Genomic DNA, 121,896 nt, shown 5'->3' with positions numbered 1-121,896 from the left:
TGGATTGAAAATTGGCTGGCTGACAGGAAACAAAGAGTAGTGATTAACGGGTCCCTTTCGGAATGGCAGGCTGTGACCAGTGGGGTACCGCAAAGTTTGGTGCTGGGACTGCAGCTGTTTACAATATACATTAATGATTTAGATGAAGGGATTAAAAGTAACATTAGCAAATTTGCCGATGACACAAAGCTGGGTGGCAGTGTGAAATGTCAGGAGGATGTTATGAGAATGCAGGGTGACTTGGACAGGTTGGGTGAGTGGGCAAATGTATGGCAGATGCAGTTTAATGTGGATAAGTGTGAGGTTATCCACTTTGGTGGCAAGAACAGGAAGGCAGATTACTATCTAAATGGAGTCAAGTTAGGAAAAGGGGAAGTACAACGAGATCTAGGTGTTCTTGTACATCAGTCAATGAAAGCAAGCATGCAGGTACAGCAGGCAGTGAAGAAAGCTAATGGCATGCTGGCCTTTATAACAAGAGGAATTGAGTATAGGAGTAAAGAGGTCCTTCTGCAGCTGTACAGGGCCCTGGTGAGACCCCACCTGGAGTATTGTGTGCAGTTTTGGTCTCCAAATTTGAGGAAGGACATTCTTGCAATTGAGGGAGTGCAGTGTAGGTTCACAAGGTTAATTCCCGGAATGGCGGGACTGTCATATGTTGAAAGATTGGAGTGACTGGGCTTGTATACACTGGAATTTAGAAGGATGAGAGGGGATCTGATTGAAACATATAAGATTATTAAGGGATTGGACACACTAGAGGCAGGAAGCATGTTCCCGCTGATGGGTGAGTCCAGAACTAGAGGCCACAGTTTAAGAATAAGGGGTAGGCCATTTAGAACAGAGATGCAGAAAAACTTTTTCACCCAGAGAGTGGTGGATATGTGGAATGCTCTGCCCCAGAAGGCAGTGGAGGCCAAGTCTCTGGATGCATTCAAGAGAGAGTTAGATAGAGCTCTTATAGATAGCGGGGTCAAGGGATATGGGGAGAGGGCAGGAACGGGATACTGATTGTGTATGATCAGTCATGATCACAGTGAATGGTGATGCTGGCTAGAAGGGCCAAATGGCCTACTCCTACACCTATTGTCTATTGTCAAATATAGGCAATTCTTTAAAAAATGGTGCATGAGAGGGAAATTTCATGGTGATTTTCATGATCAGTAGTCCAAAATCCGTAAGATACTCCCAAAAGTATCCAGGAAGCAAAATCTTTGTCCAGTGTTATCGCTCACTGCTGCTCTACGTTTGGACCAAGCCTGCTCTGCATTTCCTAACAGGATGAGTAAATCACTTATTGACCCAGCAGAGTAAAGGAAGTCCTCCATCGACATGAACACACGATCCAGAAGCAGCAGGAAACTATCTGTGTGCCACTCTCAACCAACTCTCCATCTTATCACCGCAACCTCCTCCCTCAGAGCCTCTGTTTTCAGGTCCCCAACCCGATACCGTAACTTCCTGTCCCAGTGACACCTACACTTCGAGCTCTAGCCATCAAAGTATGTTAGGAACTGAGCCAAGATTACCTTCATCATTTCTCTCTCGACTGGGCGAGCTCTGATCTGGGCTGTTGCTAACTGGGGCAATAAAACTCCCATTTTCAACCAACATGAAGATTTTACTGTTGAGATGCACTGGGCTATGGACCATCCTGGAGGTGTGATGGAGGCAGTGGATCGGATACTTCGCTTGTGTTACGGTTCATGCTTGGTGCAAGATTACACTGTGGAATTCAGGACCCTTGTGGCAGAGTGTGGTTGGTATGCAGAAGCACTGTTGGCCTGTTACCATCACGGCCTCTCAGAACGCCTGAAAGATGAGCTGCCCATCTGGGAAATGCCCACTGACCTCAAAAGCCTCATCACTCTGGCCCTCTGCAGCGACAAGTGTCATACGTAACAACCCTCCAGATCAACAGCCTGATCCCCAGTTTCGTTCCCAAAACCATTACAGACTGCAGGACCCTCATCATCACTGTCTCTGGTTAGAGAGAGCTGCCTTAACCCCCCACCCCACCAACCTCCCAGCTCCCTCCGCCTGCCAAGTGCGTAAGTGTTGGTGGAGAAGTAACTTGTGTGATCATTCATGCATCAAATACTCGCTACATCTTGTTACACGGGGCAACGGAGGAGAACCCAAGTGCAGGACACCAGCACGTCAACTGAGTTGGGGATGTTGGCGTAGACCTGAACGTAGAGCAGGAAACCAGAGGGATGTTGACAAGGAGACGGGATTCACAGGGACTCTCTAGAAACTAGAGCGGAACTTAGAACTACCTGTTCTAATCGGAACAGGGAACAAAGTATCACACGAGAATTGACCAATGAACTGGCAATCTGTGATAGAGTTGCCATCGTATTTATTTCCCAGTCTCTGATGAGAGCCAGATGTACGGTATTTGGGTAACTAGCAGCAATTGACTGAAATTGGGGCATAATCGGGGAGAAAGAAGTATTAAAGGGGAATGGCCAACCGGAACCAAGACACAACTGGGAAAACAGCAGCACCAGGTAGAGATGAAAGGTCTTCCCCTGGTCCCTCGTTCTAGCACCGTAGCCCGACTCATGTACTCCGTCCTCCACACGCTGACGGCCTTACCAAGTGCCATCAGTGGGGGCTTTGGTGGATTCCGGCACAACAAGCAACTTTCTGGAGCAGATACTCTGTATGCAGCTTGGACTCCCTACCAAGCCTATGTCTCACCCCTTCTCCATCACGGACATTGACAAACACCCCTTGGGATTTGGGATGGTATATTGTGCACATGGCCTGAGCATATAGGCCCTGGAGAGCACCACAAATCCATCCAATTCCTCCTGATCTCTAATCTTGGGTTACTGCTAGCTACCCACTCTTGACCCTCACTTCACACGGTCACCCAGTTCACTGTTGAGTTGGGGACCACCTGCCTGCAACCTCAGTTGACCTCACCCTGTAAATCTGTGGAGACGGAGGAGACCCTTGACCTTTCCAATCTCCCACTGGAGTATCACGACTTAGTTTATCACTTCAGTCACATCCATTCAGTCCTTCAGCATCTCCTCGAACCAATGGTGCCACGAGTTAGTAAAATGCCAGTTCTACACTCTAATCAGTTCTTTCCTGGGTTACTTATTTTCATCCTGTTGTATTCTTTCTGGTTTAAGATGGCACTGGTGAACCTCAGCGAATTCTGGCTGGTGGATAACGAAACAAGGAAAACAACTAAATACTTTGTTAATCACACTTTTTCTGGTAAACAATCACTGCAAGTAAAAGTCTGTAATTTCCCTTTGGACTTCAAGGGAATTCAACGCGGCAGAACTGAGGCAAGGCGAGGCAGCGGGCCCATTGCTGAGAGTGAGAAAGACTAAGGTTCAATCATTATAAGTGCCTTGCTGAAGGTTGAATCAAGGCAGCGAGGTCCAGGCACCTTAGCTGAACTCGATGTTTGGACAGACGTAAGCACGGGGCCAAATCGGAAAGTTGAGGTACAGGCCGAATCGGGGTGGTAGGGTCCAGGCACCAGAGGGGATTGGGGTGACTGAACTCAATGTTTGGATGGACATTTAAGTGCTGTACTGGATAGGAAAGTTGTTGAGGTGATGAACCTGATGTTTGGATGATGATTTAGGCACTGGGACACATTGAAAAGGTCAGGGGGTCGGGGCCCAAGGCCAGGTTCAGATCATAGCTCCTTGACTTGACTCCACGCTGATCTATGGGACTCTCTTTGTGGACACTGTTTGCTTACGGTTGCATGGTGTGTTCTTCCTCTCTGCACATTGGGTGCTCAACGGTCTTCTTTATATTTATGTTTTTTTTCAAATGGGCATGATGTTTCTTTCTCTCTGTACATTGGATGTTCGATGGTCTTTTTAAAATGGTTTCTTTTGGGTTTCTTTGTTTCATGGCTGCCCGCTAGGAGACAAATCTCAAGGTTGTATAATCTATACATACTTTGATAATAAACGTACTTGGAACGTTTAACCATGGACTCAGAGAAAGTTCACACCACTGTTGAAAGGCACCAATCATGTTCCCTCAAGCAGCTACAAAATTTCTTGGGCTTCTCCAACCTCCAGCACTGTTTCATCAGAAACTACAGCCAAACAGCCGAATCACCACTCCTCACCTCCCTTATCAAATTACCTACCTAACGGATAACCTGGTCTGCTGCTGCAGTCCACACTTTCGAGGAGTTCAAGAGATGCTTTACACTTGCTCTCATTCTCCACCATCCGAACCCCTCTGGAACTTTTGTGGTAGAGGAGGATGCATCTGGCATAGGCTCCAGGCCATCCTCCCCCAGTGAGGTCCAGACGAGAAGACTTCTTCTCATTCAAGTTCCACTCTATACAGCAGTGTTATGGAGAAGGACATAAGAAACTACTTGCTACTAAATTGACTGTGGAGGAATGGAGACATCGGCTGATGGGAAACACTGAGTCTTTCCTAATCTGGACTGACCACCAGAACCCCATATCCATACAAGACCTGCCAACTCAACCCTGGGTCCTCTTCTTCAAGCAATTCAACTTTATGTCCTACCCACCCGCCTCAACGAACACTAAGGCGCATGCCTTGTCATGACAGTTCAACCCAGTTGAAATGGAGCTTGCCCCTCAACCAATCATTTCATCCACCCCCGATCATCTGGGACCTTGAAAGCCAAACCCCTACAGCACGAGCCTGTTCTGGCTGACACATGTATGTGCCGGTGGCCATATGCTCTGAGGCACTGGGCCCACTCCTCACCCCTCTGGCCGTTCAGGTGCACGCTGGTCTCTAGATATTCTGTCACACTGGTTTTGGTGTCCCACCATGATCACAGATGTTTGACTGTTTGTTGCTCCCTGCCCAGTCCAATTCCTCTGGGCTCCTATCAGTCCCTCTATGCCCATGGTACCACATTGCCATTGATTTCATCATGGGTTTGCCACCTTCCAATGGGGCCACGGTGATCTTGACAGTGGTGGACCAGTTCTCCAGGCAGCCCTGATTTGCTCTACCCAAACAGCAGACCTGGTTCTTTAACACGTAGTTCGCCTCCACAGCTTCTCCTGGGACGTTCTGTGGGACTGGGGTCCACATTTTATCTCTGGCTTCTGGCAATGCTTCTGCTTGCTCCTCTACACTTCAGTGAGTTTGTCCTCTGGTTATCATCCACACACCAATGGACAGTCAGAAAGAGAATATCAGCAAGTGAAGAAGTTTCTTCGATGCTTCACCGCCTCTAACCCTTCCACCTGAAAGACGTATCTGCTCTAAGCCGGACTCTCCCAAAACCTCCACACCTCCTCTGCCGGAGGTATGTCACCCTTTGAAGTGCTTCATGGCTACCAACCCCCATTGTTGCCCATGGAGGGCCCAATGGTGGAGGTCCTGTCCACTAGGCCTTGGTTTTCCGCTGCTGGAAAGCTTGGAAGAGTGCTTGGGGGCCATCCAAGCTGCTACCCACGCCTACTGCCAGCTGTGCCTAGGCAGACTATTCCAGCCTGGGGATTGTGTCTAGCTGTTCCACTAGCTTTCACCCCAGTTCACTGGCCCTTCAAAATTACCCATCGCATTAATCCAATAAGATGCCATCTCCAGCCAGCATTGTCCCTCAGGATCACACCTACCTTCCACATGTCCTGCCTCGAGCCTGTTGTCCATGGACCACTCAACCCACCTGAGACTGTGCCTCTAGAGGCTAGGATGGTGGAGGGTGGTCCTGTGTACTCAGTTCGCTGGTTGATGGATTCACAACTTCGTGGGTGGGTATGGACGGTCACCTGGGAAGGGTATGACCTGGAGGAAAGGTCTTGGGTACTGTCCAATTTCTTCTTGGATCCATCACTCATCGAGGAGTTTCAGTGGACACATCGGGTTAGCCCTAGTCTGTGAGGTGCCGGCTGTAGGAGTGGGAGTTCTGTCAGGTCTGCACAGGCAGTCACCTCCCAGTCTCCATCCAGCTAACGTGAATCACCTGCCATGTGTTTTCAACTCATCACCTGCAGCCTATTTAAACCCAGCTCTAATGCACAGTCCTTGTTTCACTCATGTGAACCAGCCAGTTCACATGCTCCTAATTGCTCCTAACCTTCAATTACTTTGTTGAGTTAACTATCTATTCTCTTTGGTTTTGTGGACCCTTGTGGTTTATTATTTGCAGTTGCTTATTAAAGTTATGGCCCACTGTTAAATCGTCTCTGCTGCTCTGTGTTTGGGTCAAGCCTCCTCTACAAGACTCCCCCACTATAGGAGACATCCTCTCCATGTTCACTCAATCTAAGACTTTCAATGTTTGATAGGTTTTAAAGAATCCCCCTTTATTCTTCTAAACTCCAGGCCCAGATGCACTACCTCTGGCAGCACATTTCAAAAAAAACACCTCTCTGTATGAAGAATTTGTCTCTCCAGTTCCTTTAAACACTCCCTCTCACATTTAACCTCTGTGCAATAATTAACGATTCCTTTTCCCCGTGGGAAAAAATTCTTGATGTCCCTGCCTCAAACGCTTCCTCTAGCAGCTCGTTTCATATATGGGCTACAGATCATGCTCTGTGTGGAAAAAGTTGCCCCTGAGGTTCCTATTAAATCTCCTTGGATTCTATGTTCTTATGCCTTCAAGTTCTTGATTCCCTATCCTCTCCCTGTAACTCTGGCCCTCTCGTCTAGGGAATATCCTTGTAAATACCATCATTGCCACAATCCTAATTGAGGAATTGCAGAACCTGGGCCTCTGTAATTGGATCCTCAACTTCCTAAATGGAAGACCACAGTCTGTGCAGATTGGTGATAACATCTCCTCCTCGCTGACAATCAACACTGGCACACCTCAGGGGTGTGTGCTTAGCCCACTGCTCTACTCTCTGTATACACATGACTGTGTGGCTAGGCATAGCTCAAACACAATCTACAAATTTGTTGACAATACAACCATTGTTGGTAGAATCTCAGGTGGTAACGAGGTGGCGTACAGGAGTGAGATATGCCAACTAGTGGAATGGTGCTGCAGCAACAACCTGGCACTCGTCAGTAAGACAAAAGAGCTGATTGTGGACTTCAGGAAGGGTAAGACGAAGGAACACATACCAATCCTCATAGAAGGATCAGAACTAGTGAGAATGAACAGCTTCAGGTTTCTGGGTGTCAAGATCTCTGAGGATCTAACCTGGTCCTAGCATATTGATGTAGTCATAAAGAAGGCAAGACAGCGGCTATACTTTATTTGGACTTTGACGTGGTTTGGCATGTCAACAAATACACTCAAAAACTTCTATAGTTGCACCGTGGAGAGTATTCTGACAGGCTGCATCACTGTCTGGTATGGAGGGGCTACTGCACAGGACCGAAAGAAGCTGCAGAGGGTTGTAAATCTAGTCGGCTCCACCTTGGGCACTAGCCTACAAAGTACCCAGGACATCTTCAGGGAGTGGTGTCTCAGAAAGGCAGCGTCTATTATTAAAGACCTCCAGCACCCAGGATATGCCCTTTTCTCACTGTTACCATCAGGTAGGAGATACAGAAGCCTGAAGGCACACACTCAGCGATTCAGGAACAGCTTCTTCCCCTCTGCCATCCGATTCCTAAATGGACTTTGAAGCTTTGGATACTACCTCACTTTTTTTAAATATACAGTATTTCTGTTTTTGCACATTTTTTAAATAACTCTATTCTGATTTACTTATTTATTTATTGTTTTATTTTATTTATTATTTTTTCTCTCTCTCTGCTAGATTATGTGTTGCATTGAACTGCTGCTGCTATGTTAACAAATTTCATGTCACATGCTGGTGATAATAAACCTGATAAATCTGATAAACCTAAACCATCTCTTCATGTCAAGGGAAATTGCCACAGATGGCTGTGATTTAAAGCTGAGGTAGATAAGGTTCGCTATTAGTAAGGGTGTAATAGGTTACGGGAGAAGGCAGGAGAATGAGGTTGAGAGGGATAATAAATCCCCAGGCTGTGAGACTTCTGAACATCCTGCTACCACCCCCTACACAGTTAGTGACAGTACCAGTAGCATTATACTGTTGTATATTTAACTATACGTCGTATATGCACTTTCTGTCCACTTGTACATCTACAGAGCACTTTTTAAAAATCTGTTGTATTACTGTGCTAGCATTATTTTATGAGGAGTATGTGATATATGTACTGTGATAATATGTATGTGATATATGTACTGTGCTTTGCACCTTGGTTCCTGAGGAACATTGTTTTGTTCAGATGTACACGTGTATGGTTGAATGACAATAAATTGAACTTGAACTTGAAATCAGCCGTGATTGAATGGTAGAGCAGACTCTGCACCTAATAGTCTATTTCTGTTCCTATGTCATTTTCCGTTTACTCTTTCCAGTTTAACTACATTTTTCCTATCACAGGAGGTAACCTGGAGTGGGCACTGTATTCCAAGAGTGGCCTCAACAATGAATTATGAAACTGCAACATAATGTCCCAACTCCTGTAGAGTCACAGAGTTATAGAGAAGTACAGCACAGAAACAGGCCCTTCTGCACACCTAGCCCATGCCAAAACTAATTAAACTGCCTACTCCCATCGACCTGCACTGTGACCATAGCCCTCCATACCCCTACCATCCATCTTCCTTTCCAAACTTCTCTTAAACATTGAAATCGAGCTCACATGCACCACTTGCCCCGGGATCTCATTCCACACTCTTATGATACTCTGAGTGAAGATATTTCCCCTCATGTTTCCCTTAAACTTTCCACCTTTCTCCCATAACCCATGACCTCTAGTTGTAGTCCTACCCAACCTCAGTGGAAAAAGCCTGCTTGCATTTACCCTATCTATACCCTCTTAATTTTGTATACTATACCTCTATCAAATCTCTCAATCTTCTAAGGAATACAGTCCTAACCTATTCAATCTTTCCTTGTAACTCAGGTCCTCCAGACCCGGCATCATCCTTGTAAATTTTCTGTACTCTTTTAAACTTGGTTACATCTTTCCTGTAGGTAGGTGACTAAAACTGCACACAATACTCCAAATTAGGCCTCACCAATATCTTACATAACTTCAACATAACATCCCATCTCCACTATTCAATACACTGATTTATGAAGGTCAATGTACTATTTAACATCGCTTTAGAACCTTTGGCAATTGCCATCAGAGAATCACAGGATATTTTGGGTATTAATCGTGGAACAGATATTCATAAGGTATCTTTATACGCAGATGATTTATTATTATTCATCTCTAACCCTGAGAAATCTATTCCAGCAGTCTTATCATTGTTGGCTCAATTTAGTGAGTTTTCTGGGTATAAGTTAAATCTTAATAAGAGTGAATTGTTTCCTTTGAATAGACAGGTCCCAAACTATGGTATTTTACCGTTTAAATTAGTTAAAGACTCTTTTACTTACTTAGGGATTAAAATTACAAAAAACCATAAAGAATTATTTAGGTTTAATTTTCTACCCTTAATTGATCAGATTAAAGGCTTGTTTACTAAGTGGTCACCATTATCTTTGTCTCTGATAGGTAGGATTAATGCTATTAAGATGGTTATTTTACCTAAATTTTTATATATTTTTCAAGCGGTACCAATTTTTATTCCGAAATCCTTTTTTACTAATGTTGATTCAAAAATTTCCTCATATATATGGCAGAATAAAAATCCCAGGTTAGGTAAAATATACTTACAGAAGACAAGGAAGGATGGTGGGTTGGCATTACCCAATTTCAGATTTTACTATTGGGCAGTTAATATTAGATATTTGATATGTTGGTTGAAAGAATGGGATGGTCCTTTTGGCCCTCATTGGGTGAGTTTGGAAACTAAATCGGTATCTGCTTATGCTCTGGGTTCTATTTTAGGGACATCTCTCCCTTTTGCTCTTTCTAAATTGCCGAATCGAATCGACAACCCGATAGTTAAATATACCTTACATATATGGTTTCAATTTCGGAAATTTTTCGGGTTGACTCAATTCGTGTTAAATAGTCCTATTGTATCTAATTGTTTTTTCTACCCCTCAATTATAGATCAAGCTTTTTTGGCTTGGAAAACTAAGGGATTATTAAGATTTTCTGACTTATTTTTGGACAACTGTTTTATGTCTTTTGAGCAATTAGCAAATAAATATAATTTGCCTAGATTTCATTTTTTTAGATACTTACAGGTTAGGCATTTTTTAAGTACGGTATTTCCTTCATTCCCAAATTTTGTGTCTTCAGATATTTTGGAGAGTTTGTTTGAATTAAACCCTTTTCAAAAAGGGCTTATATCAAAACTTTATAATATAATTATGAAGATACGTTCAGTGCCCTTTGATAAGACCAAAAATGATTGGGAAAGAGAGCTTAATCTTATTATTCCTATTGAGAATTGGGATAGAATTCTTCAATTAGTTAATACATCATCTATATGTGCCAAACATTCATTAATACAATTTAAGGTTGTGCATAGGGCCCATATGTCCAAGGATAAATTAGCTCATTTTTATTCTCATATAAACCCTATTTGTGATAGATGTCAATCAGAAATCGCGTCTTTAACTCATATGTTTTGGTCATGTCCGATTTTGGAAAAATATTGGAAAGATATTTTTGATATTATTTCGGCGGTACTGAACATTGATTTACAACCCCATCCTATTACCGCAATTTTTGATTTACCGATGATGGGCTCACTTCACTTATCTCCTTCCGCCTGTCGAATGATTGCTTTTCTCACTTTGATGGCTAGAAGATCTATTTTGTTGATTTGGAAGGAAATTAATCCTCCCACGGTATTTCATTGGCTTTCTCAAACTATGTTATGTCTAAATTTAGAAAAAATTAGAAGTGCTGTATTTGATACTTCTATTAAATTTGAAAAGATATGGAGACCATTTATTCAATATTTTCATATGATGTAATGGCCCTGTGCCAGGCTTATTGGTTTTTTCAGCCTTAATCGTATGTATGTTGAGAGGATCGGAGTTGACGACATTGATGTTTATGTATGCTTGTGAGATATTATGAACAGCCCTTTTTTTTTCTTTTTTTTAAATTTTTTTTAGTTTTTTCTTCCTTTTTTGTTTTTTTTTTCTTAGATATTAGATTAGTAGATTAGTTAACTTTCATATATAGATTTATATTTTTTTTCTCTTTTTTTATATTATATATTATGGAATATCTAGACTTAACTTGTTCATATATACACTATATGGTTTATGTTTGGGAAAGCTTACTTATACTGTATTCATTGTTTATGTATTCCTTCATGTGTAATGGGAGTTTATATGTTTGTAATCCCTTATTAATATTTTAATTGTATTTTGTTCATAATATTTTTAATACTAATAAAAAGATTAAAAGAGAGAAGGTCAATGTGCCAAAAGCTTTCTTTACAATCCTATCTACCTGTGACACTGCTTTAAATGAATTATGGACCTGTATTCCCAGATCCCTTTGTTCTACCACACCCCTCAGTGCCCTACCGTTCACAGTGTAAGACCCTTCTGGTTGGTCCTACTGAAGGGCAAAACCTCACACTTGTCTGCATCGAATTTCGTCTGCCATTTTTCACCCATTTTTCCAGCTGATGCGGATCCCTCTGCAAGCCATGATAGCCTTCCTCACTGTCCACTACACCCCCAATCTTGGTGCCATCTGCAAATTTGCTGATCCAGCTGTGGTGAACTACATATACCTGTCTGGACACGCCCACCCTGCTGACTGCTCCTGTGGCCCCTCCCACTGACCGTGGCTCCTCCCTCGGACCCCAGTATAAAGGCGATTGGAGACACCGCCCCGGCCTCAGTCTCCAGGATGCAGTGTGGTGGTCAATTGCTGCTTGTTCTTTCTTCCAGCCAATAAAAGCCTATATCTTGCCTCACGTCTCCAAGAGTTATTGATGGTGCATCACCAGCTTACCACATTATCATTCAGATCATTGATACAGGTGACAAACAACAAAGGACCCAGCACTGATCCCTACGGCACACCACTAGTCACAGGCCTCCAACCAGACAGGCAACGTTCTACTAGCTTCTCCCACAAAGCCAATGTCTAATGTACTCAACATCTGCCACACTGTGCAGAAGGGATTCTCAATCCCACTCAGACTTGGCCAGAACATATTGCCCTTTCATTCCAATTTTAGAGACCATAAGACAAAGGAGCAGAATTAGGCTGATCCTCCTCTGCCCCACTCCCAGGCCTTCTCCCCATAACCTTTGATGCCGTGTCCAATCAGGAACCTATCAAGCTCAACCTTAAATACCCCCAACGACCTGGCATCCACAGCTGCCTGTGGTAATAAATTCCACAAGTTCACCACCCTCTGGCTAAAGAGATTTCTCCGCGTCCCTGTTTTAAATGGATACTCCTCTGGTGAAAAGTCACCAATCGTGTCAAGAAGCTCTCAGACCTCAAACCTCTTCACACAGCCACCTACAATGTGAACCCCCCCCCCCCCCCACCGCGTGAGAGTCGGTGAAAGGAAGCCACCTCACGTTGAATGTACACATTTTAATATCATTCTGTGTAGCTGTATAAGAGAAGAAAGTTTCTGGAATCCTAGGTGGTGTGACGTTCAACAACTCCATCCCACTGTGAAAGATCTATAACGAGTTTGTGCTTCACGTTGTCCTGGAATATTCCCATTGCCTTCCTGGCAGCGGGACCTTTTAGCTGCTTAGGAAAGAAGAGAATCCGTCAATGTAATGAATTACATGGAACAGAATCGTCCCCCTAGAAAGGCCTAGGTAGAATGGATGTGGTCAGGATGTTTCCTGTTGTGGGAGAATCAATGACCAGAGCACACAGACTCAGAACAGAAGGATGTCTCTTTAGAACAGAGAGGGGGAGGAATTTCTTTAGCCAGATGGCGGTGAATCTCTGCAATTCATTGTCACAGACGGCTGTGGAGGCCAGTCACTGAGCATATTTAAAGTGTAGGTTGATAGGTTCCTGACTAATAAGGGTGTTAAATATAACAGGGAGAAGCCAGGAGAATGGGGCTAAGAGGAATTATATATCAGCCACATTTGGATGGTGGAGCAGACTTGATGGGCCAAATGTCTTATTGCTGCTCCCATGTCTTATAGTCTCATTCTGTGTGATGATTAAGTCATTCCATGTCACTAAATTCTAATCTTTTGCTGACAGCTGTGTGGTAGGTAGACAGATTCAGGCATTGAGGGGATTGACTGAATTAATTGGCACAGAGAAGCAATCAGAAGTTGCTAGTAAGCTGTGAACTACAGTCTTGGAGAAGTTGCTACCAGAAAATGCAGTAGAAACAGGGACCGGAACATTCAGAATGGAGAAGTTCAAAAGGATGTAGGGAGAGTGCGATTAATTGGAGACTCTTTTCGAGGTTTTGGGAGAGATAAATGAGCTCAGTCATGCCCCTAGAGTGGAGGGAGCTTCACTCTGTCTCATCCCATGAGTGTGTGATAGGGCAGTGTAAAGGGAGCTTCACTCTGTCTCATCCCATGAGTGTGTGATAGGGCAGTGTAAAGGGAGCTTCACTCTGTCTCATCCCATGAGTGTGTGATAGGGCAGTGTAAAGGGAGCTTCACCTTGTACCTGACCTTGGAAGTGAATGATAGGACAGTATAGAGGAAGCTTTACTCTGCATCTGATGGGACAGTGTACAGGGAGCTTCACCCTGTCTCTTACACTGCAAGTGCATGATTGGGCAGTGCAGAGGGAACTTCACTCAGTGTCTGACCCTTTTTTTTTACAAAATTCCTTTATTACAAATATGGGTGCTATACAATATATACAAAACTGTGACTAACACAATTACTTTACTACATATAGACAATACACATTAAACCAAAATGTTCCCATCTCTATCAACGATGGCATTTACACCCCGCGTTCCTCTAAGGTCGCCGTGGACTGCACGTGTTCCTTTTCAATATCTACCTGAGCACGAACATACCCTCTAAACATTGCCAGGCAGTATGCCCGGGCAGATACTCCCACCACCCATTTCCAAGAACCACGGATGGCTGATTTCACCAGACCCAGGAGCAAGTTAACAAGGACATCCTCACCCCTCCATGCCCCCATCCTTACTGGATGACCATATATAAATAGGGTGGGGCTAAAGTGCAACCAAAAGGCGAGAAGCAGCCCACACAAATACGTAAAAAGGGGCTGCAGCCTCGCCCACTCCAGGTACATGTGGTACACGGTCTCCTCCAGCCAACAGAAATTACATGCGGGTGGGAGATCCGTCTACAAACTGAAGAACTTATTGCAGGGCAACGCTCTATGCAGCACCCTCCAGCCGGGATCCCCCAGGTGCATGGGAAGAACCCCCTCATAAAGGGACTTCCAGTGCGGACCCTCCTCACCTCCAGGTGGAAAGACTGACCGCCATGGCGTGTCAGGACGGTGAACAAGGGCAAAGAAGTGGAGGGTGTGGAGTAGCAGCCCATACAGATACCTCCTACCGGCATCCCTGAATGGGATTGTGTGTGACGGCTCAAGCTGTGTGGACTCAGCTTTCGGATAAGATTGCGGGGCCTGGGCCTGACAAGCAGCTCAGCCTGAGTCGGTCCACACACCTGAGCCGTACCGACATCTGTTGAGGTAGGGCAAGGGTCAGCCAGGACTCCGCCCTCTGCCAGAGGAGGAGATTCCTGGCCTGAGGCAACCATGTTCCAGACCCTCAGTAGGTCCTGATAGAAGCCAGGCAGACTCCGCAAAGCAGCATGGCTGACGCCCGCCAGTGGTAGCCACATATCTTCATGAAGACAGCAGCCCCTCCGGAGGAAGAATGTTGCCAACACATGCCACCTGGGAGGGTGCTCAGCGTACAGGAATCCCTGCAAAGTCCTGAGGCAGAGAGCCACCAGTCGCGTATGTACACACACCAGAGACTGTCTGCCCTCTCCCACTGGGAGACTCAAGACCGCTGCGGAGAGTGTAGAGAGAACTTCATTCAGTGCCCCTTAGTGCTTGACCCTGGGAGTGTGTGATGGGATAGTACAGACAGGGCTTCACCCTATGTCTAACACTGAGAGTGTGGGATGGGACAGTGCAGAGGGAGCTTCACTGTGCTGAAGTCCTGGTATTGTTTCTGCAAACAGGAACTGATAATCATACTTTACTATCTCACCTGAAGAAACAAAAGCAACAAAAGAGCATCTACTTACTTTTCCAGCATGTTTCCCTTGAGAAGATGGGAGGTGTGATTTGCCACCATCTGCAGTAGTTGAGCCAGCTGCTTCTTCTTTGCAGTGGTCTCTTTTGATAGATCCTGAGAGGTCAGAACAAACGCTGCCCTCTGTTCTTTATGGAGCTTTGTGTTAAGTGAGTCTGTTACAAAACCATGTTCTGCAAAATAATGAAAAGAAGATGAGTTGGGAGTAGGCAGCCAAAATCTCACAGATCAGAAGATATCGGTCAATAGATCTTACTCTGGCTGGAGGTCTGTGACCAGAGGTGTTCTGCAGGGATCCATACTGGGACCTCTGCTGTTTAAGATCTGGGTGAAAATGTGGATGGGTGCATTAGTAAATTTGCAGTTGACACAAGGATTGTTGACTTTCCAGTTGGTGTAGATTGGTAAAGATTCAGCATGATATATCTGTACACTCAGTAACCACTTTATTAAGTACCCCTGCATCTAATAAAGTGGCCACTAAGTGATGGTCATGGTCTTCTGCTGCTGTAGCCCATCCACTTCAAAGTTCAACATGTTGTGTGCTTGGAGACGCTCTTCTGCACACCACTGTTGTAACACATAGTGATTTGAGTTACTGTCACCTTAATGTCAGCTTGAACCAGCCCAGCCATTCTTGTCTGACCACTCTCATTGACAAGGTGTTTTTGCCCACAGATTGGCTGCACACTGGATTTTTTTGTTGTTGTTTTTAGCATCACTCTCTATAAACTAGAGGCTGTTGTGAAACCCCGCAGATTGTGAGATACTCAAATTACCCCATCTGGCACCAACAATCATTCCACAGTCGAAGTTACTTAGATCACATTTCCATTCTGATATTTGGTCTAAACAACAAATGAACCTCTTGACCGTGTCTGCAGGTTTTTAAGCATCAAGTTGTTGCCACATGACTAGCTGATTAGGTATTTGTATTATTGAACAGATGAACAAGCGTACTTAATAAAGTGGACACTGAGTGTCAATCATATGGCATGCTTGCCTTTATTAATTGAAGGTACTAAGTTCAAAGCGTCAGGAAGTAGGTTGCAGCTTTACAATATTCCTCCACATCTCAGTTTTAAAGGGGTGTCCTGTTATTCTGAGGCTGTGCCCTCTTCTTTCCATTCTCCATATTTACACCTATTTCTGGGATGTTACTTATATCCTCAACAATGATGAGTCTTGCAAAATAGTTGCTTAAATCAACTTCATTTTTGATTATTTATTCTACACAACAACCCTCTGTAAACTCTGCTATATTCTGTGGAAACTCTTTCTATCTCATGCCATATTTCTGGCATAATTTATTTCTACTAGTTAAATCAGGGATTTCTCCATACCAGCTGCAAGTTTACAGTATGCCAAGTACCTAATGTTGGTGCATGATACAGTGATAGGAGAGGTTTTGAAGGATATGGGCCAAATCTGGGCAAATGGGACTAGCTTACATGAGGCCTGCTTTCTTGCTGTATGCCTCTACAACTCCATGTGCTTTTCACCTCATTCTGTCACCATTTGATAGGCCAAATAGCCTAATTACCCTCCTATATCTTGTATGGAGACCACACCAGGTGAAACAGGTAGTGCTGATCGTACAGCCATAATCATGGTGAGTTGTTGCAGGCATCTATTAGAAGGTACAGAGGAGAGGTAGAGCAGATGATAAGAGGTACAGATTGAATGGACAGCCAGAGACATTTTCCCGGGGCGGAAAGGCAAACACAAGGTGTCAAAATTTTAAGGTGACTGGAGGGAAGTATAGGGAGATGTCAGAGGTAAGGTTTTTACAGAGAGAGTGGTGAGTGCACTTCCAGGATGGTGGTAGAGACAATACATTAGCGACATTTCCAAAACCCTTAGATGGGTACATGGATGTTAGAAAAATAGAGGGCTATGTAGGAGGGAAGGGTTAGATCGATCTTAGAGAGGTTGAAAAGTTGGCACAACATTGAGATCTGAATGGCCCGTACTGTGCTGTAATCTCCAGATGAGGTAGAGATGGGTTTGGAAGGTGTACAGGTCTGTACACTCGCAGTCCTGTGCCATTTCCAATGGAAGAAACAATGACATTCCCTCTCTCTTTAGACTTCCTGCGGAAATTAGCACCATTGGTTTTCATCTCAGACTTCCAGCACCTGCAGCTTTTTAATTTTCACTATCTCTAGGTCAAGTTCTTGATAGATACTAAATTTCTTTCATTTTTCTCCACTAAAGGCTGATCATAAATGCTATCCTTTGAAGATCACATGGTCATGGAGGGTGGAAACAGGCCTTTTGGCCCATTGTGTTTATACTGAATATCAATCACACATTTACAGTGATTCCATTTTATTCTTATCCTATATTTCCTTCAATTTCCATTCCCAGATTTTAACCTTTACTCACAAACTGGGGCAAGGTTAACCTACTGACCCATATGTTTTTGGAATGTGTGAGGGAACCAGAGGACCCAGGGAGTGTGCAAACTCCCATGCAGTCAGACAGCACAAGAGGGCAGGATTAAACCAGGGTGAGCTGGGGCTACAATGTAACAGTTCTACCCATTGTGCTGCCGAGGTGCCGGGGTTTAAAGTTGAGGTGGAGGCTGTACCTGGGCAGAGGTGCCTCTTCGCTGCCAAATGGTGCGACACTCGCTTCCTGTGGCGTGTCCTGGCAGACGGCTCCTCCAGTCCACCCCGAGGCCCAGCTGCGGGTTCCTCTCCCAACCTGACGCTCAGCCTCAGAATGTGATCCCTGGACTCCTTTGGCCGGGCTCGCCGGCAGGTGTGGGGCACCGGCCGCCCCCTCTCCCTCGCCTCGGTGCCTCGGGCTAGCCGCTCTTCTACTGGATGGACGTGCCCGTGGCTGGGTCTCCGGCAGCCGTGAGACCCCTGGCCCCATCCTCCGCCTGCGTCCCAGCCCTGACGGGGATTCTGCTGCCGTCTGTCGAAGGGTCTCCCAGGGTGGGAATCCCGCTCGCTTTGGAGATGGGCTGCGGGCTGGCCCTGGTCAGTCCGGTTGGAAGGAGGTGGTGTGGTGGCGGATTCTGCTGAGCTCTGGCAGCGACGGCCCTCTCGGCGTAAGTCCTGACCCGCTCGCTGCTCTTGCTCGGGATCACGCACTGCCCTGGCCAGCAAGAGTTCCTGCCGCGCAGGGACCTTCCCCTCTTGGTCGTGTGGCTGGTGTCCCTTCAGGCTTCCAGGTTCCCGGTGTGGATGTCGCGCTTGAAGACCGTGTCCTTCACCTTGGGAGCAGGGCCAGTTGTCCTCAGCACTGTGCCCCTGCAGCTGGCACCGTGGCACCGCCTGGCAATCTACCTGTCGGTCACCGCAGGCCCGGTGGTCCAGGCACTGACTGCAGGTGGCTGCCAGCCCCGAGGTGGGTCGGGATCCTTGGCCATCTGCCTGTGGGCCTGGGGAGTGCGGCCATTCCTCACACGGGGTCTCGGACTGCTGGCGTCTGTCCTCCAGCTGTTCCAGGAGCTGCACACCCTCCTTGACTTTCGCCAGTGACTTCTGTCGTTGCACCAGCTTTAGCTGTTCAGAAGTAACATCCTTAATGAAGCAAATGACAAAGAGGTGTTACCCTATGCTTTCTACAATAAATATCCCTGAGCACACAGACGGTTGAAAATAACAACAGGAATACAGGAGTTGTGTTGTTATCTTAATGTTGTATAAGGCTGAGTCTGGATTATTGTGTGTGGTTCTGGTCACCTACCTACAGGAAAGAAATCAATAAAATCAAAAGAGTGCGGAGAAAATTTACAAGGATGTTGCTGGGATTTGAGGACCTGAGTTATAGGAAAAGGTTGAATAGATTATTCTCTGGAGCACAGGAGAATAAGGAGAGATTTGATAGAGGTACTGTATACAAAATTATGAGGGGTATAGATAGGGTAAATGCAAACAGGATTTTTCCACTGGGGTTGGGTGAGACTAGAACTAGAGGTCATGGGTTAAGGGTGAAAGGTGAAATATGTAAGGGGAATCTGAGTGGAATCTCTCACTCAGAGGGTGGTGAGAGTGTGGAACGAGCTGCCATTGGAAGTGCTGGATGCGGATTGGACTGTAACATTTAAGAGAAGTTTGAATATGTACGTGGATGGGAGGCTATGTTGTGGGTGCAGGTAGATGGGACTAGGCAGAAGACCAGGTCGACATGGACTTACAAAATGAAGGGCCTGTTTATGTGCTGTAATGCTCTATGATGCTATTCGGCCGTCTGAGCCAGCTCTGTTACTCCATATGAACAGAAATGATTATTGAAATCAGATATGTCCTTAGCAACTGTAAGGTATCAGAGCTCACCACTTTTTATCAGCTATGCGCTTATCTAAAAATCCTTAAATGCCCCTAATGTATTATGGGCTTATGGTGTCTGCCTCTACCACCACCCATGGCAGGGAGTCCCACATACCCAGCACTTTCCATGTGAAGAACGTAACACTGGCATCTCCCAAAACTTTCCTCCAATTATGCCCCCGTGTTAGCCATTTCTGCCCTGGGAAAACGTCTCTGGCTAACCACTTTATCTATATCCCTTATTATTTTGTACCCCTCTATCAAATCACCTCTCATCCTCTTTCACTTTGGAGAGAAAAATCCTAGCTTGCCTGACTTCTTGTCTGAAGTCTTGTCAGAATGTTGTCGGTTTCTTAAACAATCCCCTCTCATTCTACAGACTTGTGAACATAAGCCCCAATCGATCCCAGCTCTCCTTCTGGGTTAACTCCCCTGGATGTAACAGGAAAGAAACCTGGTCAGGCCGGACCTTTTCTTTAAGGGCTGCTGCAAGGTCTTTGATTTTCTTGTCATCCTGGCAGGATTTCTGTTTCAGAGCATCTATCTCTTCCTAAAAGACAAGATACATTTCTTAGTTTCACGTGTCTAAAGGTCCAGGGCTGAGAACATGGACATCTGTGATGCAGACACTAAAAACAGTGTATAAATTGCTAATGTATACTGTCCACGAGACAGGTTAATACCGCATGTGGGTTGACATACCATTCAACACATGATGTAACTTGTGTAAATACAGTACAGTGCAAAACTCATAGGCACATATACTGCATATAGGGCTTTCCCTATCAACTGGGGTAGTTACCCACAAACACAAGAAAATCCTGATGAAGGGTCTCGGCCCAAAACATCGACAATTTACTCTTTTCCATAGATACTGCATGGCCTGCTGAGCTCCTCCACCATTTTGTGTGTGTTGCTTTTGGTTAACTGCCCCCCCACCCCCCCTAGATTTGTGAGTGAGGGTTAGAATCTGCTGTTGTTAGTTGATGGAAATGTGGGGTAAGAATAAAGTGGCATCAGTGCAGGGCTAATGAATAGGTGATTGATGTTCATTATAAACACAATGGGCCGAAGGGCCTGCTTATACACTTTGTGACCACGTGATCTTAAGAGAATTGCATTTATAATATATAACTATTTGTCAACGTGGAGCAGAGAGTGGGTTTGTAAATCTGATGGGAGCAAAGGATGTTGGGAATGGCAGGGGTAGAGTGCCGTGGGAGAGATGTGGGGCAAGTGGCAGAGAAGGAGTGCTGAGGCAGATAAGTGGCGCTGGTGCAGGCAAACCCAGCCCTGATTCCAAACAATTGGTTTATTGATCATTACAAAATTTCTCTCTGGTGCTTCCTGCTCCCTCCCCTCTCCCTTCCCCTTCTCCTAATCATAATTCCCCTCTCCCTGTCCTCTTCCCACTCTCAGTCTACAATAGACACCCATATCAGAATCAGGTTTATCATCACTCACGTATGTCATGAAATTTGTTTTTTTCTGTGGCAACAGTACAGTGCAATACAACAACTACTACAGTAGTGTCCAAAAGTCTTAGACATCCTAGCAATATGTACAGTGCCTATAAAAAGTATTCACCACCCCCCCCATTGGAAGTTCTTGAGTTTTATTATTTTACAATATTGAATCACAGTGGATTTAATTTGGCTTTTTTGACACTGATCAACAGAAAAGACTCTTTCATGTCCAAGTGAAAACAGATCTCTACAAAGTGATCTAAATTAATTACAAATACAAAACATAAAATAATTAATCGCTTAAGTATTGACCCCCTCCCTTAATCACTGGTGTCGCCAACTGGTTTTTAAAGTCACATAATTAATTAAATGGAGATCACAATGTTCCGTCGAGGTGTTTCAATTGATTGTAGTAAAAATACACCTGTATCTGGAAGGTCCAACTGCTGGTGAGTCAGTAATCTGGTAAAAATTACATCATAAAGACAAAAGAACACTCCAAGCAACTCTGCAAAAAGGTTATTGAAAAGCACAAGTCAGGAGATGGATCCAAGAAAGTTTCCAAGTCAGTGAATATCCCTCGGAATACAGCTAAGTTAATCATCAAGAAATGGAAAGAATATGGCACAGCTATAAATCTGCCTTGAGCAGGCTGTCCTCAAAAACCGAGTGACCATGCAGGAAGGGGACTAGTGAGTGAGACCACCAAGAGACCTATGACAACTCAGGAGGAGTTACAAGCTTCAGTGGCTGAGATGGGAGAGACTGCGCGTACAACAACTGTTGCCTGGGTGCTTCACCAGTCATCATTTTATGGGAGAGTGACAAAGAGAAAGCCACTGTGAAAAAACCCACAGGAAATCTCGGCTAGAGTTTTCTAGAACGCATGTGGGAAATTCTGAAATCAGCTGGAAAAAAGGTTCTATGGTCTGATGAAACCAAAATTGAGCTTCTTGGCCACCAGGCTAAGCGTTATGCTTGGCGTAAGCCAAACACTACACATCATCACAAACACGCCATCCCTACTGTTCAGCACGGTGGTGGCTGCATTGTGCTGTGGAGGTGCTTCACTGCAGCAGGCCCTGGAAGGCTTGTGAAGGTAGAGGATAAAACAAATGTGGCAAAATACAGGGAAATCCTGGAGGAAAACCTGATGCAGTCTGCAAGAGACTGTGACTTGGGAGAAGATTTATTCTCCAGCAAGACAATGACCCCAAGCATAAAGCCAAAGCTACATGGGAATGGCTTTAAAACAACAAAGTTAATGTCCTGGAGTGGCCAAGTCAGAGTCCAGACCTCAATCCAATTGAGAATTTGTGACTGGACTTGAAAAGGGCTGTTCACTCACAATTCCCATGCAATCTGACAGAGCTTGAGCAGTTTTGTGAAGAAGAATGGAGAAAAATTGTAACGTGCAGATATGCAAAGCCAATATCTGCATGCAGATATGCATATACTGACTTGGGGTGAGTAATTATGCAATTATTTTGTGTTTAATAATTGTAATAAATATTGACCAATTTGTAGAAATTTGTTTATGCTTTGACTCAAAGAGTCTTTTATGTCAATCAATGTCAAAAAAGCCCAATTAAATCCACTGTGATTCAATGTTGTAAAACAATAAACCACGAAAACATCGGGGGTGGGGTGGTATGAATATTTTTTATTAGGACGGTATATGTGCCCAAGATTTGCACAGTACTGTACACTCTCAGATACATGTACCTGTTTTCATTTAGTCACACTGAGCATTTATATTCAGCGTACAATTTTCCGTACATGTATATATAGTGTTTAGCTACTACCCTGTGTATATAGAACTTCAGAACTTAACAGTCCCTTCAACCCACAATATCTGTGCCAAATATAATGCCAAATTAATCTAAATCTTTTCTATTTCCATATAATCTATATCCCTTCATTCCCTGTATGTTCATGTATCTGTCTGAAATCCTCTTAAACACCATTCTTTAACCGGCTCCCACTGTAAGACCATAAGATCATAGGAGCAGTATTAGGCCATTCCAATATGACTTATGTGTTTTCCTTCTCAATCCCATCCTCCTGTCTTCTTCCTGTAACCTCTGATGCCCTTGCTAATCAAAGATCTATTAACCTCTACATTAAATATACCCAACGACTTGGTCTTTCCAGCCATCTCTGGCAATGAATTCCACAAATTCACTATCACCTGGCTAAAGAAATTCCTCATCATCTCTGTTCTAAAAGGACATCTTTCCCAGTAATGGAAACATCCTTTCCATCACTATCCCTGGCAGCCTATTCCAGGCACCAAACCCTCCATGTAAAAAGCTTGCCCTGCACATCTCCTTTAAACTTTCTCCCTCTCACCTTGATAGGACTCCCTCCCTATCAATTTATAAACTACCATCGGATCTCACCTCATTACCCACATTGGGGAGGAGGAACAGGAACGTGAAGATCCACACTGAATGATTCCCCTCAGCCATCAGATTTCTCAATGGCTCATGAATCCATGAACACTACCTCATTATTCATTTTTAATGCACTATTCATTAATTTTGTGACTTATAGTAATTTTATGACTTTGTACTGTACTGCTGCCACAAAGCAACACATTTCATGATGAATAAATCAGAGATAATAAACCTGATTTGGATTCTCAGCCTTTGATGTTCCAGAGAAAAGAATGCAAGTCTGTCCAACCACTCTTTGTGGCTAATACTCTAATCCAGGTAGAAAACAGGACCTTATTTCAGTACATTCCACAACCTTCCAAAGTAGCTGAATATATTGTATACATAGTTTTGTATACATGTGTTTATATACACTTTTCAGCCATACTGTGTATATACACTATATACTCAATTAGGTACTCCTGTATGTTTGTGGTCTTCTGCTGTTGTAGCCCATCCACTTCAAGGTTCGAAGTGTTGTGTGCTTAGAGATGTTCTCCTGCACACCACATTTGTAAAATGTGGTTATTTGAATTACTGTAGCCTTTCTGTCAGCTTGAACCAGTCTGGCCATTCTCTTCTGATCTCATTAACAAGGTGTTTTTCCTGGAGAACAGCTGCTCGCTAGACTTGTTCACACCATTCTCTATAAACTGTAGAGACTGGTGTGTACATCAAAAACCAAGAAGTTTCTGAGATACTCAAACCACCCCATCTGGCACAAACAATTATTCCATGATCAAAGTCACTTAGACCACATTTCTTTCCCATTCTGACGTTTGGTCTGAACAACAAATGAACCTTTTGACCACATCTGCATGCTTTAATGCATTGAGTTGCTGCCACATGATTGGCTGATTAAATATTTACATTAATGAGCAGGTATATCTAATAAAGTGACCACTGAGTGTAGGTGTGTTTGCATACATTGTGTTTAAGTATGTTCTGTATACAGCTGTATATATGTTTATATGCACTATGTTTAACCATACTGTGTATATATTGATATACTCTGTTTAGTCATATCGTGTGTCACGTAGCTGTGTCTCTCCTGTTCACTCTAACATTAACAGTGGCACAAAACATTCTTGAAAAAGTGTAATAAGTCAATTAGAATTCAGTCAGGGTTAGTGACTTACACACTGGACATTAGAGATTTATACTCTGCAGGAACTGGTACCGGATCCATTGTTGTTTGTCATCAATGTCAATGATCTGGATGATAATGTGGCAAACTGGATTAACAAATTTGTGGACAACACCAAGATTAGGGGCATAGTGGACAATGAGGAAGGCCATCAAAGCTTGCAGCAGAATCTGGACCAGCTGGAAGAATAGGCTGAAAATTGGTGGATGGAATTTAATGCAGCCAAGAGTGAAGTCTTGCACTTTTGGAGGACAAACTTATGGAGGACTTACACAGTAAATGGTAGGGCAGTGAGGAGTGAGGTAGAACATAGGGATCTGGGAATATAGATCAATAATTCCTCAAAAGTGGTGTTACGGATAGATAGGATCATAAAAAAAGCTTTTGCCACAGTGGCCTTCGTAAATTAGAGTATTGAGTACAGGAGTTGCAATGTTATGTTGAGGTTGTATAGGATGTTGTTGAGCCCAACTTTTAGCTTTGTGTGCAGTTCTGGTCACCTAACTACAGGAAAGATATTAATAAGATTGAAAGAATGCAGAGAAAATTTACACAGATGTTGCCAGGACCCAAGGAACTGAGTTATAGGGAAAGGTAGGAACAGGTTCGGACTTTATTCTCTGGAGCCTAGGGGAATGGGGGGAGATTTGACAGAAGTATACAAAACTATGAGGAGTAAAGATAGGGTAAGTGCAAGCAGGTTTTTTCCATTGAGGTAGGATGAGACCAAAATTAGAGGCCATAGGTTAAAGGTGAAATATTTAAGGGAAACCTGAGGGGGAACTTCTTCACTCAGAGGTGGAATGAGTTGCCAGCAGAGGTAGTGAATTGCAACATTTAAGAGAAGTTTGCATAAGTACAGTTGAATGCATGGGAGGGTTATGGTCCAGGAGTTGATGGAACTAGGCTGAATAAAAGTTTGGCATGGACTAGATGGGCTGAAGGGCTTTTTTTCTGTGCTCTACAGCTCTATGACTCTGTGATCTTATTTCATCTGATTGGTCTCAAAGTGCCAAGAGCTCTAGTTGATAGTAGTCCGGAGTACAGGTGAGTCTAGTTTCTCAGTGTACCTACCTTCAGCCTTGCCTCCACTGTATCCAGCTTCCTTGTCTCCAGCTGAAAGGCTCCTTTCATTGCTTCCAGCTGCTCTTTCAGGAATATCCACCGGTACTCTGACCTCTCCAGCTACAAGGGAAAAGCACAACTTAAGAACTTTACAGCACAATACAGGCTCTTTTCCCCACAATGTTGTGCCGATTTTTTAAACTACTTCAAGATCAATCTAATACTTTTGTCACGCATAGCCTTCCGTCATCCACGTGCTCATCTAACAGTCTCTTAAATACCCCTAATGTATCTGCCTCTATCACCACCCCCGGCAGTGTATTTCATGCATTCACCACTCTCTGTGTAAGAAACCTATCTCTGACACCCTGTACCTTCCACCAAACACCTTAGTTATGTCCCCTTGTATCAGCCATTTCAGCCCTGCTGGCTGTCCACTCTATCTATGCCTCTTATCATCTCATACATCTCTATTAAGTCACCTCTTGTCCTCCTTTGCTCCAAAGAGAAAAGCCTTAGCTTACTCAACCCATCCTCATAAGACCCTTTTCCCATGACATTCCCTTTAATGCAGGCAGCATCCTGACAAATCTCCCCTGCACCCTCTCTAAAGCTTCCACACCCTTCCTATGAAGAAGCTTCCAGAACTGAACGCGTTACTCCGTGGTCTAACAATGATCTTATGGAGCTGTAACATTACTTCACAGCTCTTGAACTCTATCCCCTGACTAATGAAGGCCAACATACCATACGCCTTCTTAACAACCCTATCAATTTTCTCTGCAGCTTAGAGGGATCTTGGACTTGGACCCCAAAATCCCTGCTTCTCCACACTGCTAAGAATCCTGCCTTTAAGCCTGCACTTTGCCTTCAAATTTGACCTTCCAAAGTGAATTACTTCACACTTGTCCAAGTTGAACTCCACCTGTCATTCCTCAGCCCAGCTCTGCATCCTGTCAGTGTCCCATTGTAACCTATGACAACTTTCCAGACTACCCACAACACCACCCACCTTTGTGTCATTTGCAAATTTACTAATCCATCCTCCACCTTCCTCAGCAAAGCCATTGATAAAGTTCACAAAGAGCAGGGGCCCCAGAATGCAGCCCTGCAGAAAACCACTGTCACTGACCCCTAGGCAGAATACGCTTCATCCACTACCATCCTCTTCCTTCATAACCTTCTGAAGCAGATGTCTTTTGCAATGTTGTCATTATTGGAACGTGAGAAACAGGCTTTGGTGAAGGGGTTGGAACCACTGCCTCACACTGCCGGAGACCTGGGTTCAATCCCAACGTCTGGAACTGGCAGTGTGGAGTTTGCATGTTCTCTCTGTGACTGTGTGAGTTCTCCCCCATGTTTTCATTCACATCCCAGAAATGCCCTTACTAATTAACCTCCGCTGTTAAATGGATCCAATGACTTGGCTTCCACTGCTCTCTGTGGCAATGAATTCCACAGATTCACCACCCTCATGACTCAGGGAAAAAGATTAAGACAGAGATGAGGAGAAACATCTTCTCTCAGAGTAGTGAATCTGTGGAATTCTCTGCCCAAGGAAGTTGTAGAGGCTATGTCATTAAATGTAGTTAAAACACAGTTTCTAAATTTCTGAATAACAGGGGAATTAAAGTTATGAGGAAAAGGCAGGTAGGTGGAGCTGAGCCCCACAGCCAGATCAGGCATGATTTTATTGAATGGCGGAGCAGGCTCAACTGGTCAGATGTCCTAATCCTGCACCTAAAGGTAGCAAGGTAGTGATACAGTTAGCACAACACTTTACCGTGCCAGCGATCACCAGTCAGGTTTTAATTCCCACGCTGACCATGTGGGCTTCTGGTTTCTTTCCCCATCAGAACCAGAATTATCATCACTGACTTTCAGTTTAGCAACGCTGAGATCATTTGGAAGTTTGGTTGACCCCTGGGTTCATATACTGGATCTGTATTGATGTGTTTATTGATGGATCCCTCTGTAGAGAGCCATGCTTCAAGAAACCCTCATGGAGAAAAGAGAAACAATGATGTCAACGATCAACGAATTGCCAGTAATCTCAGGATCTGGACAGCAAAGCCAGCACTTCCAACGGACCTCCCTCAAAGCTCGCCAATCAGAATTTCCTACTGCTAAATTGTTCACAGTGTTTCGAACCAGCCAACCAGATCACAATGTCTAATCAATATCCATTTGGACCCCAGAAGATTATATAAACCAGCATTCTGAGGAAACAACACCCTCAACTGTGCACAGATAACGGCTTCTCAATTGCAGCTGGAATGTCTGGAAACATTTTGCCAAGCCTGGCGATCAACCAAATTTCCAAACAGCCAACCCGAGCTACCAATATTTGAAACTGGGACCATTTTCAGAAATTTGCACTAAAATAGACTTTGTCTTTTTATTTTGTGTTCTTTCTTGTAAAAGATATATATATATATATATTTTAGATTGTTCTTGTGAATGATGATTATATCATATCAGAATCAGAAACAGGATCAGGTTTGCTATTACTTACTGTACATTGGTTGAGAAATTTGATGTTTTGCAGCAGCAATACAGTGCAATATGTAAACTTACTATAAATTACAAAATAAATATTGCAAAAAGAAGAATAACGAGGTAGTTTTCATAGGTTCATGGATCGCTCAGAAATTTGATGGTGGAGGGGAAGGAACTGTTCCTGAATCATTCAGTGTGTGCCTTCAGATTCCTGTATCTCTTCCCTGATGATATAACAAGAAGCTGTCATGTCCTGGTTGGTGAAGGTCCTACACACCCCCAAGGACATATGAATTTGTGAGTTAAATGTCTATTACCCCTAGTGACTGGGTAAGTGAGACAATTAGGTGGGGGGGGGTGATGGGAATGTGCAATGAATAAAATAAGCAATAGTAGAAATGGACAGGAGGTACAGAAGCAAGAGAAAATCAGTAGATGCTGGAAATCCAAGCAACAGATACGAAATGTTGCAGGAACTCAGCAGGCCAGGCAGCATCGATGGAAAAGAGTACAGTTGACGTTTCGGGCTGAGACCCTTCAGCGTACAGAACCCTGAAGTCCCACACCACCAAGCTCAGGAACATCTACTTCCCTTCAACCACTCGGTCCTGAACCAGCCAGCACAACACTACTTACTACCTTTACTAAGTATAGCGCACTTTTGCACTAAATTCAAACTTTTTTTGTTCAAATTGTGTTTGTTCCTGTAAAAATTGTGTATAATTTATTTTAATGTTTCTCTTGTGAATGCTGCTTTTATGAAGCTATGTACCTGTGATGCTGCTGTGAGTATGTTTTGCAGTACATCTGTGCCTACACATACTGTATCTGTGCAGATGTTAATAAACTAGACTATGAGTTGAAATGAGTGAAAACTTGCACCCTTCAGAGCTCCTTTAAATCTTTCCCCTCTGCCGGCAAGATAAAACCAGCAAACAAACGCAACATCTTGCAGACAGCTCACAAGATACTCTCCTCCTTCTAACTATAGTTCTTCTTCTGAATGCGATTAACTGCAGCCTGTGGTTTCCCTTTTAAGGATGTATTTTTGAGCCGACTAAATGATCTGGTGCTTCTTCGATCTCCTGGGATTTGATGTGGATGAGAGTGGAGAGTGCAGCCACGGCCATCGCTGTGTCGATTTCTCATGGTGGAGCATGCGCCCGTGGTTGTCTCCATCACTCTGCACCGATTAAAGCATCGAGCAAGACTAAGATCGTGGAGGATGAGAGTAGAAAACGAGCAGGTGTTCAGCACTGTCTGCCTGCATTTGCCCGGTCTCTTCCCACTGCTGCCAGTGGGCGGACGGTGCAGAACCCCTGGGTTCAGGAGGAGCATCTGGACACGTTTCACTTGTCTCAGCACTGAATGTGCTTCCCAGCACTTTCAGAGACTCTGCAGCTCATGTTCTTTGTGTTTTTGTTAACTACTTACTCTCTTCTTATCTGTGCAATTTGATCAAGGTGCTTCAGCACTGAATTGATCCTGTGGCCATGGCCTGCAGCTATCGGACTTCTGGATCAGCCTCATTCACCTCGGTGGCTCCATGGCCGTGAACTCACTTTCTGGGAATCTGGGGTTAATATTTTTGTTTACTGTTTGCACAATTTTTTCACCATTGGATGTTTGATGGACTTGTTGCATGGAGCTTTTCTATTGTATTCCTTTGTTTTGTGGATACTCATAAGAAGACGAATCTCAAGATTGTATATTGTGTAAATACTTTAATATGAGGATAAGAATTGGATGATTTAACAGTTGGCTGAGGAACTGGTGCAGGGGGCAGGAGTTCAGATTTATGGATTGTTGGGATCTCTTCTGGGAAAGTATAACCTGTACAAAAGGAACAGGTTACACCTGAATCTGAGTGGGTCCAATAACCTTGCAGGCAGATTGGCTACAGTTGTTCAAGTGAGTTTAAACTAATTTGGCAGGGGGATGGGAACTGGAGTGATAGTGCTGAAGAAGAGGTAGCTGGTTTACAAACAGAGGCAATTTGTAGTGAAACTGCTAGCAAGGAGAGGCTAATGACAGGGCAAAATTGCAGCCAACAGGATGAGTTGCAACAAAAAAGGCAAACAAGATCGGAAAGGGCAAACGCAGTATTGAAGGCGTTCTATTTGAATACATGCAGTACACGGATTAAGGTAGATGAACTTGTAGCACCGTTACAGATTGGCATGCTGGCATCACTGAATCATGGCTGAAAGAAGATTATAGCTGGGAGCTTAATGTCAAAGATACACAATGTATCAAAAGGACAGGCAGGAAGGCAGAGAGGGCAGCGATGCTCTGTTGGTAAAAATTGAAATCAAATCATTAGAAAGAGGTGACGTAGGGTTGGAAGGTGTTGAATCATCCTGGATAGAGCTGAGGAACTGCAAGGATAAAAAAACCCTGATGAGAGTTATATACAGACTCCCAAATCAGTAGTAAGAACATAATCTACAAATTACAATGGGAGATAGAAAATGCACGTCAAAAGGGCAATGTTACAATAGTCATGGGAGATTTCAATAAGCTGGTAGATTGGGAAAATCAGGCTGGTAATGGATTCCAAGAAGGGGAATTTCTAGAGTGCCTATAAGATGGATTTTTTTATAGCAGCATGTGGTTGATCCCACTAGGGGATCGGTTATTCTGGATTGGGTGCTTTGCAATGAACCAGAATTGATTAGAGAGCTTAGGGTAAAAGAATCCTAAGGGGGAAGTGATCATAATATGATCAAATTCACCCTGTAAATCTAGTCCGAAAGATGTGTTGGAAATCTTTGAAGAACTAACAAACAGGATAGACAAAGGAGAATTGGTTGATGTTGTGTACTTGGATTTCCAGAAGGCCTCTGACAAGGTGCCACACATGAGGCTGCTTAACAAGCGACAAGCCCATTGTATTACAGGTAATATTCTGGCACAGAAAAATCTGTAGCTGATTGGCAGGAGGCAAAGAATGGGAATAAAGGGAGCCTTTTCTGAATGGCTGCCGGTGACTAGTGGTGTTCCACAGGGGTCTGTGTTGGGTCTGATACTTTTTCTGCTATATGTCAATGATTTAGATGATGGCTTTGTTGCAAATTTTGCAGACATTATAAAGATAGATGGAGGGGCAGGTAGTTTTGAGGTCGTAAAGTGGCTACAGAAAAAGACAGATCAGGAGAATGGACAAAGAGACAAGAGATGGAATACAGTGTCAGGAAGTGTATGGTCACGCACGAGGGTAGAAGAAATGAAAAGGTGATTATTTTCTAAATGGAGAAAAAAAAACAAAAAATGGAGGTGCAAAGGACTTGGGAGTTCTTGAGCAGGATTCCCTAAAGGTTAATTTGCAGGTTGAGCTTGTGGTGTGGAAGGCAAATGCAATGATAGATAGATAGATAGATAGATAGATAGATAGATACTTTATTCATCCCCATGGGGAAATTCAACCTTTTTTCCAATGTCCCATACACTTGTTGTAGCAAAAACTAATTACATACAATACTTAACTCAGTAAAAAATATGATATGCATCTAAATCACTAACTCAAAAAGCATTAATAATAGCTTTAAAAAAAAAGTTCTTAAGTCCTGGCGGTTGAATTGTAAAGCCTAATGGCATTGGGGAGTATTGACCTCTTCATCCTGTCTGAGGAGCATTGCATCGATAGTAACCTGTTGCTGAAACTGCTTCTCTGTCTCTGTCTCTGGATGGTGCTATGTAGAGGATGTTCAGGGTTATCCATAATTGACCGTAACCTACTCAGCGCCCTTCGCTCAGCTACCGATGTTAAACTCTCCAGTACTTTGCCCACGACAGAGCCCGCCTTCCTTACCAGCTTATTAAGACGTGAGGCGTCCCTCTTCTTAATGCTTCCTCCCCAACACGCCACCACAAAGAAGAGGGCGCTCTCCACAACTCTCCATTAATGATCACTGGCTCCATATGAGGCCTAGATCTCCTAAAGTCCACCACCATCTCCTTGGTCTTGGTGATATTGAGACGCATTTATTATTAATGTTAGCATTTATTTCAAGAGGATTAGAACATAAAAGCAAGGATGCAATGTTGAAATTTATTAAGCACTGGGGAGGCCTCACTTGGAGTATTGTGAGCAGTTTTGGGCTCCTTATCTTAGAAAGAAAATGCTGAAACTGAAGAGGGTTCAAAGGAGGTTCACAAAAATGATTTAAGGATTAAGCAGATTGTCATGCGAAGAGTGTTTGATGGCTCTGGACCTGTATTCACTAGAATTCAGAAGAATGAGGAGTGACTTAATTGAAATCTATTGAATGGTGAAAGGCCTTGATGAAGTGGAGGTGGAGAGGCCGTTTCCTATGGTGGGAGAGTGTAAGACTAGAGGACATAGACTCAGATTAGATGGGTGTCCTCTTAAAATGGAGATGAGGATGAATCTCCTTAGCCAGAGGATGGTGAACCTGTGGAATTCATTGCCACAGGCAGCTGTGGAGGTCAAGTCTTTATGTATATTTAAGGCAGAGGTTGACAGATTCTTGATTAGTCAGGGCATGAAGGGATATGGGGAAAAGGCAGGAGACTGGGGCTGAGAGGAAAAATGGATCAGCCATGATGAAATGGCAGACTCAGTGGACCAAATGGCTTAATGTTGCTCCTATATCTAATTGTCTTAAAATAAATGTATGTTGAACTCTCACCTTAAACCTTTGTCCTCTAGTTTTAGGCTCCACTACTTGGAGGAAAATATAGTGATATTCTTGCCTATCTATAACCCTCATGATTTTAGAAGTACTCCAACCAGATAACATGAACATTAATTTCTGGTAATTTCTCCCTCTCCCTCTTCTCTTTTTCCATTCCCTCTTCTGGTTCTCCTCTTAGCCCTTTCTCTTCTCGTCACCAGCCCATCACCTGCCTCTGGTGTTGCTCTGGATTTTCCACCACCTGCAGAATCTCTTGTGCTTATGATTTAATAAACTTCTTACAGATCACACTTCAACTACTTTTGTTCTAGATAAATCCCTCTCCAGAATCTTTTCTTATTGCTCAAGCTCTCCATAAGACCATGACATAGGAGCAAAATTAGGCCACAAACTCACCACCCTCTGGCTAAAGAAATTGCTCCACATCTCTGTTTTAAACGGATGCCCCTCTATACTGAGGCATCTACTCTGTCTAGGCCTTTCAACATTCAAAAGGTTTCAATGAGATCCTCCCTCATCCTTTAAAATTCCTGTGAGTACAGGCCCAGAGCCATCAAAGATTCCTCATATGATAACCCTTTTATTCCTGGAATAATCCTTGTGAACCTCCTCTGAACCTTCTCCAACGCCAGCACATGTTTTCTTAGGTGAGGAGCCCAAAACTGTTCACAATACTCAAGGTGAGGCCTCAACAGTGTCTTAGAAAGCCTCAGTATCACATCCCTGCTCTTGTATTCTCGACCTCTTGAAATGAATGCTAACATGGCATTTGCCTTCCTCACCACCGACTCTACCTGCAAGTTAACCATTAGGGTGTTCTCCACAAAGACTCCCAAATCCTTTTGCAGCTCAGATTTTTGGATTTTCTCCCGATTAGAAAATAGTCTGCACATTTATTTCTACTACCAAAGTGCATGACCATGCATTTTCCAACGTTGTATTTCATTTGCCACTTTCTTGCTCATTTTCCTAATCTGTCCAAGTCCTTCTGCAGCCTTTCTGTTACCTCAACACTACCTGCCCCTCCACCAATCTTCGTATCATTTCCACAGTCCTGGCAACATCCTAGTGTAACTGGTGGTTGTTGGATGGCACGGACTCAGTGCGAGAGTCCATGAAGCTACAGCAAGCCTCCACAACCATTACTGTTTCAGTAACGTTGTTCGAGCGATAAGCTATTAACCTTTGTAATGATACTGAAAAGTGGTGCTCATCTGCTTAGAATGACAACTAACCAGCTGTTTGAGCATGTCAGCTGAATGAAGAGCTCGCTTGTTCTCCTGCAGAAGGAGGGACTCCCGTTCCCGAAGCCTGTGGTAAAGAACAAAGAGATCAGTGCTCACACCAGAGGCCATTCTTATCACTCTAGTTTGGTGGCCTTGGAGGGGAGTACATGTGCTTACTGTAGAGTGAAAGCTCTGGAATTACTAAAGCATGAAATCAAAACATGTGTGTTAGTGTGTGTCCATGTACGTGTGCCCATTCCGTCCCCGTGACCATCCAGGTCATGCTCTCTTTTTGCTGCTGCCGCCAGGAAGAAGGTACAGAAGCCTCAGAAATCAAAGCACCAGGCTTTGGTTCAGGAACAGTTATTACCCCTCAACCATCAGGCTGCTGAACCAGAGGGGATAACTTCACTTGCCCCATCACTGAATTGTTCCCACAACCTATGGACTCACTTTCAAGGATTCTTCATCTTACGTCTAGAATACTTATTGCTTATTTATTTATAATTTTTTTCTTTTGTATTTGCAGCTTGTTGTCTTTTGCACATCAGCTGTTTGTCTGCCCTGTTGGGGGCACCCTTTCATTGATTCCATTGTGTTTCCTGGATTTACTGAGTATGGCTGCAAGAAAATGAATCTCAGGGTTGTATATGGTGTGTACTTTGACAATAAGTTTACTTTGAAGTCCAGCAGAACCCTCCCAAATGGAATCAGAAGAATGAATTGCTAAGAGATACAGTGAAGGAGAGACGTGATTGAGATTGCTTTTTGAAACACCAAGTGGATGTTTAAGACATAGAAGCAGAATCGGGCCATTTGGAGTCTGTTCCACCATATAATCATCCTTTCTTCTGTAATCTTTGGTGCCCTTACTAATCAAGAACCAATCAACCTCACTTCCACTGTAAATATACCTAATAACTTGACCCCCACAGTGACTTTTGCAATAATTAATTCCACGCATTCACCACTCTCACATAAGAAATTTATCCTCCTCTCTGTTTTAAAGGGACATCCTTCTGTTCTAAGACTGTGACCTCTGATCCTTGATTTTCCCTCCATTGGAAACATCATTTCCACATCCACCCAGGCCTTTCTAAAAGGACTCGAGGGGCAACTTCTTCATGCAGAGAAATAAGCTGCTGAAGGAAGTGGTTGAGGTAAGTACATTAAGAACATTTAAAAGATACCCGGGCAGGTACGTGGATAGGAAAGATTTAGAGGGATATGAACCAAATACAGGCGAGTGGGTCTCGTTCAGATGAAGCAGCACTCAAAATGCTGGAGGAACTCAACAAGTCGGGCAGCATCTATGGAGAGAAGTAAGTATTTGATATTTCAGACTAAGACCTTTTATTCTGGAAAGGAAGGAGGCAAGAGGCCAAAATAAGGAGGAGGTTGGAGGGGAAGTAGTACAAACTGGCAGACAATAGGTGAGACAAGGTGGGAAGAAGGAGGTGATAAAGGGCTGAAGAAGAAATCCGACAGGTGAGGAGAGCAGACCATGGGAGAAAGAGAAGGAGGAGGGGCACAAAGAGAGGTGACGAGCAGGTGAGAGAAAGAGAAGGGGTGGGAGGGGAACCAGAACGGAGAGTGGAAAAAGAGAGAAGGGGAGGGGGTAGAAGATACCAGAAGCTGAAGATGGTCGACATGGACACATTAAGCCGAAGGACCTGTTTCCCTGTTTATTACACTATGATAAAGCCTTTGCTCTCCTGATCAGTCACTGACATATTTGTTGGCCTTCTGTTGACCTACGGTCCATACAAGAACATCCGGGGCTCTCTGAATATCAGCACTACCAAACCTTTATTTGTTTTTGTTCTCTCTCCTTCTACCCCAATCTGAACCGATCTCCAACAAGTCTATGCCTTCTCACTCGAGATGACACCAGCCACCCTCGACACCAGGAGGTGCCCGAGGGTTGCCTTTACAGCGTGCTCTCACGGGAGGGAACATGATCAACTTTAGCAAATTGATTAACATCAGCATCAGCAAGCAGGAGAATAAACCATTATGGCAACCATCCCCAGGCAGCGGAAGTTAATCAACAACTGCACCAGACACCCTGTGGGAACATTGACAAATAATAATAGAATCTTAATGTGATTTCAGATCCCATTATCTTGTTACACTGTAGTGCACACATCTGTCATATCATTGTTGTCTGCTTGTGTTATGACCCTTTGAAATAAACAAATTTACATGCGCTTGAAGGCCAGCAATGTGGACATGGGACAAAGGACGTTCAGAGTCCAGGCTGCCGCTCTGTGCTCGAAGCCCAGTAGCGTGTACAGGTGATGAAGGTCATCGCTGGATTTTGGGTTGTCTCAGTCCATCGGGTTCCGGGACTGGATGTCTGAGTGAGCAGGGGGCATGACAACAGGTCAGTCAATGGGCCCGAAATTCTAGCCTGGAGTTCGAGGTCCTGTCCTCAGCCAGACCGGGGGTCAATACTGAATACTGAAGCCCAAAAGTCAATCAGAAGTCTGGAAGTCAAAGCCAATGGCCAAAGCCTGGAGTCCCGATGACCTGTCCTGGGGTTGGAGGACTGTCTGTGTTTGTGGGTGGGTAGGAGGGAGAAAAAGGCTTGTTTTGCTGTTGTTTTGGTGTGTGTTGTGTTCAGTGTTGTTCTGCTGAGCATTGTGAGCTGCTAGGTTGGTGCCAGAATGTACGGTGATACCTGCGGGCTTCGCAACGTACATCGTTAGGTTGTGTCGGTTGTTATTTCACTGTATGTTTCCATGTGGTACATGTGATAAATCTGGTTGCCCTGTTATAGGAAAGGTGATAAGATCATTAGATAAGATATATATTTGGGGGTCGATGTAATTGATCCATTTTGTTTGATTTTGTACAGGAGGAGGGATTTGGGGGTTGACGTGTCTGATCTGTTTTGTTTTTTTGCAGGGAGGAGGGATTTGGGGGTTGACGTGCCTGATCTGTTTTGTTTGTTCTTTTTGTAGGGAGGAGGGATTTGGGGGTTGACGTGCCTGATCTGTTTTGTTTGTTCTTTTTGTAGGGAGGAGGGATTTGGGGGTTGACGTGCCTGATCTGTTTTGTTTGTTTTGTAGGGAGGGGGATTTGGGGGTTGACGTGCCTGATCTGTTTTGTTTGTTTTGTAGGGAGGAGGGATTTGGGGGTTGACGTGCCTGATCTGTTTTGTTTGTTTTGTAGGGAGGGGGGATTTGGGGGTTGACGTGCCTGATCTGTTTTGTTTGTTTTGTAGGGAGGGAGATTTGGGGGTTGACGTGCCTGATCTGTTTTGTTTGGTTTTTGTAGGGAGGGGGGATTTGGGGGTTGACGTGCCTGATCTGTTTTGTTTTTTTTTGTAGGGAGGGGGGATTTGGGGGTTGACGTGCCTGATCTGTTTTGTTTTTTTTTGTAGGGAGGGGGGATTTGGGGGTTGACGTGCCTGATCTGTTTTGTTTTTTTTTTGTAGGGAGGGGGGATTTGGGGGTTGACGTGCCTGATCTGTTTTGTTTGGTTTTTGTAGGGAGGGGGGATTTGGGGGTTGACGTGCCTGATCTGTTTTGTTTTGTTTTTGTAGGGAGGGGGGATTTGGGGGTTGACGTGCCTGATCTGTTTTGTTTTTTTTTGTAGGGAGGGGGGATTTGGGGGTTGACATGCCTGATCTGTTTTGTTTGGTTTTTTTTGTAGGGAGGGGGGATTTGGGGGTTGACGAACCTGATCTGTTTTGGTTTTTTTTGTAGGGAGGGGGGATTTGGGGGTTGACGTGCCTGATCTGTTTTGTTTGGTTTTTGTAGGGAGGGGGGATTTGGGGGTTGACGTGCCTGATCTGTTTTGTTTTGTTTTTGTAGGGAGGGGGGATTTGGGGGTTGATGTGCCTGATCTGTTTTGTTTTTTTTTGTAGGGAGGGGGGATTTGGGGGTTGACATGCCTGATCTGTTTTGTTTGGTTTTTTTTGTAGGGAGGGGGGATTTGGGGGTTGACGTGCCTGATCTGTTTTGTTTGGGTTTTTTTTGTAGGGAGGGGGGATTTGGGGGTTGACGTGCCTGATCTGTTTTGTTTGGTTTTTTTTTTGTAGGGAGGTGGGATTTGGGGGTTGACGTGCCTGATCTGTTTTGTTTGGTTTTTTTTTGTAGGGAGGTGGGATTTGGGGGTTGACGTGCCTGATCTGTTTTGTTTGGTTTTTTTTTGTAGGGAGGTGGGATTTGGGGGTTGACGTGCCTGATCTGTTTTGTTTGGGTTTTTTTTGTAGGGAGGGGGGATTTGGGGGTTGATGATCGTGCTGCCTTTCCTTTTTGTCTTGGTTTCACGGCTATGCGGATAATTGAAGAAATTCCCAGTTGTATACTTTGATAATAAATGAACCTTTGAACGTTTATCCCTCCATAGATACTTTCGACTTGGTGAATTCCTCCAGCTTGTTGTGAGTTTTGCTCATTAAACTAGGCAGGGTGCAGAAGAAATTTACCAAGAGGCTACCACAACTTAAGAGCCTGAGTTACAGGAGAGGTTGTGAAGACTAAACCTTCTTTACCTGGAATGTAGGAGATTGAAGGCTGATCTAAAAGAGATATACAAGATCACAAGGGGTATATAAAGTGTGAAAGCCCATATTATTTTTCCTAGGGGTAAGGTGCCTGAAACAAGAGGACATAGGTTTAAGGTCAGAGGCCAGAGATTTAAAGGGCATATCAGGGGCAACTTCTTAACTCAAATGGTGATGTGTATTGGGAATAAGCTGCCAGAAATAAAGATAACGCTTAGCTTTATTTGTCATAGGTATTTTGAAATATACAGTGAAATGCATTATTTTGTGTCAGCAGCCAAAACAGTCTGGGTAAACTGGAAATGTAGTCATGCTTCCAGCACCAACATAGCATGCCCACAAGTTAGTAACCCTGACCCTAACCCGTACATCTTTGGAATGTGGGAAGGAAACGGACCACTCCAGGGAAGCCCAAGTGGTCATTGGGAGAATGTACAAACTCCTTATAGACAGCAGTGGGAATTGAACCAGGGTCACTGGCACTCTAAAACGTATCGCTAGCTGCTACGCTACCGTGCCGCCAAAATAATGGCCGGCACATCAACAACATTTAAAAGCCATCTGGGTAATCACATGGATAGGAGGGGTTTAGAGGGATAGGGGACCAGCTCAATGGATAGCACAGTCGGCAGGCACATTGGGCTGAAGGGCCTGACTCTGTGCTGTATGACTCTGTGACTCCTAAGCCCATGGCCACAAGCTGTATCTGGGACTTCATTTCTGGTCAGATCCATTGTGACTGAACAAACCCATTCCTTTATTCATTCTCAGGGTTGAAGTTTTGGGTTAGTATCTGCTGTCCCACCAGTAAAGAAGTCCCTTAGTGGAGAAGTTTCTCCCAGACTTATTTTAAGATTTTGCCCCTTAAATCCTGGATTCCTCAATCTGGGCTAACTTCCCTGTCTGGAGCCCATTAAAGTTGGGGTCCATGCAAGTTGATAGGGTTGTTAAGAAGGCATATGGTATATCGGCCTTCATTAGTTGGGGGATTACATTCAAATGTGGTGAAGTATTGTTACAGCTCTCTAGCCTCCTGATGAGACCACACTTGTGTTCAGTTCTGGTCCCCTCATTATAGGAAAGATGAGGAAGCTTCAGAGAAGATGCAGAGGAGGCTTACCAATACGCTGCTGCTTTCGAGGCACAGCTTATGAGAACAGGCTGAGCAAGCTAGGACTTTTCTCTTTGGAGTTAAGAAGGCAGAGAGAGGCTTGGCAGAGGTGTACAAGATGATAAGAAGCATAGAGCGGTCAGCCAGATACTTTTCCCCCAGGATGACAGAAATATGGAGGGCTATGTAGAAGGGAAAGATTAAAAGGTCGGCATAACATTGTGGTCCGAAGTGCCTGTACCGTCCTATTCTATTCTATGTTCTATCCATTCGATTCTTCCTCATAGCTCAGCCCTGGAAGCAATTTGCTGCGTATGTAGCGATTGGTGTAAGACTTCACAGCACCAGTTGTAAGATGAGGGTTTGATTCCAGCCGCTGTCTGTAAGGAGTCTTATGTTCTCTCCGTGACCACGTGCATTTTCTCTGGCTGCTCCGATTTCCCCCCCATATTCTAAAGATTTCGGGTAGATGGAGCTCGTCAGCCTGGGAAGGCAGTCCATCTAAGAGAGGGAAAACTCTGATTTCAAACCTCTGCTGCCTTGCGGCCATACCCACTCATGGGAAAGGCTTTGGGAGCAAACCCTGAGGACAAATCTGGAGCTGGAGTCCCTAAGGCAGTCCGACATTGCCTCCAACCTCACTCTGGCAACTCCTACAACAACACTGGTGCCAAGCTGTACCAGTCCTTGCCCTTCCCATGGACAACATCGGTGGCGTGGAGAGGGGAGACTTGCTGCACGGGCAACTGCCGGTCTTCCATGCAACCTTGCCCAGGCCCGCGCCCTGGAGAGGACACTCCAGACTGAAGCAAGACTTTCCAGGCGCAGATCCATGGTCTCGCGAGACTAACGGATGCCACACACATTCAAAAGATATAGGGATAGGGTTAGTGAGTTGTGGGCATGTTATGTTGGTGTCGGAAACACAGACTGCCCCAGCACATCCTTGCTGATTTGATTTGATGCAAACAATGCAGTTCACCGTGTGTTTCAATGTACATGTGACAAATAAAACTAACTTTTAATCTTCACAAGATATTAGATCATGATTCTCAGTCTGGGGTGGCCTGCAGAGGTCACAGGGGCCTGTGACATATTGCCCCAATGTAGACAGAAAGTTCAGAGGTGAAGAATATACCCTACCCTTCCATTACCTGCCCCAGTGCAGCACTACTGGCTGTGGCTGGGACAACCCTGATTCCATAACAGGAACAACCAGTGATGCCTTCGGATATTTATTAGACAGTGGAGGGCAGGAATTCTCTAGGGCTGATGTTGGGATATCATGGGGAGCAATGAGAATGCTTTTCCACAACTGGACAGGGAGCATCAAGAGGTTGGATTTTGGAACCGAATCTCAGGGTCCTTAACTGCTGAGATGGGGGCTGGACTGAGCTCCCCCATTGTAAAAACTAACCACGACTCCTCATTCACATCAACACCGGATGATGCAGTCAACCTGCTAATCTTGAAGTCAACTCTTGCCTCGGCAAGAGTGTCTACCTCTGTGGGTTAATGGTATCCTGTATATTGTAGAACCACCACGTCCTGGAATAATACAGGACATCATGCATGTTTGACAAACTTTGCTCTGATAACTAATAGTAAGCATCAATGAAGGCTTTATGATGAATTTGGCATGTATGGATCTCCAAAAGATATCAGAGAAACTTTTTCATATGTAACAGGGTGTGGGGCCTGGCCTTAATTACTCATCTCTAGCTGCCCTTGAGAAGGTGGTGGTGAGTTGCCTCTTTGAGCCACCAGTGTCCCTGAGGTGTGGGTAAACCCACAATATTGTTTGAGAGATAGTTTAACCCAGTGAGAAAGGAATGGCGGTGTATTTCCAAGACAGGGTGATGTGTGGCTTGGTGGGTGACTCCCAGGGAATGGGGTACCCTGTGCTAATGCTGCCCTTGTCCTTCTAGGCAGTAGAGTTGGTGGGTTTAGAAGGTGCTGTCTGAGGAGTCCCAGTGAGTCACTGAGGTGAGTCCTGAAGATGGTACAAACTGCTATGGCTGTGTGGTGGCGGTGGAGTGAGTGCATGGTTGTGGATGGAGTTCTGTCAAGTGGGCTGCTATTTCCTGCATGGTGTCGCTGCCTACGAAACTACTTCAGTTCAGCTTCTGTCAGTGGTAAGCCCAGAATATTGATAGTGTGGGATTCAGTGATGATTATGGCTTAGAATGTCAGGGGGTGATATTGTAGCTGGATTTTCTCTTGTTGGATCCCATAATTCACTGGCCTGGTAGGAGTGCATGATAGGACAGTGTAGAGTGAACTTAATTCTATCTAACCCTAGGAGTGTGTGATGGGATAATGAAGAGCAAGTTTGGGTCTCGGCCCAAAACATACTTCTTTCTCTAGATGCTGCCTGGCCTGCTGCATTCCACCAGCATTTTGTGTGTGTTCCTGGGAGTGTGCGATTGGACAGTGTAGAGTGAGTTTTACTTTACCTAACCCTGGGAGTGTGTGATGGGGCAGTATAGAGTGAGATTTACTATATCTGATCTTGAGAGCGTGTGTTGGGACAATGTAGAGTGTGTTGAACTCTAACTGACCCTGGGAGTGTGTGTGCTAGGATGGAGTAGAGGGAGCATACAGAGGTACAGAGACAGTTTAATCATGAGAGCGTGGAAAAGCAGGATGAAAGGAGTGTGGTGACCGGAGTTATCAAGATGACACTTACTTTTGGATCTCAGCCCACATCTCCCCCTTCTCATTCCTGAGAGCTGACAGCTCAACACTGGTAGCGATGAAGTCAGACTGCAGGACAGTCAGCTCCTTGAGGGCACTCTCCAGAGCGCAGGCACCTTCCGCCGACTTCCCGGGCTGCCTCTCCTCATTCCGCAGGACCAAAATCTGGGTAGTGCCTGTTTCACCAAGCATCTGCTCCAAAGATTCCACAGAGCAATCCCGTGCACTTCTTCCATTGATCTCGATCAGCCTGAAACAGAGAGTATGGAGAACAGCATAGAGTACCTCCACACACAATGTTAGCTGCAGAAACAGGTCATTCACCTTTTTAACACCACACTATCTGCTTTTACAAAGCTGCTCAAAGGTCTTCTACTTGTCCTGAATCTTGGATACTAATCGCTGGTTCTATGGTCATATCTACGCCGATTTCCAATGCATTCATTGCATCTGACAATAATATTTGATTTTATCTACTCTGGATATTCTTTCTTCCCCCCCCCCCCACCTCCCTCCCAATAAGATCAAAAGACATAGGAGCAGAGCGAGGCCTTTTGGCCCATTAAGTCTGATTTATTATTCCTCTCAGCCCTCATCTCGTCTTCTCCCTGTAACCTTCAATGCCCTTACCAATCAAGAACCTATCAACATCCACTTTAAATATACTCAAAGACTTATCCTCCACAGCAAACTGTGGCAATGAGTTCCACAGATTCAGTATCTCCCATCGGGCAGAAGATACAAAAGTCTGAAAGCATACATCGCCGGGCTCAAGCACAGCTTCTATCCCGCTGTTATAAAACTATTCACTGTATCAAAGTCAAAGTATCATTTGTTATTAAAGTACATATACATATGTCAACATATGCCACCTTGAGATTCATTTTCTTGCAGGCATTTACAGGAAAATAAAGAAATACAATAGAATTTAAGAAAAACCATAAAGAGTGGCAAACAACCCCTGTGCAAAAGAAGACAAATCATGCAGGTAAAAGGTAAGTAATACTGGGAACATGAGTTGAAGAGTCCTTGAAAATTAGTCTGTAAGTTATGGAATTAGCTCAGAGGTCTGGTAGGTGAAGTTATCCGTGCCAGTCCAGGAGCCTGATGGTGGTAGAGTATTAACTGCCTCTGAACCTGGTAGTGGGGGATCTAAAGCTCCTGTATCTCCTGCCTGATGGTAGCAGCAAGAAGAGAGTGTGGACTGGATGGTGGATGCTGCTTTCCTGTGGCAGCGCTCCTTGTGAATGAGCTCACTGGTGGGGAGGGCTTTTCCTGATGGACCACCTTCTGGTACATGTGGCAATGATAAACTGACACCAATACAAAAAAAGCATAAACCACAGGGTAAGATATTGGGTGGGGACTAATGTTCCAGGTTGTGAGTTCAAACCCCACCATGCTCATGGTGGAACTTAAATTCAATTATTTACAGTGCCTATAGAAAGTATTCACCCTCCCTTTGGAAGTTTTCATGTTTTATTGTTTTACTACATTGAATCACAGTAGATTTAATTTCTCTTTTTGACATCGATAAACAGAAAAGACTCACGTCAAAGTGAAAACCGATCTCTACAAAGTGATCAAAATTAATAACAAATATAACACACAAAATAATTGATTGCATAAATATTCACCCTCTTTAATATGACATACTAAATCATCACAGGTGCAGCCAATTGGTTTTAGAAGTCACATAATTAGTTAAATGGAGATCTGCATGCAGTCAAGATGTTTCAATTGAGTGCAGTAGAAATACACCTGTATCTGGAAGGTCCAACTGCCAGTGAGTCAGTATCCTGGCAAAAATGACACCATGAAGACAAAAGAACACTCCAAGCAACTCTGCGAAAATGAATGACAGTTAAAACCCCAAAGCTCCCCCTCAACTCCCCCCTACCAGACACAAGCAGCAGTAAGGCGTATGGCTTGTATCTCTCTAAACCTTTACTATCCATGTACTGTCCAAATGTCTTTTAAAAATTGTAATTGAACCCACATCTACAGCTTCTTCTGACAGATTGTTGCACCCAGGTCATGCCATCGTCTGACATCCATCATTGGATAGGAGGTACAGTCCCACACCACTAATTCAAGAACTGCTACTTCTCTTCAACCATTCTGATCTTGAACACAACTCTAATCACTATATTTTAGCAACATAATGACCACTTTGATTACTTTGCATTAAAATGGATATTTTTTGTTCTAATTGTTTTCTGTCTTGTAAAGATTGTATAGAAATTATTTTTTTTGTAATTTTTTTATTGAAGTTCATTATCAAACAAACATTTCCATAAGATGTATTTCAGACATTGTGTATATATATATAATGTAATCATATATGTCATAAATCTCCACATAGGAAGTATTTTTAAATTATGTTTTTCTCTTGTGAGTGTTGTGTATCTTGATGCTATATGCCTGTAATGCTGCTGTAGGTAAGTTTTTCATTGCACCTGTGCACACATAAACTTGTGCAGATGACAATAAACTCAACTGTGACCTTGACCTGAGCTGGGAATGGAATTCACATTCTATGATTCCATATAAACTGCACAAACACACACAAAAAATGGAAAGATGGGATTTGAGGATGAAATGAGAGGAGATTTCTATAGAATATAGAAGCAGTGTGGTATCCCCACTATCCAGGTCATTCCAACAATGACCATCTACCACAGGGCACGAGGTACAGAAACCTGAAGTCCCACATCACTCAGTTCAAGAACAACTACTTTCATTCTACCTTTTGGTTCATGAACAAAGTGGCAACCCTTAATCACTGTATGTTATCAACAGTGCTGAGGAAGAGGATTTCTTGGAATGTATGCGGGATGGTTTTCTGAACCAACATGTCGAGGAACCAACTAGAGAGCAGGCCATTCTAGATTGGGTATTGAGCAATGAGGAAGGGTTAGTTAGCAATCTTGTTGTGCGAGGCCCCTTGGGTAAGAGTGACTATAATATGGTGGAATTCTTCATTAAGATGGAGAGTGACATAGTTAATTCAGAAACAAAGGTTTAAAGAACTTAAAGAAGGGTAACTTTGAAGGTATGAGACGTGAATTAGCTAAGATAGACTGGCAAATGATACTTAAAGCGTTGATGGTGGATATGCAATGGCAAGCATTTAAAGATCGCATGGATGAACTACAACAATTGTTCATCCCAGTTTGGTAAAAGAATAAACCAGGGAAGGTAGTGCACCCATGGCTGACAAGGGAAATTAGGGATAGTATCAAGTCCAAAGAAGAAACATATAAATTAGCAAAAAAAAGCGGCACACCTGAGGACTGGGAGAAATTCAGAGACCAGCAGAGGAGGACAAAGGGCTTAATCAGGAAAGGGAAAAAAGATTATGAGAGAAAGCTGGCAGGGAACATAAAAAGTGACTGTAAAAGCTTTTATAGATACGTGAAAAGAAAAAGATTGGTCAAGACAAATGTAGGTCCTTTACAGTCAGAAACAGGTGAATTGATCATAGAGAACAAAGACATGGCAGACCAATTGAATAACTACTTTGGTTCTGTCTTCATTAAGGAGGACATAAATAATCTTCCGGAAATAGTAAGGGACCGAGGGTCTAGTGAGATGGAGGAACTGAGGGAAATACATGTTAGTAGGGAAGTGGTGTTAGGTAAATTGAAGGGATTAAAGGCAGATAAATCCCCAGGGCCAGATGGTCTGCATCCCAGAGTGCTTAAGGAAGTAGCCCAGGAAATAGTGGATGCATTAGTGATAATTTTTCAAAACTCCTTAGATTCTGGATTAGTTCCTGAGGATTGGAGGGTGGCTAATGTAACCCCACTTTTTAAAAAGGGAGGGAGAGAGAAACCGGGGAATTATAGACCGGTTAGTCTGACATCGGTGGTGGGGAAAATGCTAGAGTCGGTTATCAAAGATGTGATAACAGCACATTTGGAAAGAGGTGAAATCATCGGACAAAGTCAGCATGGATTTGTGAAAGGAAAATCATGTCTGACGAATCTTATAGAATTTTTTGAAGATGTAACTAGTAGAGTGCATAGGGGAGAGCCAGTGGATGTGGTATATTTAGATTTTCAAAAGGTTTTTGACAAGGTTCCACACAGGCGATTAGTGTGCAAACTTAAAGCACACGGTATTGGGGGTATGGTATTGATGTGGATAGAGAATTGGTTGGCAGACAGGAAGCAAAGAGTGAGAGTAAACGGGACCTTTTCAGAATGGCAGGCAGTGACTAGTGGGGTACCGCAAGGCTCAGTGCTGGGACCCCAGTTGTTTACAATATATATTAATGATTTAGACGAGGGAATTAAATGCAGCATCTCCAAGTTTGCGGATGACACAAAGCTGGGCGGCGGTGTTAGCTGTGAGGAGGATGCTAACAGGATGCAGGGTGACTTGGATAGGTTAGGTGAGTGGACAAATTCATGGCAGATGCAATTTAATGTGGATAAATGTGAGGTTATCCACTTTGGTTGCAAGAACAGGAAAACAGATTATTATCTGAACGGTGGCCGATTAGGAAAAGGGGAGGTGCAACGAGACCTGGGTGTCATTGTACACCAGTCATTGAAGGTGGGCATGCAGGTACAGCAGGCGGTGAAAAAGGCAAATGGTATGTTGGCATTCATAGCAAAAGGATTTGAGTACAGGAGCAGGGAGGTTCTACTGCAGTTGTAGAAGGCCTTAGTGAGACCGCACCTAGAATATTGTGTGCAGTTTTGGTCCCCTAATCTGAGGAAAGACATTCTTGCCATAGAGGGAGTACAAAGAAGGTTCACCAGATTGATTCCTGGGATGGCAGGACTTTCATATGAAGAAAGACTGGATCGACTAGGCTTATAGTCACTGGAATTTAGAAGATTGAGGGGGGATCTTATTGAAACGTATAAAATTCTAAAGGGATTGGACAGGCTAGATGCAGGAAGATTGTTTCTGATGTTGGGGAAGTCCAGAATGAGGGGTCACAGTTTAAGGATAAAGGGGAAGCCTTTTAGGACCGAGATGAGGAAAAACTTCTTCACACAGAGAGTGGTGAATCTGTGGAATTCTCTGCCACAGGAAACAGTTGAGGCCGGTTCATTGGCTATATTTAAGAGGAAGTTAGATATGGCCCTTGTGGCTAAAGGGATCAGGGGGTATGGAGAGAAAGCAGGTAAAGGGTTCTGAGTTGGATGATCAGCCATGATCATACTGAATGGTGGTGCAGGCTTGAAGGGCTGAATGGCCTACTCCTGCACCTATTTTCTATGTTTCTATGTTTCTATTAACATAATAACCATTGATCACTTTGTACTAAAACAGAGTTTGCTTTTTTTCTGATCTAATCGAGTTTTCTTGTAAAGATCAGAAGACCATAAGGCATAGGAGCAAAACTAGGCCATCTGGCCCATCGCGTTTGCTCTGCATTCAATCATGGCTGATCCTTTTATCTATCTCCTCCTCAACCCCAGTTCCCGGCCTACTCACCATAACCTTTGATGCCATGTCCAATCAAGAACCTATCAATCTCTGCCTTAAATACACCCAATAACCTGGCCTCTACAGCTACATGTGGCAATGAATTCCACAAATTCACCATCCTTTGGCTAAGGAAATTTCTCCATATCTCTGTTTTAAATGGACGTCCCTCTATCCTGAGGCTGTTCCCTCTTGTCCTAGACTGTCCTACCATGGGAAACATCCTTTCCACATCTACTCTGTCTAGGCTTTCAACATTTGAAAGGTTTCAGTGAGATTCCCCCTCATCCTTCTGAATTCCAGCGAGTACAGACCCCGAGTCATTAAATGTTCCTCATACGATAACCCTTTCATTCCTGGAATCATCCTTGTGAACCTCCTATGGACCCCCTCCAATGCCACCACATCTTTTCAAAGATGAGGGGCCCAAAACTGTTCACAATACACATGGTGAGGCCTCACCAGTGCATTATAAAGCCTCAGCATCACATCCCTGCTCTTGTATTCTAGACCTCTCGAAATGAATGCTAACATGGCATTTGCCTTCCTCACCACCAACTCAACCTGTAAGTTAACCTTCAGGGTGTTCTGCATCTCTCTGCATTCCTATATCTTCTCCCCGTTTAGAAAATAGTCTGCACATTTATCTTTACTACCAAAGTGCAGGACCATGCATATTTCAACATTGTATTTCATTTGCCACTTTCTTGCCCATTCTCCTAATCTCTCTAAGTCCTTCTGCATCCTACCTGTTTCCTCAGCCCTACCTGCCCCTCCACCAATCTTCATATCATCCACAAACTTGGCAACAAAGCCATCTATTCCATCATCTAAATCACTTATATAGAGCATAAAAAGAAGTGATTCCCAACACCGACCACTGCGGAATCATGTATAATTTATGTTTATGTTTTTCTTGTGAATTCTGCTTATCTGATGCTTTGTGCCTATGATGCTGTTGCAAGTAAGTTTTTCATTGCACCTGTGTACAAATAAACTTGACATTGACTTTGACCCACCTTAAACTTATGCCATCTAGTTTCACCCTGGGGAAAAGACTGTGATTATCTTGCCTATCTATACCCCTCATGACTTTATTAACTTCTTTAAGGAGACCCCCTCAGCTCCAGGGAAAACTCTTTCCAGAGTCTCTCCTTACATCTCAAGCTTCCAGTCCTGGCAACATCCTAGTGATTTCTACACAGTTTCCTAGTTTAATCACATCATTCCTTGGCCACAGTAGCTTAGTGCTTACCAGGCAAGGATGGCATTCCCGCAGAACTGTTCAAAGCCCTCAACCAGGAGTCACTCGAAGCATTCCAGGACGTCCTGGTCAGTATCTGGGAAGAGGAAGTAATGCCCCTTGACCTTCGGGATGCTGCAATAGTCGCCCTATACAAAAACAAAGGCCCGCGCACAGACTGTGGGAACTACCGGGGCATCTCCCTACTTTCCATCGCCGGCAAAATCCTGGCTCGCATCATCCTCAATAGACTTATTTCAACAGTATCCAAAGGAAACCTCCCAGAATCGCAATGTGGCTTTCAGCCTAAACGCTGTACTGTGGATATGATCATCACTGTTAGACAAATGCAGGAGAAATGCCTGGAGCAGAACATGAACTTGTACTTTGTCTTCATTGATCTGACTAAAGCGTTTGATACTATCAACAGAGAAGCCTTGTGGATCATCCTCGGGAAACTTGGCTGCCCTCCAGAATTCATCAACCTCATCCGCCTCTTCCATGACAACATGACTGGAGAGATTCTCTCAGCTGATGAACCGAGCGGGAAATTTGACATCTCTAACAGCGTTAAACAGGGTTGTGTGCTTGCACCAGTAGTTTTCAACCTTTTCTTCACTCAAGTACTAGTGCATGCTGTCAAAGACCTAAACCTGGGCATTTATATCAAATGCCGCCTGGACGGGTCACTCTTTGACCTACGTTGCCTTGCAGCACACACAAAGATCCTCCGAAAGCTGTTCATAGAAGCGCTCTTTGCAGATGACTGCGCACTCATGGCACACCAAGAGGACCATCTACAAACAATGGTCAGCAGATTCTCCGCCGCATCTAAATTGTTCAGCTTGACAATCAGCCTCGGTAAAACAGAGGTCCTCCTGCAGCCTGCACCTAACAGTGCCCCGCCACAGCCATGCATCACTATCGATGACACACAACTACAGAACGTTGACAACAAATACCTGGGGAGTACCATCTCCAGCGATGGTGCCCTTGATAAAGAAATCACATCAAGGATCCAGAAAGCAAGCCAGGTGCTCGGAAGGCTCCAGGTCAAAGTTCTACCCCACAAAGACATTCGCCTCTCCACTAAACTGAAGGTTTACAATGCTGTTGTGGTCTCATCACTTTTATATGGCTGTGAAACCTGGACACTGTATCGCAGACGTGTCAAACAGCTTGAACAATTCCACAATCGCGCTCTGCGATCAATCATGCAAATCCGCTGGCAAGACCGTATCTCCAACCTGACAGTCCTGGACCGAGCCAATTCCACAAGCATTGAAGCCAAGGTTTTGAAGGCTCAGCTCAGATGGACCGGCCATGTGATCCGCATGAATGAGTCCAGAATGCCGTGTCAGTTGTTCTACGGAGAACTGGAGCAGGGCAACCGTGCCCAAGGTCGCCCAAGGAAGAGGTACAAGGTCAACCTCCAGTCAAACCTTAAGTGGGCCAAACTCCAGCCCCGCGATCTCGAACACACTGCTGCTGATTGGTCCAAGTGGCGCAATCTATGCTCCAAGGCAGCAAACAACTTCCAAGCCAACTGGCGCATGCAGCGCCTCAAGGTGAGTCAAGATAGAAACAGGAAGGCGTCTGCTCCTGCCCCAACAGGCGGTGTTCCTTGCCCCATCTGTGACCTAATCTGTGCTTCGGACTTCGGCCTTAGAAGTCATATGCGTGCCCACAGGCGTTGACTGCGCAACACATTCGTCTTCCTCGGACTTCAAGAAACTACTACTACCATGATGCTTTAAAGCACTGTTTACAAGGAGTTTATACGTTCTCCCCATCACTGCATGGGTTTCCTTACACATTCCAAAGATGTACAGTTAGGGTCAGTAAGTCGTGGACATGCCATATTGGTACCAGAAGTGTGGCAACACTTGCAAGCTGCCCCCACACATACTCACTGATTTGATTTGATGTAAAACAATACATTGCACTGTATGTTTCAAAGTACATGTAATCAATAAAACTAATCGCTATATAATCTCTTTATCCTTTAGTATGACGACAATAACTGCACATGATATTCCAGGTGTGGGCTAACAACAGTTTCTGAATGGCATAATGGTGATCTTGCTGGTGATGTCTGCCAATCTGATAATCATAGAACAGAGCAACGCAGGAACAGGCCCTTTGGCCCATAATATCTGTGCTGACCATAATGCCAAATTAAAGTAAATCCCCTTTGCCTGCACATAATCCACACAGGTATTGATACTGGTTTATTATTGTCACAAGTACCGCGATACAGTGAAAGGCTTGTCTTGCCTACTGTGCATACAGATCTAGTATTTACACAGTGCATTGAGGTAGCACAAGGCAAAATCATAACCATACAGCTGACAGTAGCATAATCGTTAGTGTAACGCTATTACAGCACCCGCGACCCGGGTTCAATTCCTGCTACTGTCTGGAAGGAGTTTGTACGTCTGGGTGCTCTGGTTTCCTCACATATTCCAAAAATTCAATTGTCTGTAATTGGTCACATGGGTATAATTGGGTAACGCAGGCTCACTGGGCCGGAAAGGCCTGTTACTGTGCTGTATCTCTAAACTAAAAAAAAGATAAATAAAGTGTGAAAGCTACCAAAAAAGTGTAGTGCAGGTGAACGAAAATAATGCAAGATCATAATGAAGCAGATTGTTAAGTCATGAGTCCATTTTATCCTTCATTAGACATAACTCAGGATAGAAGCTGCCCCGAGCCCTTGATACATGCTTTCATGCTGCTGTAACTTCTGCCTGATTGAAGGGAGGGGAGGGAATGCCTGGGAATGCCTGGAATGCCTGGGAGTGACTGCATTACTGACAGAGTGCATGGAGGGGAGGCTGGTTACTGTGATGCTCTGCACTCTGTCCTCAATCCTCTGCAGCTTCTCGTGGTCACGTGCAGAGCAGCTATCATACAAAGCCACAGTACATGCTGACATTGCTTTTAGTGGTGTATCGATAAAGACTCAATGAGGACTCTTTATTGAGTTTTCTCTTTCGAAGAGAACACTACCAACCCTGACAGGTACCCACTATTCTCTGTAAAGAACTTGCCCCACACATCTCCTTTAAACCAGCTCAAGCAAGCTAGGGCTTTTCTCTCTCGACTGGAGGATGATGAGGCAAGTTTGCAAAGGTGGACAAGACGCTAAGAGGCATAGATCGATATCAATATCAATAGCCAGAGACCTCTTTCCAGGGCAGAAATGGCTAATATCAGTGGGTGTATGTTAAAGTGATTGGAGTACATGGGAGATGTCAGAGGTATGCTTTTTTACACACAAGAGTGGTTGGTACATGGAATGTCCTGCCAGAGGTGGTGGTAGGGGCAGATACATGAGGGGCATTTAAGAAACTCTTAGATTGGCACATGGATGAGAGAAAAATAAAGGGTTCGGTGTGAGGGAAGGGGTAGTTTGATCTTGGAATAAGTTAAAAGGTTGGCGCAAGATTGAGGCCCTGAACTGTGCTGTAATGGATTATGTTCTGAACCTTCCCCCTCTCACCTCAGACGTACATCATCTAATGTTTGATATTTTGATCCTGGGGAAACGATACTGACTGTCTGCCCTATCTGTGCCTCTGATAATCTCATGAACTCCTATATGGAATAGTTGTTCGTACAATGGGGGTGGCGGTAATGAAATGAATGCACTCAATTCTCTATCCACAGATGCTGGGTTTTTGTTCAGCACTTTCTGTTTTAACCACCAGAAGGATTTCCAATATTCAGAAATTCAGAGATTGGAGGTGCAAAGACAATTGGGAGCACGGGAAGCCCTGAAGTTAACATGCAGATTGGTTGGTAGTAAGAAAAGAAATTGGAGCAGGTGTAGGCCATCTGGCCTGTTAAGCCTGCTCCGCCATTCAATAAGATCATGGCTGATCTCCACCTGCCCGCCTTTCCCCATAACCCTTAATTCCCCTACTATGCAAAAATCTATCCAACCTTGTCTTAAATATATTTACTGAGGTAGCCTCCACTGCTTCATTGGGCAGAGAATTGCACAGATTCACCACTGTCTGGGAAACGCAGTTCCTCCTCATCTCCAGCCTAAATCTACTCCTCTGAATCTTGAGGCTATGTCCCCTAGTTCTCGTCTCACCTTCCAGGAGAAACAACTTGCCTGCTTCTATCTTATCTATCTCTTTCATAATTTTACATGTGTCTATAAGATCTCCTCTCATTTTTCTGAATTCCAGTGAGTACAGTCCCAGGCGACTCAATCTCTCCTCATAGTGTAACCCACTCATCTCTGGAATCAACCTGGTGAACCTCCTCTGCACTGCCTCCACAGCCAGTATATCCTTTCTCAAGTAAGGAGACCAGAACTTCACGCAGTACTCCAGGTGTGGCCTCACCAGTACCCAGTACAGTTACAGCATAACCTCCCTGCTCTTAAATTCAATCCCCCAGCAATGAAGGCTAATATTTCCATTTGCTTTCTTGATAGCCTGCTGCACCTGAAAACCAACTTTTTGTGATTCATGCACAAGGAAGGCAAACGCAATGTTAGCACTCATTTGGAGAGGAGCAGAGTATAAAGCTGAGGCTTTATATGAATTGGTCAGACTACATTTGGAGTACTATGTATAGTTTTGGACCCCTTAGCTATTAAAGGATGTGCTGGTATGGGGGAGAGTGTAGATTAGTTTAATGACAATAATCCGTAGAATGAAAGGGTTAACACATAGGAGCATTTGATGGTTTTGGGCCTCTGCTCACTGATGTTTAGAAGAATGAAGGGAGATCTCATTGAAAGGCCTAGATAGAGTAGATGTGGCGAGGATGTTTGCAATAGTGGGAGAGTCTAGGACCAGAGGGCACAGCCTCAGGATAGAAGGAGGTTCCTTTAGAACAGAGATGAGGAGGAATTTCTTTAGCCAGAGGGTGGTGAATCTGTGGAATTCATTGCCACAGACGGCAGTGGAGGCCAAGTCATTGGGTATATTTAAAGTGGAGGTTGATAGTTTTCTGAATAGTAAGGGTGTCAAAGGTCTTGGAGAGAAGGCAGGAGAATGGGTTTACGCAAGCTCAATGGGCCAAATGGTCTAATTCTGCTTGTCTCTTATTGTCTAATAATCTGTTATTCATATCACGGCTGTGAACATGTTTACTGATGAAGGTTCCACTGCCTGTTGGGCTAGGAGATTTCAAAGATTCATCACCTTAAATGGCCACAGCTTCTCTTGAGACCACATCAGCTGTGTCTGCTGCCCTTGGAGAGGATGAACAAGCACTTACCCTAATGGTCCAAGTTCTCCAATGTTTGAAGAATAAAGTCAACCTGGCAAAAAACTTCCTTTTAGTAATAAAAATTTGATGGTAGTTTATACCAGTTTTTCAATCGTTCCCCTGACATGATGTGTGGTCAACATCTATCATTGAGAAAGCTAACACAAATATTTAAAATGACAATCAAGGAAATATGCTAAACACTTGTAAATCACTCAATAGAATCCAGTACACAATTCCAGGAAGGACGTAGAGGAATTCTTGTTGAGGATAAGGGACTACAGCTGAGAAACTATAGGGGAGAAATTGGACTGTGGCAAAATGTGGTGAAGATTGTACAAAATTATGAGGGTTTCCCATGTAGCTGATAGAGTGCAACCATTTCCAAACCGAGGAAGGCTGAGAACTGAAGACCAACGCCAGAGAATCCAGTGGGGATTAAGGCAGAGACAGGATCTCCGAACTGGAATGTAATGACAAACTATGTGAAAGATGGTCGAATAACAACTTTCCAAAGGGAAGTAAACAGAGAGAAGGAATTGCCGGGCTTGGGGTACAGAAAGTGTAAGGGTTTGCTTCTCAATGTTCTGAAATGCTGGGTATGGATATTTAATTGTAACAATGTGATTGGAAATTTTGAATTGTAAACAAACTTTGGTAATTATTTGTGAAGTCTCCTGGAGGATTTCAATGCAATTTTACAGATTACATCATATCAAGCTCATCCGGGACAGGGACAGTGTGAGTTGGATACAGAGTAAAGTGCCTCAACACTGTCCCAACAACACTCCCAGAGTAGGAAACACCATGGTGTAGATACAGCAAAATACCTCACCTTCACTGTCCTGTCACACACTCCTAGGCAGGGATGACACTGGTTTATTATAAAGCCATTCTCAATTTCCTGAAATCCAGCTACGCTGTCCCGGCAGCAGCATGGGCCAGGCACGGGAGGAAGTTCCCTCTACACTGTCCCATCACACGCTCCCAGGGTTATACACAGAATAGATGATGCTCCATCGACACTGTACCATCACATACTCTCAGGGCAGTAACAATAACTATTAGATAGATACAGAGCAAATGTCCCTCTACGATGTCCTTCCAGAAAAAGTGACAGATTGAAGGTGATCACTAAGATAATTAATGAATGTTAACCAGGTCCAGCTACCTTACTAAGCATCTGGCACACCAGTACTCTTAACCTTCGCTGGTATGGCTTCTGATTCTAGAAATGAGACCAACTAACCAATGCTCTGAGGTGGGATCTTGGGAACGATAGAAGTCAGGCTGATAGATGAGGATAGTGGGAGGCCTGAGGTCTAACACAGACTGGATACATGGGGATTAGGAAGGGGAGGGAGAGAACTGTGAGAGTCTCCGAGACTGGGAATGCATAAGGGATGAATCACATGCAGGGCAGTGGCTGGTGGAGTAGAGACCACAGTCAAACAGCATGGGCACAGGCCCAACGGCCCAACTGGCCTATGCTGACAAACACCAACATGCAAAAGAAGATGAACTGCACAAGTGAAACATAATACTGAGAATGAGTTGTAAAGAGTCCTTAAAAGTGAGTCTATAGGTTGTAGAATCAGTTCAGAATTGAGGTGAGTAAAGTTATGCATCCTGGTTCAGGAGTCTGATCATTGAAGGGAACTGTTCCTGAGCCTAGTGGTGTGCGACCCAAGGTTTCTGTACCTCTGGCCTGGTGGCAGTAACGAGAAGAGGACATGGACTAGAAGGCTCTAGTTTGTTGCTTTAGATTCCAGCAAGACCACACTTGAAGTATTGTGTGCAGTTTTGGGCTCCTTATTTTAGAACAGATATACTGACATTGGAGAGGGTTCAAAGAAGATTCATGAGAATGAAAGGGTTACCGTATGAGGAACGTCTGGCAGCTCTTGGTCTGTATTCCCTGGAGTTCAGGAGAATGAGGTGGGATCTCATAGAAACATTCCGAATGTTAAAAGGCCTGAATAGATTGGATATGGCAAAGTTATTTCCCATGGTAGGGGAGTCTACGACAAGAGGGCACAACTTCAGGATTGAAGGACGTCCATTTAGAACAGAGATGCGGAGAAATTAATTTATTCAGAGTAAATCCGTGAAATTTATTGCCACGAGCAACTGTGGAGGCCAAGCCATTGGGTGCATTTAAGGCAGAGGTAGATAGGTTCTTGATTAGCCAGGGCATCAAAGGGTTTGGGGAAAAGGCAGGGGAGTGCGGAAGACTGGAAGAATTGCATCAGCCCATGATTGAACGGCATAGCAGACTCGATAGGCTGAATGGCCTACTTCTGCTCCTATATCATACAGTCACTTAATCTCTTGTGACATAGAATCATAGTCGTATAGTGTGGAAACAAGCTTTTCAGCCCAACTACTTTATGCTGACCATCAAAGCTAGTCTGATTTGCCTGCATTTGACCCATATTCCTTCAAACTTTTCCTATCCATGTAGCTATCCAAAGGTTTTAAATGTTGTTAATGTACCTACTTCAACCATTTCTTTTGGCAGCTCCTTCCATATCCTGACCACCCTCTGCGTGAAAAGGCTGCCCCTCAGGTTCCTATTAAATCTCTTTCCTCTCAGCTTAAACCTATGCCCTCTAGTCCTTGATTCCACAGCCCTGGAAAAAGATTGTGTGCATTCACGCAATCTATACCCCTCATAACGTCATAGACAAGAAATTCTGCAGATGTTGAGCAACACACAAAATGCTGGAGGAACTCAGCAGGACAGGCAGCATCTACGGAGGCGAATAAGCTGTGTACGTTTTGGGCTGAGACCCTTCATCAGTCCTGGAAAGGAAGGAGGACGAAGCCAGAGTAAGTAGGTGGGGGAGAGGGGGGATGAAGTAAGAAGCTGGGAGGTGGTAGAAGGTCATTCAGATTCACATTCATTTTACTTATTACATGCCTATTGAAACATTCAGTGAAATCACCCCTCAGTCTTTTGCACTCCAATGAAAAATGTCTGAGCCTGCTCAGCCTCCCTCCATAACTCAGTCCTTTGAGTCCTGGCAATATTCTCATAAATCCCATCTGTACTTACCGATCTCCTTCTGCCAGTACTGGTAGCGCAGATGATGTTACCATGGGGGTCCCTGATGGATCGATGTCCAGACTGACCCACTGCTTACGTGGGTCCATATCCACCTCCACCTGTAGTAACTGGGCTGATGAAGGGACCAGGGGTGACAGGGGTTTCTTTGCCTGCTGCAACAGGTCCTGTGAATTATGAAGGAGTTTATCAACTGGCCCTTAGCCAACAATGACACATTGTCACTTTACAACACATTTTTTGTATCAACTTTTTATAGCAATATTTTTTAGCCACTTGCCATGCAAGTTGATGGGGTTATTAAGAAGGCATAAAGTGTTTTGGCCTTTATTAGTCAAAGGTAATTACCTTGTAATGAGATCAAGAGCCACAAGGTAATGCTGCAGCTCTGTAAAATTCTAGTTAGACCACACTTGGAGTACTGTGTTCAGTTCTGGTTGTCCTCATTATATGAAGGATGTGGAAACTTTCAAGAGAGCTCAGAGAAGACTTACCAGGACACTGCCTGGATTATAGAGCACGTCTTATAAGAGAAAATTGAATGAGTTATGACATTTTTCTCTGGAGCAAAGGAAGAGGAGAGATGAGCTGATAAAGGGATGAAAAGAGGTAAAGCATATTATTGATAGCCAGAGACTTTCCCAGGGTGGAAATGGCTAATATGAGGGGGCATTATTTTAAGGTGATTGAAGTAAAGTATAAGGGGGTATCTCAGGGAGGTGACAGAGAGTGGTGGCTGTGTGCAATGCTCTGCTGGTAGAGGTGGTAGAGCAGAGACTCTTATTTAGGTGCATGGATGAAAGGGAAATGGTGGGTTATGTGGAAGGGAATTGTTTGATTGATATTGGAGTAGATTAAAAGGTCATTGTGGGCTAAAAAGTCTGTACTATGAATCCATCACAAGGAAAATGAGGGATTCTGATAGTTCAGGATAATTCTCTTGGTTTAAGTTGGCGCTGGTGAAACACAGCAACGACTTGCAGGCAGCAAGCAAAACTACTAACTGATATATTAATCACACCTTCCCTTGTAAATGATCACTGCAATCAATACCCTATAACTTCACTTTGGGAGTTCAGCTTTTGAACCGCCTATACAGCCTGGCATTTTTACGGTGTGAACAGAAGTCTCAAAGGTGCAGGGTGGCTGCAGTGTGGTGTGTTTGGGCTGAACTGAGGTGGCAGGGCCCAAGCCCAGGAGTGGAAAACAAGCCAATGAATGGTCTTTGCTGGAGTGGACTTCGATTCCAAGAATAGATGGGAACCTCCCTCCTACTGCCCTCTGCCACCAGTCCCCGTGAGGAAGCAAGAGTACCTGGAGGTCGTTCACACAGAGCTGCATTTTCGCCTGACAGTACCGCTGTTTCAGCTGCAATAATACCACCTTCTGCTGGATCAGGTGCAACTCCAGAGTAGAATCTTCGCCCGAGGCCTTGGCCAGGTCCCTAAACACAGAGGAAGTGGATGGGCAGCTTTCAACATACAGTGCTGAGGCACAATCACCACTGCGGCCCAAATGAGTACCAAAATAAAAGCCTGGAGACTTGGAAGCAAAGCATCAGGGAAAAGAATTTGTTTAATTAATATAAAGATTTAAAGATTAGCTTTATTTGTCACTTGTTTCTAGAAACAGTGTCGTTGGCATCAAATCAACTCAGTGAGGATTACTCTAGGCAGCCCACAAGTTCATAAACACAAGAGACTCTACAGATGCTGGAAAGCCAGAGTAACACACATAAAATGCTAAAGGAACTCAGCAGGTCAAGCAGCATCTATGTCGAGGAATAAACAGTTGACATTTTGGCCCAACACCCTTCATCAGGACTTAGATAAATTAATTTCCTTTTGCATTAGGTCAGATTGCACTGCTACCTTTTGGCTTCTGACCCGCTTTCTTTCCAGTCCTGATGAAGGATCGGTCAGTCTGTCAGTTGGTCTGTTTATCTACCTGTATACATACAAGTATATACACACAGTACATTTCTTTTTGTAATTTATAGTCTATGTTATGTATTAAACTGTTCTGTCGCCGCAAAACACATTTCATGACATCTGTCAGTGACAGTAAACCTAATTCTTGAGAGGTTCACTAAGCTTGACTGACCTGTCTTCCCAACTATAGGACTGCTGCCCTAACTCGATTTGCAAAATATTCTCTTCCACCTCTTCCATCATCTCCTGGATACGTCCCAGCTGGTCCTTCATCAGCGCCGGATCCAGTGGTTTCCACAGATCACATTCCTGGACTTGGCACCCCGCTTCACGCAGCCCTTCATCCACCACCTTTGAGAGTTCAAGCACTCTCTGATTCAGCAGAGGCACCTGAGGGGTGAGCACAGCAGAGGACATCACCATCAAGGGGGCCATCAGCTCTGGCCTTTGAGATGTAGGTCTTGCTTACGTGGCGGTGCAGGCAGCAGAGACGCCAGCCTTACGCTGCCAGTGACACGGGTTCAATCCTGACATTTGTGCTATCAAAGTTGAGGTCAAACTTACGATTATGGTGCAAAGAGAAAACTTGCAGTTGCATCACAGGCACATAGCAACAGATAAACAACGACAAGAAAAAGCAAAGTTCAACATAAATTATACACAATATTTACAAGAGGAATACGATTAGAACAAAATAAAGTTCATTTTAGTGCAAAGTGGTCATAGTTTCATGGAGCACTGCAGCACAGAGACAGGCCTTTCAGCCCATCTAGTCCATGCCAAACTATTATTCTGCCTAGTCCCATTGATGTTCACCTGGACTATAGCCCTCCATACCTCTCCCTTCCACGTACTTATCCAAAGAGCTCTTAAATATTAAAATCAAACCCACATCCACCATTTTCATTGGCAGCTCGTTCCACACTCAAGAGTGAAGAAGTTCTCCCTTCATGTTCCCTTTAAATATTTCAGCTTTCACCCTTTACACAGATTAGTGTTGGTAAACTGTAATGATTAGGATTGTGCCAAATGGGTGAATGGAAGTAGCTGTTCCTGAACCAGGTATTGTGAGACTTAAAGCTTCTCTCCTCCTGCCCAATAGTAGCTGTAAGAAGGTGGTAGGAGATGGATGGTGGGGATCTTTGATGATCGATGTTGCCTTCTTGAGGCAGTGTCTCTTGCAGATATTACTGATGGTGGAGAGGGATGTACCCATGATGTATCGGGCAGAGTCCACTACTCTCTGCAGTGTGACAGTCTAGATTTCCTCGGTGTGCCCCCACATCCCAAAGACATGTAAGTTGGGGAGTTAATTGTCTGCAGGAAATTTCCCCCAATGTGTAGGAAGTGACAGAATCTGGTGTGGAGTGGGGGGAGTGTAGCTGAAGGGAATGTGGGAGAATAAAACAGGATTAAGATTGGTGTAAATGGATGGTTGAGGGTCAGTACATACTTGGTGGGCTGAAAGGCCTGTATCCATGCTGTATTTCTTTTGATCCTGAAGCCTCATCTCCAGAGCCTCGAATCAACAGCTATTAACCATCTATCAGCCTATTGAGACAAGTCAATCGACATAACTCACTCCCCATTTTCCCTTTAATAGCCCTCCCAGTCTAATCCCATTCTCCCCTCGCTCTCACACCCTTTAATACCTCACCCAGCCGCTATGTGACTTCCCAGTTTATATACTCATACCCTACCTAATGACAGCAAGTTCCCCTCCACGCTTGCTTTGCCAATTTCAGGGAGCTATGTACTTGCACCCCAAGAACTCCCTGTACCCAAAAATGCACATATTCTCCCACCATCACAAAAATAATGAAAGCTCTCTCTAAATCTTCCATTAACCTCGTTGGTTCACTGAAGACAAGGTTTAAAAGGTACTTGGACAGATCTAGATGGAGGAAAGGTTTAGAGAGATGGTGGCCAAACGTGGACAAGCTTAAATGGTTGGCATGGACCAGTTGGGCTGAAGGGCATGTTCCCATGCTGTATGACTGTGTCTGAAGAGAGGGCTTAGAGTCCCAGAGTACTAGAGCACAGAAACAGGCCCTTTGGCTTATCTAGTCAATGCTGACCTGCTCTAATACCATCAACCTGCACCTGGACCATATCCCTCCATACCCTTCCATCCATATACATACCTAAGCTTCTCTTCAATGTTACAATTGAACCAGCATCCACCACTTCCACTGGCAGCTCGTTCAACACACTCTCAGCATCCTCTGAGTGAAAAAATTCTCCCTCAGGCTCCCTTTAAATATTTCATCTTTTACCCTAAACCTGTGACTTCTAGCTCTAGTCTCCAGCCTCAGTGAACAAAGCCTGCATGCATTCATCCTCTCTATACCCCTCATAATTTTATATACCTCTGTAAGATCTCCCTCATTCTTCTGCACTCTAGGAATAAACCTCTAACCTATTCAACTATAACTCAGATCCTCAAGTCCTCAACATTCTTGTAAATTTTCTCTGTACTCTTTCAAGCTTATTGAAGACGTTCTCATAGGTGGCTAGTCAGAACTGTACACAATACTCTGAATTAGCCCTCTCCAACATCTTGTACAACTTCAATGTAACATCCCAACTCCTGTATTCAATGCCCTGATTTAGGGCCAACATGCCAAAAGCTCTTTATAATCTTATCTACCTCTATGAAGGTAAATGTTCAAGGAGTGTCCCTTAATGCTGGAAACGGAAAATTGTCACTGAGTTGCTCTGCACTTTCATCCGCTGTCAGAGATAAATCATCAGGCTGCTTCCTGACAAGGGAAGGATTTGTTAATTATACACTGTCTGAAGGTCAAGGATATGACTGTGATTAAATGGGTGGTGAATTTCCATTTCTGTCAGGCAACGGGGTTCCCATGAAACATTTTTACTTCAGAAACACCGTGCTGTAATGAAGTGTTTTAAGTAAGATAAACACTCTGTGATGTCAGTGCTCTGAATGCTTGCTTCCAGTGCAGCCAAGTGAAAAATGCATGATGTTTCAGCACCCTTTGTAATCTAAGTTAAAACATTCAATATTTGAGTTCTACATTTAAGCTGTTAATATTTCCTTTATTTACCTTGAGTGGAATAAATCATTTTGTGAATAATTTGTAGAGACAACATGGTTAAGAGCTTTAAGGTGTTAGTACTAGGCCTCCTATGTTTTATGTAAATTTGTGGATGGATCAACAATATTACGGTTCATTGATGATCTAGACGAGGGGAGGCTAAAAGGCTTTTTTCCAGTTCCTTTGTATCAGTCTGAGTGAGTTAAATGGCTTGCTTTTGTTCCTGCTTATGGGCCAAGGAGTTTACAGGTTTCTTATACTCCTGTATACGTTTCAAGGTTGTCCTTCAGTGTTACTTGATGGACTAAGTAAAGTCCACTTGCTCCCTCATAACAAAAGCAAATAGTCCCATAAGACAATGAGACATAGGAGTAGAATCAGGCCATTTGGCTCATCAAGTCTGCTCCATCATGGCTGATTTCTTATCCCTCTCAAACTCATTCTCCTGCTTTCACCTCGTAACCATTAGAAGCTGCCTGACCCACTGTGTTCCTCCAGAATTTTGTGATTATATGGAATGACCTCCAAGGATTTGGTTTTAAACACATTTTAAGGTTACTCGGGATAGGAAAAGTTTAGGGTGGGGGTTCCCAACCTACCTCAGTTAATAAGACCATAAGACATAGGAGCAGATTTAGGCCATTTGGCCCAGCAAGTCTGCTCCTCCATTTCATCATGACTGATCCATTTTTCCCCTCAGCCCCAATCTCCTGCCTTTTTCCCCTTCCCTGTATCCCATGTAATGGTAGGAGTCCATGACATAAAAAAGGATGGCAACCTCTGGTTTAGAGGGAGATGGACCAAATGTGAGCAAATAGGATGAACTTAGATAGGAATCATGGTCGGCATGGACCAGTTGGGCAGAAGTGCTTGTTTCCCTGCTGTATGACCCTAATCCAGGCCTAGCTTGAGGCTGCTCTCCCATCTTCCTAGTCACCCAGTGAGGAAGCATTACCTGGTCCTGTTCAGAAGCAGCAGGAGACAATGGCACAGATTTAGACGGTGTGTCCTGAACCAGTTGCTGAGTTTGGTGACTGTACAAAATGTCCACTGCCAAGGGAAAACACATAGAAGATTCAGATTTAATAATCACATGTGCATAGGAACATTCTGTGGAATACATCATTATCATTAACCAAGGGTTGTGCTGAGGGCACTGTGCCCTCTAAGCTGTACGGGTGCACGGCTGCGCAGTTACTGAAATGCTCCCACATGCATAGCCTTTGTTGCTGAGCAACTGAAATTTTCATTTATAGAATGCTATTACAATTTTGAAATCATATTAATAATAGATGTGTATAGATGTGCAGTGGAGAGTATATTGACTGGCTGCATCACAGCCTGGTATGTAATTGCTAATGCCCTGGAACAGCATTACAAACAGTAATGGATACGGCCCAATCCATTATGGATAGAGCTCTCCTCACTACTGAGCACATCTACATGAAGCATTGTTGCAGGAAAGCAGCATCCATCATCAGGGACTCTCATCATCTAGGTCATGCTCTCTTCCCACTGCTGCCATTGGGAAGAAGGTACAGGAGCCTCAGGACTCACACCACCAGGTTCAGGAATAGTTAATTCCCCTAAACCATCAGGATCTTGACCGAAAAGTGATAACTTCACTCAACTTCACTTGCTTCATTATTGAAATGCTCCCAGAACCTATGGACTCATTTTCAGGAAATCTTCATCTTGTGGCGACCCACTTCCCAGCGCACTCGAACCGGTTCACAAAGCGGCGCGCACCAGCATAGAGGCCGGTCCCAAAGAGGGCGCCAAGCCTGCTTCACCAGCAAGGGGAAAAGCCCGTGCGCAGGACGGGACTGTGAATACTGTGAAGACTGATCCCGGGGAGGGCGGGATCAGGAAGGCTTTAAAGCGAGGCCGCGAAGTTTGAATAAACCTCTTTTGCAACTGCAGCTCATCGACTACGTGTCGTTATTGCAGCGCTGCGTGTAGCACACCGCTACAATTGGTGACCCCAACGGCCCAAACGATATTTGGACCAAAGATGAACGATGCTGCATCTGTTCATGCAGTTTCGTTAAAACTGCCAAGCTTCTGGACGCTGCGACCTCACCTATGGTTCCAGCAAGCAGAAGCCCAATTCCACATTCGGCAGATAACCTCGGATGCTACACGTTACTACTACGTGGTGAGCTCCCTCGACCAGGAAACAGCAGCCCAGGTTGAGGAGTTCATACAGTCGCCCCCAGCGGACGGCAAACATACAGAATTCAAAGCCTTGCTCATAAGGACTTTCGGACTCTCACGGCGTGAGCGAGCTGCCCGCTTACTGCACCTGGATGGTTTGGGAGACAGACCGCCATCGGCTTTGATGAACGAGATGCTGTCCCTGGCCGGAGGACACAAGCCCTACCTCATGTTTGAGCAGGCATTCCTGGAGCAGCTGCCCGAGGACATACGCCTGCTGCTGTCCGACGCGGATTTCAGCGATCCCCGGAGGGTGGCGGCCTGGGCGGACATGCTGTGGAAATCCAAGAAGGAGAGTGGGGCGTCCATCACACAGATCACCAGGCCACGCTCCCAGCAGCAAACCAGACCCGGCCCGGCCACAGAGCCCGCTAACCCCAGAGGCAGGGGTGAGGAGGCCAACGAACAATGGTGCTTCTACCACCAGCGGTGCGGCGCAGAAGCCTGCCACTGTAGCCCGCCCTGCAAGTTCCCGGGAAACATCAGGGCCAGCCGCCGCTGATGGCTATGGCAGCTGGCCATCGGGATAGCCTCCTGTATGTGTGGGACAAGCGGTCAGGACGCCGTTTTTTGGTCGACACCGGTGCCGAGATCAGTGTCTTACCTCCGACGAGTTACGACACCCACAACAGGGCACCGGGTCCCACCCTGAGGGCCGTGAACGGCAGCACAGTGAGGACCTAAGGCACCCATACGGTGCAGCTACAGTTCGGCTCCAGCCGGTTCACGTGGGACTTCACACTGGCCGCCGTAACCCAACTGCTCCTGGGCGCGGATTTTTTGCGGGCTCACAGCCTACTGGTCGACCTGCAAGAGAAGAGACTGGTCCACGCCGAGACCTTTCAAACGTTCTCCCTGGGTGAAGCCCAGTTGCCGGCCCCACACCTAGACTCCATCACGCTGCTCGGCAACGACTTCACCAGAGTCCTGGCGGATTTCTCATCAGTTCTGGCACCACAGTTCACGGCAGCCATGCCCAGACACGGCGTACAGCACCACATCCCGACACAAGGACCACCCCTCCACGCCCGTGCTCGAAGGCTTCCCCCGGACAAGCTCCGACTGGTGAAGGAGGGGTTCAAGAGGATGGAGGAATTGGGGATCATACAGCGGTCTGACAGCCCATGGGCCTCCCCCCTGCACATGGTGCCCAAAGCAACAGGTGGCTGGAGACCATGCGGCGACTACCGCAGACTGAACGAGGCTACAACACTGGACCGCTACCCTGTGCCACACATTCAGGACTTTGCAGCAAACCTGCACGGCGCACGGATCTTCTCCAAGGTAGACCTTGTCCGGGGATACCATCAAATCCCGATGCATCCAGACGATGTCCCCAAAACGGCTCTCATCACCCCGTTCGGCCTTTTCAAGTTCCTCTGCATGCCGTTTGGCCTAAAGAATGCCACACAGATATTTCAGCGGCTAATGGACGCGGTGGGACGCGACCTGGACTTCGCTTTCATCTATTTGGATGACATCCTCATAGCCAGTAGCAGTCGTCAGGAGCATCTGTCCCACCTCCATCAACTCTATGCCCAACTGAGTGAATACGGCCTGACAATCAACCCGGCCAAATGCCAGTTCGAGCTCGACACCATCAACTTCCTGGGCCACAGGATTACTAAAGATAGGGCAACCCCTCTGCCTGCTAAAGTAGACGCAGTCCACCATTTCCACTGACCCAACACAATCAAAGGCCTTCAGGAATTTGTGGGTACGGTGAATTTCTACCACCGCTTCCTCCCTTCAGCTGCCCGAATCATGCTGCCCTGATGTCATGTGATGTTTGCCCTGATGTTGGGTAAGGGCAAGGACATTACCTGGGACGAGGAGTCCGCCACTGCTTTCATTAAAACCAAAGAAGCCTTAGCAAACGTCGCGATGCTAGTGCACCCCAGAACGGACATCCCTACCGCCCTCACAGTGGACGCATCCAGCAAGGCAGTCGGTGGGGTGCTGGAACAACTCATTGAGGGTCGCTGGTAACCCCTGGTGTTTTTCAGCAAACACCTATGACCACCCAAGCTCAAATATAGTGCTTTCGACCGGGAACTGTTGGCACTATACCTGGTAATCCAGCATTTCAGGTACTTCTTGGAAGGTAGGCCCTTCACCGCGTTCACGGACCACAAACCGCTTACCTTTGCGTTCACGAAGGCATCCGACCCCTGGTCGTCCCGCCAGCAGTGACATCTGTCCTACATCTCCGAATACACGACGGATGTCCGGCATGTCTCGGGAAAGGACAATGTCGTGGTGGACGCTCTCTCCCGCCCTAACATCCAAGCCCTGTCCCAGGGGATAGACTATGAAGCACTGGCAGAGGCGCAGCAGGCAGATGAGGAGACCCCTAGTTACAGAACCGCAGTCTCCGGTTTGCAGCTCCAGGACCTCCCCATAGGCCCAGGTGAGAGGACCCTGCTCTGTGACGTCACCACCGGCCAACCCCGTCCCGTTGTCCCGGCAGCTTGGCGTCGGCGCGTTTTCGACTCCATTCACAACTTAGCGCACCCCTCCATCAGGACAACCGTCTGGATGGTCTCCAACAGGTTCGTTTGGCACGGACTCCGCAAGCTGGTCAGTGAATGGGCCAAAACGTGCATGCACTGCCAAACAGCCAAGGTGCAGCGGCACACCAAAGCTCTGCCGCAGCAGTTCCACCCCACCCACCGGCGCTTCGACCACATTCATGTGGATATCGTGGGCCCCCTGCCAGTGTCGCGAGGAGCGTGGCACCTCCTAACTATCGTGGACCGGTTCACAAGATGGCCAGAGGCGGTCCCGCTCACCGACACCACCTCCGAATCTTGCGCCTGAGCACTGATTGCAACCTGGGTATCTCGCTTTGGTGTACCGGCCCACATTACCTGCGACAGAGGCGCCCAGTTCACCTCCAGCCTGTGGTCAGCTATGGCCAGCCTTTTGGGGACACAGCTGCACCACACCACTGCCTATCACCCACAATCGAACGGCCTGATGGAGCGTTTCCACCGTCACCTGAAGTCGGCTCTCATGGCCCACCTCAAAGGGCCTAACTGGGTGGACGAGCTTCCCTGGGTCCTGCTTGGAACCCGCACGGCGCCGAAAGAAGATCTGCACACCTCGTCGGCTGAGTTGGTGTACGGCGCACCCCTGGTCGTCCCAGGGGAGTTCATACCAGCCCCAAGGGGGCAAGAGGAAGAACCCGCAGCAGTCCTGGGCAGACTACGCGAGAGGCTCGGTAACCTGGCACCCATACCCACTTCGCAGCATGGACAGAACCCGACCTGCGTACCCAAAGACCTGCAAAACTGTAAGTTCGTTTTTGTACAATGGGGCAGACATCGGGCACCGCTACAGCGGCCCTACGAGGGGCTGTTTACGGTGATCAGAAACAACGGGTCCACATTTGTGCTGGACGTTGGGGGGAGAGAGGAGGTTTTCACGGTGGACCGACTCAAACTGGCCCATGTGGACTTGGCGCAGTCGGTCGAGATTCCAGCACCGCGGCGCAGAGACAGACCTCCCAAACAGGGTCCAGCCCAGACTGTGGACATTGGGGGGTGTATCGCCGGTTCTGGGGGGGGGGGTTATGTGGCGACTCACTTCCCAGCGCACTCGAACCGGTTCACAAAGCGGCGCGTGCCAGCATAGAGGCCGGTCCCAAAGAGGGCGCCAAGCCTGCTTCACCAGCAAGGGGAAAAGCCCGCGTGCGGGATGGGACTGTGAATACTCGCCCCCTACAGCATTCCCGCCCGGGGAGGGCAGGATCAGGAAGGCTTTAAAGCGAGGCTGCGAAGTTTGAATAAACCTCTTTTGCAACTGCAGCTCACCGACTCCGCATCGTTATTGCAGCGCTGCGTGTAGCACACCGCTACAATCTCATGTTTTCTATATTTATTACTTATTTATTTTTCTTTTTTTTCTTCTTGTTTTTGCACAGTTTGTGTCTTTTGCACACTGGTTGAACACCCAGGCTGGTGCGGTCTTTCATTGATTCTATTATGGTTATTATTCTATTATGGATTTATTGTGTATGCCCACAAGAAAATGAATCTCAGGGTTGTATATAGTGACATATGTGTACTTTGATAATAAATTTACTTTGAACTTTGAAATTATGTTAATGTAACCTTGAAATAATGCCAACTTATTTTTGAAATCTATGGTAATATAATTGTGAAATATCTTTTAATTAATTATGAGTTCATGAATATAATCCATAAAATTTCTAAATAATAAACATACCACAACCTTTACTTTGAAACATTTTAAAGCTTCAACTTATTTACTGTACATTGTCAGTGTTTTAAGTTTCAACACTGATACAAATTGTAACAATAAACAAAGAATGAAAGTCAGTAGCTCATCATTAATAAACCGCCAACCCACTAAAGACCATCACTGAATGTAAATGATTGTCTTTGTTGTACTGTATTCCATTATACCCTTCAATTAATAAATAAAATCAAAAGTATTTGGTTTTTCAGCTTTTATTCCAAATACTTGTAGTATGCATATTGCAGAAAAAAACATTTAAAGGACCGCACAGTTTTCAGGCCATGTAAAAATTTCCTTGCAGAGCAATGCTTGGGCTGCACAGCTGGAAGAAAGTTAGTGGGATTGTTGGCTGAGAGCAGCCCACAACTGTCACCACACATTCCAGCGCCAATATATCATGTTCACAATGCCGGGCAGAACAACACGTTACACAACAAGCAACACAACAACAATAGCAAAACAAGATCCACACACACACACACACACACACACACACACACACACACACACACACACACACACACACACACACACACACACACACACACACACACACACACACACACACACACACACACACACACACACACACACACACACACACACACACACACTCCTCCGACCTCAGGACAGGCCTGGTAACAGGCCCTTCCGGCCCGACAAGCCCGCACTGCCTAATTACACTCGCGTGACCCATGTCACCTCCTGTTCCTATTCATCACTCATAATGCTTACTCTCCTCTAAGTCTGGAATAGAGAATGCTGAAGATTCACAACTGCAGGAGGGAAATTTATAGGCAAATTCATTTTGAATTTAGAGTCTCTAATTCCTCCTGTTCTGCATATAGCGTAATTTAAATTGAATGTACTTTCAGAGTCATACAGCACAGCAACAGGCCCTTCAGATTACCCATCCACACAGACCAAGATGTCTATTGAACAAGTCCCATTGTCTTGCATTGGGCCATATCCCCCTAAACCTTCCCTATCCATGTACTTATCTGAATGTCTTTTAAACATTGCAACTTGATCCCCCTCTATCACTTCTCCGGCAGCTCCTTCCATATATCTACCACCCTCCCATGGAAATGTTCCCCCTTAAATCCCCTTTAATCCCCGTTAGCACAATGCTTGACAGTACAGGCGATCAGCTTCAATTCCTCCTGCTGTCTGTGAGGAGTTTGAACGTTCTCCCCAAGACTGTGTGGGTTACCTCCGGGTGCTCCGGCTTCCTCCCAGAGTCCAAAGACATACCGGTTGGTAGGTTATTTGGTCATGGTAAATTATCCCATGTTAGGGCTCAGATTAAATCAGGGGATTGCTGGATGGCATGACTCAAAGAGTCAGAAGGGCCTATTCCACGCTGTATTTCAAGTTTAAAAAATTATCTTCTCGGTGGAAAGAGTGAGAACCTTCAAGTTCCTGGGTATCAACATCTCAGATCCTGGGCCCAATACATTGATACAATCGTGAAAAAGGTATGCCAGTGGCTATACTTCATTAGGAGCTTAAGGACATCTGTTATGTTACCAAAGACTGTAGTAAATTTTTACAGATGTACTGTGGAAAGTATTATGAGTAACTGCATCACCGTCTGGTGGGAGACACCACTGCACAGGACTGGTAAAAGCTGCTGAGGGTTGTAGACTCAGCGAGACCCATCTTGGGCACAACACTCCCCATCACTGAGGAGATCTTCAAAAGGTGATGCTTCCAGAAGGTGACCTTCACCATCCTGTACATGCCCTCTTCTCATTACTACCTCTGGGGAGGAGGAACCAGAGCCAGAAGATGCAGTTTTAACATCTTAGAAAAAGGCTTCTTCACCTCTGCCATCAGATTGCTGAATGCTTCATGAACCCAGGAACACTATTTTTCTCTCTTTTTGCACCATATTTTATTAATTTTTTTCATATATTTCCCATTGTAACTGGGCGTCATGGTAACATAGTGGTTAACACGGTGCTATTGCAGCTCCGGCCTTTCTGAGTTCAGGGTTCAATTCTGGCACCATCTGTAAGGATGTACACTCTCCTTGTGACTGCATGGGTTTCCTCCAAGTGCTCCGGTTTCCTCCCACAGTCCAAAGATATACCAGTTAGTAAGTTAATTGTTCACTGTAAATTGTCCTGTGATTAGGCTAGGGTTAAATAGATGGGTTGGTGAGCAGTACGGCCAGAGGGGGCTGTTCGGTGCCGTGTCACTAAATAAATAAATAAATAAACATTTAGTAATTCTATTCTATTATTTTTTACCCCAATAACAGTGCACTACTACTATAAACAACAAATTTCAGTGATAATAAACCTGATTCTGATCTAGTCCCTCTAGTTTTGGATTCTCCTACCCTGGGATAAAGACTGCGACCATCCACCTCATCTATGACTCTCATGGTTTTATAAACCTCTATAATGTCACCCGCAGCCTCCTTCAGTCCTAGCCTCTTATAGCTCAAGCCCTGCCAGTCTTGGTGCAACCCACGTAAATCTCTCATGCACCCTTTCCAACCTGACGACATTCCTCCTCTAGCTTGGCAAGCAGAACCGTACATAATACTCTCAAGAGTGGCCTCTCACCAATGACTTGCACAGTTGCAACAAGCCCAATGCCCTGGTTGCTGAAGATCATTGAACTGAATTTATTTCTTATATCCTTCATATACATGATGAGAAATCCTTTACATTACGTCTCTGTCTGAATGTGCAATGTGGAAATTATAGTAATTTGTAATAAATAGTATGTATAACAGGACAGTCAATAGAGCATAGAAATACAATTGTGTCAGCATGAATTAATCAGTCTGATGGCCTGGTGGAAGAAGCTGTCCTGGAGCCTGTTGGTCTTGGCTTTTATGCTGCGGAATTAAATGCCAAATGCCACCTGTGTCCCCACTTTAAGGGAACCATGTGCCTGTAATCTAGGTCTCTCTGTTCTACAAGAATCCCTAAGGCCCAAACCCTAATGCCACTTACCTGGTGAGTTATTGATCGTTGATTCCACCACCAATTCCTCCAGAATCACATAACTGAAAAAGAATTAAACATAGTTCTGAATTAAAGTTACACAGAGTGGCACCAAAACAGAGAAATATCATTTACCAAATAGACTCATTGGGTGTAATTAGAAAGAAAGGTTAGCTTTATTTGTCATATGCACCTTGAAACTTACAGTGAAATGTGTTGTTTACGTTAAAGTAGATCAGTGAGGATTGTGCTGGGAACAGCTCACAAGTGTCACCACACTTCCAGCACCAACAGAACATTCCCGTATCTTGCTAGCCCTAAACCCATATGTCTTTGGAATATGGGAGGAAACCAGTGCATCTGGAGGAATCCCATGTGGTTAACCCATGTGGGGGAAAGTACAAACTCCTTACAGAGTGTGATGGGAATGAAAACCCTATCTGGGACTGCTGGTACTGTAAAGCAATGATGCTAAGCTACATGCTGCAATTGGTAATTGGTTGCTGGTTTGTTATTGTCACATGTACTAAGATACAGAGGAAAACTTCTGTTTGCATACCAGCTATATAAATCACTCCATACATCAGTGCAGCAAGCTAGTACAAAGGAAAAACAATAACAGAATGCAGAATATAGCGTGGTACACTAAGTGTAGTACAGGGTCAAAGGAGGCAGACACGGAGATCAATAATTCACCTGTATCGTGTAACAGGCCCCTTCAAGAGACAGTCCCTGAGCCTGGTGGTATGTGTGCTCTGTATCTCCCACTCGATGGGAGGGGGAGAGAGAGAGTGTCAGTGGGTGGGAGGGGTCCTTGATTATGCTGAGTTTGGGTAAGGGTTAGGGATATCTACCTGGAGAGGTAGCCCCCTGCAATGGCACACAACGTCTCAGCTTCAGCCCAATCCCTTGCTCTGCTTGCCCCACCCGGGACAGCTACCTTCCTGAATTCCCTGCTGCACTGTTGTTGCACATTTATGGGAACAGACTGTGACATTCTGGTGGGGAGGCGAGCTGAGAGGTGGGGAATGGGTAAGCAGATCGTAGAGCACAGAATCAGGCACTGTGGCCCACCTAATCCAAGCCACGCTGTTATTCTGCCTCGTCACCTGGATCATAGCCCTCCATACCCCTCCCATCCATGTACTTAACCAAACTTCTCTTCAATGTTGAAATCGAACCTGTATCCACTACTTCTGCTAGCAGCTCATTCCACACTATCAGCACCCTTTGAGTGAAGAGGTTCTGCTTATACGAGGGGTAGGTTCATGGCCTAAGGCAGGAGTCAATTTTAGAAAACCTAGCACATTTATTTTTCCAACATTTACAAACTTGCGATTGTGGAGCATATGGATCCCTTCTTTGTACAAGTCGGTGTCTTGGACCTCCAGAATGGTCCACAGTATGGGTGATTGATAAGTTTGTGGCCTAAGGTAGAACTGAGTTATTAACTTCAAACTTTCTGCATTTTCACAGTTGAACTCTACATGCATGTAACGAGAGCTGTATAACTCATCTCCTTAGGCCATGAACTTATCAATCACCCTGCTGTGAACCACCTGGAGGTCCAAGATGTTCTCGTTACACGTACGTGCAGGTCAACTCTTTGAGTGATAATGCAGAAATTTGAAGTAAATAACTCATCTCCTTCTACCTTAGGCCACAAACTTATCAGTCACCCCTACTGTGGACCACTTCCACAAAGAAGGGATCTGTATGCTCCAGGACTGCTGGACTAAGCGTGTACATGTAGGAGGGGACTATGTTGAAAAATAAATGTGCTAGGTTTTCTAAAATTGACTCCTTCTACCATAAGCCACAAACTTATCAATCACCCCTCATATATTTCAGCTTTTACTGTTAACCTATTTCTAGTCTCACCCAACCTCAATGGAAAAAATCCTGCTTGTATTTACCCCATCTACTATATGCCCCTTATAATTTCATTCAGATCTCTCCACATTCTTCAATGCTCCAGGGAATAAAGTCCTAACACATTCAAACTTTCTCTATAACTCAGTTCTTCCTGCCTGAGGTGACAGAGCAGAGGTCATATTGTCTACCTGGGGTTGGCCTGAAGCAAATGTTCTCCTGATATCCGATCCTCTGAGCCTGGCCTGTCCGTTGGTAACTCCACACCACAGAACACGTTGTCAATGTCAGTGCTTCCTGTATGAGAGCATAGGGAAAGAGGATCTAAATCATGTCTTGATCCACACATCCTATCTTGTCTTCCCGCTACTGAGGTTTTTGTGCAAATTGAGATCTTGGAAAGAGTGAACTAAAGAGTGACGTACAGCAGGACAGGCGGCATCTGTAGAGAAAGAGACACACGAGTACAAAAGAATGGAGCTGGCCTAGGCCACTCAGCCCCTCAAGCCTGCCTGCCATTCAAGGCAATCATTGGCTGATCTATGCTAGCCTCAACTCCTGTTCTGTGCCAGTTCCCCATTATCATTAATCTCCTTACAAATAATGTTTCAGGCTCATTTACGACAGTAGCCCAGACCTGAAATATTAACTCTGTTTTCCTCTCCACAGTCACTGCCTGACCCACTGGGTGTTTCCTATATTGGTTTATTGCAGGTTTCCAGCATCTATATTTTCTTTTCCTTATGGAAAGTTACAGTAGGCCCATTAGAACAGCAGTGTACCAGTTAGCATGATGCTTTACAATGCCAACAACCCTGGTTCAATCCCTGCTGTTGTAAGGAGTTTGTACGTTCTGCCTGGGATCATGTGGGTTTCGTCCCACATTCCCAAGATGGATGTGTTAGGGTTAGTGAGTTGTGGTCATGCTACGTTGACCGCAAGAAGTGTGGTGCACTTACAGGCTGCCCCCAACACATCTACAGACTGTTTTACTTATAGATACAAACGGCACATTCCACTATGTACTTTGATGTACATGTGATGAATCTTTCTCTTTAGAAACAGATTTCCCATTTGCAATGGAACAAGTTTGGGAAGAGGAGAATTATTTTCTCAAGTTATTGTAGGAATATGGGTAAAATACTCGAACATGGGAACTGCTGATCGTTGGTATGGAAACACCAATGCCCAAGAATGGAAAAGCCTACCGAAGTTTACAGTGGTGGATACAGCCCAGTCCATCAGAGGCAAAGTCCTCCACGCCATTGAGCACACTAAATGCAATGCTGCCACAGGAAAACAGCACCCATCATAAAGAACCCCCACCATCCACACTCTTCTTGCTACTATCATTCGGCAGGAGCCTGAAGTCCCACACCACCAGCTTCTGGAATAGTTATTACCCCACACCCATCAGCCTCCTGAAGTGGTGTGGATAACTTCATTTGCCTCAATACTTAACTTATTCCTCAGACTACGAGCTCACTTTCAAGGACTCATACAATTCATGTTAGTACTTTTCATTGTACAGTTTGTTTTCTTTTGCACTTTGGTTATTTATCAGTCTTTGTGCACATCTAGCTTTAACAAATTCTGTTGTATTTCTTTATTTTCCTGTGAATGCCTGCGAGAAAATGAATCTCAAGATATATCTGGCGACATATGCGTATTGGATAATAAATTGACTTTGACCTGTAATTTGGGGAGGTGCACTGTGGCTTCAAGATGGTGCTACGGTTGCCAGGAATACGCTTGGCATTCGTCATCAAGGATCCCACCAATCTGGTCATGCCCTCTTCTTGTTGTTACTGTCGGGCAGGACGTACAGAAGCCTGAAGTCCCACACCACCAGGAACAGATGTAATTCTGTAACTGTCAGGTTCTTCAACCGACCTGCACAACCCGAACCCTACCTAAGTTGCGGAAAAATACGGAGCACCTCTTGTGTCTGGTTATTATCTGCACTAATGTCTGATTTTGCACGCTCCTTTTGTTCACTGTCTTGTTGATTCTGGCATAATCTGTGTGCTATGCATTGTCTGTACTTTGTGCTGCTGCAAGCAAGTTCATTTTTACTGAGTTGGCAGCTTCTGGTGAGGGGAATGAAGTCAACGCTTTGAGCTGAGCCCCCTCATCAGGACTGAAAAAGAAGGGGGCAGAAGCAAGAATAAGAATTTGAGGAGGGGCAAGTAGTACAAGCCGGCAGGTGAAAGATGAAACGAGGAGAGGGGGAAGATGGGATGATGCGAGGTGAAAGAGAGAAAGGACAAAGGAGGAATCCCCCTCACATGCTCTTACCTATCACTTTATTCTGATGAAGGCTCTCAGTTGGAAATGTCGACGGTTTACTCCTCTCCATAGATGCTGCCTGACCCACTGAGTTTCTCAAGCATTTTGCCTATGTTGCTCAAGATATCCAGTATCTGCAGAATCTCCTGCTTAAGTTTTTCACTCTACCTGTACCTCACTGTACTTGTCCAGAAGACTCCAACATCTAGCCAACCATTGAAATCGGGCTAACTGACCTATAATTTGTCATATGAAGAGTGTTTGATGGTTCTGAGCCTGTACTTACTGGAATTCAGAAGAATGAGGGGTGACCTCATTGAAACCTATTGAATGGTGAAAGGTCTTGATAGAGTGGATGTGGAGAGGATGTTTCCTGTGGTTGGGGAGCCCAAGACCAGAGGACACAACCTCAGAATAGAGGGGTCTCCTTTTAGAACAGAGATGAGGAGGAATTTCTTTAGCTAGAGAATGGTGAATCTGTGGAATTTGTTGTCACCGGCAGCTGCGGAGGCCAAGTCATTGGGTATACTTAAGGCAAAGGTTGCTAAGATTCTCGATTAGTCAGGGCATGAAAGGAAACGGGGAGAAGGCAGATTGGAGCTGAGAGGGAAATGGATCAATCATGATAAAATGGTGCAGCAGACTCCATGGACCAAATGTCCTAATTCTGCTTCTTATGATCTCATCAGTTCTTGTCTATTGTCTCCCTCCATTCTTAAAGAGTGAAGTTTTCCACTCCTCCAAAACCATTCCAGAATCAAGAGATTCTTGAAAGGTCACTACTAATGCCTCCAGAATCTCTTCTGCTACCAATTTCAGAACCCTGGAGTGTAGTCCATCTGGTCCAGATGACTCATCTACCTTCAGACCTTTCAGATTCCCAAGCACCTTCTCCTTAGTGATAGTGACTACGCTTACTTCTGCCCCCTGATGCTCTTGAACTTTTCTGTTTTTATTGAACAGTAAGTATACTGCACTTACTGTATTCCTTACCCAGGATCTGCTCAACGTTCATATCAGATGGGTTAAGCTCCTGGTACAGAGCAAAGAGCAGCCTCTCTCTGTCCGCGGCTCCCTGCAGCTTCAGCTGGTCAAACAACTCGGAGTCAGTGTTGGCCAGTGATCCCAAACTCTGCAGGAAGAAACCAGATCACAATCTGCCCTTCTCATCCCACTTATTTGCGGGCATCAGCCTGGTGTTTCAGTTAGCATGACACTATTACAGCACCAACAATTCAAGTTCAATTCCTGTTGCTGTTCTAAGGACTTTCTACATTCTGCTGTAACTGTGTGGGTTTCCTCTGGGTGCTCCAGCCTCCTTCCTCATTCTAAAGAGATACAGATTTGGGTTAGTAAGTTGTGGCATGCTATGTTGGTACCAGAAACACGGCAACACTTGCCCCAGCATAATCCTCGGACTGTGTCTACTTGAAGCAAATGGCACATTTCACTGTATGTTTTGATATAAATATGATAAATAAAGCTAGATCATCCCACATTCTCCTATTCTACAGTGATGTAGTAGTTGCTGTAACACAACACCAGTAATTAGGGTTCAATTCAATTACAGCCACCATCTGTATGTTCTCCCTGTGACCATATAGGCTTCCTCCGTCGATAATGTTTCTCTCCCCGACTGAGAACTTTTAAGCCTTGCTTACTATTTTTCTCCAATAACAATGTTAGCTCTAGCTCTAATCTCATCTCCCAATGATAAACAGAACAACATTAGAACAAGCTCTTGCTCATGACTCCTTGCCTGTCCATGCCAGTCCACTATGCTTTAATTCAGCATACCAATGTCGTAACATGATTCGTCTTAATGTCTCAACAGTGTTCTGAACATCCAATTTAAAATACACTAGATCAGGGGTTCCCAAGATTTTTTATACCTTGGACCATGACCATTAACTGAAGGATCTGTGGACCCCAGCTTGGAAACCTCTGCACCAGATTAAAGTGGACTCCCCAAGTGTTGACAAAATATTAAGTCAGAGTCAAATTCAGTTAAGGGTATTTGCAACCTAAACAAGAGATGAGTTTACAAAGTTTATAATGGAATGACTCAAAGGATTAAGGTTTGAATCTTTCTTTTACATTTTGAGAGTTTCTTTATTGCAGATAAGCATATTTGATCTCATTGGCTTGGGGGACGCTGGGTGTCACCAGAATATGGGAGGACAATGATTTTCCCTTGAGGAGTTATTCTCCAGTCACTGAATCCCCCTGCTCCCGTATAGGAAGTCAGTCAATAGACAATCTAAAGATTGTCAAATGTATATCAAAACTTACAGTCAAATATGTTATTTGCATCGACTAACTCTGTCCGAGGATGTGCTGGGGATACCCCACAGATGTCACCATGCTTCCATCACCAACTCAACATGCTCACAATTTACTAACCCTAATCTGTACATCATTAGAATGTAACTGCAGCACTCAGAGGAAACCCAAGTGGTCACGGGAAGAATGTACAAACTCCTTGCAGATAGCGGCAGGAATTGAACCCCAAGCGCTTATGTTGTAAAGCATTACACTAGCCACTGGTGTGTGCCATCTTTAACAGCATTGGCCACCATCCCCAATCCACTAATCTTCTACTTACAGCTCACCATCTGCCTTCATTTTGTGCCATCTATAAATCTGGAATTTGTACCCTGTAAATTAAGATATATCATGAAGGCTGGGCAGATGAAATTAGATCTTACAAGTATGAGGTGATCATTTCTGGTAAATCATATACGAGGTCTTGGTTTAAGGTTCAAGTCCATTGTTCCCAGAAGGTGGTGGCACAGGTAGTCACGGTGGAGGCATGCTTGCCTCTATAGGCCAAGGCACTGAATAAGAGGTGGAATACTTTGTTGCCTCTTTACAAGACACTGCTTAGGCCACACTCTGGTCACTACACTATTGGAAGGATGTGGTTGTGCTGGATGGGGTGAAGAGCACATTCGTCATGATGTTGCCTGGAGAACCTTATTTCTGGGAAGGGATTGGATAGGCTGCGTTCAACTTTCCTGAAGGCTGACAGATGAACACCAATGCCCTTGAACAGAAGAATGTCCAACAAAAAGTCATGGATATGGCCCAGTCCATCAAGGGCAAAGCCCTCCCCACCACTGAGCACATCTACACAGAGCATAGTCGCAGGAAATCAGCATCCATAATTTGGGACACCCACCACCCAGGTCATAATTTCTTCTCACTGCTGCCATCAGGAAAAAGGTACAGGAGCCTCAGGACCCACACCAGCAGGTTCAGAAACAGTTATTACCCTTCAACTGTCAAGCTTTTGAACCAAAGGGGATAACTTCACTTGCCCCATCACTGAAATGTTTCCACAACCTATGGACTCACTTTCAAAGACTCTTCATCCCATCTTTTCGATATGTATTGCTTTTTTTTTTCTTTTTGTAGTTGCTCAATTTGTTGTCTTTGCATACTGGTTGTCTACCCTGGCAGTATGATCTTTCATTTATTCTCTTATGGTAGTTTGATTTACTGAGTATGCCCGCAAAAAGATGAATCTCAGGGTTATATATGGTCACATATATGTACTTTGATAATAAATTTATTTTGAACTTTGATATGATGCAGGTATATAGAGCAGTGAATCAAAATATTTTCCCATGATGGGGGATCAAAAATAAAGGGTTCAAGGTATTAAGGAAGATTTTTAAAGTTGATATCTGGAACTTGCTGTCAGAGGTGATGCTGAAAAAAGTGCAGGAAAGATTTCCAAGGATGTTGCCAGCACTTGAAAGACTGAGTTTTAGGGAGAGGAGGGACAGGCCAGAACTTTATTTCTTGGAGTGTAACAGACTGTGGGGTAATGGTGTATAAAATCATAAGGGGCATAGATAGGCTGAATCAGAATCAGATTTATTATTACCAGCATGTGTCATGGAAGTTGTTAACTTAGTGGCAGTGATACAATGCAATACATGATAATATAGAAAGAAAAAAAAAGTAAATCAATTACAATAAGTACATATATGTATAATAAATAGATTTAAAACAGTGCAAAAACTGAAATAATGTATTAAAAAAAATGAGGTAGTGTTCATGGGTTCAATGTCCATTTAGGAATCGGATGGCAGAAGGGAAGAAGCTGTTCCTGAATCACTGAGTGTGTGCCTTCAGGTTTCTGTATCTCCTACCTGATGGTAACAGTGAGAAGAAGGCATGAAAGGCAAGTCTTGGGTGATGGGGGTCTTTCATAATGGACGTTGCCTTTCTGAGCCACCTCTCCTTGTAGATGTCCTGGGTACTACGCAGGCTAGTACCCAAGATGGAGCTAATTTTACAACTTTCTGTAGCTTCTTTTGATCCCGTGCTGTAGCCCCCCACATCCCTCCTCCCATAACAGCCTATCAGAATGCTCTCCACCATACATCTATAGAAGTCCTCAAGTATTTTAGTTGATAAACCAAATCTCTTCAAATTCCTAATGAAATACAGCTGCTGTCTTGCCTTCTTTATAACTGCATCATCACGTTGGGACCAGGCTAGATCCTCAGAGATCCTGGCACCCAGGAACTTGAAATTCTTCACTCTCTCCACTTCTGATCCCTCTATGAGGATTGATTCTTGCTCCCCTGTCTTATCCTTCCTGAAGTCCACAACCAGCTCTTTCCTCTTACTGACATCGAGTGCAATATCGTTGCTGCAACACCACTCAACTAGCTGGTATATCTTGCTCCTGTACACCCTCTCATCTCCATCTGCGATTCTACCACCAATGATTGTATCAGCAAGTTTATAGATGGTATTTGAGCTATACCTAGCCACACAGTCATGAGTTTAGAGACAGAGTAGAACAGAGGGCTAAGCACACATCCCTGAGGTGTGCCAGTGTTGATTGTCAGTGAGGAGGAGATGTTATCACCAATCTGCACAGATTGTAGTCTTCCGGTTAGGAAGCTGAGGATTCAATTGCAGAGGGAGGTACAGAGGGCCAGGTTCTTTCTGTAGCTTATTCATCATGACTGTGGGAATGATGATGTTAAGTGCTGAGCCATAGTCAAAGAACAGCATCCTGACATAAGTGTTTGTATTGTCCTGATGATCTAAGGCCATGTGAAGAGCCATTGAGAATGCATCTGTGCTAGACCTATTATGGCAACAGGCAAATTGCAGTGGATCCAAGTCCTCGCTGAGGCAGGAGTTGATTCTGGCCATGACCAACCTCTCAAAGCATTTCATCACTGTGGATGTGAGTGCTACTTAATGATAGTCATTAAGGCAGCTCACACGACTCTTCTTAGGCACTGGTTTAATTACTACCTTTTTGACGCAGGTGGGAGCTTCCGACTGTAGCAGTGAGAGATTGAAAATGGTCCTTGAGTACTGCTGCCAGTTGGTTGGCACAATTTTTCAGAGCTTACCAGGTACTCCATCGAGGCCTGCCACCTTGTGAGAGTTCACCCTCCTTAAAGGCAGTCTAACATCAGTGCATAGAAGGCACTGAGCTCATCTGGTAGTGAAGTATTGCTGCCATTCACGCTACTGGGTTTCACGTTGTAGGAAGTAATGTCTTGCAACCCTGGATCCGACGTCGCCCCCAATCTCACTTGGAATTGTCTCTTGCTGCTTGAAATAGCCCTCCACGTCATACCTGGTTTGCTTCTGCAAACCTGGGTCACCAGACCTAAATGCCACAGATTTAGCCCTCAGCAGACTATGTACCTCCTGGTTCATCCACGGTTTTTGGTTTGGGAATGTACAGCAGGTTTTCATAAGCATACACTCATCCACGCAGGTTCTAATGAACGACTGCAGCATACTCATCCAGATTTGAAAATGAATACCTGAATGCGGTCTAGTCCATTGATTCAAAGCAGTCCTGTAAGTGCTCCTGTGCTTCCCTTGTCCATAAGACATAGGAGCAGAATTAGGCCATTTGGCCTATCAAATCTGCTCCTTTTATCCCCTCCTCAGCCCCACTCCCCATAACCTTTGATGCCACGTCCAATCAAGAACCTACCAAGCTCTGCCTTAAATATATCCAATGACCTGGCCTCCATGGCAGTCTGTGGTAATAAATTCACCACCCTCTAGCTAAAGAAATTTCTCAGCATCTGTTTTAGATGGACATCCCTCTATCCCTAAGCTGTGCCCTCTTGTTCTTGACTCTCCCACCATGGGAAACATCCCTTACACATCTACTCTGTCTAGGCCTTTCAACATTCAAAGGGTTTCAATGAGATCCTCCCCCTCATCCTTCTGAATTCCAGTGAGTACAGACCCAGAGCCATCAAACATTCCTCATATAACCCTTTCATTCCCAGAATCATCCTTGTGAACCTCCACTGAAACCTCTCCAATGCCAGCACATCTTTTCTTAGATGAGGAGCCCAATACTGTATACAATACTCAAGGTGAGGCCTCACCAGTGTCCTATAAAGCCTTAACATCACGTTCCCACTCTTGAATTCTAGACCTCTTGAAATGAATGCTAACATGGCATTTGCCTTCCTCACCATCGACTCTACCCATGAGTTAACCTTTAGGGTGTTCTGTACAAGGAGTCCCAAGACCCTTTGCATCACAGGTTTTTGGATTTTTTTTCCCATTTAGAAAATCGTCTGCACATTTATTTAAAACCATAAGACTATAAGATATAGGAGCAGAAGTAGGCCATTCAGCCCATCAAGTCTGCTTCGCCATTCAATCATGGGCTGATCCAATTCTTCCAGTCATCCACACTCCTCTACCTTCTCCCCATACCCTTTGATGCCCTGGCTAATCAAGAACCTATCTATCTCTGCCTAAAATGCACCCAATGGCTTGGCCTCTACAGCTGCTTGTAGCAATAAATTCCACAGATTTACCACTCTCTGACTAAAGTAATTTCTCCGCATCTCTGTTCTAAATGGACGTCCTTCAATCCTGAAGTTGTGCCTTCTTGTCCTAGACTCCCCTACCATGGGAAATAACTTTGCCATATCCAATCTGTTCAGGCCTTTTAACATTCGGAATGTTTCTATGAGATCCCCCCCTCATTCTCCTGAACTCCAGGGAATACAGACCAAGAGCCAGATGTTCCTCATACGATAACCCTTTCATTCCTGGAATCATTCTCATGAATCTTCTCTGAACCCTCTCCAATGTCAGTATATCCTTTCTAAAATAAGGAGCCCAAAACTGCACACAATACTCCAAGTGTGGTCTCACAAGTGCCTTACAGAGCCTCAGCATCACATCCCTGCTCTTATGTTCTATACCTCTAGAAATGAATGCCAACATTGCATTCGCCTTCTTCACCACCAACTCAACCTGGAGGTTAACCTTTAGGGTATCCCGCACAATGACTCCCAAGCCCCTTTGTATCTCTGCATTTTGAATTCTCTCCCCATCTAAATAATAATCTGCCCATTTATTTCTTCTACCAAAGTGCCTGACCGTGCATTTTCCAACATTGTATTTCATTTGCCATTTTCTTGCCCTTCTCCTAATTTGTCTAAGTCCTTCTGCAGCCTGTTTCTTCAACACTACCTGCCCTTCCACCAATCTCCACATCAGCAAACTTGGCAACAAAGCCATCTATTCCATCATCTAAATCATTTATATACAGCATAAAAAGATTTCCCAACACTGACCTCCGTAGAACACCACTAGTCACTGGCAGCCAACCAGAAGAGGATCCTTTTATTCCTACTTGCTGCCTCCTACCAATCAACCACTATAAGCAACTTCATGTATGGTACCCTGTCTGAGAGTCCAAATATACAACATCCACAACAACACACACAAAATGCTGGTGGAACACAGCAGGCCAGGCAGCATCTATAGGGAGAAACACTGTCGACATTTCAGGCCGAGACCCTTCGTCAGGACTAACTGAAAGGAAAGATAGTAAGAGATTTGGGGAGTAAGAAAGGGGGAGGGGGGAGCACCAGAGGGAGATGGAGAACAGGCAGAGTGATGGGCAGAGAGAGAGAAAAAAAACAAACAACTAAATATGTCAGGGATGGGGTAAGAAGTGGAGGAGGGGCATTAACGGAAGTTAGAGAAGTCAATGTTCATGCCATCAGGTTGGAGGCTACCCAGCTGGTATATAAGGTGTTGATCCTCCAACCTGAGTTTGGATTCATTTTGACAGTAGAGGAGGCCATGGATAGACATATCAGAATGGGAATGGGACGTGGAATTAAAATGTGTGGCCACTGGGAGATCCTGCTTTCTCTGGCGGACCGAGCGTAGGTGTTCAGTGAAACAGTCTCCCAGTCTGCGTCGGGTCTCACCAATATATAAAAGGCCACACCGGGAGCACCGGACGCAGTATACCACACCAGCTGACTCACAGGTGAAGCGTCGCCTCACCTGGAAGGACTGTCTGGGGCCCTGAATGGTGGTGAGGGAGGAAGTGTAAGAGCAGGTGTAGCACTTGTTCCGTTTACAAGAATAAGTGCCAGGAGGGAGATCGGTGGGAAGGGATGGGGGGGGGAACGAGTGGACAAGGGAGTCACGTAGGGAGTGATCCCTGCGGAAAGCAGAAAGGGGGGGGAGGGAAAGATGAGCTTGGTAGTGGGATCCCGTTGGAGGTGGCGGAAGTTATGGAGAATTATACGTTGGACCTGGAGGTTGGTGGGGTGGTAGGTGAGGAAAAAGGGAACCCTATCCCAAGTGGTGTGGCGGGCGGATGGGGTGAAGGCAGATGTGCGGGAAATGGGAGAGAAGCGTTTGAGAGCAGAGTTGATGGTGGAAGAAGGGAATCCCCTTTGTTTAAAAAAGGAAGACATCTCCTTGGTCCTGGAATGAAAAGCCTCATCCTGAGAGCAGATGCAGCAGAGACGGAGGAATTGTGAGAAGGGGATAGCATTTTTGCAAGAGACAGGGTGGGAAGAGGAATAGTTCAGGTAGCTGTGAGAGTCTGTAGGCTTATAGTAGATATCAGTAGATAAGCCGTCTCCAGAGATGGAGACAGAAAGATCAAGAAAGGGGAGGGAGGTGTCGGAAATGGACCTGGTAAATTTGAGGGCAGGGTGAAAGTTGGAGGCAAAGTTAATGAAGTCAACGAGCTCAGCATGCATGCAAGAGGCAGCGCCAATGTAGTCGTTGATGTAGCAAAGGAAAAGAGGGGGCAGATACCCGTATAGAGTTGGAACATGGATTGTTCCACAAAGTCAACAAAAGGGCAGGCATAACTGGGACCCATATGGGTGCCCATGGCTACACCCTTGGTTTGGAGGAAGTGGGAGGAGCCAAAGGAGAAATTATTGAGAGTAAGAACTAATTCCACTAGACGGAGGAGAGTGGTGGTACAGGGGAATTGGTTAGGTCTGGAATCCAAAAAAAAGCGAAGAGCTTCGAGACCTTCCTGGTGGGGGATGGAGGTATATAGGGACTGGACGTCCATGGTGAAAATAAGGCGGTGGGGGCCAGGGAACTTAAAACCACTGAAAAAATTCAAAGCATGAGAAGTGTCAGGAACATAGGAGGGAAGAGATTGAACAAGTGGGGATAAGACAGTGTCAAGGTATGCAGAAATGAGTTCGGTGGGGCAGGAGCAAGCTGAGACAATGGGTCTACCTGGACAGGCAGGTTTGTGGATCTTGGGTAGGAGGTAGAAATGGGAAGTGCGGGGTGTGGGAACTATGAGGTTGGTGGCAGTGGATAGGAGATCCCCAGAGCTGATAAGGTTGGTGATGGTATAGGAGACGGTGGCCTGGTGCTCCTTAGTGGGGTCATAATCAAGGGGTAAATAAGAGGAGGTATCAGAAAGTTGTCGCTCTGCCTTGGCCAGGTAGAGGTCAGTACGCCAGACAACAATAGCTCCCCCCTTATCAGCGGGTTTTATAGTGAGGTTGGGATTGGTGCGGAGGGAGCGGAGAGCAGAGTGTTCGGAAGGAGTTAGGCTGGAATTGAAACAGGGTGTGGTGAAGTCAAGACGGTTGATGTCCCGTCGGCAATTAGCAATAAAGAGATCCAAAGCTGGCAGAAGACCAGAGTGGGGTATCCATGAAGAGGAGGAGGGTTGAAGACGGGAGAAGGGGTCATCGGTGGGGGTAGGAGAGTCCTTGTCAAAGAAGTAAGCTCGGAGTTGGAGCCGGCGGAAGAAGAGTTCAGTGTCATGGCATACACGGAACTTGCTGAGGTGTAGGCGAAGGGGAACAAAGCTGAGACCCTTACTCTGCCTCAGAGAGTTGATAGTCGGAGGGAATGGTAAAGACCCGGCACGGATGAGAGATGGGATCGGGCGGGAGAGAGGCTGGTAGTGTCAGTGGAGAGGGAAGGGTTGGGGTGAGAGGAAGATGGAGCCTCTGAGGGCCCAGGAGCTGACAATGGGATCTGAGGGAGAGGGGATTGCAGAGTGATGATGGGGGAAGGGGAGACAGGAGTCACAATCGCAGCACGTGAAGACCCAGCCTGGAGTTCAAGGCTGGAGTCGCAGTCAGTGGTTGCGCAATCGCTCTGAAGCATCCACAGCATCCTCTTTATCTATCCTACGTGTAAATTCCTTAAAGAATTCTTACAGGTTCGTCAGGCCAGATTTTCTCTTAAGGAAACCCTGCTCACTTTGTCTTATCTTGACCTGTGTCTCCAAGAACCCCATAACCTCATTCTTAACAATTGACTCCAACATCTTTCCAACCACTGAGGTCAGTCTAACTGGTCTATATTCCTTTCTGCTGCCTTCCTCCATTCTTAAAGAGTGGAGTGACATTTGCAATTTTCCAGTCCTCTGACACCAAGCCAGAGCCCAATGATTTTTGAAAGATCATTATTAATGCCTCTACAATCTCTACCGCTACCTCTTTCAGAAATCTAGGGTCCCTCCAGCACCCAGGGCATGCCCTTTTCTCGCTGTTACCTCCAGGTAGGAGGTACAGAAGCCTGAAGGCACACACTCAGCGATTCAGGATTCTTCCCCTCTGCCATCTGATTCCTAAATAGACATTGAACCTGTAAATATTACCTCATTTTATTTATATTATTTCTGTTTTTGCCTGGTTTAAATCTATTCAGTATATGTATACTGTAATTGATGTACTTACTTACTTATCTATCTATCTATTTATTTTCTTCTTCTTCTTCTTCTTCTATATTATGTTAACAAATTTCACAACACATGCAGGAGATAATAAACCTGATTCTGAAGTAAACTAAAGCTCGTCTGGTCCGGGTGACTTATGCACCCTTAGGTCTTTCAGCTTTTTTAGCACTTTCTCCGTAGTTATATCAACTGCACTCACTTCTCTTTCCTCACACCTTTCAACATCTGGCACACTGCTAGTGTCTTCCACAGTGAAGACTGATGCAAAATACTCATTTAGTTCATCTGCCATCTCCTTGGCCCCTATTATTATTTCTCCTGCCTCATTTTCTGGCAATCCTATATCAAAGCTCATCTCTCTTTTATTTTTTACATACTTGAAAAAGCTTTAAGAATCCACTTTGATATTATTTGCTAGCTTGCTGTCATATTTCATCTTTTCCCTCCTAGTAATTCTCTTAGTTGCTCTCTGTAGGGTTTTAAAAGCATTCCAGTCCTGTCTTCCCACTAACTTTTGCTCTGTTGGATGCCCTTTCTTTTGGCTTTACATTAGCTTTGGCTTCCCTTGTCAGCCACAGTTGTACTATTTTGCCATTTGAGTATTGTTGATCCCATTGCTCAGATCATCTAGAGCTTGTCTGACATTGGCCTGAGGTGGAACGTCCACTGCTACCAAAATGATCGCTGAAATCTCCCGCGGCAGGTAAAATGGACGGCACTTAACTGCGAGATATTCCAAGTCTGGTGAGCAGAATTGGGGCATCGCTGATGCATTTGTGCACCAAGAGGAGTTGATTATGAGGAGCACACACCTCCACCTCTGCTTTTGAGAGACTCAACAATCCTATCCTGACCGAGTATAGTGAACCCGTCAATCTGAATCTCTGCATCCAGGTTGAGGAACGAGGAACTCAAGGACATAGGTTTAAGGTGAGAGGGAAAAGTTTTAATAGGAACTTGAGGAATAAGTGGTTGTTGTTTTGGGATGAAACCTTTCATCAAGACTGGAAAGGCAGGGGGTAGAAGCCAGAATGAGTTGGTGGGAGGAGGGTGAGGAATACAAGCTGACAGGTGATAGGGGAGACCAGTTGAGGTAGGGTGGGGAAAGGAATATGAAGTAAGAAGCTATAAGATAGGTGGAACAGGTAAAAGGGCAGAAGAAGGCAGGGGTAGGGGTGATGACTAGGACAGATTTGTTTTTTGGAAATGCTTCTAAGACATTCCAACACTCACTGTACCGTGTAAAGGCCCAGGTCCCACATCCCAGTTACCTGTCACTGATGTGAAGGTAACACAGTAGGGCTAGTGCATCACAGCCCTGGCGACCCGGGTTCAATCCTGAGCTCTCCCTGTGACGGTAGGGGTGGAGACAAGTTCCCAGAAGGGACACGTGGCTGTGGTAGGGAATCTGGGTGAGCACGTGATCAGCGAGACGGAGAGCAGCAGAGATCACAGAGGGTGAGCAGCCTTTGGATGTGTACTTGGACAGGAAAGGTTTCGAGGGATCTGGGCCAAATGCTGGTAAATGGGACTAGCTTAGGTGGGCATCTTGGTCAGCATGGACAAGTGGGCCAAAGGGCCTGTTTCCACACTGTATGACTCTATGATTATATTGCCATGTTTAAGAGGCATTGAAACAGGTACTTAAATAGGCAAAGCACTGAAAGTTGTTGTTATAGTGCAGGAATAGTGCAGGTCATTTCTTTGCACTGCTTGAGTGTGGGAGGAGTGGGGGGATTTGGGGTTCCATCATTTTAACTGTCACTCATTCTTTGGGGTACTCTTCTGTTTCTGTGGATGTCTGTGAAGAACAAGAATTTCAGGATGTATAGGTTTCAATAGATACATTTAATGTCAGAGAAATATATGTAATATACATCCTGAAATTGTTTTTCTTTGCAAATTTATACTGCATACATTTCTCTGATATTAAATGGAACTATTGAATATTGTACAGCAGCATGCTCTTGGCAGGCCTCTATAATAAGGTCACAGTTTTGGTAACCATAGGGTGATGACTAGGATGGATTTGTTTTTTGGAAATGTTTCTAAGAGATTCCAACACTCACTGTACCGTGTAAAGGCCCAGGTCCCGCATCCCAGTTACCTGTCACTGATGTGAAGGTAACACAGTAGGGCTAGTGCATCACAGCCCTGGCGACCCGGGTTCAATCCTGAGCTCTCCCTGCGATGGTGTGGGTGCCCCTAGGTGCTCTAGTTTTCTTCCACATCCACAAAATTTGTAGATTGCTAAGTAAGTGGCTGCAGTGAACTGATGCAAAAGGGGTGTTTGCAGGGAGGTGGAAAATTTAGCAGGGAAGCGGAATTGCTCTGAGGACCAGTATAGACTCAATGGGTCAAATGGCTTCTTGCTGTATCATTAGAAAGTATGGAAAAATATATGGAATGAGGAGGCCTTTTGGGTCCCCACAGGTTTTCAGCCGTGTTACAGCAGATTGTGTTCCCTCAGTGTAACACTAGTCTTTTTACCTATGTCATGATGGACACACGATTGGAAGCCAGAGTCCGTCCGCCATCTGCAAACTTCTTCTGTCGACATCTTCTCCAGTGACACAGACGCTCCTGACATGTGAGTTTCCTGAAAGAGGTGTTTGAACAATGAGAAATGATGAGAGTTGGAAAACTGGTATTTGGTAAATTGGCTTATTGTTGTCTTGCTGTACTAAGGTACAGCAAAGAAACCTGTTCTGCATACCACACAGTGAGAAACTTGTCCTGCATACCACCCATACAGTGAGAAACCTGTGCTGCATACCACCCACACAGTGAGAAACCTGTCCTGCATTCCACCCGTACAGTAAGAAACCTGTCCTGCATACCACCCACACAGTGAGAAACCTGTCCTGCATTCCACCCACACAGTGAGAAACCTGTCCTGCATACCACCCACAGTGAGAAACCTGTCCTGCATATCACCCACAGTGAGAAACCTGTCCTGCATACCACACAGTGAGAAACCTGTCCTGCATACCACCCACAGTGAGAAACCTGTGCTGCATACCACCCATAGTGAGAAACCTGTGCTGCATACCACACACACAGTGAGAAACCTGTCCTGCATACCACCCAGTGAGAAACCTGTCCTGCATACCACCCACACAGTGAGAAACCTGTCCTGCATCACCCACACAGTGAGAAACCTGTCCTGCATACCACCCACAGTGAGAAACCTGTCCTGCATACCACCTGTACAGTGAGAAACCTGTCCTGCATACCACCCAGTGAGAAACCTGTCCTGCATACCACCCACAGTGAGAAACCTGTCCTGCATACCACACAGTGAGAAACCTGTCCTGCATACCACCCACAGTGAGAAACCTGTCCTGCATACCACACAGTGAGAAACCTGTCCTGCATACCACCCACAGTGAGAAACCTGTCCTGCATACCACCCGTACAGTGAGAAACCTGTCCTGCATACCATGCACACAGTGAGAAACCTGTCCTGCATACCACCCGTACAGTGAGAAACCTGTCCTGCATTCCACCCACACAGTGAGAAACCTGTCCTGCATACCACCCGTACAGTGAGAAACCTGTCCTGCATACCACCCGTACAGTGAGAAACCTGTGCTGCATACCACCCATACAGTGAGAAACATGTCCTGCATACCACCCACACAGTGAGAAACCTGTCCTGCATACCACCCACACAGTGAGAAACCTGTCCTGCATTCCACCCGTACAGTGAGAAACCTGTCCTGCATACCACCCACACAGTGAGAAACCTGTCCTGCATACCACCCACACAGTGAGAAACCTGTCCTGCATACCACCCGTACAGTGAGAAACCTGTCCTGCATACCACCCACACAGTGAGAAACATGTCCTGCATACCACCCACACAGTGAGAAACCTGTCCTGCATACCACCCACACAGTGAGAAACCTGTCCTGCATTCCACCCGTACAGTGAGAAACCTGTCCTGCATACCACCCACACAGTGAGAAACCTGTCCTGCATACCACCCATACAGTGAGAAACCTGTCCTGCATACCACCCACAGTGAGAAACCTGTCCTGCATTCCACCCACACAGTGAGAAACCTGTCCTGCATACCACCCGTACAGTGAGAAACCTGTGGAAATGTGGGATGCTAAGGAAGCTATTAGAGAATACAGAGCACTTGGGCAGAGAATGGGCAGATGGAGTTCAATGCAAACACGTGAAGCGACAAGATGATGCACTTTGGGAGGTCAAATGCAAGAGGAAAGTATAGGGTAATGTCACTGACGTACGAGGTATCTTGGGGTACAAGTCCCTAGTTTGCTGAAGGTGGCAGCACAAATCCAGAGGGTGGTAAAGGGTGGCACATTAGTTTAGTAATTAGCACATGGCTTTTGCAGCGCCACTGTAAGATCAGGGTTCAATTCCCGCTGCTGTCTGTAAGGAGTTTGCACGTTCTTCCTGTGACTGTGGGTTTCCTCCGGGTGCTCTGACACTCCTCCCACACTCCGTACAGGTTAAAGTTAATGGGCTGCAGGCGTGATGGCACCAGGAGCATGGCCACACTTGCAGGCTGCCCCCAGTATATCTCTACCAATTTGATTTGATGCAAATGGCACAGTTCACTGTAAGCTTTGTATAGGTATACAAGGTCAGGGTGTTGAGTAGAAAAGTCACCAACATCCAGGCAGAATACACTTCATCTACCACCACCCTCTGCTATCTCTGGGCAAGACAATTCTGAATGCACACAGCCAAGTTTCCCTGAATCTCGTGCATCCTGACTTTCTGAACGAGTCTACCACGGGTTTACTCAAATCCATGTACACAACATCTACTGCTCTACCTTCATCAAACTGTTTTGTTACTACTTCAAAGAATTGAATCTAGAAATGCTGCAATTAGGAGCAAAAGGAAACAAAGTGCTGGAGGCAGAGGGATGTCCCGACACCCTGGCGCACTGTCTTGGCCTGAAGGTTTACCATCCCTCTAACTCTTCAAAAATCGTTTCTAAAGATTAGTTTTATTTGTCACATGTACATTAAATTAGGTTGCCTGTATCAGTGACCAACATAGTCCGAGGATGTGCTGGGGCAGCCTGCAAGTGTCACCATGTTTCCAGCACCATCACAGCATGCCCACAACTTACAAGCCCTAACCCGTACGTCTTCGGAATTTGGGAGGATGCTGGAGCACACGGAGGAAACCCACATGGTCATGGGCTACAGTGCTGCCCCAAACAGCTGACACAACTACATCAGGCCAAAGAGATTTCCGCTATACGATCCTTCAAAGGATAATTGCCATGAAGCAGTTAGGTTTGCAATATTCTGTCACACAGAATTCCCTACGACTGCTTTAGCAGAGTCAAGTCTGTCACCTTATCTGCTCCAGCTCTGGCATGTCTTTTGCACAGTTGCTCATCTGACAAGCCTTCTCCAACATCCAGACTCTCATTGCCTGTGAGATAAAGATGTTAAAAAATTCACAAAGGTTATTTAGTACTTTAAAGTCACTGACTTAATACACATTTGCGTGAATGTCACTAAATATGAAAGGCATTTTCCTCTAATTGCAAATTGAATGTCTCCAAAAAAAAACTTCTCTGAATTAGGACATCCTCACTGGGAGATCTGCTGATCTTTAAATCTTTATTAGGCACCATGATAGCATAATGATTAGTGGACCCTATTACAGCTTGGGGCATCAAGAGTTTGGAGTTCAAACCCAGTGTCCTCTGTAAGGAGTCTCTGTACGTCCTCCCCGTGGAATGTGTGGGTTTTCTCCAGGTCCTCCAGTTTCCTCCCGAAAACCAAATACGTACCGGGTAGGTTAACTGGTCATTGAAAATTGTCTTGTGATTAGGTTGTGGGGCTGTACAGCTTGAAGACCCTGAAAGGCCTATTCCCTGTTGTATCTTTAACTAAAAATAAATAAATTAATCTCTTTAAATTTTGGAATGCCAATCTTGGTTGGCATCGAGCAGTTGGACTGAAGATCCCATATCCATGTTGTACGACCATGGCCAGTTAAGAATGCACAGGTCATAAATCCAAAAATGAGTGAAGTGTCACGCCCACAGTGAACAGGGCATGCAAGGGAGGAAGCAGGTAAGCAGCTCCACCCATGAAATGTCAAGGTTAGATTAGATTATCTGTATTCGTCACACGTACATTGAAGCCAACAGTGGGTGTGTCAACGACCAACACAGTCCGAGGATGTGCCCGCAAGCATTGCCATGCTTCCGGCACCAACAGAAGGTGCCCACAATTTACCAACCCTAGTCCGCATGTCTTTGAAACGTACGAGGAAACTGCAGCACTCTGAGAAAACCCACGTGGTCTTTGGAAGAAAGTACAAACTCCTTCCAGACAGTGGCTGGAATTGAACCCAGATAGGTGACTGCTGGTATCGAGGAGTGTTGCACTAAACACTGTGCTACCACGGTGAGAATTCTCCCCCCCCCCCCACCCCATAATGCAATTGAGATGCCAACTTAACTGGAAAGGATGAGCTGGATAGATCTTGGAGAGAAATAGTTTTGAAAAATTCCCAATCATTGGAAGAGACACAGACCAGCTAAAATTTATTTAAATAACAGAACAGACTTGAAGGGCTGAATGGCCTACTTCCCCAATGTCGACTCTCTCCTCTTCCTGCCACACGCCCCCATATCTTACACCCACCGGTTATGTTTACAGAGTGATACAATTTGACCTAGAAATGGGAGCTCTCGCCTTTCTGTTTGGGAAAACATGATTTTGAGAGCTGCAAAAATGTGATGTGGTACCGAATTTTTGGGCATTATTTTATGACAATCATAGTTCTTTTCATATTCTTCTTTCTGCTTGGAAGAGGATGATTCAGCCTGTCGAGTCTGTTGTCTCTTATCAGTTCCGACACCCACTGTAAACTATTCCCTGCACACATTCCCATCAATTCAACCCCAGATTCTACCCCTCACCTATACACCTGGGTTACTGACCCACATGTCCTTGGGATGTGAGAGGAAACTGGACGATCTGGGCAGAATTCTTTAATAGACACATGCATGAAGGAAAAATGGGAGGAAGGTTTAGATTGAAGGTGGAGTAGGTCAGAATGACATCGTGGGCTAATAGACCCGTACTGTTCTATGTCCCTGAACCCTGATGATGCACTGATTACATTAAAGCTTACCTTTAGTATTATTATTGGGAAGAGTTTCTCATCTCCTTTGAGATGTGTTGAGTCCTGATCGCCTCATTATAGGAAGAATATAGAAGCTTTAGAAAGGGTTCAAAGATTTTCCAGGAAACTGCCTGGATTAGAGATCATGCCTTTTGAAGGATGAGTGAACTTTTCTCTTTGCAATGCAAGAGGATGAGAGATGACTTGATAGAGGTGTACAAGATGATAAGAGGCTTTGATCGAGTGGATAGCCAGAGACTTTTTTCAAGGGCTGGAATGGCTAATACAAAAGGCATAATTGTAAGTTGATTGTTGGAAAGTATAGGGAGGGTTGTCAGAGGCAAGTTTTTTTTGCTTATAGAGTTGTAAGTACGCAGAACATGCTTCCAGGGGCGGTGGTAGAGGCAGATACATTAAGGGCATTTAAGAGATGTAGACGGGCACATGGATGAAAGAGAAATGGGGGCTGTGTGTGAGGGAAGCTTTAGACTAATCGCAAAATAGGTTAAGTCATGGGCTGAAAAGCCTGGACCACGCTGCACGATTCTCTGTTCACCGAGCAGAAACCCCACAGAGAAAACGTGCAAACTCCTCACAGACAGCACCAAAGGTTAGGATCAAACCCAGAACTCTATAGCCACTGTGTCACTTCTTTCACAAGCACCTCCGGCTCATTCTCGACATCACATCAACAACAGTACCTGCAGATTATTTACCTCTAGTCTGTCCAGGACAATAGAGTTATTGCAAATGAAATCTGGAAGGGCTGGAAAAGGAGCTGGTAATTTCACTCCCAGCCATGCAGAATTGCAAGGCATTCTTCTCACACGAACTGAAAGTGAAAATTTACAAATGGCACGAGCTGGGAATCTGAAACAAAGCCAGCTAATGTCAGAAATACTTAACAAGGCAGGCAGTATCTCCAGAGAGAGAGAAACAGCTGACATTTAGGGTAGCACGCACAAAATGGTAGAGGAATTCTGCATCTACAGAGGTGAATAAACTGTTAACATTTCGGACCAAGATCCCTCATCAGGATCTACGTGGCCTGCTGAGTTCCTCCAGCATCTTGTGCTTGCTGCTCAAGATTTCCAGCACCTGCAGAATCTCTTGTGCTAATGACTGAACATCAATCTGACAGAAACAAACTTAATTATAGGTTGCAGGGAAATAATGTGCAATGCAGGATGTAGGGGATGTCCCAGTTGCAATCAAACTATAGTGGTATATACAGTGGTGCGACCAGTCGAGCTGCAGCCTCAAGACTCCAAGGCTTTGATCCAGCGTTGTTTGTATGAACTTTGCAAGTTCTCATGGTTGAGGCAGGTAGATCAACAATATTTAAAAGGTATTGGGACCGGTATATGAATTGAAAAAGTCCAGTGGGACACAGACCAAATGCTGTCATAGAATTATACAGGATGTAAACAGGCCCTTCGGCCCATCTCGCCTGTGCCAACCATAGATAGGATCAGCTTGGTCAGTATTATGCAGATGGGCCGAATGTCCTGTTTTCGTGCACTAAGACCCAGTGGAACCCATAGTCATCCTCTGCCCACAAGCCTGGCTCTTCCCTTAGACGTACCGAGCGCCAGTATCTGCCCGCCGCTGCCCTGCGGGCCGGATAACCTCGGGGGCATCTCGGCCCCTCCAGGTATCCGGACTGCCTCTCCCAGAGCGCTCACTCCTTGCCGGGGCTCTGTCTTCTTCTGTCCGCTGACCACCGCATCCTGAGACCCAGCGCCCCGCTCCGGAACCACGCTCCCGACTGCCCAGCCCTGGGCAGGCGATGCTCGAGTGCCAGACCCGGGGGTCCCGGCCCGGGCAGTGACATCCACAGGCTCAGCGGCCTCGGCGTCGCCGTGCCCCTCTTGCCGCTGCGCCTGGCTGTTTTCACGTGCCGGTTGCCCCGGAGACCTGCAGGGGCCGTCCGGCGGTTGTTGCCTCGGGGTGCGGTCGCTGTCACGCGCCGGTTGCCCCGGAGACTGAACACAACCACAAGCGGGTTGCTCCGGAGATCGGCTACAGCCAGTCAAGCGACCGCGCGGCGGTTGCCCCGGGGATCGACGGGCGCCAACCACGCGGCCCGGCGCTGGGTGGGGATCTACCCGCCTGTCGCCCACCGTGACGGTGATGCCGGGCTGGCCCTGTCCGCCCCCCTCGGGCCGGCTGTGCCCGCAGTCCCCCGGTCGCTCGCAGCTGCAGTAGCGGATGGTCTGCACGTAGCTGTTGAGGCCGTTGCGCGGCCCCGGTTCCCCCGCCTCGCCTGAGGAGGAGGAGCAGCTCGAGGTGGAGGAGGCACAGGATGGCAGGCCCTCGACCCGGTGGTAGAGGTCGTGGAAAGACGGCGGGTCCTCTGCGGGGCCGCGCTGCCCGGTGGCCGGCTGCGCACACAGCCACTCGATGACATACGCGGCGGAGGAGCTCTCCATGGTGGGGGGCAGCAGAGGGAGTTGGCTCTCCTCCCCAGCCGATGGGTTCTGCTTCTTCCTCCTCGCCGCCTTCTCTTCCCCTTCGCTCTTGGCTTCCAGCATACAGTCCCCTGAGGCAGGCTCGCCGGCTTTGTGATCCCCCTCTCTGGACGCCAAGGCATTGGAAGCTGAGGGGGGCAAGAGCAAGTCATGTCATCTTCAAGCTTATTATCTTAACTCTATCTGCCACTTCCCAGCCCAGCTCTGAATCTTATGTAATGTAGAATTACCCTTTGTAATGTAGAACAACCTTCTACACTGTCTGCCTCAGTAATCTCGGGGTTCAATTCCCACTGCTGTCTGTACGGAGTTTGTACGTTCTTCCCCTGACCACATGGGTTTCCAACAGATGCTCCAGCTTCCTCCACAATCCAAAGGCGTACGGATTAGTGTCAGGAAGTTGTGGGCATGCTACGTTGCCACCAAGAAGCATGGTGACACGTTAATGTAAACAACTCATTTTACTTAATGTTACAAGTAAAGCTAATCCACAGCTCCAGCAACCTGTGTAAATGCCTAATGATACCAAAGGTTGCCCCTTTTTAGAAACTAGAGCCACCCACAGATTCATAGCCTACATACCGAGTTTAGTTTTACTATGGAGCCGGAACAGAGGAGATTAACAAGAAAGTTACCTGCGTAGGAAGACTTCAGTTATAAGGAAAGACTAGATAGGCTCCCCCACATCTTAACTCAATCTTACAGTAGCACCATTGAGCGCATCCTGACAGGCTGAATCTCCATCTGGTATGAGAGCAACCGAGCTCAGACTGGAAATCCCTACAAAGGACTGGGAGAATGGCCGGGAGGATCATAGGAGTCTCCAGACCATCTATCAGGAACATATATCAGGAGTGCTGTGTACGCAGGGCCCTAAGTGTTATCAATCCATCCAGCAACCTCTTTGACTTTCTACTGTCAGGCAGAAGACTCCGATGCATAAAGAACAGTCAGGACAGGAGACAACTTCTTCCCTCAGGCTTCCGAACTCCCTCCTGCATCACATTTGAAGTGTCACCAGATAATTTGTTCTGTATCTTACAATATTTAATTTATGCACTTTACTTTGAATATTTCTACATAATTCATCTGTAGAGTTTATTCTTACTTTCCGAAGTTATTGTGTATTATGTGTGTGTTATGTCTACTACTGTGCTTTACATCATGGTCCAGAGAAATGTGGTCTCGTTTGATGATGTACATGTATATAGTTAAATGACAATAAACTTGACTTGGTTTGACTTGACTTACTAATCAAGAACCTATCAACCACTGTTTTAAATATACCCATTGGCTTGGCTTGCACAGCTATCTGTGGCAATGAATTCTACAGATTCACCACTCTGGTTAAAGGAATTCCTCCTCATCTCTGTTTTGAAAGGACATCCTTCCATTATGAGGCTGTGTCCTCTGGTCCCTAGACTTTTCCACTATTGGAAACATCCTCCCACATACAATCTATTATGACCTTTCAATATTTGGTAAGTTTCAATGAGACATCCCTCATTTTTCTATATTCCAGCAGGAACAGGCCCAGAGACACCAGGCACTCCTCATTCATTAACTCTTTCATTCTTGGGATCATTCTTGTAAGCCTCCTCTGGACCCCCATAATCTTTCATCTCCTTGCAAATAAGTTTTCAAGTTGGAGACCCTCTCCTCACTTATAACAGAGTCCTGAAATGTTAACTCTTTCTTTCTCTACAGTCACTGGCTGACCTACTGGGTGCTTCCAACATTGATTTATTACAGGTTTCCCACCTCTGTGCTTCTTCGGCCTTTGGAAAGTGATGAGAGTGCCATTAAAGAAGGATTTCCCTTTTGCAATTGGGAGAGAAAGATAATTTTTTGAATTTATTGTAGGTAATTCTGCTGAACATTGTGGGGATGCTATATTGCTGCCAGAATGTGTGGCAACCCTTGTGGACTGCCCCCAACACATCCTTTGGTTGTGTTGGTTGTTTAATGCAAGTAGAGCATAGAAGACTACAGTACAGTAAGAGGCTATTCGGCCCACAATGTTGTGCTGAACCAGCTAGAAAGCAAATCAAAAACACCCAAACACTAATCCCTCCTACCTACACCATGTCCATAGCCCTACGTCTTTCTTACATCCATGTGCCTATCCAAATGTCTCTTAAAAGCCTCTACCACCATACCAGCCAGCACATTCCAACTCTGAGTAAAAACTTACCCCTCTCATCCCTCTTGAACCTACCGCCTCTCATTTTTAATGCTTGCCTTCTAGTGTTAGTCATTTCAACTTGGGAAACAGATACTCTGTCCTCTCTATCTATGCCTCTCATCATAATTTTGTAAACCTCTATCAGATCTCCCCTCAGCCTCCAATACTTCAGAGGAAACACCCCATGTTCATCCAGCCTCTCGTCATAGCACATGCCCTCTTAAACCACGTAGCATCCTGGTAAACCTCTCCTGCTCCCTCGACACCCTTCCTATAATGGAGTGACCAGAACTGTATGCAATACTCCTGATGTGGCCTACCCAGAGTTTTTTAAAGTTGCAATATAGCCTACTAACTTTTGAACTCCATGCCTTGACTCATAAAAGCAAGCATTCCATAAGCTTTCATAACCACCGTATCAACCTGTGCAGCCATTTTCAAGGAGCCATGAACTTGGGTCCCAAGTTCTCTCTGCTCGGCATTATCTCTGTACTGTCTCCTTACATTTGCCTATCAAAGTGCAACACCTTATATCCATCTGCCACCTCTGTCTATATCTGCAACTGATCTATGTTGTTTGTCAGTCTTCTACACTGTCCATAACTCCACCAATCATGGAAACATCCAGCAAATTTACTAACCCACCCGTCTACATTTTCATCCAGGTCATTTATATACATTATAAACAGCAGAGGTCCCAGCACAGATCCCTGTGAAACACTATTAATCACAGACACCCAACTCGAATAAGTCCCTTCAACCACTACCCTTTGTCTTCAAAGTGCAGGCCAGTTCTGATTCCAAACAGACATTTCACCATGGATCCCCTGCATCTCAATCTTCTGGATTAGCCTCCCATGAGCAACATTGTCAAATGCATTACTAAAATCCATGTAGACAACAACCACTGCCCTACTCTCATCACCTTGTCAAAAACCTCAATCAAGTTGGTAAGACACCACTTGCAATCCACAAAGCCATGCTGGCTCTCCTTAATTAGGCCATGGGTTTCCAAATGCTCATACATCCTATCCCTAAAAGTTTTCTCCAGCAATTTCTCTACAACTGACATGAGACTCATCGGTCTATAGTTCCCAGGATTTTGCCTTGTTCCCTTCTTAAACAGAAGTACAGCCAATCGCCAGTCCTCTGGGACCTCACCTGAGGACACAGCGATACTGGTCTGGTCAAGGGCTCAACAATCTCGTCTTTTGCCTCCTTCAATAACTTAGGGCAAATCCCATTGGGCCCTAGGGACTTATCCACCTTAGTACTCACTAGGAAGCCCAACACCTCCTCCTCCTTGACCTCTAAATGTCCTAATGTGGTTGTACGCTCAGCACTTTTCTTTGGTAAATACTGCAGCAAAGTACCTCACCCACATTCTCTGCACCCAAACAAGTGTTCCTCCCTCTATCCCAAGTTATACTTTTGCTCTATTGTATGTATAGAATGCTTTGGGTTTCACCTTAACCCTACTTGCCAAGAACTTTTCATGGTCCCTCCCGTCTTTCCTAATCCCCTTCTTTGGTTCTTTTCTGGCTTCTTTATACTCATGTGCTTCGTTTGATCCCGACTTAAGAAGTTTTACAAACTTTATCTTTTTCTGTTTGACTAAATTCATCACCTCTCTGGACACCTAAGGTTCTCTTATCTTGCCATCCCTGCCCTTCCTTCCAACAGGAACATACCTTACCTGTACTCGGTACAACTGATCTTTAAACAGCCTCCACACGTCTGATACTGACTCGCCAGCGACAAGGTGTTCCCAATTAACACTTCTTAGTTCCTGTCCAATGCCCTCATAATCTGCCCTACTCTGATTTAAAACTCTTCCACAAGGACCATTCCAATCTTTATCTATCCCTATCACTGTTCTAACCTGGCCAGCCTCATTACCCGACACCAGGTCCAGTACAGCCCCTCCTCTGGTTGGACCATCCACATATTGATTTAAGAAACTTTCCTGGAGATACTTAACACATTCAGCCCCATCTAAACCCCTTACACTAAGAGGGTCCCAGTTTATATTAAGGAAGTTGAAATTCACCATGACAACAACCCTATTATTTTTACACACCTTGTTAATCTGATTACATATCTGTTCCTCACTGTCCCAGAGGCAATTAGGGATCTGTAGTGCAATCTGTCAGGAACGGGGGCCGGATGGACAGCTGCAAGACCCGGAGTCCGGAGCACTCGGAACTCAGATTACGGACCGGACCGGACCCTGACACAATCCCATCAGTGTGACTGCACCCTTCCTATTCCTGAGTTCCACCCAAATGGACTCAGTGTCTGACCCCTCCAATATGTTTCCTCTGAGTGCATCTGTAATATTATCCCTGATTAGTAGTGCAACTCCACCCCCTCTTTTACCTCCTCCTTTTTTCCTAAAAATTCAAAACCCTGGTACATTAATCATCCATTCCTGGCTCTCTCTCAACCAAGTTTCAGTAATGGCTACAACATTGTAGTTCTGTGTACTGATCCATACTCTAAGTTCATCACCTTTACCTATAATACTCCTTGCATTAAAATAGACACACTTCAAACTATCCGACTCTCATACCTGTTATTTCAATTTTGCCTTTCAATACTTTCCCATATATCTACCTTTTGATCTGATCCTTCCCTTACTGACCTGAGGTTCCGGTTCCCAGCCCCCTGCAAAACTCTCCCAGGTAGCATCAGCAAGTCTCGCAGCCAGCGTATTGGTTCCCCTTCAGGTCAGGTGCAACCCATCCCTCTTGTACAGGTTACCCCTTCCCCAGAGAAGTTCCAATGGTCCAAGAACCTGAAACCCTGTCCCCTGCACCATCTTCTCAGCCACTCATCCATCCATTCCTACCTGCACTAACCCGCGGCACAGGGAGTAATCCGGAGTTTAGGATCTTGGAGGTCCTTCTCTTCGGACCTCTTCCCTAACTCTAAGTACTTACTCCGTGGAACATCTTCACCTTTTCTGCCTATGTCATTGGTGCCAATATGCACCATGACCTCTGGCTGTTCCTCCTCCCCCTTGAGAATATCCTGCAGCCACTCTGATACATCCTGGACCCTAGCACCCTGGAGGTAACACGGCATCCTGGTATCTCTTGTGCGGCATGATGCATTTCACTGTATGTTTCCATGTACATGTGATAACTAAATAAATTAATCTGAATCTGAATAAGATGATGGCTGACCTATGCTGGTCTCAACTCCTCATCTAGCTCTCCTCATAACCTTCAACTCTTTGATCTTTCAAATATTTAACTTTTCTCTACCTTAAGTATATGTAATTTCAAAGATTCTTGGCCTCTGTTTCTTTTTAAAGTGGCCCCTCGTTTTATAGTTGTGTCCCCCTATTTGTGACACCTGCACAAGTGAAAACAGTTCAACATCTATCCCGATGATCTGGGCTATTTGAATAAGCTCACCCTTCATCCTTCTAAACTCCGAGGAATAGACCACTCTACTAACAATTCTGGAATGTAGGCGCCCTTGTAAACCTGAGAAACACAGAATCAAACTGTGCATAGCAAGGAGCTTGACTGAGGTAGTCTTAATGATGGAGTGGATTCAGAGCTTTCATAAATGCTTTTCTTATGTTCTTTTATCCTCCCACCAACAGGATTGTGATAATGATCGTGACAATCTGTCTGTGTGATTTTGGCAAAGGAATGGATTTTTGCCAGGGAGAGAATAGTTTGCTCTTCTGGAGGCTTCAGTGACTATGGAGGGACAGATAGCTCTTGGCTCCAATGCAGCAACTGCACAACACTTTTCCACTGCTCTGAAACCATTCCAGAACCCAGTGATTCCTGAAAGATCAAGACTAATGCCTGCACAATCTCTTCAGCCACCTCTTTCAGAATCCTGGGGTGTAGTCCACCTGGTCCAGGTGACTTATCTAACTTCAGACCTTTCAGCTTCCCAAGCACCTCCTTCTTAGTGGTGGCAATTACACTCTTTTCTGCCCCTAAGAACTCTCAAAAGTCTGACCTCCCTCAGGTCTGCTGTGAAGTCCAGTTGAATATAACCCAACATGAGAGACTGACCTGTGGACATTACTGTTAACTGCCTGTCACTCCGCTATCACTCGGGTGCTTGTTCACACTTAGCTTGGTGTTCTCACACGCAGCCATTTTGTGTAAATCTCCTCTCTGTGTGACATCGTGAATGCAAACAGTGGACCTTGGCTATGATGTCACAGAAGTTCAACTTTGTGAGGCAAGTGAATGTGGCCTTGCTTCCAGAAATTTGAAGTCAGCCAGGTGAAAACTGAGGCTAATGGCTGTGTGTTCAAATACTCTTAGAGATTAAAGCCCCTTTAATCAGATCGTATTATGAAAATGTGTCGTGAAAACTCAGGATGATCTTTCTTGGAGAAGCTTAGTCAAACAAATAAGAAAAGTTTACCTTTATTTGTCACACGTACATGAAAACATCGAAACATACCAATGATATACATTGTTTACATCAACGACCAACACGGTCTGAATAAGTGCTGGAGTTGAGCCCTGATCACTGATGCTGGTGCTATAAAACATTGATCATAATGCTTTACATGGTGCATGCTGCCCATGCAGGACCCTTCCAGTCCCTTCCCCATAAGGATTTCAACATTGGAACTTTGTGTCTTTGTTTGCCTAGCCAGAACCAATTCAGAGAAGCAGATCTGACCCCAGTGGCCGAGCCCAGGACCATGTGGCCCAGGTTAATGAAATGAGTTGGCCCGAGTCAACTGTCAACATCTTTAAATGTTTCTGGTAATTGTGTTTGCATAATACATTGGCAAGTGATAAATTGGTTTGTTATTGTCATTTGTCCTGAGGCACAGTGAAAAACTTGTTTTGAATATCATTCATTCAGATCATTATATCACATCAGTGTCTTGAGGATGTACAAGGGAAGCACATTAACAGAGTGCAGAATGAAGTGTTACACTTACAGAAAAAGTGCAGTGCGGGCAGACAATAAGCCACAAGGCTACAACGAGGAGATTGTGAGATTAAGAGTCCACCTTATTGTACTGGGGACTGTTAAGTAGTCCTATAAAAGTGGGATAGATGCTGTCCTTGAGCCTGATGGTACATACCTACAGGGTTTTGTATCTTCTGCCTAATCGGAGGCAGGAGAGAGAATGTACCGGGTGCGAGGGGTCGTTGATCATACTGGGCTGTCCCAGCACATCCTCAGAGTGTGCTGGTTATTGATGAAAATGACACATTTCACCATATGTTACAATGTACATGTGACAAATAAATCTAATATTTACCTTGACGCTGAGTGAATTTTGTGTATGAAACACCCTGGTTTCCTTGGCTGCGTAAGTCTAGGGAAGACAACCTGCTCCGGCCACACTAAACTCGTGAGATTGAGCCACACTCGAACCCAACCCAAAATGGATTGTGTGTATGCTGTGTAATTTGCTACCCTCTTACAAATTAATGCCATTAAATAACAGACTGCATACAATTAAAGGAATTGTATTTATGAATCCTAACTGAAGGGTTAGTAAAGAATAACAAAAAGAAAAGGGCCCATTCTAATTAAACAGTCAAATGAGCACAAGTTGGATCTCATCTTGAACTTCTCTGTCACTGACACGTTGGGCCCCCAGTCAACGTGAAAGCACACACCGCCTTCCGAACGTCGCTCGCAATCCATCTCGAACAAACGGATCTCCCACCGGATCGTATGTTATGACCAGTTCTCCCCAGTGCCTTCTCTCTCCATCTCCTCTCGAACAAAAGCTCCAAGCCCAGCCTTAGTGTCCCTCACCAGAGAAACCTCCCCTAACTCCGACCATCCTAATTGGATGGTACACATTCCTCCTCATCCCTTATCTTCAACAAGAACCCAGACAAGCTGAAAACAGAACAGACAGCTCTTACAGAACTGCCAAAATGAAATACATACAGCATAACAGTAAAAGTATGAACCAGGGCATTACATGTATTTTCCTATTAGGGATATCTGTAAAGACAGAATCCTAGGATAATCCGGAGATAATCTGCATTATTTGTCTCCAAAACTGAATCGGTGGCCAATTGAATTACTTTTAGTGTAAGAACATGGCAAAAGAATCAGGGGCGGGGGTTGGTAGGTCATGTGTGGGAGAAAAGAAGTTACAGAGTTCAGGGAAGTGGGGATAGAGGGCAATTGGATTATACTTCTAGGAGCTAGCATGGGCCAAATGGTTTGCAATCTTACAAACCTGCTTTGTAAGATTAAGATTAGATTTTAAATGATCTATTTGTCATCAAAACCTACAGTGAAATGCATCATTTCCCTGGAAGGTATTCAGGGAGCCATCTTTAGGCCTGGATGTGTGCATGAGTGTGTGCTTACGAAAGCTTACTGTAGATTCTCAAACCAAAAGCTGTGGATGAACCAGGAGGTTTGTAGTCTGCTGAGGGGAATATCTGTGGCATTTAAGTCTGGTGCTCCTGGTCTGTATAAGAAAGCCAGGTATGACTTGCGGAGAGCTATTTCAAGAGCGAAGAAACGATTCCGAGTGAGGTTGGAGGCGACATCAGATGCATGTCAACTCTGGCTGGGTTTGCAGGACTTTACCTCCTACAGAGAAAAACCCAATTGTTGCATGAAAGACAGCGATATCAATGTCAGATGAGCTCAACGTCTTTTATGCTCGCTTTGAGAGGGAGAATAAAACCACAGCTATGAGGATCCTGCAGCATCCTATAACCCTGTGATCTCTGTCATGGAGGCCGACGTCAGGCTGTCTGTCAAGAGGGTGAACCCTCGCAAGATGGCAGGATCCGATGGCGTACCTGGTAAGGCTCTGAAAACCTGTGCCAACCAACTGGCGGGGGTATTCATTCAGTTTTCAATCCCTCATTGGTACAGAGGAAATTCCCACCTGCTTCAAAAGGGCAACAATTATATCAGTGCCCAAGAAGTGCAGCGTGAGCTGCCTTAATCCAATAGCACACACATCTACAGTGAAGAAATAGCAGGACAGACTCAATGGGCCAAATGGCCCAACTGGCCTAGATCTTATGGTCTTATAAAGTTGCTGATGATAAAATCATTGTTGGCAGAATTTCAGATGGTGATGAAAGGATGTGCAGGAGCAAGATATACTTCTGTTACTTGAGTGGTGTCGCAGCAACAGTCTTGCATTCAACGTCAGGTAGACCGAAGAGTTGATTGTGGACTTTAGAAAGGGTAGGATGACGGAACACAAACCGATCCTCAGAGAGGCATTAGAAGTGGAGAGAGTGAGCAATTTCAAGTTCCTGGGTGTCAACATCTCTGAGGATCTAATCTGGATGCAACATATTGATGCAGCTATAAAGAAGGTGAGACAGCGGCTATATTTCATTAGGAGTTTGAGGAGATTTGGTTTGTCAACTAAAACGCTCAAAAAACTTCTACAAATGTACTGTGGAGAGCATTCTGACTGGCTGCATCACCACCTGGTGTTGGGAGGGGGGGTGGTGGCTACTGCACAAGATTGTAGGAAGTTGCAGAAACTTGTAAAATTAGTCCGCTCCATCTTGGATACTAGCCTTTATAGAATCCCAGATATCTTCAAGGAGCAGTGCCTCAGAAAGACAGTGTCTCTTCTCAAGGACATGCTCTCTTTTCATTGTTACCATTGGGAATGAGGTACAGAAGCCTGAAGGTACACAATCAACAATTCAGGAACAGCTTCTGTCATTCTGTCAGCCTCTGTCATTCAATATCTAAATGGACATTGAACCCATGAACACTACCTCATTACTTTTTTTATGTGGATTTTTTTTGTACTATTTATTTTAACAATTTAATAGACGTACAGTATATATATATTTATAGTAATTCAGTTTTCTTTCTTTATATTTATTTATCAGTATTTCATTTTACTGCTGACGTAAAGTTAACAAAGTTCACGACATATGCTTGTGATATCAAATCTGATTCTGATTCATTTGTGTAAATGACCAAACACAGTGCGAGGATGTACTGGGGCAGCCCACAAGTGTTGCCAAACTTACGGTGGCAACACATCATGCCTCCAATTTACTAACCCTAGCCCACACGTCCTTGGAATGTGGGAGGAATCCGAGTGGTCACAGGGAGGTTGAACCCGGGTGGGTGGTGATCGCCACTCTGTCGTGCCACCTGCAGTAGGTAATAGTATCGCATACCGCTGGCAGAGTCAGCGCTCACTCAAGTTACTGAAGTCCTCTATGTGCAGACGAGCGCACAAAATGCTGGAGGCAATTAGCAGGTGAGTCAGCGGCTTTGGAGGGGAGTAAACAGACTGGAAAGGAAGGAGAGAGAGAGGCCAGAATGAGAAAGGGTGGGGGGGAGGGTGAAGGAATACAAGTTGGAAGGTGATAGGTGAGACCAGGTGAGGGGGAAGAGGGGAAGCACGGGTGGAGGAAGTAGGGTGAAGTGAGAGGCTGGGAACTGATGGATGGATGAGGTAAAGGGGTCAAAAAGAAGGGATCTAAATCATCCGATCAAACGGAAAAAAAATTCAAAGTATTCCATAGAATGAATGCTTATGTTATCTTTGTACAAGAGACTCATGTAAGGAAGGTGGATAGTCAACACTTTTTTAGGTTTTGGAAAGGCCAACAATATCACTCGAATTCTCAAGCCAATGTAAGAGGCGTTTCCATTTTTATAGACTCTTCAACCTCCTTTATACACCATGAAACAATTTCAGACCCACAAGGTAGATTTTTGCTTATTACTGGCCTACTTTTTAATCAAAAAGTTGTTTTAGTTAATGTTTATGCTCCAAACACTGATTGTCCTGAATTTTTTAAGTGTCTATTTACATCCTTTCCTAATTTGAATCAGTACAGGCTGATAATGGGTGGGGATTTTAACTGTTGTTTAAATCCTTCGATGGATAGATCCAAGCCCACCCAAGTTCTTCCGAACAAATCGGCCTCTCTTATTAATTCCTTTATGACTGATTCAGCAATTTTCGAAATTTGACGTTTTTTACACCCCAATGACAAAGAGTTTTCATACTTTTCTCATGTTTATCATAATTATTCAAGAATTGATTACATTTTCATTGATCACCGTTTACTTACAGATGCTATCGATTGTAAATATGACTCCATTACCATTTCTGATCATGCACCTTTGAAGTTATCTATTAAGATAATGGATTCATCTATTAATGCTAAATCTTGGAGGTTCAACTCCATTTTATTGCAGGACTTAGACTTTGTTAATTTTATCAAACAACAAATTGATTTGTTTTTCTCAACAAATTCTACTGCAGAGATCTCTAGTGGAATTTTATGGGACACTTTCAAAGCATTTATTCGTGGACAGATTATTTCATACTCTGCTGGAGTTAGGAAACGAACTAATTCTAAAATATTAACATTGGTTGATAAAATCAAAGCAATTGATAAGATTTATTCAGTGACCCCCAGCAAAGAACTTTATAAAGAAAGAGTGGAACTTCAAATGGAGCATAGTTTGTTATTATCCTCTTCGATTGAAAATCAGTTAATTAAATCTAGAACCCAGTTTTATGTATCTGGAGATAAGTCTGGTAAATTATTGGCTAATCAATTGAAAACTGCTTCAGTTAAACGACAGATTACTAGGATTCGTAAACAAGATGGCACTCTGACGATCGACCATAAAGAGATAAATAATGCCTTTCAAGATTTTTATAATTCCTTATATCAATCAGAATTTGCTGAGGATTCTTCTATAATAGATGAATTTTTAAGGAAATTGAATATTCCAAAATTAACAGTAGAGGATAGTGTATTCTTAGATACACTTATCACAGAAACCGAAATAAAAAAGGCTATTTTTTCAATGAATTCCGGTAAAGCCTCTGGTCCAGATGGTTATTCTGCAGAATTTTTAAAATCTTTTTCCTCTATACTTTCTCCTTGGCTTTGTAAAATTTTTAAAGATGCTTTAATTATAGGCAAATTGCCACAATCTTTTTATGAAGCTTCTATTTCTTTAATTCTTAAAAAAGATAAAGACCCTATTGAATGTGCATCCTATCGGCCTATATCCTTGCTGAATACGGATTTTAAGATTTTTAGTAAAATTTTGGCTACTAGATTAGAAAATATATTACCTCGAATCATTTCTGAAGATCAGACTGGATTTATTAAAAATCGCTATTCATCTTTTAACATTAGAAAATTAATTAATATTATTTATACTCCTCCACCCAAAATACCAGAATGTGTCATTTCTTTAGATGCCGAAAAAGCATTTGATAGAGTTGAATGGCCATATTTATTTAATATGATGCAGCATTTTAATTTTAGTTCATAATATATATCATGGATTAAATTAATATACTATAAACCCTTGGCTTCGGTTTTTACCAATAATCAAAGATCTCCTTTTTTTCAGTTATTCCGTGGTACAAGGCAAGGTTGTCCTTTAAGTCCTTTACTATTTGACATCGCTTTGGAACCTTTGGCTATAGCCATTCATGAATCACCTAATATTTTGGGTATTACTCGTGGGGAGGGGACGTATAAGTTATCATTATATGCTGATGATTTGTTACTATACATATCTGACCCTGAGAGATCTATTCCTGCTATTTCGGCCTTGCTTGCTCAGTTTAGTAACTTTTCTGGTTATAAATTGAATTTTAATAAGAGCAATTATTTCCATTAAATATGCAAGTTCCAATTTATAAACATTTACCATTTAAAGTTGTTACAGATTATTTTACTTATTTAGGTATTAAAATTACTAAAAAACATAAAGATTTATTTAAAGCTAATTTTTTACCCTTAATTGACCAAATTAAGCAACTTGCTACCAGGTGGTCTCCACTATCTTTGTCATTGGTTGGTCGAATTAATGCTATTAAGAAGATGGTATTACCCAAATTCTTATATTTATTTCAAGCATTACCAATTTTATTCCTAAATCTTTTTTTGATATTATTGACTCCAAAATATCTTCTTATCTGTGGCAGAATAAAAATCCTAGACTAGGCAAAAAATATTTACAGAAGCCTAAGAAGGAGGGCGGTTTGGCTTTGCCAAACTTGAGATTTTACTATTGGGCAGTCAATATTCGATATTTAATATTTTGGACACAAGAATCGACTACAGCTGCTTGCCCACAATGGGTAAATTTGGAATGTAAATCTGTACAAGACTTTTCATTGTTTTCAATTTTAGGATTTTCACTTCTTTTTTCTTTATCTAAATTGAATAAACAAATAACTAATCCTATAGTCAAATATACATTGCGAATTTGGTTTCAATTTCGTACATTTTTTGGTTTGAATAAGTTTATTTTATCATGCCCTATAATATCTAACTTTTTTTTGGCCCTCTTTTATGGATCAAGCTTTTCTTTTATGGAAAACAAAAGGTATAACATGTTTTCGTGATTTGTTTTTGGATGATAGCGTTATGTCCTTTGAACAGCTATCTAATAAATATAATTTACCTAAAACCCATTTTTTTAGATATTTGCAAGTTAGAAATTTTTTGTATACTGAGTTACAGTCTTTTCTGAAACTATGTCCATTGGACATTACGGAAAGAATTTTAGCTCTGAATCCTTGTCAAAAGGGTTTAGTAGCTGTCATTTATAATATGATCATGAAAATACAGCCAGAAGTATCAGAAAAAATTAAGAAGGAATGGGAAGAAGAACTTCATTGTCTTATATCTACTGAGCAGTGAGAGAAAATTTTACTATTAGTCAATTCATCCTCTATCTGTGCTAAACATGCCCTAATACAATTGAAGGTTGTACATAGAGCTCACATGTCTAAGGATAAACTTGCTCGATTTTACTCTCATGTTAATCTAACCTGTGACAGATGTCACTCTGATGTTGCTTCATTGACCCACATGTTTTGGTCTTGTCCTTGTTTACAAAATTACTGGAAAGATATTTTCAGTATTATTTCAAGAGTTCTGAATATCAATTTCCAACCGCATCCTATTACTGCAATTTTTGGTTTACCAATGGAGGATAATAGTCGTTTATCCTCTTCATCTCGACGAATGATTGCATTTGTTACATTAATGGCTAGAAGATCTATTTTATTGAATTGGAAAGAAATTAATCCTCCAACTATATTTCAATGGTTTTCTCAAACTATCTCTTGTTTGAGCTTAGAAAAAATTAGAAGTGTTGTTTTTGATCCTTCAGTTAAATTTGAAGAAACTTGGAGACCATTTATTCAACATTTTCATATGAGTTAAATTGTCTTTTCCTAAACCTCACTTTTATTATCCTTAATTATTTGGATGGAGGTTCGGAGTTATTGGCACTACTGTATATATCTAACATTATGCAATGGCCCATGTTGGTTAGTGTTTTTTTTTCCTTCTCTTTTTTGTTTTTTTTTTCTTTTTGTTTCTTTTGTTCATAAATACTATGAGTTTGGGAGGCTATATATATTGATTATTATATATTTGAATGTCTACTTAAACTATCAACTATGTACTCTCAAACACTTTGTATTCATGTTTCAGTTATGTTTGCTTAAAAATTAATAAAAAGATTTAAAAAGAAAGAAAGAAAAAGAAGGGATCTGATAGGGAAGGACCTTAAGAGAAAGGGCAACAGAGGGAGGTGATAAGAATAGAAGGGGTAAGAGGGGAGCAAGAATAGGGCATAAAGAAAGAGGAGAGGAGAGAAGTTACTGGAATTTAGAGAAGTCAATATTAATGCCATCAGATTGGAGGCTCCCCAGATGGAATATGACGTTTTGCTCCTCCAACCTGAGAGTGCCTTGTCTTGGCAGTAAAGGAGGCTGTGGACTGACATGTCAGATTGGGAACGGAGAGCAGAATTAAAATGGATGGTCCCCGGGAAATCCTGCTTGTTGTGGACAGAGCAAAGGTGCTCAATGAAGCGGTCCACCAATTGACATTGGGTCTCACCAATGTAGAGGAGGACGCACAGGGAATACCTCTGTGTGCAGGTTGTGTGTCATCTGTAAGTTTGCCGATGATACAATTGTTGACAGAGTTTCAAATGGTGATGAGAGGTCATACAGGACAAAGATTCACCAGCTAGTTGAGTGGTTTTGTAGCAGCAACTTTGCATTCGACATTAGTAAGACTAAAGAGCTGATTGTGGACTTTGGAAAGAGTTGAACGAGGGAACACAAACCAATCCTCATAGTGGAATCAGAAGTGGAGAGAGTGAGGAATTTCAAGTTCCTGGATGTCAATATCTCTGAGGACCTAACTTGGTTGCGACATACTGATGTAGCTATAAAGGCAAGACATTAAACAATAGACAATAGACAGTAGATGCAGGAGTAGGCCATTCAGCCCTTCTAGCCAGCACCGCCATTCACTGTGATCATGGCTGATCATACACAATCAGTACCTCGTTCCTGCCCTCTCCCCATATCCCTTGACTCCGCTATCTATAAGAGCTCTATCTAACTCTCTCTTGAATGCTTCCAGAGACTTGGCCTCCACTGCCTTCTGGGGCAGAGCATTCCACATATCCACCACTCTCTGGGTGAAAAAGTTTTTCTGCATCTCTGTTCTAAATGGCCTACCCCTTATTCTTAAACTGTGGCCTCTAGTTCTGGACTCACCCATCAGCGGGAACATGCTTCCTGCCTCTAGTGTGTCCAATCCCTTAATAATCTTATATGTTTCAATCAGATCCCCTCTCATCCTTCTAAATTCCAGTGTATACAAGCCCAGTCGCTCCAATCTTTCAACATATGACAGTCCCGCCATTCCAGGAATTAACCTTGTGAACCTATGCTGCACTCCCTCAATAGCAAGAATGTCCTTCCTCAAATTTGGAGACCAAAACTGCACACAATACTCCAGGTGGGGTCTCACCAGGGCCTTGTACAGCTACAGAAGGACCTCTTTACTCCTATACTCAATTCCTCTTGTAATAAAGGCCAGCATGCCATTAGCTTTCTTCACTGCCTGCTGTACCCTGCATGCTTGCTTTCATTGACTGATGTACAAGAACACCTAGATCTCGTTGTACTTCCCCTTTTCCTAACTTGACTCCATTTAGATAGTAATCTGCCTTCCTGTTTTTGCCACCAAAGTGGATAACCTCACATTTATCCACATTAAACTGCATCTGCCATACATTTGCCCACTCACCCAACCTGCCCAGGTCACCCTGCATTCTCATAACATCCTCCTTGCATTTCACACTGCCACCCAGCTTTGTGTCATCGGCAAATTTGCTAATGTTACTTTTAATCCCTTCATCTAAATCATTAATGTATATTGTAAACAGCTGCGGTCCCAGCACCGAACCTTGTGGTACCCCACTGGTCACAGCCTGCCATTCCGAAAGGGACCCGTTAATCGCTACTCTTTGTTTCCTGCCAGCCAGCCAATTTTCAATCCATGTCAGTACTCTGCCCCCAATACCATGTGCCCTAATTTTGCCCACTAATCTCCTATGTGGGACTTTATCAAAAGCTTTCTGGAAGTCCAGGTACTCTACATCCACTGGCTCTCTCTTGTCCATTTTCATGGTTACATCCTCAAAAAAACTCCAGAAGATTAGTCAAGCATGATTTTCCCTTCATAAATCCATGCTGACTCAGACTGATCCTTCTACTGCTATCCAAATGTGTCGTAATTTCCTCTTTTATAATTGACTCCAGCATCTTTCCCACCACTGACGTCAGGCTAACCAGTCTATAATCCCCTGTTTTCTCTCTCCCTCCTTTCTTGAAAAGTGAGACTTTTTTGGTTAAACCTAAGCAAACTATAAAGAAGGCAAGATATTGATTCTGATTCTCAGTAAGATATAACTCTTTCTGTGCTCTGTACTGTATGGATATCATGTAACAGGGAAGAAGAGGCTTAGGGCTGTTATCTATTGGATCAATTATATCTTTGTTTTCCTGAAATGAGCCAGTGTGTAGTGGTAAACTGTAAGCCGTCACTGGAAAGTACAGAGCTTTCCATGTGTGATGTTCAGAGGTGTGGTTAATGAGCACGTTTGAGTCACGGAACTTTACAGCAAGGAAGTAGGCACTTGAGGCCAACTCATCCACATCAGCCAAGTGGTTTACTCGAGCTTGTCTCACTTTCCAGCATTTTGCCCATCTCTCCCTCAGGAAATGGATCAGGCACATCGACCCCCAAATCCCTCCTCCCATAGCAAAAGGGATTTGGGGGTCGACATGCCTGTTTCGTTCTGTTCAGTTTTTTGCAGGGAGGGGGATTTGGGGGCCGATGATCGTGCTGCCTTTCTTTTCTTTCTCGGTTTTGTGGCTGCCCGGAGAACTGAAGAATTTCAGAGTTGTATACTTTGATAATAAATGAACCTTTAAATGTGCAGAGAATAAAGAGATATAGATATTGATTAGGCAGAAGGGGATTAGTTCAGTGAAGTGTTTAATTAGTTCAGCACAATATTGTGGGCCGAAGGGCCTGCTTCCTTCTGTACTGCTCTATGTTCTATGTCTCTGTTCTTAAGAAGTCAGTATACTGTAACTCAAAAATCCATTCCATCTGAAAGCATGTTGGCTTGTTTTGTTCAATAGTTTCGTTCTAACAATGAATACTTTGGCAATGAATAGATCTCTATCTCAAGCAATGCCTTCTCTAGTGTCCCTACCTTTATGTACACAACCTGATCATACCACAGACACATATCTCGTGATCAATTTTACATTTAAATCAGTTTAATTTCCCTTTGTGCCATGTGATTTGCTTCTATTTAACTATGCAGTATGAGGAGTGTTTGTTTATACATTCAGAAGTGAAATTTAGGACTACAGAAATCGAGAGCATCACCAGAGAGAATGATGAAGGAAAAGCTGGCACCAGTCTGGTAGGTTCCTACTGGAAGCGTTTCATTGACACGGGGATTGGCTGTCTTCATTATTCAGGTATGGGCAACAATTCTCTCTTCATTGAAGTCCATGACCGGCGGCATTCATGTTCCACAGGGTTAAGAGCTGGGATCTCCGCTGTTCATGATATATAGCAATTATTTGGATAAAAGTGCATTCAGGGAGATTATTAAATTTTACAGTAGTTTCCACACTAAAATTGTGGAGATGTAGATAGTAAGGAAGATTGTTAAAGGATGAAGCTGGAGATAGATCAGTTGAAGATATGGGTGGGGAAATGGCAGAAACAATAGTGAATTGAATTGAGTTTTACTTTATGTTTTAGATCTTTCACATACGTGGGGAGTAAAATTCTTTACGTCACGTCTCCGTCTGAATATGCAACATGTAATTTATAGTAACTTGCAATAAATAGTATGTACAACAGGACAGTCTAACATAGAAATATAGTTGTATCAGTGTGAATTAATCAGTCTGATGACCTGGTGGAAGAAGCTGTCCCAGAGCCTGTAGATCCTGGCTTTAATGCCGAGATATTGTTTCCCGGATGGTCGCAGCTGGAACAATTTGTGGTTGGGGTGACTCGGGACCCCAATGAACCTTTGGGCCCTTTTTATGCACCTGCCTCTGTAAATATCCTGAATAGTGGGAGGTTCACATCTGCAGATGTGCTGGGCTGTGCGCACCACTCTCTGCAGAGTCCTGCGATTAAGTGAAGTACAGTTCCCATACCAGGCAGTGATGCAGCCAGTCAGGATGCTCTCAATTGAGCCCCTGTAGAAAGTTCTTAGGATTTGGGCACTCGTGCTAAACTTCCTCAACCATTTGAGGTGTACTGAGTACCAATGCTATGCCAACCTTTCAACCAACTCCGAGATCAAACTAATCCCTCCCACATAGCCCCCATTTTTCTATCTTCCATGTGCTTTGCTAAGAGTATCTTAAGTGTTGCAAGTGTACTTGCCTCTACCACGACACTGGCAGTTTATTCCATGTACCCACCACTCTGTGTAAACAATTTTAATCCAGACAAGTGTGGGGGTTTACACTCTGGGAAGTCAGACCTGAGGGGGAAGTATACAGTTACCAGAAGAACTGCAAGGAGCATTAATGTACAAAGGGACCTTTGGGCTGCAAGTCAACAGCTCCCTAGAAATGGCAATACAGGTGGATGGGGTATTAAAGATAGTATTCAGCATTCTTACTTTCATCAGTTGGGCCACTGTGTACAAAAGTCAAAAAGTTATGTTGCAGCTATTTAAAACTTTGTGTAGGACATATCTGGAGTTTGGATTTCTGCTCACCGGATTATAGAAAGAATGTGGAGGCTTTGGAGTGTGTTCAGTAGATGTTCAGATTCACATTTATTTTTCTCATGTACATCAGAACATCCATTGAGATACGTTGTTTGTAACACAGCCTAACCTTGTGGTGGTGCAGCCTGCACATGAACCACAGAGCATGCCCGCCCAACAATACAAGCAACAACGACAGCCACAAAACAAGACAGCAGCAAAACGAGCCTCCTTTTCCGCTGTCCCACTCGCACACCACACAGAGGACTACAACCCCAGGCCAGCCCCCCTCTGGGCCTCTGGACTGACAGGCTGGCAGACAATGGGTCTCCAATCTCCTGTCCCTGGCCCAGACCCATGGACATTGTGCCTCTAACGTCTGGCCGAGCAGACCCAGGGGCTTCGACCTTCGGGTCTCTACCTCCAGACTCACCTGGATTCAGGGGCATTCAAGGAGAGAGTGGACAAACCTGGGGTTGATTTCTCTGCAACATTGGAGTCTGGAGGTGACCTGACAGAAGCCAACAAAATTATGAGTGACAGAATTAGGGTAGACAGTTAGGGTGGAATTGTCAAACACTGGAGTGCATTGTTTTAATTTGTGAGAGGGTAAGTTTAAAGGAGATTTACGGGGCAGGTTGTATGAGACATTGGGGAGGCCTATCTTGGAGTACTATGTGCAGTTCTGGTCAACTACCCACAAGGAAGACATCAATATGATTAAAAGAGTACAGTGAAAATTTACAAGGGTCCTGCCAGGAATTGAGGATCTGAATTATAGGGAAAGGTTGAACAAGCTCAGACTATTTTTATTAAGAACTCGATCCTTTTTCAGGTTGGGACTTTACTTCCTGGAACATAAGAGAACGAGGGGAGATGTGATAGAGATATACAAAATTATGAATGGTGTAGATAGGGTAAATGCAAACAGGCTTTTTTCCACTGAGTGAGGCTAGAACTAGGGGTCATATGTTAACGGTGAAAGGAGTAATATTCAAGGGGAATATGAGGTGGGAGCTTCTTCATTCAGAAGGTGGGTGAGAATGTGGGACGAGCTGCTGGCAGTGTGATGCCGGTTTGATTGCAACTTTTAAGAGCTGTTTGGATGAGCACGTGGCTGGGAGGGGTATGGAGGGCTACCGTCGATGGAACAGGTGTTCGGCACAGACTAGATGGTCAAACAACCTGTTTCTGTTCTGTCGTGCTCTACGACTCTGTTTGTTTTACAGAGAGTTGTTGTGCCTGGAATGCACTGCCTGGGGAGATGGTAGAAGCAGGCATAATGTTTAAGAGGCATTTGAGCAGATATATGGGCAGGCAGGCTTCATTGGGATGGGCTAACGGCTGAAGTCCCTGCTCCTATGCTGTACCTTGCTATGTCATATACAAGAGAGATTAGAACATTCGGATTGTTCTGTCAAGGATCGATTTCACCATTGGCATTGTTCAGTGGGCTGCCAAGAGGGACACGGAGAAGCAAGTTTAGAGTGAAAGTGCAATGGTGTACGAAGACCCTACAGCAGTAGTGATGGTTTTGGTTATCTTTTGGGTTATTATTGTCACAGTCAGAGGTACATTCTTTACACAGAGAGTGGTGGGTGCATGGAACCCAGGGGTGGTGGTAGAGGCAGATACATGAGGGGCATTTAAGACACTCTTCGATAGGCAGATGGATGATAGAAAAATGGAGGGCTATGTAATAGGGAAAGGTTGGATTGATGTTAGAGTAGATTAAAGTATCAATAGACAATAGACAATAGGTACAGAAGTAGACCATTCGGCCCTTCGAACCTGCACCGCCATTCTGAGATCATGGCTGATCATCTACTATCAATACCCTGTTCCTGCCTTGTCCCCATATCCCTTGATTCCCCTATCCATAAGATACCTATCTAGCTCCTTCTTGAAAGCATCCAGAGAATTGGCCTCCACTGCCTTCTGAGGCAGTGCATTCCACATCCCCACAACTCTCTGGGAGAAGAAGTTTTTCCTTAACTCTGTCCTAAATGACCTACCCCTTATTCTTAAACCATGCCTTCTGGTACTGGACTCTCCCAGCAGCTGGAACATATTTCCTGTCTCTATCTTGTCCAATCCCTTAATAATCTTATATGTTGCAATCAGATCCCCTCTCAATCTCCTTAATTCCAGTGTGTACAAGCCCAGTCTCTCTAACCTCTCTGCGTAAGACAGTCCGGACATCCCAGGAATTAACCTTGTGAATCTACGCTGCACTTCCTCTACAGCCAGGATGTCCTTCCTTAACCCTGGAGACCAAAACTGTACACAATACTCCAGGTGTGGTCTCACCAGGGCCCTGTACAAATGCAAAAGGATTTCCTTGCTCTTGTACTCAATTCCCTTTGTAATAAAGGCCAACATTCCATTAGCTTTCTTCACTACCTGCTGCACTTGCTCATTCACCTTCAGTGACTGATGAACAAGGACTCCTAGATCTCTTTGTATTTCTCCCTTACCTAACTCTACACCATTCAGATAATAATCTGCCTTCCTGTTCTTACTCCCAAAGTGGATAACCTCACACTTATTCACATTAAACGTCATCTGCCAAGTATCTGCCCACTCACCCAGCCTATCCAAGTCACCCTGAATTCTCCTAACATCCTCATCACATGTCACACTGCCACTCAGCTTAGTATCATCAGCAAACTTGCTGATGTTATTCTCAATGCCTTCATCTAAATCGTTGATGTAAATCGTAAACAGCTGTGGTCCCAATACCGAGCCCTGTGGCACCCCACTAGTCACCACCTGCCATTCTGAGAAACACCCATTCACCGCTACCCTTTGCTTTCTATCTGCCAACCATTTTTCTATCCATGTCAATATCTTCCCCCCAATGCCATGAGCTCTGATTCTACCCACCAATCTCCTATGTGGGACCTTATCAAATGCCTTCTGAAAATCGAGGTACACTACATCCACTGGATCTCCCTTGTCTAACTTCCTGATTACATCCTCGAAAAACTCCAATAGATTAGTCAAGCATGATCTGCCCTTGGTAAATCCATGCTGGCTCAGCCCAATCCTATCACTGCTATCTTGATATGCCACTATTTCATATTTAATAATGGACTCTAGCATCTTCCCCACTACTGATGTTAGGCTGACAGGACGATAGTTCTCTGTTTTCTCCCTCCCTCCTTTCTTAAAAAGTGGGATAACATTAGCCATTCTCCAATCCTCAGGAATTGATCCTGAATCTAAGGAACATTGGAAAATGATTACTAATGCATCCGCAATTTCCAGGGCCACCTCCTTTAGTACCCTAGGATGCAGACCATCTGGACCTGGGGATTTGTTAGCCTTCAGTCCCATCAGTCTACTCATCACCGTTTCCTTCCTAATGTCAATCTGTTTCATTTCCTCTGTTACCCTATGTCCTTGGCCCATCCATATATCTGGGAGATTGCTTGTGTCTTCCTTAGTGAAGACAGATCTAAAGTACTTATTAAATTCTTCTGCCATTTCTCTGTTTCCCATAACAATTTCACCCAATTCATTCTTCAAGGGCCCAACATTGTTCTTAACTATCTTCTTTCTCTTCACATACCTAAAAAAGCTTTTGCTATCCTCCTTTCTATTCCTGGCTAGCTTGCGTTCGTACCTCATTTTTTCTCCCCGTATTGCCTTTTTAGTTAAGTTCTGTTGTTCCTTAAAAATTTCCCAGTCATCTGTCTTCCCACTCAGCTTAGCTCTGTCATACTTTTTTTTAATGCTATGCAATCTCTGACTTCCTTTGTCAACCACTGTGGCCCCTTTCCCCCCTTTGAATCCTTCCTTCTCCGGGGGATGAACTGATTTTGCACTTTGTACATTATTCCCAAGAATACCTGCCATTTCTGTTCCACTGTCTTTTCTGCTAGGATATCCGTCCAGTTAACTTTGCCCAGCTCCTCCCTCATGGCTCCATAGTCTCCTTTGTTCAACTGCAACACTGACACCTCCGAGCTGCCCTTATCCTTCTCAAATTGCAGATAAAAACTTATCATATTATGATCACTACCTCCTAATGGCTCCTTTATTTCAAGATCGCTTATCAAATCCTGTTCATTACACAACACTAAATCCAGAATAGCCTTGTCCCTGGTCGGCTCTCGTACAAGCTGTTCCAAGAATACATCCCGTAGGCACTATACAAACTCCCTATCCTGAGGTCCAGCACCAACCTGATTCTCCCAGTTCACCTGCATGTTGAAATCCCCCATAACTACTGCGACATTACCTTTGCCACATGCCAATGTTAACTCCCTATTCAACTTGCACCCAATATCCATGCTACTGTTTGGTGGCCTGTAGACAACACCCATTAGGGTCTTTTTGCCCTTACTGTTCCTCAGTTCTATCCACACAGACTCTACTTCTCCTGATCCTATGTCCCCCCTTGCAAAGGACTGAATCTCATTCCTCACCAACAGGGCCACCCCATCCCCTCTGCCCACATTTCTATCCCTACGATAGCACGTATACCCTTGTACATTCATTTCCCAGGTCTGATCTCCCTGCAGCCATGTCTCCGTTATCCCAACAACATCATAGTTACCCATTCGCACCTGAGCTTCAAGCTCATCCGCCTTATTTCTGACATTTCATGCATTCAGATATAGAATTTTTAGCCCATTTCTCCTCTCTCTGTTTAAATCGCTGCCTATTGTGCTTAACCCAGCTCCCCGAACTCCCACCGTGCTATACGCCCCTTGAATTTTGTTGTCCTTCCTAAACTTACTTATTCTTTCTGCACATTTAACTCCATGTTCCGTCAGACCATCCCTCTGTACATGTGTCCTCCTTATCACTTGTTCCGCCTCACCTTTCTCTACTACACACTTAATATTCCGGAACCGTGTAGTCCCCACCTGTCCTTTATTCTTCATCTTGCTATCCTCTCTCACATTCTGGATCCCTGCCCTCTGCAAATTTAGTTTAAACCTCCCCGAGCAGCACTAGCACTAGCACTAGCAAGTATCGGCACAACATTGTGGGCTGAAGGGCCTGTACCTTGTCGTAATGTTTCAGGTGCTGTTCTGCACAGTGCGTTGAGCTACAAAAAGATAAAGCAATAACAATGCAGAACACAGTGTAAAAGCTGCTGAAAAGGTAAACAATCAAGTGGAAGAACAGCATGGTAGCGGAGTGATTTGCTTAATGCGATCACAATGCTGCTGTCTGTACATTCTCCCCATCACCAGTGTGGGTTTCCTCCTACACTCAGAAGATGTATGGGTTAGGGCTAGTACGTTATAGAATTGGCGTGTTGGCGCCAGAAGCAGAGCAGCCCCCAACACATCTTTGAACTGTGTTGGTCATTGACACGTTTCAGTCTATGTTTCAATGGACATTTGAGAAATGAAGCTAATCTTTAATCTTTAACTCTTTCAGACGCTGCTTTGATCTTTGAAGTGTCGCAATGGCAGACAACCTGACACAAGCGGGTTCCAGTTCTAATTGCACCGTGGACCTCGGAGAGGGACAATACCTGATCCTTGGTCTCTACGCTGCCTCGTTCTTCATCAGCCTGCCCGGGAACTGTCTGTCCATCTATGTGGCATGCCTGCATGTGAAACGCGAGAACGAGATTGGTATTTACCTCCTGAACTTGAGTTCCGTGGACATCCTGTACACACTCACGATCCCCTTCTGGTTCTATGATTGCCTTGACCAGCACAGCAACATCCTCCTGTACAACGTGATCGTGGTGGTGACTTACAGTTCCATGTACCTGAGCCCTGCCTTTCTCTGCTGCATTGCAGTGGATCGCTACCTGGCCATCGTGTACCCACTCCGGTTTTATGAGCTGCGGACAATACAGACAGCTGTGGTGGTCAGCGCCGTCTGCTGGGCCATCCAGTTAACCTGCCACGCTCTGTTGCTCCACAGGCTCTCTCTGTTTTCCAACTTCAGTTCCTCGGTCTTCAGAGAGGAGCTCCCGATGAATGCCACCCTGTTCACTGAGAACATCGTCCGCATTGTGTTTGGTTTCTTCTTCCCGCTATCCATCTTTGTCTTTAGCTCCCAGCGTATCTACAGGATGGTGGCAAATAGCACTTCCGTTGAGAACGAGGAGAAAAAAAAATTGGCAAGGCTGCTTTTACTCTTGCTTCTGGTCTACATTATCAGCTTTGGTCCGTATCATGTCACCTTGCTTGCCCGCAGCCTTGTGGAACCAGGCAACTGCCCCTTT

At 44.6% G+C, this 121,896-nt stretch overlaps 2 protein-coding genes across 2 annotated transcripts in view; one reads left to right on the top strand and one right to left on the bottom strand.

The window, feature by feature from the left end:
• Nucleotides 1–12,450: 12,450 nt before the first annotated feature.
• On the bottom strand, nt 12,451–99,044 carry LOC140723002 (uncharacterized). Its single transcript, XM_073037632.1, has 18 exons — nt 98,966–99,044; nt 95,539–96,552; nt 92,164–92,243; nt 89,307–89,415; nt 73,720–73,825; nt 71,666–71,718; nt 63,169–63,263; nt 59,324–59,541; nt 58,535–58,664; nt 57,212–57,387; nt 43,989–44,072; nt 42,220–42,477; nt 33,913–33,988; nt 25,530–25,640; nt 19,859–19,954; nt 17,712–18,654; nt 15,111–15,291; nt 12,451–12,630 (listed from the first exon to the last, which is right to left on the bottom strand). Exons 1-18 carry the CDS (start codon nt 99,042–99,044, stop codon nt 12,624–12,626), a joined length of 3,816 nt encoding a protein of 1,271 aa, XP_072893733.1. The 3' UTR covers nt 12,451–12,623.
• Nucleotides 99,045–121,122: 22,078 nt separating this feature from the next.
• Nucleotides 121,123–121,896, top strand: part of LOC140722998 (G-protein coupled receptor 4-like) — a 990-nt gene continuing 216 nt past the window's right edge. Inside the window, exon 1 of the mRNA XM_073037623.1 lies at nt 121,123–121,896. This exon is cut by the window's right edge and continues 216 nt beyond it. Coding sequence (XP_072893724.1) covers nt 121,123–121,896 — 774 coding nt within the window.

Source organism: Hemitrygon akajei, chromosome 3, assembly GCF_048418815.1.
Source record: "Hemitrygon akajei chromosome 3, sHemAka1.3, whole genome shotgun sequence".
NCBI classification, from domain to species: Eukaryota; Metazoa; Chordata; class Chondrichthyes; order Myliobatiformes; family Dasyatidae; genus Hemitrygon; species Hemitrygon akajei.
This window is presented reverse-complemented; position numbering and strand designations above follow the sequence as displayed.

What these genes read in the sequence shown, in the direction of transcription:
- LOC140723002 (XM_073037632.1), bottom strand. Translation starts at nt 99,044, where the DNA reads ATGGCTGCACAGGTTGATACGGTGGTTATGAAAGCTTATGGAATGCTT. An exon ending in CGGGCAGATACTGGCGCTCG is followed by an intron (nt 92,244 to 95,538) that starts GTACGTCTAAGG and finishes TTTATCTCACAG; the next exon opens with GCAATGAGAGTCTGGATGTT. An exon ending in TCTGTGTGAACGACCTCCAG is followed by an intron (nt 57,388 to 58,534) that starts GTACTCTTGCTT and finishes CATAATTCACAG; the next exon opens with GACCTGTTGCAGCAGGCAAA.